The 133,781-nt window shown below is 42.7% G+C and overlaps 3 protein-coding genes across 4 annotated transcripts; 2 read left to right on the top strand and 1 right to left on the bottom strand.

Moving 5' to 3' along the window:
• Window positions 1–12,553: 12,553 nt before the first annotated feature.
• On the top strand, window positions 12,554–46,251 carry OSBP (oxysterol binding protein; the record flags this gene model as incomplete). Of its 2 annotated transcripts, XM_082659486.1 has the most annotated exons (14): window positions 12,554–12,918; window positions 19,177–19,385; window positions 21,967–22,217; window positions 26,619–26,817; window positions 27,072–27,174; window positions 27,499–27,553; window positions 27,750–27,881; window positions 32,570–32,815; window positions 33,095–33,215; window positions 40,302–40,405; window positions 41,784–41,879; window positions 42,626–42,807; window positions 43,592–43,812; window positions 43,915–46,251. In XM_082659486.1, the coding sequence occupies 14 exons, from the start codon at window positions 12,554–12,556 to the stop codon at window positions 44,055–44,057; spliced, it is 2,427 nt and encodes an 808-aa protein (XP_082515612.1). In that variant the 3' UTR covers window positions 44,058–46,251. The 2 variants fall into 2 exon arrangements, with proteins under 2 accessions (XP_082515612.1, XP_082515611.1); XM_082659485.1 differs by having other exon boundaries at window positions 43,592–46,251.
• Window positions 46,252–68,014: 21,763 nt separating this feature from the next.
• On the bottom strand, window positions 68,015–118,727 carry LOC309826149 (uncharacterized protein; the record flags this gene model as incomplete). The annotated part of the gene is given in 8 exon segments (XM_082660114.1): window positions 68,015–68,530; window positions 68,534–68,977; window positions 68,981–69,025; window positions 89,671–90,048; window positions 91,668–91,832; window positions 91,834–92,292; window positions 96,542–96,677; window positions 118,534–118,727. Coding segments are annotated over 8 exon segments (2,337 nt in total).
• A 55-nt stretch (window positions 118,728–118,782) lies between these two features.
• On the top strand, window positions 118,783–119,375 carry LOC309826148 (olfactory receptor 5AN6-like; the record flags this gene model as incomplete). The annotated part of the gene is given in 2 exon segments (XM_082660113.1): window positions 118,783–119,077; window positions 119,080–119,375. Coding segments are annotated over 2 exon segments (591 nt in total).
• Between the last annotated feature and the right edge of the window lie 14,406 nt (window positions 119,376–133,781).

The raw sequence follows: 133,781 nt of genomic DNA, 5'->3' as shown, positions 1-133,781 counted from the left end.
TTTTTTTATAGTGTAAAAAGAACACTAACATGCATTTACTAGTTCAGATCTTCTCTATAACTTTTTGAAATAGAATGGGCAACTGCAACTGTACAGTACCAAAACGAGATCAGCAAGACCATCCAGCTGGTAAGGGCTAACACTAGGATTTAACCCGTAAAGTTTCAAGGTCCACATCAAGCGTCCTGGCTACAAGAAGACTCCTGTTACTGGACTCAAGTTTCATGTAAGAGCCACCTGAGAAGCTACAAGCATTTAAGGACACATCTGCAAACCCTTTTGATTGGGTTTTAATGCCTTCATTTTCAGTAGACAGATTAAATAATTCCCTCTCAATAATGTCCAAAAAGGGTAATTCAGGTTTTAACTATTGGAGCCAATTGCAATATATAAGGACCTGAATTACAGAAAGGCAGCTGTCAGGCATCTGTATGATCCTTTTGGTTTAAGCATCTTGAACAGGAGATTTAAGAAGAGATTTCCTTCCACACCACTTCATCCCAATATTTTGAAATGCATTTTTTATATTAGATATATTCGGTCACAGGTGGTTGGCTCACTAATTAGTTCACTGCGTTAATATGTGAACTCCACAAATGCAGCAACTGTCTTGTTCACAGCTGTGCCCCAATTCCCAGCACAAGGGCAACACCTAGCAGGCATCCAACAAATGTTCATGAAATAGTTGGGCTGTGAAGAAACAGCTTAAAGGGGTTATTCAGAGGACAGACCTTAATGTAATAAGTTAATCTGTGTGTACAAGGCCCATTCCACGCTACACTGTCACTCATTTTATCACAACAACCCCTAGGTCAGGAACAATTCGATAAGGTAAATCAGACAAACGTTTGTGAATGTCCAGCGTTACTCCAGGTACAGTGGTGACAAAAACAAAGGCTCTGCCCTGGGAGGATAGTTGGTGATAAGTGCTAAGAAGAGAACAAACGAGGGTAAATGAATGAAGAGTGATGGGATTTGTACTTTAGACAGAGAGGCCAGGAAAGGCCTTGATGGGCATATGATATTTAAGCAGGTCCATGAATAATGAGAAGAGGACAGCCATGCGAAGGTCTCAGAAGAGCATCCCAAGTAAAATGCAGGAGATGGCCTCTCCCTGAGATGAGAATGGGTGAGGAGTTCATGGGACCACGGCGGGTTAATGTCGCTAGAGTGAAGGGAGCTGGTAGAGTGACCACGCTACCTTGAAGGGATTTATTCACATGGCAACGGGAAGCCTTTGCAGAGTTCTTAAGGAAAAAGTACAAAACATCTGATTTATGCTTTTAAAAGTCACTTTGCTAGCTGGGGGGTATAAATTAGGAATTTGGGATTAACAGATACACACTACTGTATAAAATAGATAAACAAGGACCTACAGTATAGCACAGGGAACTATATTCAGTATCTTGTAATTATAAGGGAAATAACCTGAGAACGATTAGATAGATAGATAGATAGATAGATAGACAGATAGATAGATAGATAGATAGATGTATAACTGAATCGCTTTGCTCTTCACCTGAAACTAACACAACATTGTAAATCAACTATACTTCAATTTTTTAAAAATCACTTTGCTGGAAATTCCCTGGCTGTCCAGTGATTAGGACTCGGGGTTCAATCCCTGGTCGAGGAACTAAGATCCCGCAAGTCGCGCTGCACTGCGAAAAATAAAATAAATTTACAATAAATAAAAAATAAACATCACTTTGTTGTATGGAAAAGGAAATCGGCAAAAGAAGGGGCCACTTATGAGAAGGCCTCGCAACACTGTTCCTGCTCTACAGAATGAGGAGAGCGAGCCTTTAAAAGGCAAAGTGACCGAGGGACTAATTTTTTTTAAGTAGATTTAGGACGGATGTTACCTTGGGGTGTGTGTGGGGCTGTCGTTAAGAGAATGGGAGTGGTATAAAGATGTGGGAAATAGGTCATTTATATTTCTTACGTGGAGTTGTGGGATGACAGGGATTCATTTTATTTTTGTGCTTTGTCACTTTTATATATCATGTGTTCTGTGAATGTTATGGGCTGAATTTTGTCCCTCATAACTCAAGTTGAAATGCCATTTGCAGCAACATGGATGGACCTAGAGATCATCATACTAAGTGAAGTAAGTCAGAGGAAGACAAATATCATATGATATCCCTTATACGTGGAATCTAAAAAAATGATACAGATGAACTGATTTATGAGACACAAATAGAGTCACAGATGTAGAAAACAAACTTATGGTTACCAGGGGGGAAGGGGGGAGGGATAAATTGGGAGATTGGGATAGACATAATCATACTACTATATATAAAATAGATAACTAATAAGGACCTACTGTATAGCACAGGGAACTCTACTCAATACTCTGTAATGGCCTATATGGGAAAAGAATCTAAAAAAGAGCAGATATAGGTATATGTAAAACTGATTCACTTTGCTGTACAGCAGAAACTAACACAATGTTGTAAATTGACTATACTCCAATAAAAATTTTTTAAAAAAACCTCAAGTTGAAGTCCTAACCCTCAGTACCTCAGCATATGACCATGTTTAGAGACAGCACATCTGAATATGTATTAAGTTAAAATGAGGTCATTAGGGGAATTCCCTGGCAGTCCAGTGGTTAGGACTCTGAGCTTTCACTGCCAAGGGTGCGGGTTCAATCCCTGGTCGGGGAAGTAAGATCCTGCATGGCATGGCCAAAAATCTGAAGTCATTAGGGTGAGTTCCAATCCAATATGACTGGTGTCCTTACAAGAAGTAGTGGTGAGGACACAGGCACAGACAGGAGACCATATGAAGATACAGGGAGAAGACAGCCATCTAAAAGTCAACACCTCAAGACTTCCCTGGTGGCCCAGTGGTTAAGACTCTGCACTTCCACTGCAAGGGGCACAGCTTTGACCCCCTGTAGGTGAACTAGGATTCTGAATGCCACACAGCCAAAAAAAAATTAAAAATAAATAAGTCAGCACCTCAGAAGAAACCAACCCTGCCAACACTTTGATCTCAGACTTCTAGCCTCCAGAATTGTGAGAAAATGAATTTCCATTGTTTAAGCTACCCCATCTTTGGTACTCTGTTATGACAGTCCTGGAAAACTAATAAGTTTAGGTGTCAAATATTTCAACATTATTTTTTTTTTTAATTTTTAAAAATCCATAGGATAGTATGTATCAAATATGTATCAAACTGTTAACAATGGTCATTTCTGGAAGTTGTGATTATGGGGAATTCTGATTTTCTATATTTATATTTCTGAACCCTTTATATCTTTTATAATGAGTATATTTTGGTTTGTATTTAAAGGAAGGAAGAAAAGGGAGAGAGAGCATGGACATGATTTGTCCAATATTGTAGTGAGTGAGTGGCAGAAAAAGAAAAACTGGATTACATTGACAATCATTTTCCAACATTTCTCCATCTAACAGAGAAGCAGACATGTTGTATGGGACTTCCAAAACTGTTCCTTAAAAGAAAGGAAATTCCCTTTTGTCCTCGTTCCTTCCCTCTTCTTCCTGCCTAGAATGGAGCTGTAATGACTGGAGCTCCAGCAGCCATCTTGGGGCAAAAGATAATCTCAACAATAGTAACAATGCACAGTGGAGGAGAAAGACGGAGGCTGTGTCTCTGAAGACTTCAGTGAGCTACCATACCAACCCTGAGCTGCCTACCTCTGCTTTCTTTTCGATGTGAGAATAAACGCTTACGTGTTTAAACCAACATAAATTGGACCTCTGTTACTTGCGAATAAACCTAATCCTAATTATTACAAAGGATTTTTTGTTTGTTTGTTTTTGTTTTTTTTGCGGTACGCGGGCCTCTCACTGTTGTGGCCTCTCCCGTTGCGGAGCACAGGCTCCGGACGCGCAGGCTCAGCGGCCATGGCTCACGGGCCCAGCCGCTCCGCGGCATGTGGGATCTTCCCGGACCGGGGCACGAACCCGTGTCCCCTGCATCGGCAGGCGGACTCTCAACCACTGCGCCACCAGGGAAACCCAAAGGATTTTTTTTTAGTCATTCGATATTAGAGCTCATTAAGTGCTATTGGGGAAAAGTTATTTGAATAATCTTTTAAAAAAAATATTACTAATTTGAGGGAATTCTCCACCCACAGCCTCCATTTTCTCTGAAGTGCATGATTATCTGATGTGAAACAGGAGGGTTTGTGTAGCCTGAAGAGGGTGGTTAAAATGTTGGCACAAGTTCCTGGGAGGAACAAGAACAGGGGCAGGGCTAGTGATAACTTTTTAAAAATAAAAGAAACTAATTCTATTTTCTGTTATCAATTTTAACTAAACATCAGTTCATTGTGTGGATGACACATGACTTAACTATTTGAATAGTTTCTGTTATTAAGAAAAAAAAAGATTCCAAGCCACCAGGAATATGAAGGCTGCCAAGGCTGAAGGCCTCTTCATATCTGTGTTTGAATGCTGGCTTTGCTTTTATAAATTATTTTACTTGTTTGAGTCTCAATTTCCCCATCTGTAAAAGGCATGGCAAAAACAACTGGGATTGTGACAAAGAATAGATGAAATTACATTTGTAAAAGTGCTTAACACTCAGTGAAAGCTATTCCCTCACTTTATTAATCCATTTGTACCTCATATAAAGTTCCAGTATTTCTAGGCTTGTCATACCCCCAAGGAAGACCTGTGGGTCCCACCTGGATGAGTTATGTTGTGCTGCAAATATAATCTTAAATAATTAATAATTTCAGTTAGCGTTTATTGATCATTTACTATAGACCAGGCACATCATGCATTTTTATTTAATCCTTCCCCAAAACCTTGAGAAATAGATGCTATTAATATGGTCATAAGGAAACTAGGAGAGGTCAAGTAAACAGTCCAAGATTTCTTTTTTTTTTTTTGGCCATATGGCACGACTTGTGGGATTTTAGTTCCCCAACCAGGGATCGAACCCAGGCCTTCGGCAGTGAGAGCTCGGAGCCCTAACCACTGGACAGCCAGGGAATTCCCAACAGTCCAAGATTGCATTCACTTAGGACAAGCAGAATTTGAACGATGGAGACAGTAAAAAGATAACTGGTCGCCAGGGGTTCAGGGAGAAGGAGGGAGAGATGCGTAGGAGGAGCACAGAGGATTTTTAGGGCAGGGAAACGATTCTGCATGATACTGTAATAGTGGATGCATGTCATTATACATTTGTAAAACTCACAGAATGTACAACACCAAGAGTGAACCCCAACGTAAACTATAGACTTTGGGTGATAATCAATTATAACAAATGTACTACTCTGGGTACTGATGGTAGGGGAGGCTGTGCGTGTGCGGGGATGGGGGATATTAGAATTCTCTGTACTTTTGGCTCAATTTTTCTGTGTACCTAAAACTGCTCTTTAAAAGCCTATGTTTAAAAAGCATGAAAATGTCCAAAGCATTGGTGATTGTCAGGTAAAACAGTCTGGACTAAACAGAGGAGTAAAACAATGGGATAGGAAAGGAAAGTTTGAACCCAGTAGTGAAGGGCCTTAGACAGTCAGGTGGGTAATTGGGACTTTAGCCTGTAAGTCAGCGGGGGTTGTTGAGGATTACTGAGCAGGGAACTCAGGTAAAGAACAGACTTGTAGGAATAAACGTCTGGCTGCTATTGTGTGAGGAGAATTCGGGAAGATAGAGAGGAGGCAAACAGAGTAGTGAAAAAGCAGGTAAAAAGCACAAGTGGGGGGATTTCCCTGGTGGTGCAGTGGATAAGACTCTGTCCTCCCAATGCAGGGGGCCCGGGTTTGATCCCTGGTCAGGGAACTGGATCCCACATGCATGCCGCAACTAAGAGTTTGCATGCCACAACTAAGGAGCCTGTGAGCCACAACTAAGGAGCCTGCGAGCTGCAACGAAGACCTTGCGCAACCAAGTAAATGAATAAATAAATATTAAAATAAATAAGTAAAATAAAATAAAACACCAGACCATAGGGTAGAATTCCAAATGATATTAAAAAAAAAAAAAGCACAAGTGGACCTGTAAAGAAAAGGGTGCATAGCTGTTGGTGGGAATGTAAATTGGTGCAGCCACTATAGAAAACAGTATAGAGGTTCCTAAAAAATTAAAAATTGAACTATCATGTGATCCAGCAATCCCACTTCTGGATATGTACCCCAAGGAAAGGAAATCAGTACATCGAAGGGATCTGCACCCCTCACTGCAACGTTATTCACAATGGCCAAGACATGGAAACAGCCTAATTGTGTGTCAATGGATGAATGGATGAAGAAAATGTTATATATACATATGAATATTATTCAGCCATGAGGAAGAAGGAAATCCTGCCATTTGTAACAACATGGATGGACTAAGTGAAATAAGTCAGATAGAGAAAGACAAATACTGTATGATCTTACTTATATGTAGAATCTTGTTTTGTTTTTTGGCTGCGTTGTGTCTTTGTTGCTGTGCGGGGGCTTCCTCTAGTTGCGGCAAGGTTGCGGTGCGCAGGCTTACTGCAGTGGCTTCTCTTGTTGCAGAGCACGGGCTCTAGGCACGTGGGCTTCAGTAGTTGTGGCACACAGCCTCAGTAGTTGTGGCGCACGGGGTTAGTTGCTCCACGGCATGTGGGATCTTCCCGGACCAGGGCTCAAACCCGTGCCCCCTGCATTGGCAGGCGGATTCTCAACCACTGCGCCACCAGGGAAGCCCCTTACTTATATGTAGAATCTTAAAAACCCAAATTCACGGACTTCCCTGGCTGTCCAGTGGTTAAGACTCCACGCTTCCACTGCAGGGGGTGCAGGTTGGATCCCTGGTCGGGGAACTAAGGTCTCACATGCCACGTGGTGGGTCCAAAAAAAAACGGGCTCACTCTCCTAATCCCTTCAGTTGCTTCCTGTTGTACCTGTAACAAAACCCACACTCCTCAGGAGGACTTGTAGGCCTTTCACACCTACACTCTCCACCTCTAATCCCTCTACCTCAGGTACTGCCTCTCTTTTCCCCGTCAGGTCTTCACACAAGAAAGACTATCTCCATCTTTTCCTTTCTTTTCTAACTCCTCCCTGGTTGCTTAAAGTGAGTTTAATCCCTGTTTGAAACAGGTTACACCGTCATTCTCTTTCATAGCACCTTGGTTGTTCTCCATGTTACCTCAGGTATATCATTACTGTACATATTTTCTCTATGCAAATACTGTATATATTCGTTTGTATGCTTCTAGTTTAATACCTGCCTGTCCCCAAGATCCTTTACGTTCCATGAGAAAATAGAGCCTATCAGTACGTTCACTACTCTGCCCCCAACACTTGGCAAAAGCCTGGAGATGCTCAATTCATATTTGTGAAATGAATGAATATGCTAGGCTGTGTGCTGTCATGCGGGAACCAAAGATGAAACACTGGAGGAACTCACCCTCGAGTAGGGGTGATACGGCAGGAACATAAATAACTGTAGAGCGAGACAATGAACATCACAGGAAATTCTATGAGTCCCGAGGAAGGGGCATTATTCTAGGCAGGGAATTCAGAGCAGACTCTGCGGAGGGAGAGTACTATGTTGGGCCTGAAAGGAGGGAAAGTGGAAGGCAAATGTGGATAAGACATAGGGATCAACTTAATTGGAGTGTGGAGTATATCAAGACAAAAGAGTCAGAGAAGCTGGGAGAGAAGTGACACCAGATTGTCAAAGGGCTCACTTGCCAGGCTAAGAAGTCTGGACTGTACTCTGGAGGCAGCAGTGGGGCAACAACATTAACTCAACTCACCCTTTGAAAGCCTTTTAAAAATGTTTTCAGGTATACAGTAAAAGTAGAGATACTAGTACAATAAATACCTGCATGCTTCTCACCAACATTCAACAACTAACATTTTGCCTGTTTGCTTTGTATATAGATATACAGTTACGCAGATGTAGATATATAGATATATGTGTGTGAGCATTTCAAAGTTTGTGTTACTTTTCTCTTTTTCTTCCCGTCTTTCCTCCTTCCTCCCTCCCTCCCTCCCTCCCTTCCTTCCTTCCTTCCTTCATTTTCTGAACATTTCAAAAGAAATCAACAGACTCCTAACATTTGTTCAAAATTTTTTTTGTCTTTATTTATTGATTTTCTTCCAGTTTTATTGAGATATAATTGACACACAGCACTGTGTAAGTTTGTGTACAGCATAATGATTCGACTTACATACATCATGAAATGATGACCACCGTAAGTTTAAAACCCATCTGTCATCTCATATAGATACAAAAGGAAAGAAATAGAACAAAAATGTTTTCTTTCCTGTGATGAGAACTCTTAGGAATTACTCTCTTAACTTTCATGTATAATACAGTATTAATTATATCGATTATGTTGTGCATTACAGTTTCTAGTACTTATCTATCTTATAGCTGAACGTTTGTAACTGTTGGCTGCCTTCTACCAAGTGCTCCTCCCCCACCCCTGCCTCTGGTGACCTCAAATCTGATCTCTTTTTCTACAAATTTGTTTATTCATTTGTTTTTCTGTGTGTTTTTTGTGGTACGCGGGCCTCTCACTGCCGCGGCCTCTCCCGTTGCGGAGCACAGGCTCCGGACGCGCAGGCTCAGCGGCCATGGCTCACGGGACCAGCCGCTCCGAGGCATGTGGGATCCTCCCGGACCGGGGCACGAACCAGTGTTCCCTGCATCAGCAGGCGGACTCTCAACCACTGCGCCACCAGGGAAGCCCCATTTGTTTTTGAAGTATAACTGACCGACAACACTATGTTAGTTCCTGTTACACAAGATAGTGATTCGATATTTCTATATATTTCAAAATGTTCACAGTAAGTCTAGTTACCATTTGTCACCATACAAAGATATTATATAATTATTTATTACCCACACTGTACATTTCATACCCATGACTAATTGATTTTGCAACTGGAAGCTTGTACCTCTTAACGTCCCTCATCTATTTCTCTCCTTCCCCCAGCCCCCTCCCCTCTGGCAACTGCCTGTTTGTTTTCTATATCTATGACTCTGCTTCTGTTTAGTTATGTTTGTTCTTTTTTGTTTTTTAGATTCCACGTATAAGTGATAACATACTTTCTTTCCTGCCTTTCTCTGTCTGACTTATTTCATTAAGCACAATACCCTGCAGGTCCATCCATTTTGTTGCAAATTCAAATTTTCATCCTCTTTTTTAAGGCTGAGTAGTATTCCATTGTGTGTGTATACCATATTTTCTTTAGCCATTCATCCATCAGTAGACAGGCTGTTTCCATGTCTTAGCTATTGTAAACAATGCTGCAGTGAACACGGGGGTGCAGACATCTTTTTGAATTAGTGTTTTCATTTTCTTCAGATAAATACCCAGAAGTGGGATTGCTGGATCATATGGCAGTTCTATTTTTAATTCTCTGAGAAACTTCCGTACTCTTTTCCATAGTGGCTACACCAATGTACATTCCCACTAACACTGCACAAAGGTTCCCTTTTCTCCACATCCTCGTCAACACTCGCTATTTGTTGTTTTTTTTTGATAACAGCCATTCTGACAGGTGTGAGGTGACATAACATTGTGGTTTTGATTTGCATTTCTCTGATGATTAGTGATTCTGAGCATCTTTCCACGTGGCTGTTAGCCATCTGTATGTCTTTTTTGGAAAACTGTCTATTCAGATCCTCTGCCCATTTTTTAATTGGGTTGTTTGGCTTTTTGATGTTGAGTTGTATGAGTTCTTTGTATGTTTTAGATATTAACCTCTTATCAAATATATTGTTTGCAAATACCTTCTCCCATTCAGTAGGCTGCCTTTTCATTTTGTTGATAATTTCCTTCGTTGTGCAAAAGCTTTTAAGTTTGATTAGGTCCCATTTGTTTATTTTTTCTTTGTTTCTCTTACCTGAGGAGACATATCCCAAAAAATATTTCTAAGACTTATGTCAAAGAGCATACTGCCGATGTTTCCTTCTAGAAGTTTTATGGCTTCGGGCCTTACATTTAAGTCTTTAATCCGTTTTGAATTTATTTTTCAATATGGTGTGAGAGGGTAGTCCAGTTTGATTGTTTTGCAGGTAGCTGTCCAGTTTCCCCAATACCACTTATTGAAGAGGCTATTTCTCCAGATTCTAAAGATGCTTTCACTCATATCCATCATACCTACATTGAACATACATACATTGAACAAATACATTGAACAAATGTAATAACTGCTTTTTACTGGTATTAGATCATCTAATACCAGTCCATTTTCAAATTTCCCCAGTTATCCCCCAAATGTCTGAAAAGCAGTTTTTGGGGTTTTTTTGTTTGTTTGTTTTTTCAGAACCAGAATCCAGTCAAGCATTTGATTGTGTGGGTTTCTTTTTTAAATTAAAAAAAAGTTACAACAATCACCACGTGACTCTTTGTTATGATATCACTTTTCCTTAATCTTTATATCTTATCTTCTGTAAAACCAGTTGTCTTATAGAATGTCTCACATTTTTTATTTACTTGATTGTCTCCTTGGGGGTGTTGTTTATCTGGTTCCTCCAGCCCCTGTAACACCTTACGTTTTTGTAGCTGTTTAGTTTATCAAACACGTTCGTATGCATTTAATCACAACAGAATCGCTATAAGGCTTTATCCCTATTTAACAGAAACGAATACTGAGGCTTGGAGTGCTTAAATGACTTTTCCAAAGCCAGAGAGCCAGTAAGTAGCAAAGGCAGGACTCAAGCATAAAGGGATTCACTTTAGTTGAGTTAAAACAACAACAATTAATCCCAAATAGCCTACATCTAACTGCAGATTTTCAAAGTGCATTCTCTCTCCAGAATTCAATAGATATTCCTTTTCTTTTAAAAACGTTTTCAGAAAAAGGACCTTTTGTTGTTGTTTGTTTTGTTTTGTTTTTGCGGTACGTGGTCTTCTCACTGTTGTGGCCTCTCCCGTTGCGGAGCACAGGCTCCGGACGCGCAGGCTCAGTGGCCATGGCTTACGGGCCCAGGCACTCCGCGGCATGTGGGATCTTCCCAGACCGGGGCACGAACCCGTGTCCCCTGCATCGGCAGGCGGACTCTCAACCACTGCACCACCAGGGAAGCCCAGAAAAAGGATCTTTTAAGAAATATTTTATTTTCCTGATACCGTGAAGCACATTGCCAAGAAAAAGCAATTTGTTTTACAACGCCTAACAGCTATTTCTCTTGTCCAGCAAAACTAGCAAAATGTAACAGATACCAGGTTCCCCCCAAAGCTCCGTTTGTAACAACAGTTCACAACGTCTAAACGTTAAATGAGTTACTGAATTTATGACTTTCATAAATGTGTAAACAAAGTCAATTTATCTAAAAATAACTATTCTCTGTGCAAAGTTAAGCATATACATGTGCGCTTATGATGCTAAAACCAACAAGGGCCTTTAGGACTGTTAGAGACGCCGTTCGGAAGTACGCGTAAAGTCAGGTCTTCAGTCTATTTTCTCCTCACAGCTGGGTCAGAAACTCGTGGAACAGAATTAGGAGAAGCTTATAACAGTCTACAATCAAGAGATAAGGGGTGTGGCGCGACGATGAGCAAACCAGGCAAAGGAATTAGGATGGTGGATTCAGGAGGAAACTGGGGAAGACATTTCTGGGCTCCCCAGGAATTCAGGCCTCCAGCTTGGAGCCAGCTGCTAGAAGGGGGCCCTAGAAGGGAGAGACTTAGGCAGGGGCTGAGTACTGAGAAACACTGTTCTCAACAAGAAACTATGGAAATCTTAACTCAGAGAGAGGGATTCCCAACACTGCCCATACATCAAAAAACGTTTTAAAGAAGCTGACTCGCTTTCGCCTCTCGCAAACTTCCACAAAGGTGGAAGCAGGCGAGCACGCCCCGCAAGTGCCCTTCCCTGGTTTTATTGGCTGCCCTGACCTGCCCCTTTCTCAATCTGTTTCTTTCATTGGTTAGCATTGATATGCTCCTGCTTTCACAGACAATTCCCGGAACCAATCATCTCCAATCACCGCTCCGTCTCTCCGCCGACTGTGAGTGGCATCCTTTCCAACCAATAAAAAATGAAAGTGAGGCTGTGGAGACTACACTCCTCCCCTTTCTCCTCAACTCTTTCTGCAAATGGTAGAAAAGGTTGAGCAGCTGATACGAACCACCAATCCGTAAGGGCGGAAGAGGGGCGAGGAGAAAAGTGATGGGAGGGGGTTACGTGGCGGTGACGGAGGCATAAACTAAAATGAGTGGCAGAAGTCCTAGCCAATCGACAATCACACTGGCTGGGTAGTCTGCATTCTCGAGTCCTCCCTGAGCGCTGGAGACTTCGGGAAAGCACCAATGAGCTTTTCATGAGTCTGATTGGCCTTCACCTGCACCAATCAACGGCGTGCCTGGCGGAAGCGTCCCACCACGGGCTCTCACTGGGCGCTGGTGGAATGACAGGCCCAAGAGAAATGCCAATGCCCGAGGGGTCTTCCGCAAGTGACACTCAGCGTCACCAATCGACTTCCTCCTTCCCGGCGGCAGAGCCCTCCTCCCCGCGGCCGGCCTGGCTGGGCGGGGACGCTGCGCGGCGGCGGCTGATGCGCTAGCCGAGTGGGGCCCTCCGGGCGGCGACGGCGGCTCTCGTAGGCGGTTCCGGTCCTGTATCTCCGGGCGGCGGCGGCTCATGGCGGCGACGGAGCTGAGAGGAGTAGTGGGCCCGGGCCCGGCAGCCATTGCGGCCCCGGGCGGCGGCGGCGGCGGCGCCGGTCCCCCCATAGTGGGAGGAGGCGGCGCCGGTGGCCGCGGAGACTCGGGGCCGAGCTCTGGGATCGCCCCGGGCACGGTGGCCGCGGTGGCTGCGGGCGGCCCGGGCCCCGGGGCCGGGGGAGTGGCGGCGGCGGGCTCGGCTCCTGCGCCGCCGGCGGGGGGCTCGGGCGCTGGGGGTTCGGGCTCCGCTCGCGAGGGCTGGCTCTTCAAATGGACCAATTATATCAAAGGCTACCAGCGGCGGTGGTTCGTGCTGAGCAACGGGCTCCTGAGCTACTACAGGTAACTGCTTCCGGGGCACCGTCCCCCACTGCAGCCCACAGCCCCTGTGCCGTTACCCTCTCCAGCCCGCGCAGCAGCCAAGGTCGCCCCAGGCCCCTTTTCCTCACTTGCGCTCTTTGACAGCCCGCGACACGAGTCCACCATCACGAAAGTGAACGCCCCAGGACTTACCGCTCCACCTGGGTGATCCACCCTTAGTGCCATACCTTCCCCTCGGTCCCTGGCCCTTCCAGTTGTTCGGAGAGCATCTACTCTTCCATTGGGTTTCCAACAGCGCATCGGTGCAGTGATTAATTCTGCAAGGAAGGCGCTGTTGTAGGTGTTTAAGGGACACGTATGGGAGGGCAAAGTCCAGGCACCGCTCGCAAGGAACTTACTGTAAAAAGTCCCAAGGCTTAGCTTTCTGTGCCTAGTCTCCAGAATTCAAGGTTATTAGCAGCCCTTTATGTACCCGCCTTTGCTGTCTCCACATTCAAGCACAAGGACACCACGCGTAGGGTGGCCTCGGTATCTGTCCCCTCTCTTTATCTCTTCAAGATTTGCCTAGGCTTTCGCCTTCTGGGCAGACCAGAATGGAGAAGTGCACTCCAGTGTTTCTTTTTGCCTGCCCCACGTCCTCCTGTGGGAATCATTAAGTGTTCCATCCAGTATTTCTGGGATCTCTCTGGTCAGTGAGGTTTAAGTTTCATTAAGAGAAGAGTCCGTGTCTTTTGTATGACTGCTTCTGTTCAAAAATGCTTGTTTTGGGATGTTCAATATATTTTTACGGTCACCCACAATCTTCTCACAACATAACATGCTTTTGGCTACTCATGTTACTATAGATAGAGAGGTTAGGGCACTGAATTTGGAGACAGGACATAAACATTTCCTGAGTGCTGGACAGTTTGGATGGGTGTTTAACATACGGTATTCTTTGACTCCCCAAAACAATCTGGAAGTTAGGAGATATTCCCATCTTACCAATGAGGAAACGGAGACTTAGCTTGGGCAACTTTCCCAAGGTCTTGAGTCAGGATTTGAAACTAATTCTTTTCACACCAACACAACCTAAAACCCAGGTTAGTGTTACATGGATCAGTCAGATATAGAGATAACTACTTATCCATAGCTAGTACATTTATAGATCATGATACTATGTATATTTCATACAAAATGTATAGAAGTTCCCTGTAAGGGAGATTTTGCTTAATATAATGGCATTTCTAAGTGAAATCTTTTTATAAAGACCATTCTATTTGGGCCCCAAAACAGTGTTGTTAAGAACGGCTCACTCTATATTTCTTTTCCTCTGCCAGTAGTCACTTTGCCACCAGGAGGGTTTGGGTGAACGAATCTCTTTTCCACCAACTCCATTGTATTGGCTCTTAAAGAATTTTGAGAGGAAATTGAAGATGGGAGTTGGATTGATGGAGAATGAACAGTTTCTAAAAAAAAAAAAAAATGATGGGGGTTGGAGGTTGTTAAAGTAGGAACACAGGCTTATCTGGTCTCTAACAGTGGAAAATACCTTAGCACATCCTCACTGCTTAAGCCACATTAATTGTGAACACTTGTGTATTACGTTTCTTTTTTTTTTTTTACCATCTTTATTGGAGTATAATTGCTTTACAATGTTGTGTTAGTTTCTGCTGTATAACAAAGTGAATCAGCTATACGTATACATATATCCCCATATCCCCTCCCTCTTGCATCTCCCTCCCACCCCTCTAGGTGGTCACAAAGCACCGAGCTGATCTTCCTGTGCTATGCGGCTGCTTCCCACTAGCTATCTGTTTTACATTTGGTGGTCTATATATGTCAGTGCTACTTTCTCACTTCGTCCCAGCTTACCCTTCCCCCTCCCTGTGTCAAGTCCATTCTCTATGTCTGCGTCTTTATTCCTGTCCTCCCCTTAAGTTCATCAGAACAATTTTTTTTAGATTCCATATATATGTGTTGGCACAGGGTATTTGTTTTTCTCTTTCTTACTTCACTCTGTATGACAGTCTCTAGGTCCAGTCACCTCACTACAAATAACTCAATTTCGTTTATTTTTATAGCTAATGATTCCACTGTATATATGTGCCACATCTTCTTTATCCATTTATCTGTCGATGGACACTTAGGTTGCTTCCACGTCCTGGCTGTTGTAAATAGTGCTGCAGTGAACATTGTGGTACATGACGCTTTTTGAGTTATGGTTTTCTCAGGGTATATGCCCAGTAGTGGGATTGCTGGGTCGTATGGTAGTTATATTTTTAGTTTTTTAAGGAACCTCCATACTGTTCTCCATGGTGGCTATATCAATTTACATTCCCACCAACAGTGCAAGAGGGTTCCCTTTTCTCCACACCCTCTCCAGCATTTATTGTTTGTAGATTTTTTGACGATGGCCATTCTGACTGCTCTGAGGTGATACCTCATTGTGGTGTTTTTAGTTTTGTTTTTGTTTTTGCGGTACGCGGGCTTCTCACTGTTGTCGCCTCTCCTGTTGCGGAGCACAGGCTCCGGACGCGCAGGCTCAGCGGCCATGGCTCAAGGGCCCAGCCGCTCCGCGGCACGTGGGATCTTCCTGGAACAGGGCAGGAACCCGTGTCCCCTGCATCGGCAGGCGGACTCTCAACCACTGCGCCACCAGGGAAGCCCCCTCATTGTGGTTTTGATATGCATTTCTCTAATGATTAGTGGTGTTGAGCATCCTTTCATGTGTTTGTTGGCCATCTGTATGTCTTCTTTGGAGAAATGTCTGTTTAGGTCTTCCGCCCATTTTTGGATTGCATTGTTTGTTCTTTTGATATTGAGCTACATGAGCTGCTTGTATATTTTGGAGATTAATCCTTTGTCAGTTGCTTCGTTTGCAAATATTTTCTCCCATTCTGAGGGTTGTTTTTTCGCCTTGTTTATGGTTTCCTTTGCTGTGCAAAAGCTTTTAAGTTGCATTAGGTCCCATTTGTTTATTTTTGTTTTTATTTCCATTTCTCTAGGAGGTGGGTCAAAAAGGATCTTGTTGTGATGTATGTCGTACAGTGTTCTGCCAATGTTTTCCTGTAAGAGTTTTATAATGTCTGGCCTTACATTTAGGTCTTTAATCCATTTTGAGTTTATTTTTGTGTATGGTGTTAGGGAGTGTTCTAATTTCATTCTTTTACATATAGCTGTCCAGTTTTCCCAGCACCACTTATTGAAGAGGCTGTCCTTTCTCCATTGTATATTCTTGCCTCCTTTATCAAAGATAAGGTGACCATATGTGTGTGGGTTTACCTCTGGGCTTTCTATCCTGTTCCATTGATCTGTATTTCTGTTTTTGTGCCAGTACCATACTGTCTTTATCACTGTAGCTCCATAGTATAGTCTGAAGTCAAGGAGCCTGATTCCTCCAGCTCTGTTTTTCTTTCTCAGGATTGCTTTGGCTTATGTATATCATTTGCATTATTATATTCAGAGTTGATTTCCATTTTAACCCTTTCTAATTACTGATCCAGGACTATCAGTTTAAGGTTAAATCACAAATCTAAAATTTTAGTCTGCTCCAGAGTTTTTCCCCTACTCAGGTTCATGTTTTCCTGTTACACTGGCCATCATTCTAATGTTCAATTGATTCATGTCCTAACTTGGCTTGTAAGTCACTGTTAACACTGATTCCCCATTTTCAAAAGTTGTGTATCAGCTGAGGGCCTTAATGTGTGGTCATTTTTCCTCATCCAAGTTCCTAATCAAATCTGCTTTCTAGCCCAGTTGAGCCTTTGATCAGTACCAGTCTTGATCAGTATTGATCTTGGTTGGACAGTAATAACCTGTATGTTGCTATCTTTTAAGTACTTGTAACCCCTTTTCACTTCTCTCTTACAGTAGCTAGTGGTACGTGTCTGACTACAGCTAAAACTACTTCCAAAACATATCAAACCACATATTGGGAAATATACCACGGGCCTGTCCTTGCCAGCTAAGATGGTTCCACCCACACACCAACCAAGCAACAGGATCCAAAGTTATCAAATCTACACACTACCCTCAGAATCACATTGAAGTACTTCCTATCAACAAATTGGTAGTTTATTCTTTCGAACAGGTTCTTTGGGACCCCATCTCCTTATTTAGCCAACTCGTCTTTCCTCCTGCTTTTCTTGCCTCCAAAACCAATCGTATCTTGTATATGCCTTTTACAAAATACTGTTTTCTTTTTAGCTGAGTACTTCCTAGACGCATGCTCTGATGAACTGTCCTAATAGGCTTTGGCAAGCCTTCTTTTTACCTATCCTGTTCTTCCTCACAAAGTTACACAGATCTCCGGTTACTTAAAACCATATGTAGAACCCCAGCTCTCCTAGACACATCATGACAAGCTCATAGTATTAGTTTTCCTGGCTAGCCTCTAGAGACTGAGTTACTATTTCGGCTGGCCTTTTCAGGGAAGACCTTACTAACCAGAAAATACCACCTAATACTGAGGTGCCTAAAGAACTTATCTTGCACTCTGAAAAGCATGTCTTTCTCGCCTCTGCACTCACCATTTATAAGCATAGGTGTACCTGCTTGAACCCAAGAGCTCCGAAGTTAAGCCCGCCCTACTTCCAGAGTTCTTTGGTATTTTAAAAACTGCTACAGACATTATGTGATTTGAGAAACTTCTTTAGTTCATGAAGATGACCCAAGCAGAAGAGATTCCTAGGAAGTGGCTTGTGGAATATACCAACACGTTGTGAGGAGTGTGGTAGACGGTCCAAGCAACACCTTTGGAGTAGAAAGCAAGGGTGAGCTGGCCTGTCAGCTGCGGGTCTGTAATTCAGCCTGCATTATTCATAATGTAACTGAAGCTTGGGGGCAGGGGAGGGGAGGTAAGAATAGAAAAACCAGGGATTCACGTTACAGTGTGGCAGGTGCGGGCGCGATGGAAGATGGCCTGGTTTGTTGAGGACCCGTACCCCCCTCCCCCCGCCCCGGCCATCCCCTACTGCTCATTTGTGCATCTGAGGAAGAAAAACCAGTTTCATGGGACAAACCGAACGATAGCAAATCTGTCTTCCTAAACACAGCACACAGACTTTCTCAAAGCCACCAAATCTTAGTTTCCAGAGATGGAGTGTGTGTCGTCTCTGGCATGCAGGAATTCTGGACGTGCCAGGTATGTTTGGCCGCTTGGCACTCGTGAAAGAGAAACGGCTCTGCTTTGCACTGTGGCAGTTGGCAAAGGACTTTGACCTCTTTATGTTCCAAGTTGGTCAGGGAAAAACTGCAGTCTCAACATGCAGGTCCCTGGGCATAATCAGCGGGTGGGGGAAATGAGCACAGTTTGCCCTGTACTCTCAGTTGTGCTAGCAGCTTGATCTTTTATGCCAGGTCTCTTGTAGCTTGTTGTCACCAACCAGTGCTGTAAAGTTCAAAAGTTAGTCTATTAATAGAACTGTCAGTCAGTAGAAATGGGGAAAATTTTTATACCCAGTCCTCTGAGAACAGATTTGCTGAATCTCTCCTAGCTATTAATAGGATGGCTTAGGAGTTCCCACCAATAGAGGTCAGTGGACCTTAGGAAAGAATATATTCCAGAAAGATTATTCCACCTGGTGATTCTTTAATGATTATTCTTTCTTTACTCCCACAGAAAGCTAGTTATTCCTATTTCATATCATTTGAGCTGTAGTCAGTATTTAATACTCTAAACGTCTAAGGGTGCCTTACACTTCTGCAAGATAGTTGTTAAGAGTAGTACGAGAATTTCATTTGGGCTGAGTTATAGTTGGGGGAGTGGGTTGTTCAATACATGTAAAATGGAGCTATTCTTTCTCTTAGAGAATAAGATTATTTTACAGAATTTTGTTGCATGAGTTTATAAAGCACTATTTCATAATTATATCTTGCTAAGTAAAAGGTAATTCCTGACTGCAAAAGGGCATGAGGGAACTTTCTGGGGTGATGGAAATGTTCTACATCTTGATTGTGGAGGTGGTAGCACAATTGTATATATTTGTCAAAACTCACTAAATTGTACTCTTAAAATCGTTGGGTTAATACCGTATGTAGTTATCCGTCAGTGAAGCCTATTCTTTAAAAGCTAAGGGTGAGAGGGACAGCAGAGCAATAAAATCTTATAGGCTCTGAAAGGAAATCCCTACTGATTGTTTTTTGAATTTTAGGGAGCCATTTGAGGGAAATATTAGAACTTGCTAGTTCCTAAGACTGCTGTATTTTCGAAAGGCTTAGAGTTATGAAATGGAATGTCATGAAGGATAAAGCACGCATCGACTTCCTACTTAGCTTGTCTTCGGCTCGTTATTGCAGGTCAAAGGCAGAAATGAGACATACCTGCCGGGGTACCATCAACCTCGCCACAGCCAACATCACAGTGGAGGACTCCTGCAACTTCATCATTTCCAATGGGGGTGCTCAGACCTACCATCTGAAGGCGAGCTCAGAAGTAGAGCGGCAGCGCTGGGTCACAGCCCTAGAACTGGCCAAGGCCAAGGCTGTGAAGATGCTGGCAGAATCAGGTAGGGAGCAAAGAATATTGTGTCTGGGGAACATTCTGTTTGCCCCTCTTATGCACGAATCTTATTTTGTCCCTCATTGTCATTGTCATTTAATTAGCAGCTATCTCCTGGATGTCTCAGCCTTCTGCTCACCAGGCAGAATTTCTCCTGGAGTGCTGCTTTTCAGCTGGGGGCAATTCTGCCCCAAAGGGGACATTTGGCGAAGGCTGAGCATTGGTGGTGCTAATGGCCTTTAGGGAGTAGAGGCCAGAGGTGCTGCTGAACCTCCTGCCGATGCACAGGGCAGCCCCACAGCAGAGAGGTAGCTGGCCCCAAATGCCAGAGTTGTTCAGATTGGGAAGCTGTCTTAGGAGCATATGTTATCCTTTTGGCTCTTAATGCCAACTGACTACCTTAAAATTTTGAGAAATAATTATTTTATTGATAGATCAGTCAGGATTATTACAACTCACACTTTGGATCTGTCCTTACTTTTTTCTTTTCTCCTGACATCTTCTTACTTAACTCTTTTCTGGTTGAATTGAAACCAACAGTCTTCGTAGATGGCCAGAAACATTGTATGTGAAACCCCCTGGCAGTAGGCAAAGAGACACCTGATGGGTGGTGCTGCTCTTATATCAGTCTGGGCAGAGGAGTGCCCAGCCCTTTGTTCAGCCCAGCTTGGTGCCTGGGCTGGTGGCCAGAGCTGTTTCATGCTTGAGGCACATTAAAAAAATAATAATTATATGTGACATTTTCTGTGAAAAATCTTTATTTTGCTACCATAGTCTCACTAAAAAGAACAATCTAATTATGTTTTGATTTTTCTTAAAGGAAAATGGTAGGATTTCCCTGCAGATGTTGATAGTTTAGTCGTTCTGAGCTTGTTCACTTAGAGCTGACCAAGATGCTCACCTGCTAACTTCTGTTCATCTCTTGTGTTTCTTATCCCTTGTTCTTTCCCATGCTGTGTTTAATATCTCTTAAGCAATGAAAGGAGAGTTTGCTGCTTTGTAAATCTCCGGGTAACAGGTTATATTTTGACTCTGGCCCTGCCTGTTTGCCTAACAGATAGGGCAGGTCCTTCCTTGTTTCTTTTGTTTTGATTTTAGTGCTGATTTTAGCTCCCCCAAAGGAAGTGACATTGCTGGAAAAGAACTTTGCAGTGACAAAGTGTTAAGGACAAAACTGATAGCAAGAGGCACAACACAGCTCTCTGCTTGACTTATTATTTGAAAGTCATTTAACAGAAGACCTTGCACAGCTTTCAGTGCAGGGGTGGCTTTAGTGGCAGATGAGCTCATCCTGAAGTTCCTGAGCTCTCCTTTAGAAAAGATACGTTAATGAGTCTTTTGATGATGTGGACATGGTTTACAGAGAGCATCTAGACTGCAGTTCTCAACCCATGTCATACAGGCCCACTGATCACCCAACAGATGATAGTGGATTTGCACTAATAATCAGTGTGACTGGATTGGGACCCTCAAGCTAGGGTTAAAAGGCTCAATAATTCATTCCCAGCCCCAAGAGCCATATAGCTTCTCCATCCTGTCCTCTGGATCACTGGTTCGCAAACCTCAATGTGCATCAGAGTTACCCAGACAGCTTATTCGAAGTACAGATTTCTGGACCTTGCCTCACACCAGCCAAATCAAGGTTTTTCTGGGGGTGGGGCCAGAGACTGCACCTTTAAGAAGAACCCCAGGGTTGGGACATGAGGGGATGGAGGAGGGTGGTCAAAAAGTACAGGCTTCCAGGGACTTCTCTGGTGGCGCAGTGGTTAAGAATCCGCCTGCCAATGAAGGGGACACGGGTTCAATCCCTGTTCCGGGAAGATCCCACGTGCCGCAGAGCAACTAAGCCTGTGCTCCACAACTACCGAGCCCACGTGCTGCAACTACTGAAGCCCGCACGCCTGGAGCCTGTGCTCTGCAACAAGGGAAGCCACCGCAACGAGAAGCCCACGCACCGCAACGAAGAGTAGCCCCCACTCGCCGCAACTAGAGAAAGCCCACTCACAGCAACGAAGACCCAACACCGCCAAAAAAAAAAAAAAACAGATTAAAAAAGAAAGGTACAAGCTTCCAGTTATAAGATAAGTAAGTCCTGGGGATGAAAATGCAACATGATGACTGTAGCTAACACTGCCGTTCGGTGTATTTGGAAGTTGTTAAGAGAGTAGATCCTAAAAGTCTCATCACAAGGGGAAAAAAACCTTCTTTTTGTATCTATATGAGATGATGGAGGTTAACTTATTTTAACCATTTCACAATATATGTAAGGTGTATATGCTGTACACCTTAAACTTGTAGCAGTGCTATATGTCAATTATATGTCAGTAAAACTAGAAGGAAAAAGGCGTGAGCAGAAAAATTGCTTATTGTTGTCTGTCCCAGGAAAAAAAAAGTAGTAGTACCCCAGCTGTTTGTGACACAGGTGGGCTGTGGACCACCTGTAGGCGAATCGCCTGGCAATGGTGAGCTCTCAGTCGGTCAGAACGCACAACCTGAAGAGTGTCAGTTTGGTTGTGGGCAGAGTGGGTAGGGTTCCGACTCTCAGCCCTGGGCTTGGAGTCCTATCACTCACCTTTCCGCCCATACAGATGAGTCAGGAGATGAAGAGTCCGTCTCACAAACCGACAAGACCGAGCTGCAGAACACCCTGCGGACCCTGTCCAGCAAAGTGGAGGACCTGAGCACATGCAACGACCTGATCGCCAAGCACGGCACGGCACTGCAGCGCTCGCTCAGCGAGCTGGAGTCCCTGCGGCTGCCGGCCGAGAGCAACGAGAAGATCAAACAGGTCAACGAGCGGGCCACGCTCTTCAGGATAACGTCCAACGCCATGATCAACGTAAGCGCGCACATGTCTGCCTTGCTTTTTGCTTCTTTCCCTCTTTGAAATGTAATTCTTCCCAAATGCTGGAAAATTGTAGTTGGTAAAGCATAGGACGTTAGGTCCTGCTTAATCGTTCAAGGGATTTGAGTTACATTTTTTTTGTTGCATGAAATGGAACAGGGTGCACAGATGGAATGACATTCCCGCTCTGCTTGAATGGTCAGGAGGACTCTGCTCCAGCCCTGCGTCTGCCACCAGCAGGGCATCTGATGGTGATGTTAGTTGAGTCCCTTCACCTCTCTGGGTTGTGGTTCTATCTATCTACCTATCTATCTATCTATCTATTTTTCTCTAAATCTGTTGGAACTGAAAGGTCTTCATGGGCCCTTTCCACTTCCATGTTCTTTGAGATTTTGGTTGGAGTCTGACCCCTACTTTGCTAACGCACCCTGGCCTACAGTGTGGTAAGTGGGGGCTGGATTAAGTACTAGTGAGAACCTTGTAATCCTGGTTAGTCCCATCTTGAGTCTTGGATTTGAGGGGTAATTCTGGGTGATAAGACAAAATATTCAACCTTGGGTACTTTTCTTTTCAAAAGAAGGGGCCAGTGCTTCTGCCTCCTTTTGACTAGCTCGGGTGCTGTCGTTGCTTTAGGGAATACTTTGGCTGCTTGGGTGCAGGGCTCCAGGTAAACCCAACGTGCCACTGACGTTGGTGACGTGTGTCCGATACTGGGTGATAGGTATGGAATGAGTGCACAGTTTAAACAGCGCCCTTTTTCCTCTGCTGGCGACTGATCCTCACCCGGCAGGTTCGTCAGCTTCCGCATAGGAACACGAGAGGATGCTTCATACGGCACGTGAGAACACTGCTCTTTGAGAAGGGGCTTGTGCAGGTGGTGGTTTTGTTTTTGTTGTTTTCCTATCTAATTAAATGGGATGAACTTACTTCACTAGGGTCAGATTTTTCCTTGTTTGAGGAGTGATAATAAGGCATCTGCTTAGAATTAGTTGCGTTCACGTGGCTCTTAGAGATCGAAGGTCTTTTCCTATGACCAAGGGAAAATTTGTTTTTTTTGCACTTAAAACCCCTTTGTTTCTTAATAGAAAGTTGTAGTAACTTTTACTTTCGTGTCATTTTCTGAAGCGTTGAACACTCTCTTCAGTGCTCCGACTCCCACGAAGTAGAGGAGAGAAATTATTTTGTCCCCTTAAGAACTGCAGGCAGATCAGTGTCTCCCAGCACCATTCTGCAGACCAGCACTGGTGCTTGTGTTTCTGATGTTGGGTCGTGTGCTCTCTTTCCAAACTCTCGTACTTCTTGGTGCCTGTGTGCCTGTTTTTCTGGTCCTCCTGTGATCAGGGAAACCTCATAAATCATACAGGTCATTTAATCAGTAGTAAATAAATATACTTTTGAAATAGAACAGCTCAGGACACAACCATCTGTTAACCTTTTATCCGTGTCAGGTGAACACCCTCCTCCATGACAATTTTTTTCCTACTCTGATAGGAAAAATTTGCTAAATAAAACACCTCTTGATTTAAAAATGTCTCATAAAACTAGAACTTTATTTTGGACTTTTCTCTTGAAAATATGCTTATCTTCGTTCCTGGTGACAGTTCTTTTTCCCTGAGTTCTAGGTATCCAGAGTTTGTGTCAGTTCTCATTCTGTTCTCTCTGGGTGCACTGTCTCTGCCCCTTTTATAGCCAGTTACTGCAGGAAATGCATTTTTTAGCCCTGTGTTATTTCCTTTATACCTTTTAGGGGATGATGGCAAGGCCTTAAAACTGACATGCTAGCACATCACATCTCTAAACAGGCAGTGTTATAGCAAAGGAAGAATGCACTCATTTCACGCAGTTGCTTGCTTGCTTAGGATATAGCTTTTCTTATTATCAGAGTGAGGCTAAGCAGGGGAGCGCATTTGACACTGTTAGCGTATGCATTTGCTAATGCAGTGAACACCTGTTGAGCACCTTCTGTGTTCTAGGCACTGTGCTGGGGATATAAAACTAATGTGGCTGTGGTCCCTGCCCGCAGGGAGATTACCGTCCAGTGAGGGGCCAGAGAAGTGAACAGATCATTATGGAGTGTGCTGCATGCCAGGAGAGATGTGAGCACAGGCTGCTGTGCTCTAGTACCATGGGATTGTCTAGCTCAGACCAGGAGGATCTGAGAAGGTAGCCCCCCAGATAAATTCTGAAAGACCCGAGAGAGTCTTCTTATGAAAAAAAGGCAACAAAGAGTTTGGGGTCCTGAAGTCCAACTGCCCCAGTTCCCCTCTCTGTGACCTGGGGCACCCTAGTCCCTCGGTGCCCCCAGTTCCTTTTCTGTAAATGGTGATGATCCTAGTAGCTGCTCTCAGGGTGTGGAGAGGCTCTTATTAGATAGTGGATGTCGAGTGTTCAGTAAAGTGCCTGGCATATAATCTTCTCTCGCTAACTTTGAGTTGTGACCCCTGTTCTTCAAAGGAAGTGAGGGAAGAGAGTTGATCCAGGTGAGGTGTGTGTGGATCCCTCCCTCTCTCCCAGAGTCTGGGAACCACTTGCAGTTGACTGTTACCCAAGCAAGGAAGTAGCTAGAGATAAGGCTGAAGAGGAGTTAAGTATGGGGGGTGGGGGGCTGTGTGCAGATCCTACCAATGGGCTTGGTAGTAGTGGATTAGAAGAGGATAAGACCGATTTTGATGCAGGCTTAACTCTTAATAGATAACACCTTATTGAATGATTACTGTGAGCCTGGTCTAAGTGCTTACATGTTAAGCAACAACTTTTGAGATGGCTACTGTTGTCATTCTTTGTTTACAGATGAGGAAGATGAGTAACTTGCTAAAAATTCCGTAGTTAGATAGTAGGATGGAGCTGTGACAATTCCAGAGTATGTCCTCTATACTGCTTCTGAGTGTGGAGGAACAAAAGAAATGTACAGAGTCCAGAAGTATGGAAGAAAAATCAGTAGGATTTGATCATTGGATGTGGGGAGGGAAGAAAACTAAGAATCAAGGATCCCTCTTAGTTTTCTGGCTTGGGCAGGTGGAAGGGCCCTGGAACTGTTCTTGGGATGGAGATGCAGAGTCAGAAAGGGAACATGGTGAGTTCATATGGGACCCACTGATTCTGAGATTACTCTGAGCCATTGAGTAGGCAATTGGATAGTCTGGTCTGCAGCTCCCTGAGCGCAGAGCTGGAATTACTGATTTAGTAGGCATCAGCCCATAGGCAAAGGTTGAAACCATGGGAGTAGATGTTCTATTTACCTATTAGTTTCTCTTTAACAGGGTATAGACTTTTAAGCTTACATTGCTCCCTTCCTTTATTTATTAAGCAAACTGCATCAGGCTCTCGCTATGTACAGAGCAGCTCAGTTAGGAGCTGGAGATAAGTATGTGAATAAGCTGTAAACGGTGTCTTCAGGTGGCTCACAAGTCCATCTGGAGAGAAAGTCACGATCCTGCTGTGGATGGTGTGAAATAGAAATATGTGCAAAGTGCTGTGGAAAGTGGAGGAGAGACGGGGGTTGGGGGGGGTCACAGAAGAGGTAACATTTGCCATAGATCTTAAAGAATGGAGAGGACTTGGCCAAGCAGAGAAAGGGGATAGGAGAGCATTCTAGGCCAAGCAAATAGCACGTGCTCCGATGGGCAGGCCTGAAAGAAATCTGCATGTCTGAGAAAGGGTGAGCAGTTCAGGGTGGCTCCATGGCAGGGTGCAGGGGTGCGTCCAGCTGCCTGGACAGGAGGATACAAGGGCCATTTATGTCCATGACCAGTAGTTAGGATTTGGTCCTAATGTCGATGGGGAGCCAGTGAAGGGACTAATATGGTCAGGTTTGTGTTTTGTCTCTAGATCTCTTCTTCGATTCATCAGGTAGGCTTCTAATTTTTAAGATCAGTTGTTATCTTAGTGACCAAAATAAAAACCAATTAAATTTCCCCATATTTGGTTTAATTCACTGCAGACTCCCTGTTCTCAGTGTCTGAATTCCTCAGTTTTAGGTGACTTGAGTTTAGTTGAGAATGTATTGAAAGCAATACATGCTTATCCCATGCTTTTCCTCACCTTTTAGTCAATAGGTTTCTTCTTTGGAGCAGTTCACATAGCTGCCCTTTGTGATGTTGCACAAATACTTTGTCTAGGTTTGTTGCTCACTTGGTATTTGTTGTTTGGTCCTCATGACCAGGAAAATATGAAAGAACTATGACAACCACTTTCAATATTTTTTTCTGGAGTTGACCTTGATTGTGTCATGGAGCTGGCTGTCCCTGATACCGTGAAATAACAGGGAAGGCCTTTCATTTTAATTTGCTAGTTCAGGTTCCCAGAATAAAGTTACTTACTGGGCTTACAGAGGCCTGAGGGGAATCTCTGACTAGCTGAGTTGAGGTGACCTATATCGACTCTTTCTCCATACAGGCCTGCAGAGATTTCCTTGTGTTAGCCCAGACCCACAGTAAAAAGTGGCAGAAGTCCCTGCAGTACGAAAGGGACCAGCGTATCCGCCTGGAAGAGACCCTGGAGCAGCTGGCAAAGCAGCACAATCACCTGGAGAGAGCCTTCCGAGGAGCCACGGTGCTGCCGGCAAACGCTCCTGGCGGCGCTGCTTCTGGCAAAGGTGAGCTGCTGGCTTGGCTCTTGGACGGCCTGTCTGATCCTAGCCACATGCTTTTCTGCAGCTGATAGAGAGAGCTCCAGATTCTCCAGAATCAGCGACTCATGTGAGATGGAATTCGAGCCCTTTATTCTTCTGACTTCCCCATTGCTTTCTACCATTTGTTACTAGGTTTGTGGTTAATATTTGAAAGCTCCAGCTGTGCCAGGTTTTGATAAATGCAGCCCAAGGAAACAAATGCGGCTTCCTCCTTGCAGGTCAGTGCTGCTCCGGCAAAGGAGACGTGAGTGATGAGGATGACGAGAATGAGTTCTTTGATGCTCCTGAGATCATCACCATGCCTGAAAATTTGGGCCACAAGTAAGTCATTCTTGATTCCCACCCCCCGCAAAATGAGCATATCTGGCCATGGAAAAGTTAGAAATGTTTCAGTGGAAGTGTCATAGTTGTTTACTAAGATATGGACTCTTTTCCTTACGTAAGTGGAAGACTGTCAGCTTTTTTACATGAACAAGTTCTCCAGAGATGTCTATTCATACGTACTGCTTTCTAAGTGTCGTCGTTTGATCACTCATCAATAAATTTGTGCCGTGTCCTTAGCATTCTGCTTTGTAAAGACATGGTGAGGACCAAACTCTAGTTCTGATCTTTATGCTAATTCTCATACGCTTCCCATCTGTGTAGACGTACTGGCAGCAACATCAGTGGAGCCAGCAGTGACATCAGCCTTGATGAACAGGTAACTCTTATTTGGGAATTACCAAGACTGGGGGACTTAGGTGTCATTCCCAAGGATTTGCTTATAAAGTACTAAGAGAAACAGAAAGTACTGGGGGTTTTTTTGTTTTTTTTTTAAGCATGGGGGAAGGGAAGCTTATAAATACTGGGTTTTCTGTTCTTTGTGAGTGATTGAATGGCTTTGTTTTTGCGCTTAGTACAAGCATCAGCTGGAAGAGACCAAGAAGGAAAAGAGAACGAGGATACCATACAAGCCAAACTATAGCCTCAATTTGTGGAGCATCATGAAGAACTGCATCGGAAAAGAACTCTCCAAGATCCCCATGCCGGTGAGGGTCTTGCACAACCAGGCTCTGCCCGGAAGGCCTCTCAGGCCCCGGCCAGAGGAGTGCGGCCGGGACAGCCTCCACCCACTCCTGTGGCAGTTTTCAGGCCCCGGCCAGAGGAGTGCTGCCGGGACAGCCTCCACCCACTCCTGTGGCAGTTTGTGGCACGGTCCTTGTTACCTTACAGTCATAAACGATCCCTTAAAACTAGCTGCTTTAATTTTCGCTAGGGATCTGGTATGTTTCCAGATCACCTAGAGTCGGATGCATTTGTTCAGTAACAGTTATTTATGAGCAAATTCCTATGCCAGATGTGCTGAGGACCTGCAAAGATAAAATTCAGCATCGTTTCTGTTTTCAAGAAGCATGTAGTTCGAGAGACAGACATGAAAACATGTAGAAAACATTCATTTCTATGATGGGAAGTACTGTGCATACAAAGGTTTGGGGAGACCAAAGCAAAACCAATTCATTCCAACCAGGAAGCTGTGGACCATCTCCCTGGTGAAGGAGGTGTTTGGACTGACCTCCCTGCCTCCTGTCATGCCCTCCTCCAATCTGTCCACACTGTTTTCAAAAGGAATCTTTTCAATATTGCAAATGTAGTCATGTCATTCCTTAGCTTAAAGTCCTTTACTAGCTCCTACTGCTTTGAGAGTAGTCCCGGTCCCTTAGTGGGCTTGATACTTCCTCCCCAAGGACAAGGCTCCGCCCATACACGTGCCCAGTGTTCTGGTCTTTGGGAGTTACCTTCAGGGACTCACCGGCATCTTTTTTCTTTTCCCCTCAGGGCATTTGCACACACTGCTCTTTCTGCCCGAACTTTCATCAGCTTCCCACCCACCTATGCCACTTTTCTTTTGTCCTGGCTGATACCCTTTTTTTCAGGATTCGACTGTGGTGTCGTCTCTTTCAGCAGACCTTCACCCGTGCATCTGGTCAGGGTGAGCTGTCTCTTCCCTGTGTTCCAACAAGTGCCACTGTTTATTTCTGGACAGTGGGTTTAACTTGCTGGTTCACTCCCCAAGAGTTTAATGACTGCCTAGCTGCCTGGGGTTGTATCAGTGTATCAGGTATAGGTTCAGTTTAAAGAATCCAAAATATGTTGGTTTAGACCAGGGGGCAGCAAACTGTGGTCCTGGGGCCACATCTGGCTGCCATCTGTACAGCCTACAAGCTAAGCATAGTTTTTATGTTTTTAAATGGTTGAAAAATATCAAAAGGAGGATAATATTTTGTGATGTGAAAATTACATACTATTTACATGTCAGTGTCCGTGAAGTTTATTGGAACACAGTAAATGCTCCTTCATTCACAGATTGCCTGTGGCTGCTTTCATCCTAGAACAGCAGTGCTGAGTAGGTGTGACAGAGGCGGTATGGCCCTTGAAGCCTAAATATTTACTATGTAACCTTTCACAGAAAAAGCTGGCCAACAAATATTAGCTTAACTCATTATCACGTTAAAGTCCAGAAGTAGGTGGTCCAGGGCTGGTACGATACTCCACACTGTCGTGACCAGGCTCCTTTCTGTCCCGTTGTTCTGCTGCCTGTGGCCTCAATTCCCAGGTGTTAAGTGGCTGCTCCAACTCGGGCCGTCAGGATCGCATTCCAGTCAGCGGGAAGAGGGAAAGAGGAGAAGGGCATGTCCTGCCTTTGAAGGGTGCTTCTTGGAAATATCATGAACCATTTTGCCTTCAATCTCTTTGGCCAGAACTTAGTTATATGGCCTCAGCTAGCTGGAGAGGAGACTAGAAATGAAGACTTCTGTTCTTGGTGGCATGACCTAGTTAAAAATTGGGGATTCAACTACTTGCAGAAGAAGGGAAGAAAGGAGAGTGGGGGATGGCTGCAGGCTCTGCCCATAGCCAGTTGCACGGCATACATTCTCCTAGCCTCCTAGCATTCTCCTAGCCTCTTGGGGCTGATGGACCAGTGAGTGGTTTCTTTCTCTCCATAGACTGTTCTTCACGGGCAGAGACTGGTCTTTATATCCTTGATGCTTAGCCAGTGCCTGGCACATATGTATCATTCAGCAAATGTTAAAGTAATTAGTTAACTGAGTCTTGGGAAAAAAATAGATTTGTATGTAAGTGCATAGGATTTCTGTTAGAAAAATATTGACCTCCAGACAGGAAATGGCCATGAGTAAGCACACTGGAGAAGCATAAAATAAGTGGTTGACTAGGGGCCTGAAAAGAAGCCCCGCTTCTTTGCCTAGTGCCTTGAAGGAAGTGGTGGAGAGGTAGGCTGGAAATTGCAGCCTCAGAAATGCAGTTCCTGCTTAGAGATAGGTTCTGAGTCCAGGTGACCTCTCTGTCCTACTTTACCATTATTTCCTTGTTGACATCGTTACAAGGAATGTGCAGTCCGGCACCTGTTGGCCTGTGGATCTGGTCCTCACCCTTGCCCTGCTCTGTGCTGTGTCACAGGAAAACTGATCCCTCTGGGCTGTGTTTCTCAGGCTTCCATGCCTGCTGACTCTGGCTGGGCTCCACCAGTGCAAGGTACCAGAAGGAGTTTGGAGCGGGAGGATGGGAGAAGTCCCGGGGCACTCCCTGCCCCGGCTACATTCTCTTGGGCAATGCTCTGGCAGCAGCTGTGTGGCTCTAGTTTCCACTGCAGGCCCCCCTGAGGCTTTAGCTTCTGTGCACGCCTCTGGCCTCTGCGCTGCGGTAATAACCACCACTGCTCTTTGTTCCTCCTGCCTGTCAGCAGTTACGGCTTCCTGCCGCTGCTAATCTCCAGGCTGTCATGTTATGCTGCCCAGCTCTCCATCAGCCATATAACTAACGCCCTGCTTCTTTCCACTGTAAATTCTCAGATTTGTTTGTTTCCCTGTTAGCCCTCTGAGGGATAAAATGACCAGTATAAAAAGCTTGGCCCTTTCAGAGAAACTGTAGTTCCTGGAACAGCTGTTGGGGGGCAGGGCTGTGTGTGTGTGATAAGCGGTGATGGGCTAAGTAAGGATATACTGATTCTAGGCCCAGGTGGTTCTCATCTGTCCTGTAGCCACCAGCGGAGCACATCGCCTGTCTCATTTTCCTCGAAATGTATGGAAATGTTACTGCATGTTGCCTGCAGTTCTGCCACGGAGAGATTTTGTTGGCATAGTTAATAAGTACCGTCTTTTAAAAAGACACTTGAGGATTTGAGTTCTGTCCAGCCGTTTACCCTCGGTGTGCATTTTTCTTATCATAGTGCTTTTCTCTGTGCGGACAGCATGGCTTTGGAGTGTGGTACAGTGTTTTTAGCTGAGGGTAGATCCTACTTCCCTCTTGGGAAATTTTCACAGAGAAATGCTTAGAATATTTCTCAGAAAAAGCAGGCTCTAGTATTTTTTTATGTATAAATGCATAGAAACAAATATGAAACTATTAATAGTGGTTATCTTTGGGTGATGGTATTTCAAGTAGATGTTTTCCTTTATACTTTGTTTCCAAAGTTTGTTGTAGTGGAAATTACAAGATGTTTCATAATTGGGAGGGCAGTAAGCATTAAGGTAGTATGTGACTCCGAGATTGGGGGGTAGAAGGTTGGATTAAAATGCAGAAAAATAAAAAGAGGTAGGACTGTAGGAAAGAAAAGTGTTGTTTTTGTTTGTTTTATTAACTGAAATTTTGCTTTAGGTCAGCTCCATTCAATACAAAGGACATTTTTTTCTTCCTTCCTCTCTTCTTTGGACTCAACTCAGGCTAGTGATATTCAGGCTTATTTAGCTGTATTGCTGGTTAAATAAGCTTTATGGACTGGCCTGGGAACCTAACCTCTTTTTAGAGTAAGTTTTTAAAGTAGTAAAGTCATCATAAATTCCAGACAGTCAACTTAGAAGCTCATTCTTTGGGGGATGAGGGGACAATGTCTCTTTTGTTCACTTCTCTATACGCTGAGTTGTATAGGGTCTGGCACACGTGAGGGCTCAATAAATATCTGTGGCACGAATGGACATCTTCTGCCCGACAGAGGTGCGCAGACACACACTTGCTTCATCCTGTGGCTGAGTGCCCTAAGTTGGCTCTAAAACTTGGAAGGTAGAAGCACTCAGAGCCCTCTCTTCGCCCCCATCATGAATACTCCAGCTGCAGAAACACAACTGTCCAGCCTCAGAGAAGAAAGCAGAATCCTTGCCTGATGTAGAACTGAACTGAGACTCAGCAATGGTCTAGTCTGGGAGTGGAAGCTAACTACTGTAATGTTTTTTCCACTAGTCAGGACACGACTGCACTTAGAATTTACTACCCTTTCTTTCCTCCCTCAAAAATGTTAAATACCTAACTTCTTCTCTGCGTGTACTTGTGCTGAAGTCCATTTCTCCTTTTATTCATTCATTCAGTACCTATTTGATGACAGTTTCTCATGGGCCAGGCATCAGTGGCTCTTGGATATGCAGTGGTAAGCAGAAGAGGCATGGTTCCCATCTCAGAGTGCTTCCAGTTAGTGAAATAAATGAAAATGGAATTTCCACCACTCATTGACATGAACAGTTGGCCGAGGAGAATGGGCTGCTTTCAGGCTAGATCTTGGAGTTGCTCTACTGAGCAAAGGCCTCTTCTTTTCCCAGTGGTTTGTTTTATCATCTTGACATCTTGATATGTGTCTCCCTCCGACTGCAAAAAGGAAAAAAAAGAAAGGAAGAAATTGTCTCATTTGGATGTGCGGACAGAGTTTTTATATCTGCTCTTTTCCTGACAGGTGAACTTTAATGAGCCCTTATCCATGCTTCAGCGCCTTACTGAAGATCTGGAATACCACGAGCTGTTAGACCGAGCTGCAAAGTGTGAGAACTCTCTAGAACAGCTCTGTTATGTTGCAGCTTTCACCGTGTCCTCCTACTCCACTACTGTCTTCCGTACCAGCAAGCCGTTCAACCCACTCCTTGGGGAGACCTTTGAGCTAGACCGATTAGAGGAGAATGGGTACCGATCCCTCTGTGAGCAGGTAAAGGAGCCTCAGGACTGTGACACGTCTCCTTTTTGAAGAAAGGGATGATTTCCTTGGTTGATACCCCTGGGTGTTAACGTTTGCAGAAGTTCCAGACCCCGTCATCCCAAACTGCCTTCTTTTCCTTCAGGACTTCAGCACTGGAGGCCTGGTATTCATCTATGCTGTGGGTGTAAAAATGCCAAGTGTGAATTTGGGGTGTTTATCGCCAGTTAATAGGCAGTATCTTTTTCTTCCCCTTTCTTCCTTTTAATTTGAACCACTGATTTCTTCAAGGTGAGTCATCATCCCCCTGCGGCTGCACACCACGCTGAGTCCAAAAATGGCTGGACGTTGCGTCAGGAAATCAAAATCACCAGCAAGTTCCGAGGCAAATACCTCTCCATTATGCCGCTTGGTAAGGCCACCATCTTTGTAAGCATTTGTGCTCCAGGAAGGAAAGCTTTTCTGGCAGGATGGAGGCGGTTACTGGTTCAGTAGTCAGGAACCTGGAGGTCTGATTCAGGCACTGAACCTTACGAGCTAGCTTTGTGCAGGTCATTTAACTTCTCAGCTCTGGGTGGGCGGGGGTGTGTGTGAGACTCTTTAAGGACCCATCCGGTCATAAGTTCTTTGTCTTCTTAGCTATATTTAACGCATCTTTAAGTACTATTTTAGAATACACATTTTAGCATGCATTTAAAAAATTCTTTTAGTTGGTGTTGTTTACCCCATTACCCTAGCAATCAGCTTCTCTCTATAGATCAGAACTCCTGTGACTGCAAAAGGTTAGGGTTCCTGGGTAGCCCATCCTCCTCCTCTCCTTTCTCCCCTCACTCTTCCTCCACTGGAGGGGTTAGGTGTCATTTATGTGACAGCTGAACTCCAGGTAAAATGAAACTTTATTTTAAAAGATCTTATTGGATTACAAGTTAATTTTGCACCAAGATCAGAAGGGTCAGGCCTGGGAATAGGAATCCTAGTATGCAGTGTTTGTGTGTCTGTACTTTAGGGGAAATGAGATTATTCAGAAAGGGTAGTAGATTCTTGATGCTCTTTTGAACTAGAGCCAGCCACATTTGGCCACGTGTGTACTGAAGAGTGAACGTTGGTCTGCAGAAAAAGAAACACAAAGCAGGTAGAGAGAAAGCAAGTGGATCCCTAGAGACAGCGCTGGTAGCAACTGCCTGAGCTCTCGATGGCTTTCCATTTCCTGGTTCTAGTCTTTCATGTGGCAGAGCTGCAGTGCTGGGTTATTGCAGTACAGTCTTCTGCTTTAATAAATCCCCCTTTCTCTCAGAAACAATGTAGCAGGTACAGTGCAAACTAGAAATTAGCCAGAAAAAAATCCAGGGATGTTCGTAACATATTAAAAGACAAGAAACTGAAATGTTAGCTCTATTGCCTCATGGTTAATATGCAAGAGGCCCTTAGATGAAAAGGAGACTAAGTGATTTTGGTCTTGATCTTTACTGAGAACCTTTGAAAAGGTTCTAATTGCTTAACTGTCTTTGAAGCTGATAGCTTCCGAAGTGTGTTAGGTTAAGAGTAGTAAACACCTGAGATGTTCACACCTAATCTGCAGAAGCAGGGTGTCAGTGGTCATATTGCAGTATAACTTTCATCCATGCAGAAGGGTTTCAGAGGCCCCCTGAGGATTGCTAAAGGGATGGGTTATATGTATTTAATTCTAAGGAAGTTTATATACATTTTAAAAACGGCAGTAAACCTAAATTACCAGCCATGTGCTGTGCATTTTCTCTGTAATTTGACTAATCTAGAATTCTTTGAGGGGTAAATAACTATAGGAACATGATATAAGTGGTAGATCTAATTTTTTAGAGTTAAAAAAACCTTTGATAGGATTTCATTCTTTGGTTGTTTAAGGATTCATCAGGATATATTATCTTAAGTCACCCCATCTATTAGATACTGAGTATACCTACCATGTACTAGGTATGGTTCTAAGGTGCTCGGGAAATGCAAGTGAACAAAACAAAGATCCCAGCCTTTGTAGGGAGATTGAACAAGAATTGACATCGTGGGACTTCCCAGGTGGTGCAGTGGTTAAGAAATCCACCTGCGAATGCAGGGGACATGGGTTCGATCCATTTTCAGTGGTGTTCAGCTCTCAGAGGGTAAATTATTAAGCCAAGAGATGCCATTGAAGAAAGACAGATGGACGGGGTGTGAGTGAGTAGGCAGGTGGATGGGTTTTTGAGGTGGTGGAAGGTAGTCTGAGTCTTCCAGTAAAATTGACTGAAAAGGTTAGAATTCTTGCAGTCTGGAAAAAAGAATGCTTCTAGGAAATATGATTGAAGTTTGCAAAATTATGAAGACTGCGGTAGAGGGTAAATATGAGTTTGCTCATCCACTCATTTTGGAATTGGGTGGTAGCTTCAAGTTTAAAGAGATACATTTACATAGAGGATTATTTTATAGTTTGGAGTTCTCTAACCCAAGAAGAATCACAATTTGACATTATGAATGAAACAACCACTCAGCCTGTTGATCTCTGTGTCAGTGACACTGCTGGGCTCCATGCACCTTGAATCTGCCCCAGCAGCACTCTAGTCAGAAAGTCCTCCTTATATATTTTATCCATTTTTCCAATTTCTACTTTTTGATTAGAGTGATTAATCCATTTATATTTATTATACTTACTGATTAGTTAGGATTTACATCTGCCATTTTGGTATTTTGTTTCTGTACATCTTATGTCCTTTTTGTTCCTCCTCTACTCTGCCGTTCGTTCCTTCTTTTGTGTTAAATAGATATTTTTCTAGTTTACCATTTTAATTCCCTTGTTATTTCTTTTACTATATTTTTTAAAGGTATTTTTATGGTTATCCTGGGTATTAAAATTAACACCTTCTAATAATCTAGTTCAGATTAATACCAGCTGAATTTCAACAGGATATAAAGACTTTGCACTTACATGGATCTATTACCTTTTCCCTCCTTTGTGCTTTTATTTTCATGCAAACTATTTTTCTGCATTATAATTCCATCAACATTGTTTTATAACTGTTGCTTTATGTAGTTGTCTTTTACATCATATAGGAGAAAAAAGTTATACGCAAAAAAAACAGATGTATGCTGGTGTCTTTTATGTAGTTTAATTGCTGTTACCTTTACTGGTCTCTTAATTTCTTAAGGTAGATTTAAGTTACTGCCTAGTATCCTTTCATTTCAGCCTGAAGGACTTCCTTTAGCATTTCTTGAAGAGCAGATCTGCTAGCCAGGAATTCTTTCAGTTTTTGTTTTTCTGGGAATGTCTTAGTTCTCCTTGTTTATGAAGGATAATTTTGCTGGACATAGAACTCTGGGTTTGATGGTCTTTTTCTTTCGGCATTTTGAACGCGTCATCCGACTGCCTTCTGGCCTTCGTGGTTTCTGAGGATCACTTGTGTGTGACGCATCACTTCTCTCTTCCTGCTTTCTGGATCCTCTGTTTGTCTGTGTCTTTCTAGTCTGATTACGGTCGGTTTCAGTGTGGTGCTCTTTGAGTTGATCCACTTGGCATTCACTGGACTTCTCGGAAGTGGAGATTAGTGCTTTTCGTCAAATCTGGGGAATTTGAGGCCATTATTTCTTCAAGTGCTCCAACTGTTATCACCACCTGTGGCAGCTGTTGTGTTAAATAATTGCCACTGATTGTTTTGATAATTGCCCCAGGAAGAAGGCTGAGGTGAGCGGCGCCGAATCAGATCAAATAAAGATAAGCCCAGTGAGTGGGAGTTTACTGGGAGCCACCAGATAGGTCAGAGAATGACAGTACTTTGGAGCTGGGCTTTGGGAGCTTCATGTTCTGCTCCCTCCAGTGTTTGCTAGACTGCTTGCTGGTTTTCACAGCTACCATGACTGTGAGGCTACCAGTTTTCAAGGCTACTGCTGAGCTGGGGAGAGAAGGATAGGAATGGGGCAAGTTAGAATGCCACAAAGCTCATTTTGCTTACTGAGAGCCAGCCATTTTTCTTGAGTAAATGTTTCTTGGAGTATTGTAAGCCTTTGGTTAATTTCCAGAGTTATGGAAAAGTTGATTCTGATCACTTTTGTTAGTGTGTTCTTGTTGATTTTACTGGGGAGCTGATACATGGAAGTTCTTACTCTACCATTCTGCAAGTGGCTGTCTTCCCCTTTATACATTTTAAATGGCTCAGTTTTGGGATTTTTAACTTATTGTCAAGTTTTCAACACACAAATAATATATGAACGAAGGTAGTCACAGGGTGTTCTTTATTTTTCCACCATCCCAGTGAACTGGAAGGGACACTGCAGAACAACAGGTACATCGTCAGGGTGGGATATAGGGTTATGGTATTGGACTGTACACATGTTCTGTTCTTATTTTGAACTTCAGCTCTAGCTGTCTCTAGCTCTGTGACCTTGGGAAAATTATTTGACCTCTCTAAGCTCAGAGTCTTCATTTGGTAAAATGAGGATGTTGTAGGTTGAATAATGCCCCCCTGCCCCCAAATATATCCACATCCTAAGCTCTGGAACCTATGAATTTATCACTTTACACAGTGAAAGGAACTTTGGACATGTGGTTAAGGATCTGGAGATGGGGAGATAATCCTGGATTATTCTGTGGGCCTAATGTAATCAACAAGGGTATTTATAAGAGGGAGACCGGAGGTTCAGAGTCAGTGACAACAGAAGCAAGAGGTTTGAGTGATGCTAGGAAGGGTCCACAAACCAAAGAATGCAGGTGGCTTGTAGTAACTGGAAAAAGCAAGAAAATGGATTTTCCCCTTGAGCCTTCAGAAGGAACACACACCTGCTGACACCTTGATTTTAGACTTCTGACTTCTAGAACTGTAAGAGAATAAGTTGTGTTATTTTTAAAAATTTATTTATTATTTGTTTGTTTTGGGCTGCATTGGGACCACATTGCTGCGTGCAGGCTTTCTGTAGTTGCGGCGAGCGGGGGCTACTCGTCATTGCAGTGCGAGGGCTTCTCATTGCGGTGGCTTCTCTTGCTGGGGAGCACGGGCTCTAGGCACACAGGGTTCAGTACTTGTGGCATGCGGGCTCAGTAGTTGTGGCTCGCGGGCTCTAGAGCGCAGGCTCAGTAGTTGTGGCGCACGGCCTTAGTTGCGCCACGGCGTGTGGGATCTTCCTGGACCAGGGCTCGAACCTGTGTCCCCTGCATTGGCAGGCGGATTCTTAACCACTGCGCCACCAGGGAAGTCCCAAGTTGTGTTATTTTAAGCCACAAAGTTTGTCATAGCTGGTTTCAGCAGCAGTAGGATACAAATGTAGCCTGCAGCTAAGGTATCAACAAATACTTGAGTGCCCACTATATGCTGGTAACTATTTCTAGTTGGGTACATAATGGTGAACAAAAGCTCCTTTGCCCTCATTTAGCTTGCATTCTTAAGTAGACACAAAAGTAAATAAAACAAGTACTTTGATTTTATATAGTGGTGGTTCAGTGAAGAAAATAGAGTAAGCAGAGATGGGGTGAATGATGGAGGAAGGAGAGTGTTGTGTGTTCCCTTGTAGCAGAGTCAGGAACTTCTCTGAAAAGGTTACATTTGAGCAGAGACCTGAGAACAAAAAGAAACAAAACCAAAAGATGACTGGCAGAGAGAACCCCAAAGATAAGGGCCCTGGGGATGGAGCAAGCATAGCACGCATGAGAAACAGCAAGGCCACAGCAGCTGGTTCAGAGTGAGGAGGGGGACGCGGTGGATGAGACCAGAGGGTAGGCGGGAGCCTGCTCTTGTAGCGTCTTGTACACCGTGAAAGGAGTTGAGTTTTATTCTAACTACAGTGGGGAGTAATGGGGAGATTTTATGGTGTGGAAAGTTGATATGACATGTTTTAAACAGATCATTTTGACTAGAGACTTGAAGGGGGGCCAGAGTGGAAGCCGGGAGGCCAAAAAGAGGTTCGGGCAAGAGCTGCTGGTGGCTTAGACCGTAGTGGTGAAGAACAAGCGATTTAGGCCATAGTTAGGCAGAGCAAATGTTTTTGAAGATGGCTGTGAAGAGTAAATGAGTGAGGAGAGCCTAGCACAGTGTCTGGTACACAGCAGGTGTTCTCAGCAGAGTTGCCATTGCTACTGTCAGTGTCGTTGTCACCAGTGTTATCCGCATCAGCATGACTGCTGCTGCAGCCACCAGGGCTACTTTAACCTTTTTGTACAAGAAGGACACGCCTCAGCCACGTTTAGTGTTCGTTTCATTAGTGGTTACAGAGGGAGCTTAGAGTTATACCGTTACTGGAATTAACTGTATTATTTAATGTGTATATCTTCTGAAAATTTTGGATTATTTTGAATCTCCACTCACCTCTGTTGAAGCCACTGATTTTGGCTTGGTATCCATTTGAGATTATAGGAACAGGAGAAGACCTTACGTACTGAGTGCTATAAAGGGTACAAATCAGGACCAGCCCCATGGAGAGACACATAGCAGAGGGTGTGGGAGGATCCTGGACATGAGTTTCCATGCCCTCTCCCCATGAAATCAGGGCCCAGCACCTTCCTGGCACATTGATGTGTTTAACATCCTAGAAGCTCCACCAGGCTTCCTTGTCCAGAGATTTTATTGGGGTTTCATCGTGTGGGCACAGTTGATCAAATCCTTGGCCACGTGACTGAACTCAATATCCCGGCCTCCTTCCCTCCCTGGAAGGAAGGAAATATCATTCCCAGGAGGTCAGGAGGCCAGATCTAGCCCGTATCAGGTGACCCTCAGCCGCTGCTCTCTAATGACATGGTTGGTCTTTCTGGCCCACCCTCGTCCTAAGTCATCTCGTTGGCATAAGCTATCTAGGGGCCCACCTGAGGCACCTCATTGGTATATATCACCAGGGCCTTCATGAGTAACAAAGACACTACTGTCACTTGGGAAATTGCAAGGGTTTAGAGGTTGGACAAAGACCAGACAAATTCTTTATTATGCAACACGTGCTCACACATCGAATGAGTGTTGGAGCTGGTGCCCCTGCTCTATCCACTACTCCCCTGCTTTTTTTTTTTTTTTTTTTTTTCACTATTAAGGCCCATAGGTAGACAAGTGGTTTGCTTAAAGTCACACAGCTAGTTACTCACAACAGGGCTTGTCCCCAGTACTGACCACCAGTGTGTGCTCTTTTCCATATGCTGCTTTATTTTTTCATGTTGGGGCAGATGTGACCTGTTCCTGTAAATTTTGCAGCTAGTATGGCAGGTACAGTTAGTGAAAAGATTGGGGTTTTTGCTTTCATTTTTATTTCTACATTTGCAGAATATTACTTCCCAGCTAAGCTGTATCAGCTGTCAATGTTTGTCCTCATTAGTTACATTTTATTCATAAATTTTAAAATCACGTGAAAAATTCAGTCAGTGCTTCCAACATTTATAAAGGTTATAAGTCCTTTTTGACTTATTGTTTTCTTTTTAAAAGTAAGAAATATTGATAAAATCAAATCAATCCATCATTATTTCTAGCCAGCATGGTGCTGTTTTTCTAATATTTGGCTTAATTTGTGTGCCACTCTCTGCTTCTAGGTAGCATCCACTGTATCTTCCACGCAACTGGGCACCACTACACTTGGAAGAAAGTTACCACGACAGTGCACAACATTATCGTGGGCAAACTGTGGATCGATCAGGTGAGTAAAGGGACTCAGCCTGCTTCTGAAGTTCAGAAGAATACGTCCATCTTTGTAGTATTTAGGACGTGTGAACTGGCCCCAGACTGCTGTTACTGGTTTATCAGTTTTGCCTAAGGAATTTCTCTCAGGCAGTAATCCCACCCCCAAACTCCCCGAGTTTCTATACCACAAACTATTACCTATAAATGACCAAGTTACAACATTGATTCAGTGACTACTCTACTAGGGCTGTGTTAGGTACTATGAAGAATACAAGAAAACAATAAACATGGCTCCCATCCTTCATCCTTTCATTATTCATCAAACATTTGTTGCCAAGCTGAGTGCTAGGTCTTGGGAATACAAAGTCATATGAGGCATTGTCCTGCCAAGAGTTACTTTATCATTGGAGATATATGACAGATATGTGTAGGATGAAAAGTATTTGCCAAAATAGACTAGTGTAAGAGCTGTACTAAAATACTATCTAGGGGCTTCCCTGGTGGCACAGTGCTTAAGAATCCACCTGCTGATGCAGGGGACACGGGTTCGAGCCCTGGTCCAGGAAGATCCCACATGCCGTGGATTAGCTAAGCCCGTGCGCCATAACTACTGAGCCTAGAGCCCTCGAGCCACAACTACTGAGCCTGTGTGCCACAATTACCGAAGCCCGCGTGCCTAGAGCCCGTGCTCTGCAGCAAGAGATGCCACTGCAATGAGAAGCCCACTCACCACAACGAAGAGTAGCCCCCACTCGCCAGAACTTGAGAAAGCCCACACTTAGCAATGAAGACCCAACGTAGCCATAAATAAACAAACAAACAAACTGTCAAACTATCTAATTCATTGTCAATTTGCTCTTAAGACAGTGGTTGCAGTAAATTCAGAAAAGAGAGGGAATTCTGTCTGAGCAGTCAGGAAAGGCTTCACGGTAGATGTGGGAATGAAGCTGAGTCTTAAAGAGCTTTTTGGGATTTGCAAGATAGAAAGGAGGAGAAAATGCAATGAATGAAGTGTAGAAAGGCCCACCATATGTAGGGTTGAAACCGTGAGTAGACTACTTTAAGCACAGAGTTCATGAAGCGTACGAGTGGAGGATTGGTTTGGGAAGGTAAATTAATATGTGAATATCATCAATGTGTGTGCTGAAGTTCGAATTATGCCACTGAACGTGTGACACAGTTTTTTAAAAAAAGGTCATTTGGCCTTGATTCCAGCCTGGCATACCAAGATTACAGAGGGATTCCACAGCATCTCAAGGTTGGCTGAGACCTGAATCTTAAGTACAGGAAAGCTAGAATGTAAGATTGAAAAGAATTATGATGAATGCGGCTTAGCATATATTCAAGTCATCCATTCTTAATAAAACCAATCCATGATTCTTTTCTTTTTATAGTCTGGTGAAATTGATATTGTGAATCACAAGACAGGAGACAAGTGCAATCTTAAATTTGTTCCTTATAGCTACTTCTCTCGGGATGTAGCAAGAAAGGTAAGAGAAGTTGAAATTAAAATGTTTTTCACTTAGCGTGTATCCCATAGAAAGTCTGTTCCTTTGGAGCTGGTGTAGGTGGATGGCTTGTGTGTGTTCAAAAAAAAGGAGAGATAAAGGAGAAAGTCAGCAAAAGACAACAAGTTAGAGAATAAAAGTCAAGAGCAATGAGGGATTGGCATTTCCTGGCGGTCCAGTGGTTAGGGTGCTTTCACTGCCGTGGGCCCCGGTTTGATCCCTGGTCGGGGAACTAAGATTCCAAGCTGTGCAGGCGTGGCCAGAAAACAAAAGAGCAATGAGATTTGAAAATGGGCAACACCGAGGAAGGACGAAGGAAAGGGTTACCGGAAGAAGGCATGGGTACCTTGAAGTCTGAGTGAGAGTTCTGGCACCACCGCAGCGGAACTGTGCCGGGAGTTTTGATGGGAGAGTGAAGAAATCTGTTTGTGGCTCTCTCTGCTTTCTGGAGAGAAGAATGTAACATAATTCTGAGTACAGTCAGATCCTTCTCCTACATATATCATTACAACAAAAATCTGTACAACAAAATGGTAATGAATCCTCCAACTCATGACTCAGTTATTTTAAGCAGCTCAAGAAAACATAACAAAATAATTTGAATGATTCCACGGAGTTTGTCATAACAGGATTTAACCAGTATTTACCCTAGGACTTCGGTGTCCAGCGTAGTCAGGGAAGCTGACACAGCGAATGCCGTACTCCAGAGCCCTGCTCTCCCTCTGTAGGTGACAGGGGAAGTGACAGACCCATCAGGAAAAGTTCACTTTGCCCTTCTGGGGACGTGGGATGAGAAAATGGAGTGTTTCAAAGTACAGCCAGTCATCGGGGAAAACGGGGGTGACGCTCGGCAGCGAGGCCACGAAGCAGAGGAAAGCAGGGTCATGCTGTGGAAGCGGAATCCTTTACCGTGAGTATCAGTGTGGGTCCCGCCCGGGTCCTGCTGTGACCTCAGCCTTGGAGCGGTGTTGCGGCATTTCTGCCTTCCTTCCCACTTAATTCTGTGAGGGACTGAGCGCGGGACATTGGAACCTGGAGATATGACCAGAAGGTGGTCCCCGTGTGGTTGGGTTGTAGCGTGCCTTGTCCCAGGAAAGTTCAAACTACTCAAACCACGTCTGCCAGAAACATTTGGTGTTTCCTAAAGGTCCTTTGGATTGTGATTCCGAAGGATGTTTTTCTATAATTTAGAGTAGAACTATTCAGAAGTGGCTAGAGGAGAAAGATGCCCACCACCTGTGGCCCAAAGGCCTAGCAGCAGTATAAAGGTCCCTGAGATAATGTGCAGGACTTTGGAAAGAAATTAAGGTGGAGGCCATTTGTCTCCTGTCACTATTTAATATGTTCAGTCCTCAGTAATAGCCAAGGTTATCCCAGAAAGAGGTTAAAAAGAAAGCGAAGGAAACAGGAAGAAAGAAGTTTTATTTAGTAGAATGTTTCATCCTTCCTAATTTCACCTGAGCATAGCGCAGGCCCAGAAAACTATCCAGTTGAGTGATCCTGGGGAGGGGATGGGGAATGGTCCAGTCGGGTCTCTTAATTAGGTGAACCTGATGTGGTTGGTCCTGGAGTCTTTCCATCTGTAGCACAGCCAGGGTGATGTAGCCCTTGTAGTGAACTTAGTTGGTGCTCTTTAACTAACAAGGGTCTCAGCTCTGGCATTACCCTTCCTCTTTCTCACCCTTTACTTTTAGGAAGAATGCAGAAAACATGTACTACTTCTCAGAGCTGGCTCTAACGCTCAATGCCTGGGAAGCTGGCACTGCCCCCACAGACAGCCGATTACGGCCCGACCAGAGACTGATGGAGAATGGGCGCTGGGATGAAGCAAATGCAGAGAAGCAGCGCCTGGAGGAAAAACAGAGACTTTCCAGAAAGAAGAGAGAAGCCGAAGCTATGAAAGCCACGGAGGATGGTAGTGGACGCCTTCTACTCTGTTTCCCGGTCCCGACGCGTGGCAAATGCCCATGTGTTTTCGGCTCTGATTCTGTTTTTCTTCACCCTCTTTCCCTTTTAGGCACGCCCTACGATCCCTACAAGGCACTGTGGTTCGAGCGGAAGAAGGACCCTGTTACCAAGGAGTTAACCCATATTTATAGGGGAGGATACTGGGAGTGTAAAGAGAAACAGGACTGGAGCTCGTGCCCGGACATTTTCTGAACCGGCCGTGACAAAAGGAGGAGGATCCAAAGGAGAAGAGGACAGAGGATGCGCGGGAAAGCTGGCAGTTGTGACTCCCTTACGGAGAGCTTTCCTCAAGTTTGTCTGTCTTAACCAATCATTTTTTCCAAATCAATCACCAGAAGCAGACACCGTTGGCGGTGATTGGCTGGTTGCCTTAGCTGATTGAAACTGCAGTCGACATTCTGGATGCTGTATGTGTGAGGGAGGCGTCCTGGCGGAGTGTTAGGTGTCGTCCCGCTTCTGCAGAGTCACGTGCTCTTGACCCTTGCCTCTCCCTCTGCCCCGGTTTGAGATGCTGTCCCTCACCCTCCCCTTACAGAGCCTGCCCAGCCAGGACCTGCGGAAGAGGATGACGCGGGCGGCGTCCGGTGCAGTTCAGAGCGAGAGCTGATTTTAGAGGTTCCCTTTAAAAAGAAACACCACGTAAGACTTTCCAACAGAGGCATCGTGAATGCTCGTGGTGGAGCTTGGGCGTGACATTATGAAGTATTCACAGATGGGGTCAATTGAATGGGGTGTCGGTGCGGAGAAAACCGTGGCACTGGAACACTTGCGAGAGGGACTGTTCTGCGAGGCCGGGACGTTCAGAGTTAAATTCTTGGAAGTTTCGATCTTCACTCGCGTAAAACACCCTGCTGCTGTTCTCCATCTTCTTTGACAGCACCCGGGGCCACCTGGGTGGTCGGTAGGAGGCTTGCGTTATCCTCACAAAGGGGTTTTACGGACTTGCTCAGGCGGAGAACTTCTGAGAACACGAGGCAGGATGGAAGAACACTGCTGGCCACTCTTGCTTTCCCCGCTCCTCCTCTCCCCCATCCTTCATTGCCTTTCCTCTCTTCTCCCTCCGCGCAGTACTGCTTCGGGTTTGTGCCCTGTGGAGCAAGGCGTTACCTGTCCCATTCTGATACACTTCAGAATCTGAGAGAAGGAGTTTATCTGGAATAAGTTTTCACCATCTCTCAAGCCCCATGGACTGGAGCCACCTCTGGAATAATGCGTTAAGTATCTGTATAGTATATATATATGTAGAGAAAAATCTAATTCTTTTTTGGTTTGATTTTCCTTCTTCCCATTAAGAATCTTGATTTTTGATATCACTTGTCTCCCTGGGACTCTCTCTTGGACACACTGATGTGGATTGGAGCCCCCTCTGCTTTCCCTCTTTCAGGGGCAGACGGATTCCAAACCTGATCAGGATCCCGCCCAGCGGTTCCTGAGCAGGGACCTTGTCCATGGTTTGTATCATGAGGTGCCCACTGCTGTCTAAACTCTGCTCTTCTAATTACCTGACTCTTGAAAATGAAATCCTAACCTCTTTCCTACCTTTTTTCCTTCTCTTACTAGGAAGAGTATGGGTAGAAAGTCAGGAGGGTAATTTCCGGTTTGAGCCTGCCTCTGTCAGATCTCAGCACACAGAGCTGATCCCCAAAAGAGCCTTCTTCCTAGGAATCGGGGCACCGTCGCGTGGGGTGGGGAAGAGAACTGCTCCTGCTGGGCCCTGGTTTCTTTCATTTTTTTGTTCCGTATTTGTTTAAGTTGTCTTGTTCAGAAATCTGACCCCGCCGTGCCACCCGCCCCTGGCTGAGGATCACAAATGAGGTGCCTTCCGTGTACGCTTCTCGTTAGTGCTTTTCGTTTCTGTTCCTTAACTGCCGAGCCTCAGCCAGCGTGGGTCCTGGGGGGAGAATCATTCCAGAGGAAGCCGTCCCAGCAGGGAAATTGGATCTGTACTGGGTAAATAGCATCTTACTCCTTCCCCGCCATCCCTTCCTTCCTAGCTGTGATGAACTTGAGACAGGGACACCTCCTGGGGAAGTTCCTCCTGCGAACTCAGCTCGATCCCAGCATAAGCAAGGGATTATTCCAGGGCTGCTGCTTTCAAGGAGGCCCATAAAAGCGTTGATGTAACTGGGGTGGGGGGCGGAGCTATAGACAGCGGGAACTCCCCAAACAGACGGCACTTCCCTGCTCTCTCTCCCGCTCCCCGTTGTCTGCACTACGTTTCCAGCCTGATCCCCAGTGAGGTTCCTGCTAATGGAAGAGGCTTCGAGTCCTTCAGGTGAAATAAAGTCACATGAAAACAAAACAAAACTATATATATTTTCGGTTTTTTTGCCTTATTGTTTTTTTTCCAAGAAAACTACTAAATTAAATAATTTTTAAAAAGTCATATTGTTTGTCTGATTCACTTCTACTTAAGGAGGAGGCAGTGGGAAGAGGTGGAGAAGTGGCCCCTGGGTGATTTGTTCTTGGCAGTCTGGGAACTTGATCTTCATGGGAGATGGAAAGAAAAACTGGGCGCGGATTTCCAGATGCTTCGACTATTCAACAACATTCCAGAGGTCCTAATGACCACATGAGTAGTTTTAAGAGCCCCCGATGCTTTAGTGCCATGTCACTGTCAGGGTCCCACCTTGCCATAGGGGAATGGTTTCTAGTGTTTTGTGATACTGGGCCTGTTTCGCCTCAAAAAATAAAAGTTCTTGAATTTCATCTCTCTTGCCCATTTAGATTTTCAGGATCTTAGTTAGCTGTTCCGTGTAAGAATTCAAATTCTGTATTTTGAAACATAAGCAATTGAGTATTGATTTGAAGACCTTGGAGAGAAGTAAAGGACAGTTTTTCTCTGCACAGTTTAGGGAGGGGAGAAGGTGGCCAAAGTGATCGAAGGGGCGTGGAGAGGCCTCCGATGAGGGTGAGCGCCAATTCCTGCCCGGAGGGGGGGCCCGCACATCACTGAGCATCTGCTTCTGCGTCCAGAGTGCTGAGACTGGAGCTCTCAGCATTGCCAGGCTTCCGCTTAAACAATTTCAAGAAGTATATTTTACAATTGTCACGTTGAATATGAGGAAAGGCGCTCAGAAAACAAACTAAATAAATTTCCTCAAGGTCACATAGCTGATTGGTTAGTCACAGTACTGGAATTCAGAGCTGGGTTGGTTTAACCCCCGAGTTTGTGACCTTTACAAACTTGTGCTCTGTGAGAAACTGGGTTGGAAGGCGGCTGGTCGTTAAGTCATTTCCTCCTGGATTATACATCGTGCAGAAATGCGTTTCTCTGTTTCCAGAAGCTTCTTAATGTCCATAATATTATTTTGGGAGTCCCACGTGAAGGAAGGCGCATTGGAGCATTTTTTTTTTTGGCCATGCCATGTGGCATGCGGGATCTTAGTTCCCCGACAAGGCGTTGAACCCACGCCCCCTGCGTTGGAAGTATGAAGTCTTAACCACTGGACCGCCAGGGATGTCCTGGAAGGAGCATTCTTGAAGTTCAGCCTCCTGGCTCCTTGGTTTCTCAAGGCTCTCATGCCCACAAAATCAGCTATGTTGTCAGGAGTCATCTTTTCTAGCCTGGTTCCTGGGAAGGCCACTTAGCCTTGATGTTAAGTATCGGCAACGTTTTTTTTTTTTTCTGGCAAGCTAAAAACCACGGTAGTCGACCCTTGACGCTTGTGAGAGCTGCATCCTGCAATTTTGAATACCGTATGGTATGTGATTTCCTCCAATAGGGTCAGTCCAATGTACCTGAAACTTTTGAATAATCCCTCCTTTAGTCCTTAATGGGCTCCTGTGACATGATGGGATGTGGATCGCGAGGAGTGTAGCTTACTCATGATTCAAAATTACACCCGTCAGGGACCTCTGAAGTCCAACAAAAATGTTAAACCTATACATTTCAAAGGTCTGCTCTACTTTCTGCAAGATAAGTGAAAATCAACCTATAGTATAGTCCTAAAAAGAAGTGTAGAAAAGTCTAGAATTTATTCACTATAAGGTATATACCTTGTGAAACCCTAAGACTATCAAAATTTAGAGCTTCTAAAAGCTTATAAAGCTTTTGCCCAGTACTGTGCCCTGCCCTGTGGGAGGCATCCCTCAAGCCTTCCCTGGCTTTCCCTTCTGAAGCTCATAAAATAATCTGTGGTTATGTTCTCCTCAGTCTTTCCTCCCTACTGTCTTTTCAAGTAGAGCGCTCCTTTTGGGGTTCACAGTGATCCCCCAGGGGAAGGAAGCAAGCTGGTCAGATGAGGCATCTTTAAAGGCAAGAACTAAGGAGCTCAGAATCTTCTGTAAGTAGCCTTGCAGAGGTCACACTTGAGTTTGACCAGGTGATTTAAGAAGTTAGTAAAGAACCAGTTGGCCCTGAGAGAGGTATGGCTAGGATTGTCTCCATTCGTTCATTCATTAAACATTGACTTCCAGCTTGTTACATAACATAACATTAGAGATACAAATGGCAAGAAAGAGCTCAGGTAAACGGGCAATTACAATCTAGTTTGATAAATGGCATGAAAGCACTGTAGAGGGGCAACCATCCTATAGAGAGTGGGGAAGGAGGGGATAAAGACATGTCAGGGACGCCTTCTATTCAATACAACTAGGAGAAAGTATCTGAGTTGAGAGTTGCAGGTTTGATAGGGGTTAGGGAAAGGGCACCCTGTAAGATGCTGCATGGATAAAGATGGAGAGCAAAGTCGAGGAAAGCATCCTGCTTTTGGATGGCTGTATGAATGGCTGGAGTTTAAGGTCAAGGAGAGGGCACTGATACAGTGATGGAGAGAGGTAAGGCCCAAGTCATGGAAGTCTTCATATACCACATAAAGAAACCTTGGTTTTCGTTTTCAGCAAGGGAGCCAGTGAAAGATTTGTAAGCAGGGTGATAGGTTCCGGTGTGGAAAATGATTGACAGGTAGTCAGATCAATTAAGAGATTGGAGAAGTTGTGAGAATGAAGAGAAGTGCAGGGATTCCAGTATTGACTGGAATGAACAGCACTTGAGTATGATTATTGGTGGAGAGCAGAGGGAGGGAGGCAGGGAGAAACTTGTATTTTTCTTGCTCAGGAAACTTAGAAGGAAGGTGGTAGCAAGCTAAACAAGTCTAGAGGGAAAGATGGGTTCATTTTGGGGCATTCTGAGTTGGAGGAGCCTGTGGAGAGGTTGAGTGAGCGACTTAAAACATGGGTCCAAATGTAATGGCTACATTTTTGTGAGAACTGAGGAATGAGATGCTGAGAGAGGCTGCACATTAAAATCACCTGGAAGTTAAAAGATATATAATCCTGAGCCGCATCTGCAGAGATTCTGATTCAATTAGGGTTAGGGCTAGTGCAATTTTATATATATATATATATAAACGCAAGGGTCACAAAATTATGAAAAGAGAGGAGGAGGTGGGATAAATCAGCATATTAGGGGATATTATTAAACCACAGCTCGCTTCTCAGAGTTTGAGAGGTCTGAGCCAATTCCACATTTTGACAATGTCTATATGTTTCAATTTTTTTTTTTTTTTTTTTGCGGTACGCGGGCCTCTCACCGCTGTGGCCTCTCCCACTGCAGAGCGCAGGCTCCGGACACGCAGGCTCAGCGGCTATGGCTCACGGGCCCAGCCGCTCCGCGGCATGTGGGATCCTCCTGGACCGGGGCACGAACTCGTGTCCCCTGCATCGGCAAGCGGACTCTCAATCACTGCGCCACTAGGGAAGCCCCTGTTTCAAATTTTTTAAACGTCAAGATGAGATTACAAAAATTGAGGTATACTTTAAATAGGTTTAGCAAATCAATGCTTTTAACATACAGATACAATGACTCTATGTATACTTCATCAGGAGGTAACATTGAAAATTGACATTTGAAATCTTCACAAATGGCCTTCCTGTCTGTCCTCTTGCATACACTTCTTGAGACCACTTTGACAATATCTGAAAAATTCAAAATGTTCGTGTATTTGGGCCTTGCGAAATCTGCCTTCTCACAAGAAAAACAAATACAAAAGGATAGTCATTGCAGTATTGTTTTTAATAATGAAACCTAGGGGAAAAAAGTCAAAATGTCCATCATTAGGTATTTGATTACATGGATTGTGTTATATCCATACAATCCGATATTGTGCATGGGTTAAAAAGAATGAAATAGGTCTACATACATAGCTGACATAAAAAAAAAAAAGTCCACGTTTTATTTTTAACTTTTTTTCTTTTGTGCGGTACGTGGGTCTCTCACTGCTGTGGTTTCTCCCGTTGCAGAGCACAGGCTCCGCAGCTATGGCTCACGGGCCCAGCCGCTCCACGGCATGTGGGATCTTCCCGGGCCACGGCACGAACTCATGTCCGCTGCATCGACAAGCGGACCCTCAACCACTGCGCCACCAGGGAAGCCCTCCACAATTTAGTTTTAAATGAGAAAAGCAAATTGCAGGGTAGTTAAAACAGAGAAAAGTAAAATTATTTATCACATCTAGCTTATAAACAGAGGCCTTGCCTCATCACCTCTAATATTTAAGTGCCTACCTCCAGCTGAACCTATATCCGAATCCTTTTTTGCTGCAATGGAACAGATACTATTTCATTATAGATATGAGGAAAACCTGTTCCAAGGAAAGCCGAAATAGCTCAGTTGGGAGACCATTAGACTGAAGATTTAAAGGTCCCTGGTTCGATCCCGGGTTTCTGTGACTATCCTCTTCTCAATAACGTGTGTACTCGTCTACCCCTCTGTGAGGGGGGTGGATCTCAGGCTGCTGCTCAGGTCTCACTTGAGCATGGATGATAATGTGCTTGGGTGGATGCGGAAAAACAGGCCAGTTTTCTTTCTTTTCTCTGGGAAGGAGGAAACCGTAAAGGGATTTATGTCTTTGCTTTTAAGCTGCTCTGTGTGGCTGCTCCGTGTGGCCGGCGGGCTCTCCCCACACACGGTGCGCCGTTCGCTTTCTAACTCATCCCAGCCCGCCGGCTTCTTTCCCACCACTTTCCAGGAGCTGCCGGTGTTGGACTCTCTCTCCGCTGGGACGGGCGCGCCGACGCTCCGCAGGGGCAATTGGCGGTCATGGAGCCACCACGTGCGGGGCGCGGGGCTGCACCGAAAGAAATCGTCGATTTCAGCTTGGGGTTTAACAATAACAAGGACAGCTTTTGCTGATTGATGGTGGCGGCGGCGGGGTGGGGTAGGGTTGGAATTCCTTTCTGGTTTATGTCTACACTAGCGTTGTCAAATCAAATACAGGACGCCCAATTAAATTTGAATTTCGGAGAAACAATGACTATTTCTAGTATAAGCCTCCCAAAGATTGGCATGGGACATAATACACATTCGTTATTTTTCTGAAATTCAAATTTAACTGTATTTTTATTCGCTAAATCGCAAACCACTATTGTACATCATATCCCCACACATCTCTGGATGCGCCCCTCCACCCCACACCGCGTCCCCGGAAAGATACTCAGAAACTATAGTCAGGACGACGTGGATTTCAGAAGAGACGGGTAATTTCTTATTCTCATCTCTCACGTTTCAAAATGCCTTTGTGTCCATCAGCTAATTTATTCTCACCACCACCGGACAAGACCTTGGTGGGGATCACCAGGAAACACCCCAGGAATCAGCCATCTCACCTGGTCCCAGGCTTCCAGAGCTGTCCGCTCTGGCCTGGGATGGGGGTGGAGGAAAGGGAGATTTGGAAGCTGGAATGAATCTTAAAAAAAAAAAAAAAAAAAAAAAAATCGGGCTTCCCTCCCTGGTGGCGCAGTGGTTGAGAGTGCGCTTGCCGATGCAGGGGACACGAGTTCGTGCCCCGGTCCAGGAGGATCCCACATGCCGCGGAACAGCTGGGCCCGTGAGCCATGGTCACTGAGCCTGCGCGTCCGAAGCCTGTGCTCTGCAACGGGAGAGGCCACAACAGTGAGAGCCCCCCCACCCTCCCCAAAAAAAAATCGTGTTAAGACGATGAGCCACTCCATTCAAGGCAGTGCAATGGAACACACGCTCAGGGAATGCTTTCTTTTCTGCCAGCTCCCAGGCTGGGACATGGGGAGAGGAATGAGACCTAGTTCTCACATAAAAGGCAACATGGAGAACTATTGCTTTTGGACCTATTATTTGTCCTCCCCTTTCTGTTAATCTGTGCCAAGATGCCTGCTGATGAGGGGTTTCAGCCCCCAAAACTTTGCGCTCTTGGGTGGAAGGATGCATTTTGCTTAAGGGACTCTGAAAAATTCAATGATCATCAAAAGGAAGGAAAACAAAATGGTGGATGAATAGATCGGGCAGTTCAAACTTTGCATGATGTATGTCGGCACGTGTGATGGTGAATTTTATGTGTCAATTTGGCTAGCTATGGTGCCCAAATGCCAGTCTAGGTGGTGCTGTGAAGGTATTCTTTAGATGTGATTAACATTTAAATCAGTAGACTCTGAGTAAAGCACATTACCCTCTATAATGTGGGTGTGCCTCGTCCAATCAGGTGAAGGTTTAAGAACAAAGACGGGGGGTTCCTGATGAAGAAGGAATTCTCCTCAAGACTGTAACACAGAAAGCCTGCCTGAGCCTCCAGCTGGCTGCCCTGCTGAAGCTGGACTCAAGATGCAACATCAACTCTTACCTGAATTTCCAGCTTGTTGGCCAACCCAACAGATTCTAGACTTGACGGCCCCCACAATGCCCTGAGCCAATAAAAATAAATAAATAAATCTCTATCCACCCAGACAGCATGCTTTAAAGTGTTACACACAGGTAAGAGGGAAGGGTGAGAATTTTATTATTGCTCCCGAGGAAAAAGTGCTCTGAACGAAGGTCAACCACCTCGGGACCATGAAGGTGGGCACCATACTCCTAGGAAATGTTGGGCCTTTGCCCTGAAAGGGCAAACCCTTCCCAGTTTCCAGCCTGAGGAATCCCTTTGGGAAGTATTTGGATACATGCAGGAAGCTCCGAGAATACAGGTGTGTCTGCCTGCATCACCAAGCTCGCAAGCCTGGCACACCCCTACTCACCTTTCAAGGCACGGTTCTAATGTCTTTTTTTCCTGCCAGGTTCGGCTCTACCCACCTTCTAGTCATTCCTCGGTGTTACCAAAGTATATATTCCTCTATTAAAGCATTGATTACACGGTCCCAAAGGTCTGCTACCAGCTCTATAGTAGCTCCACAGTGCAGGGGAGGAGACCAGGGATGGTGCGGGTCACCAAGAGCTTCCCCGGTGGGATGGAGGTTAAGCTGAGTCCTCAAAAGTGCTTTGGGCGGACGAGGGGGAAGAAGTGAAAGGGAGGTTGCATTCCAGTTAGAGGGAACACCGTGAGCCAAGGCCCAGAGGATTGAAAAGGTATAGCGGGATCTGTAGTACGAAAATAGTGGCGTGTACGCTTGAGAAGTGGAGGGAGGTGGCTTCAGCCTACCCAGAGTGGGGTGAGCGCGCGTGCGCAAAGGCCAGGCCCGTCGGGGCGGGGCTGGCGAGGGTGGCGAGCGGGGCGCGGGCGCGCTCCTAGAGCCCAGGGCGGTGGTGGCTGCCACCACTTCTGGCTGGATCCCAGATCGTCTCTTTCAGCTCATCCGTTTCGTGGGCGCCTAGGATGGGAACAAGGAGCTGCGAAGTGGCGCTTCTCGGGAGAAGTAGCAGCTTGGTACCTTTAACACTGAACTGTGGTCTCCGACCCTGTGCGCTTTGGGTTTAGGGCAAGGAATCGCGGAGGGGCGGGGACAGTGAGTAAGCGGCTTCTCCTCCCTCCGCAGGGTTTTGCAGAAATCAGGATTCACGTTTGCCAAGCGGTCTCTATATAAAAGAGGACGTGTTCTGTTTTATTTGAGAAATCTGTATTCATCTGCCAGAGAACGACTTAATTACCTTTCCACACTCCCCACTTCGCCTGCCCGGCGCCGTGGGATCTCTGGACTGGAATTGGATTGAATCACACACAAAGGAAGAGTCCGGAAACTCATTCGGTATCCCGCCCATTAGCTGCAGCGCAAACGGTTACATGGCTTTCACTCACCGGAGTGAATGACTTTGGTGTGAGCCCGGATAGCTCAGTCGGTAGAGCATCAGACTTTTAATCTGAGGGTCCAGGGTTCAAGTCCCTGTTCGGGCGGAGTTTCTTTTTCTTAACAGGTATTTTAAAAGTGAGAACTAGCTTTAGGGGCCTCTGATTTTTAGCCGGTTGCCTTTGGAAAAGGGAGTAAAATGTGGAGCGTGTACCCTGCGTTTCCAACCACTTCCCGGGGGTAAAAGGCAGGCAGACACCACGGGCCTTTGTGCAAAGACCTCCAGGAGATTCGCAGTGCATCGCTGTAGGGTCTAAATAAGCTGGCTTACTCGGCAGCCGCCGACTGGGCTGCTTGGTCTCAACTACTGCTGCAATTAAAGAAAGGGGGACGAAGCCTTCAGGAAGTCGCTGGGGCTCCCGCAGTCGCCGCCTCCCTTCGCTCTCCGTGAGCGAGCCCTGCAGACCCTCTCTCTCGGGTTCCCTCCCTCAGGGTGCCTGAGGATTGTGGGACGGATCCCGCACCCTTCCACTCCACCTTGCTACCCTTCTAGAGAATATTTTTTGCGCTCTGAAAAGGAAGAGATGCCATCTAGAAACTGAAGCACCAGACAGGGCAGCTCCCCCTCCCTACCGAGGTCCAGTCTCTCCGCTAACCCCCAAAGTGTGACCCTGAATCCAGGGAGAAGTTGAGGTTGAGATGGTAGCTTCTGCTGGTGGGAGAAGGAGGGTGCCTGCTGGGAAAGAGTGCGTTTGAGGGGCTGGAATGCGAAGTGTCCTGGAGTTCGAAAAACAAAAATGTTAGCTCCCACTGACTGCAAATTAATAAGGACAGCATTTGGCTCCTGAGAAGTTTTGAGGAAGTCGGGTTGTGGACACAAGAGCTCAGGCATGGATTCACCAAGACTAAACTAATCTTCCCTGTGAGGTGAAGGGACCAGGTACATCCTTGCCTACCTGGAGACTGAGCCTTCCTTGCTTCTGCCAGGCAACAGAAGAAAGTCGATCTTGAACTCATTAACAGGATGGGCATGTGGGCTGATTGAGTCAGCTGCCCTCTTAGGTGATGGACTATGGTACCTAATGTACCCAAAGGACGCTGATCGGTGGGGCAGGGCGAAGGTGGACATAGAACTCAAGTGGGAGGCAGGGCCTTCACCCCTTCACCCTCCAAGCTGAATGCCTTACCCTGTGCCTACACAGACCCACAATTTTCTTCTCTCCAAAGCACAGCTTCCTCATCAGGAGCAAGGGAATGATAGTAACAGCACCCCTCTCATAAACCTGTGCTGATTAAATGAGGTAACAATGCATGCAGCAGTGCTTAGTAGAGTCTTTGCCCCAAAGCGAGCATGCAGTACGTTGCAGCTATTATTATTAAAGAGCTTTCAGTCTAGGGAGGGAACAAAAGACACACTGAAAACAGGTAAGAAACCATTTCAAAGAAATGTGTTCCCAATATGTGAAAATCATGAACCCGTATTCACGTGACTTGTGTTGGTTGGTATGTGCTGAGGAGACAGCAATGGTCACCGACCCAAGGAAGAGTGGGATTCTTTCTAGAAGGAAGTGAATCATGGCACTCAGGTGGCGTTCCAGGGGAACAAAGTAAGGGAGCTGAGGCAAACACTCGGGTTTTGCCTCTTCTTCCTCAGGAAGTCCCCTGGAAAGTGAGCAAGTCCATTTCTGGCAACCTTGAAAAGTGGAGTCTCTTTGCTCCGATCATTTCCTGACTGAACAAGAACACACCAGGTGGGGGAAAGGAGAGGACAAGGGGAGGAGAGCACTGCGACCTCCTGGCTCTTTTCTCCTTCCTGTCCTCAAGTTCACTCCCTCTCCCTTTCACCAAGGGGTGAAAAGTGAGAAAAAAGCAAAAAAAACAAAACGCCAAAAATTAAAAGGAAAAGACAAATCAAAGTCTCTCTCTACCAAGACCTTTCAAGCTTTGGAGCTGAATAGCTCTGCTTCGGTTCTGGATGATTTGAGGGCAAATTAGTTATTTCATTTAAAAATTATCGTATTATATCAACCTTAAGGCAGGGGTGGGGGGGGTGGGGACTGAACTGACACCACGTAGAGGACGTGCTGGGCACACAGTAGGCACACAGTAGGCACTTAGTAGGCGGCTGTCTTTCCTCTTATTAGGGTCCTGGGGAGACGTAAAAAAAGCCTTAGGAAGACAAGAATATGTAGCCTGGGACAATTTCCCCACATTGACAGAAATTCTTTTTCTCACTCACTGCCCTCGGAATCTCAGAGCTAAAATAAGATGCAATTTGGAAGGTGAAATTGGGAATTGGAAAGGTAGAGATGAAAGAAAGTCTTAGTTTTTAAAATTTTTTTCTTAAGTTTCCTTAACAGGGTCGAGAGACCCATCGTCCTCGCCGAAATAGCTCAGTTGGGAGAGCGTTAGACTGAAGATCTAAAGGTCCCTGGTTCAATCCCGGGTTTCGGCAGAGTTTTTGCTGACTCATCATCGGACGGGACTGGAGTCTGGAGTACCTTCCTTTTCTTACAGTGTCTCCCATGAAGGCTCACCTCCCTCCCCGATCCCACACACTGCGAGGATCCTAAGAGCTTAAACCTCGTAAAGATATCACAAATAATGGAATGACCTGGACCCAGTCCACTTAGACTATGTGTCGGGTGTTTCATAGTGTGATGACCACCACTTCCGGTCTGCACGTAGAAGGTCTTGAGTTTGATGCCAAGTAGAGTTACGCTGGGCTTGCAAGCGTTTCTCATTGACGACAGACATGAAGACTTCAAAAACGTTTGTCTATACACGCAAGTCAGGGTCCTATCAGCGTGTTAGAAATTTGGTGAAGAATGGTTCTCGGCGGAAGATGTGATTTATAAGCACGTGTGTTGACCTGAAATATTTCTTGGAACCCCAGTCTTCTCACCGTGCTTTTAATAAACAGTGTGTGAACTATTATCACTTAGTGCCAAAATTTGCACATTTACTGCCAGGAGCATTACCATCCGTGACTCTGACGATGTTTATTGATGTTTCTATATAAAATAATACATGTTAGTTTTAAGGAAAAAATATCTGAAGACAAAGTATCTATCATACAAGGTTGGAAGAGAAAAGACGGAGGTTGGAAGAGAAAGTTACCAGTTGCTTTCCTCACCTTTCACTTTTTCTGCAAAATCCACCTTTGGTCTGGCCTGGGTTGTAAACTCCAGGAGGGCTGAATCAAGTGTGTTCTGCATAATCTCACAGCTGCTCAGCGAGAGTGGTGTGGACACACGCTCAAATTTGTTTTAGGAGTTTAAAATAACCGCCCGCACAGGGACTTGAACCCTGGACCCTCAGATTAAAAGTCTGATGCTCTACCGACTGAGCTACCCGGGCTCGGAAAAGCAGCGTGGATTCTAGTCTATCCACAGAAAATAGACCACGTGGCCCTATTCTTTTCCTATTCGATTAAAATCCTGAGTCTTTTTGTTGATTACGTGAGCGGTGAAACTGCAAAATCAAGGTCGGGAAGGCGTTTGGCGAAGGAATCTTTTCTGATCCCATTACAGAAAGACTATCAAGAAAATAGACCGTGCTTCCACGCCAGCAGCGCCCCCGCCCCTCGCATCCTAAAGGGAACATCCCAGGAGGAATTCTCCAGATTTAGAACGTCTGGATTTCTAAATCCAATCTTGGTCTGTGAAGAGTCCCGGAGGGTCTTGCGGGTGGAATCTTATGAGTAATTGATTAGGTCTCCAATCTTTATTAGTCAGAACACATCCAGGACCAAGACCCGGTCCTGGTCCTCAGTGGGGCGGGAAGGCACGCAAAACAGAAGTCAAGCGCTTTGATGGTGGGAAGCAGGTCAACGCCAGAAGTAAGCGTCCTGCCAAGTATTCAAGCGGGAGGTGATGCCCGGATGAGCTACCAATGGTGACTGGGGCCCTGAAGGCTTGGGAAGAGAATTTTGAGCAGAGGGAACAACAAAAGGAAAAGGACCTTCGCCAGGGAATCTGAACATTTTCCTTGAAGCTCCCATTGAAGGGTTTGGATCCGGCTGGAGTTTATATTTTTAGGAAGTCCCATTACCCTGGCAGCTGTGTCCTGAATATAACTAATGTGGACACACAAAAAACAAAAAGTTTCCTGCCATTTCAGTAAACAACCCATGTTGCCTACCATTCCACTAAACAACGAATGTTGCAGCCATCCAGCCACCAGCCCCTGCACCTTCCCTGTTGGTGCGCCCAGAGGGGAATTCAGGATGGAGAAAAACAGGATACTGGCCCTAGAGAGTTAAGATGCATGTCAAAGGAATATTTTCAATGAACCCAGACCCTTGCGTCTTCCCAAACTTAGAAAAGCACTAAAATAATTAACTTGAGATGTCTGTTTTGTGTGTGTGTGTGTGTTTGGCAGTAATCATTTGATGTTCAACTACATGGTTTTTTTTTTCCCAGCAAAAAATCCTATATATCCTGGCCCCTCCCTTACCTTCCTGGAACAGTTCCTCAGAGCTGAGAGGCCGATTCCCTGGCTATAGTCTTCAGTAAGGTCCCTGAATAAAACGGAACTCTCAAGTTTTAGGTTGTGTGTTTTTTCAGTTGTCACTAATAGGCGCATTTTTTCATTACTCCTGTTTCTTCATTGCCATGTTATTCATTGAGGCACTGGATAAGATCCCTTGAAAGGGAAGGGAAAGGAATCCTATGGGGTAGAGCCTCATAACCATTTTAGCTGCCTTCGGATTTCAGAGACACTCTGAACTCTGTTGGGGAAGGACGACGTCTGCAGTCTTTTTTTTTTTTTTTTTTTGCAGTCTTTTATGGAGAAATATATCCGTGTAACCGAGCAGGACCCTAGGCGGCCTTCCTGAGACAGAGACCCCGAACTCCACCTAGTGTGCTCCACCTGCCTCTTGTTTGTAGAAAAGCTTTAGTCTCCCAGGCCTCCCCAGAGTCAGAAAAAGCTAGCTCAAGAGGTAAGGATTGGAAGAATGTGAACATATAGTAACAAAAGCTAGCAGTTGGGCGAGGAGAACTGGTAACAATGTAAACAGATCAGCCATATACGAGTCACAGAATCTTTAGTTCTTCCCTGAAGGACATAGACAACAGTGTCTGATGCACATTCCTGAGTTGTTTTGCAGATACTAAAACCACCACCAGAGGGAAAAAGCTAACTGCATGATGACCAGACTGTAGCCTCGACACAAACTGCTCCATCTTGGGCAGTACTGAATCTATGACTTGCATACGTCCAGAAATTCGCCTCAAGGAAGTGGAACCAAACTGACCCTGGAGTTGAAGATTAATTGTGCTTAAAACGGGGTGATTCCGACCAGACCACCGCATGAATCATTTTGAGATGATTATCGGAGCTGTCTGTGCTGTGCTGCACATAGCCCGCACACCCCTGAAACTTCCTGGTTTTTCCCTATAAAACCCTTTTCCCTCTAACTGGCAACTTGGAGATGGTTTGGGGGACACTAGTTTGCTATCTTCCCAGGTTGCGGGCTTCCTGAATGAAGCACCAACCCTTGTGTCTCTCGAACACTGACTTTTGAGTGAGATCAGCTGAAACTGAGCTCGGTTCCGGCTCCGGTTGGTAACCTCAGGAACTATGAACAAAGTTTAAAAAGTAATCCACTAGGGAAAGATAGTCACGTTATGTTAAACAAAAATGACAGAAGGTGCTAAACCATACGTATGATATAATATTTGTGGAAAAGTCAAACGATGTGTATATGAATATATATCCTGTAATTGTAGATATAATTAATTATATATATTTGTATATTTGTTGCTTGCATATACATAAGAGATGTTTAAGGGTAGAAAACAATCTGATAAAAATGACCACCTTTTGAGGAACGGCAATGAAGCGTGTGAGAAGAGTCTCTCACTGTTTCCTTTACGTACATCTGTATTATTGCATTAAAAAAGCATGTATTGTTTTCAATAATAAAATAAATGAAGAAGAAAAAAATTGTCAGTTAGATTATTCCATCCTTCTGAGATCACGTAGGCAGCCCTTTAGATCAAAGCATCCCTGATCCTGTGTTTTCTACAGATCCCAGCAAAGGAAGGTGAAAAGCAAATTTCCTTCCCAGTAGAGGCATCCTCCATGCTTCAGGGTTTTGGAGGGGAGTATCTGGTGTTGGGGAGGAAGGACTTTTTTCCTCTATCCTTCTTAGTTCTGGCTGGTCTAAGAATTAAATTGAGAAGACAGATTAACAGAAGAAAACTAAACAAAAGTTTAATAATATGTGTACATGGAAGGGACCCAGGAAAATTAAGTAACTTGCCGAAATGTCTGAAAACCTCACCTTAAATATTATCTTCAGCTGAAGCGAAAAGAGGATGTTGGGGATAGTGATTTGGAACCTCAAAGGGGAAGAAGGAATTGGCAAGAATATGGAAAAGCAAATGTTTGGTAAACACGGTTTGCTGGGCCGTGCAGAGACCATGGGACACAGAGAGGAATGTTAACACTTTTAGACTTTGCTAGGTTTCTCCCTGTCTACCCACCTGGTTCGTACTATAGTAATCTATGGTGATAACTCCTTTCCTGGAACAGATCCTTCATCTATATTCTTTAGGCCGTTAGGGAGAAGGTCCAGAGTCAAACTTTCTTCCTGAGTCTTTTGGGCCTTGATTGTTTTCAGCTCTAAACAGTCCGCATGCCAGAGAGACATTTTGGGGTGGTAAACTTTGCTCCCCTACACTGGTATTGAAAAATCACCAGTGAATTAGGTGCGCTTTTCACAAATGAAGATGTAGATCCCTAAGAATCATATGACATGGCTGGATTTAGCCAAGAAAAATAAAAAGATTCTCCACCCCGGAAAAAAAAAAATTGCCTGTAAGATGAAGCCAATCCTCTGGGGGAGTTAGTGAGCCTTTGGTCGAACCTCAGCTTCCTACAACAGTTCTGTACTCAGCTTTGAATGTAACGCAGGAGAGCGTGAAGATATGTTTCCTGTTCCCCTAAGGCAGACTAGATTGACAGGCATTGAACCCTGAGAACAAAAGTCTCAAACTGTGTATAATCAAGTGTTAATGGTGTGGAACTGGGCTGCTTAGCGTAGAGACAGTTAACTGGAGCTGTGTGTAATTTCATTTAACAAACTATCCTGTTTTTTTTCCTACGCACCACCCCTCCATCCCTCCGTCCGCCATCTTGAAATGCCCCCTCTTCCCACTTTCTAAGTTCTTTGGTTTGGGAAGTTCCCTCTGATCCTTAAAGACAGGGATCAGAACTTGCTGCAGAGATCTCTGCTTGATCCTCTCCAGAGGGGGTTGGGTCCCGAGGACTCTGAGACTGTCCGTATTGCTGCTCCCACCACAACCTCCCTTCAACACCTGTTTAATGGTCTGTCTTTCCTCCTAGAATGTTTCTGCTGTGAGGACGGGACTTCTCTGTGCATCTCCACTGTTATCCAAGCAAGCTCTCAAAAACTGCTGAATGAATGAATGGACAGTTGACTGAGGGCCAGGGGTCAGGGAAGGCTTTTCGTGGAGGAGGAGGGGGCAGAACTGGTCCTTGGAAGTTTTTGTTTGGTAGAGAGAGGGGAGAACATTACTGTCAAGGTGAATGATTTGCATAATCAAATGGAATAAGTTTGTCCTGAAAAAGTTCTATGCCACTCTATCGTGCCACCGCACTTAATTCTTTGTAAGAGCTTATCGCCATCTGAAATCCTGTTTATGAACCACCTCTTCCCTCTGTCCCTCTGTCCTGTAAGTGCTTCTGGACAAAAACCTTGTCGGTTAAGGACCTTCTATTTTTTTTTTCTTTTCTTAATGTTATTTTCTGTTTGGTTTACTTTCTTTTCTTTCAAATCTTTGCATTCCCACAACCTCAGCGTTTAGAACGGTATTTGGCACATAGCATGATCTTAGATAATCTCTATTTCAAAAAGGGAACGTTTTTACTGCGCAATGTACCCCTCGCCCCCTCCCCTACAAAGCAGTATAGTTTCACGCAGACGTTTACTTTTCACCTTCCAAACCGTCGGTTCTGAAGCTATTGCTACACTTTCTACGTCTGCTACAATCTTTCAGATTAAGTCCTCAGGAATTCGGAAAAAATGACGCATGTCATGTTCGGAAAACCAAATTGACTTGTACCAGAAGTGGGGTTCGAACCCACGAGGATATAAATCCATTGGATCTTAAGTCCAACGCCTTAACCACTCGGCCATTCTGGTATCCGCCAAACTCGTCTTTATTTTTACATAACCTGACTAATACTGAGCTGCGAAAAGTTGCACAACAATTTAAAAATTTTATACCTTATGTAAAAGAACAATACGGGGATGGGGGGGAATGGGAAACTCGGTAACTTTCATCACATCCTGTGATTTCCTCATGTCCAGTCACCAGAAACTGGAGCCACACGAAAGCGATGAAGACTCTAGTAGCAGGATCCCTAACACATTCACGTCTGAGGACACCACAGGGTACTGGAATGGGCTCCTTTTCAAAGTGGGCGAGTCTCCTCGGAAATCGTAGGTAATGTGTCTTCCTCCTAGCGCTTTCCTTATTAAAACAAAAGCGACTCTGGTGGGACTCGAACCCACAACCTTTGAATGCCTCCATCTAATCTAGAAGTCCAATGCGCTATCCATTGCGCCACAGAGCCCGACGAGTCAAAATCCTCCGCGTTGCTTACATCAAGGCAGGAGCGGCGTCTGTCTGGGGGACGGTCGCCGGCACGTCGGGTCACGCTTTCTTTCTCGGACAAACTGGGAAGCCCGCGTCGCCAAGAAGCGTGGATGGGCATTGCGCTGGAAAGTCTGAAATCTGTTTGAAAGTTTCTTCTCGCGAGCGATCGCCAGGCATCAACTCTCAACTTCATTATACATCGGGAGGAAAGTCTTTGTGTGAATAAAATGTCTTTATTGTAGCCTGGCGCAAAAGTGCAGCGAGAGGTTCCATAGTGTAGCGGTTATCACGTCTGCTTTACACGCAGAAGGTCCTGGGTTCGAGCCCCAGTGGAACCACAGCACGGATTTAACCTTTTTCAGGGATATTTTAACGTTTCTTTTTGCCAGCCGGAACTTGAGTTTTACTCCAGGAAGTGGGAGACGCTGCCGTTTCCAACCGGGCTCCGCGCTGCGCCCCGAAGCGCAAGCTAGGCTCCAGAGGTGCCCGCGCACATCGGCCACCAAGGCTGCCCCCTCGTGGCGCCACTAGGGAGGTGCAAGCGGCCCCGCCCTGCTCAGGTCATCGCGCGTCTCTGCGCCTGCGCGCTCCCGACTACCCCCCCCCCCCCCCGCAGTTCCGCCTCCAGGTGCCTGGGTAGGAGTCCGGATCCCGCTCCTTCTAAACCCTGCTTTGCCACCTTTCAGTGTTGCTGCCACCACTCAGTTAGGGGTTATCCCGAAGGTCACCTCTCTCCTTTGTTGATTACTTCCAAGTCCACTGACCTCGTACTTCTATTTAAATTAAAAAAACTTTTTGAAAAATTATATGCTCATGGTGGAGAATTCAAACAGCCCCACGTGTTTTACGGTGCTGTTTCCCTCTGGCAAAGAATTTTCCTTTGACTAAACTCTAGCTGGGCTCCTCTGAGCCCTCCTCTCAACTAGGCGGGCTATAAGACTTGAAAAAACAGTTAGCACTAATAATAGTTTTTAGCAGCTCAAGGCTGCATCCCTAAAGTGACTCTAGTTTCAGTGAAAGTGTCAGCCTGAGAAAACTGAATGCTGCCGCCGCCCCAGCCCCATTTACTGTTTGTTCCAGCCAACAGCTGAATCTGGGGGCCCGGATCAGCAGTATAACTGTACTTTTTCTTTATAAATCACTTATGATTAGTGTACAAAGGTAGCGTTGCCAGAGGTACTGCTCCACCCCAAAAATATTCTAGAAATCCTTCTATTTCCTTCTTAAGCCTTCACACATCTTTTCACTTTCGGTGTTTGGATATATCCTAATTCTTTAGTCTGTGCTTTTTGATGAGCGATTAAATTGTATTCAGTCTTACAGACGATACCGTAGTGGAATTCCTTGGTCATTGGTTTTGGGGTGGATCACTATGTAGAACAATAATAGCGGAAATCTTGAATAGTCATTATTATCTAACCCATTTTACAAAGGACTAAGAGGAAGCACAGAGAAGTTACGTAATGGCCCAAGGTCACACACTGGCCCTAGACAATTAAGGTGCAGATCAAAGGAATGATTTCAGTAAGCCCAGACTCTTGCATTTTCTCATACATAGAAAGGTGCTAAATTCATTAATTGAGATGTCTATTTCTTTAATCACCAGTACTCTTTTGATGTTTGACTATGTTTTTTTGTTTTTGTTTTGTTTTTTTTGCAAAAACTCCAATATATCATGGCTCTCTCTTACCTCTTCAGAACAGTCCCTCAGAGCTATCTGAGCGGCTGTATCTCAGGCTTAAGTCCTCGGTAAGTCCGCTGAATAAAACATAATTCTCCACTTTTAGGTTGTGTTTTTTTCTTTTCTTTTTTTTCATTCAACATAGGTTTTGAGGCTTCGTCTTTGGAAATAAAAATCTCAGTTAAATTCTTAAACGTCCGCCAAAGGGAGAATCATGGAAAAGGAATAGGTCCCTCTAGTGGTGAGAAGACATTATGAAACATTTTGCTCTGTAGACACTGCTCCTAGATTTAAGAGGTTCTTTGAAATACAGCTTCCCAACATCTCCCAAGGTGGGAGATGTTGAACATTTAGCCAAAACGCAAATACCCTGTGTTAGAATCCATATGTTAAAAGATTGTTGTCAAGCAACACGTTCTCATTACATGGAAGGAGAAGGAACACATTTTCATGGGAAATAGATTTTAATGTATACTGCTTCTCTCCAAAGTACTGTGGTCTTTTAGGAACCCAGTAATCAATTGTCTCTTAAAAGTAAGTGTGTGTGTGTTTGTGCGTGTGTTTGTGTGTGTATGTGTGTGTATCCTGGGATAGTCTCAAAGTAAAAAGTGTGTATACATGTGTGTGTGTATTTTTTTTTTCCTGGAACTAGTCTCTTGTGAATCCTCAATTCACTATTTGCCTCTAGAAAGTAAAGATTAAGTGCTAAAAGAGGTATGTGAGGGCTTACCTGGTGGCGCAGTGGTTGAGAGTCCGCCTGCCGCTAGAAGAGACACGGGTTCGTGCCCTGGTCAGGGAAGAATCCACATGCCATGGAACAGCTGGGCAGCGGAGCCTGTGCTCCGCAACGGGAGAGGCCATAACAGTGAGATACCCGCGTACCGCTAAAAAAAAAAAAAGAAGAAGAAAAACCGTATGTGGAAGGGAAGGTTTTTGGTTTTGTTTTTTTGTTTTTTGGTAATAAAAAATGATTCGCAAGGAAGAAAGTAGCTGCTACTGTTGATAAAGGAACATACTAGTTATGGCAGAATATGATTCTGTATTCTTTGGTTCCAAGGGAACCTTGAATTGTTTTTGACGTTTTTGTTACATGGGTAATTAGGTACAAAATTCAAGGCTGAAGTCAAAAGTGTGGTGAATGATTTTAATTCTAGGTAGGAAGTAACAACCACCCCAAAGAAGCAAATGTAGATTTTTAAAAGATCTTCCAACTTTAGTAAAGCATCCATGAGTCCAGGATCAGACGAGAAAATGTGAATTTCGTCAATAGCGTCTGCCTTGTGTTGCCCCTGCCACCTTGCTGAAGCGTTCCACCCTTCTGTACCTGGGTCTCTGGGCTACCTTTACACCCCGGACTTGGACTTACCTCCCTCCCATGCACCCGCTGCAGCTTTCCTGTCCTACATCTCTTCCACTCTGGGATGACACCTGGTGCCTTTGGCTGCGCCAGTAGACCACCTGAAATTAATCCCTAGTGAGGTAATACTGAGAATGGATTTAGAGATTTGACTTCCAGTGGACCTTGAGCCCCATTATATGCTCATTGTAATATATTAGCATCTAAATGACATGCCCACAGGCACCGTGACAGTTCTGAGGCCAACCAGGAAAGGCCAAAAAGTGGGCGGTGGCCCAATTCCTGGAAGTCCCCACCCCTTCCCCAAAACAGTTAGAAAACCCCTCCCACTCATTAGCCTTTGAAATTACCCAGCCAAGGAACTGCCTGGTGGTCCAGTGATTAGGATTCCATGCTTCCACTGCAGGGGGCATGGGTTTGATCCCTGGTCAGGGAACTAAGACCCTGCATGCCAAGGCCAAAAAAAAAAAAACGTTACCCAGCCCATAAAAACTAGCGACCCCATATTTGGGTCCTCTCGCCTTCTGAGATGGCCCACACTCTGTCTATGGAGTGTATATTTCTCGAAGTAAATCCACTTCTTACCTATCACTTTGCCTCTCACTGAATTCTTTCTGCGCTGAGATATAAAGAACCTGAACTTCAGCAGGTCCTGAAGCCAGGTGTGTGATCTCAATTACAAGATAGTGGGTTCGCGTCTGGAGCCTGTGCTCCGCAACGGGAGAGGCCACAGCAGTGGGAAGCCCGCGTACCGCCAAAAAAAAAAAAAAAAAAAGATAGTGGGTTCAAGACCCAATCTGAGTTTTGGCAGGGTTCAAGTGCTGGCGGGAGTTGTGTGCTTTCAGTGGCGTTGTATCTAGCTTGAACCCCATGAACTGTGTCTAATTTATGAAATATCCCGCGAACAGGAATTTCAGGACAACACCAAGGGAGCAGCAGTAGGCAGTGATAGAGCTGGTTGGGAGGGGCTGGATTTTGGAGCAAGTTTCCCTTGTTTGTGTTTCCCTCCTGAATCCCTCTGTGCAAATGGCTCTTTACTTCCCTTACATCTGTCCATCAGACATGGCTGGGAGATTAGACTGGGATATAACAGGCCAATCAGTACTTCCAGTCCAAATTTTAGTTGACTACAGTTTTCATCTATTTACTCGACAAAAATAATAGGTTGCCAGGAGACCCGCTGGAATTTATTTATTTATCGTTTCTATTCTCTTAATGCGGAGGCTTTAAAGAAAATGCTAGAAAGAGGAACGAGGAAGAATTTAGAATGGGCTGATTTGTAATCTTCTAGACATTCAGTCCCTGAATAATGGAAAGTCAGTTTATTCTTAAGCCTTTGCTTCTTGTGAACCTGGGACTCAGGCACATTCTAGCGAAGCAGACAGGGTAGGGTTCCTTTCTCCCTTGAGGGCTGGGCCAGAATAAATGGCAGGAAAATGATGCTGAAATTCTTAGAGGTACAGAAGCCTTATCATATGTACTCCTCGGTCAGATAATGACAACAAAGTGTCTTTCATGACATTACAATAGAGGATAAATTTTTATAGATGAGCTTGATGCCCTCAAATCCTGCCTGAGGCAACAGGAGTAGTCAGACATGCATTTAGCTGATGGTCAGAGATCTCAGATCTAGCCTTGCCCGAGCCATTTATTAGCTATGAAAACTTTGAAAAAATATGAACGTTATCTCATCTTCTGTAAGGGAAACCCAAAGGCTTCCTTAGAAAAACAGAACTCATATCTTCCACGGTGGGCAATGGAAAATTTCCACAAAGGGAGGGGTGGCTGGATTTTATAGCCTGGACTCCTGGTCCCTGGAGATCGTTTTACTAATTATTGCTTGGGCTGCACACATGGTACAGCCACAACTCAAGAACTGAGAGGTAATCTTCTCTCAGACTTCATTTCCTCACCTGTAAAGTGAGGTGTTCGAGTGATATAAGCTTTAGAGTCCCTTTCAGAGCTGACAAGTTACAGACCTGAGACTCTAAGTTGCTGACAACCACGCCACGAGACGGTTATTTCAGACCATCCTTATTAGAGGGTTCTGCTGTAGGGCAAAGGGAAGACTCTGGCCTCACGATGGGCTGTTGATTGGGGTTTTCTATTGTGTTGTGAGAAAATACTTTTCAATTCTGACTCTTCCAATCTGGACTTCACGGCATCTATTTCTTTTTTAAAAAATAAATTTATTTATTGTTGGCTGCATTGGGCCCTCGTTGCTGTGCACGGGCTTTCTCTAGTTATGGAGAGTGGGGTCTCCTCTTCGTTGTGGTGCGTGGGCTTCTCATTGCGGTGGCTTCTCTTGTTGCGGAGCACGGGCTCTAGGCATACGGGCTTCAGTAGTTGTGGCCCGTGGTGGGCTTAGTTGCTCTGGGGCATGTGGGATCTTCCCAGATCAGGGCTTGAACCCGTGTCCTCTGCATTAGCAGGCAGATTCTCAACCACTGCGCCACCAGGGAAGCCCGGCAGGTGGATTCTTAACCACTAGGGAAGTCCCCTATGGCATCTATTTCTTTTTGTAAGGCCCAAATCTCCTCTTCAGTCTTTTCATGGCTGACTTCATCTCCTGGTTCCTCAGGGTGTAGATCATGGGGTTCAGGACAGGAATGATGACAGTGACGGTAATGGAGACAGCTCTGTCCATGGGGAGGGCAATGAAGGGCCGGGCGTAGACGTAGACGCAGGGCACAAAGTGCAAGGTCACCACCATGATGTGGGCTGTGCAAGTGGAGATGGCTTCTCTCCTGCCCTCCCCAGTGTGAGACCTCAGCATTGTCAAGATGACTGTGTAGGACACAAGCAAGAAGATGAACCACAGTGTAAAGATCAAGCCATTATTGGAAATCATTAAGACCTCAAGGGCAAAGGTGTCGGTGCAGGTGAGTTTGAGGACCTGGGGAACATCGCAGTAGAAACCATCCACAACATTAGATCCACAGAAGGGGAGTGGGAGTAAGAGGGAAATCTGCACGATGGAGTGGACGGAGCCCCCCACCCAGGAGGCCACAATGAGGGCAGCGCATCACCCCCTACTCATGATAGTCACATAGCGCAGGGGCTTGGAGATGGCCACGTAGCAGTCAAAGGCCATCACAGAGAGAGAGAAAACATCTGCCCCACCGAGGAGGTGGAAGAAAAACATCTGTATGGTGCGACCATTGAAGGAGATGGTCTTTCTCGTTGTAAGAAGGTTTACTAGGACCTTCGGAACAGTGATGGAGGAGAAGCAGATGTCCAAGACAGAGAGATTGCAGAGCAGGAAGTACATGGAGGTGTGAAGGCAAGATTCACAGGTCACGGTGACAATGGCGAGGAGGCTTCCCATCACGGTAGCTGTGTACACCAAGGATAACAGAAGAAATAAGACCAGGCTCAGCTCTTGGGGCTGGGTCAGTCCTTGAAAAATGAATTCTTTCACCCTGGTGTAATTTCCCTGCTCCATCGGGTCATGTATCTTCTTCTTCTTCAATTACCTGGAGAGAAAACAGAAAATAGAATATAGAAAAGGTATCATTAGAAACAAAAGGAGTGGGAGTTATATGACCAGGCTGCCTTGGGGGTTATTTTTATGATTATTTTTCTTTGGGGCAGGGATGCCTACAATTCTATCTCTAGTAGATGGCATTTTCTGAGTTCTCTCAGAGCAAACCAGAGAGTGGGTTTCCAACGGGTGTAATTAACTGAAGCTCCTAAATCAGTACGTTATTAAATTCTTATTAAAAATTTTACAGGCTTATCATTTTGTAGATTCTATATGCCTCTTAAAAAGTCACTGAATGCTCTGAGAAGTGAAGAGACTAGTTTTGCTTTTGTTTTCATGCACACTCATGTATCTCATTGTTAGGAAGTGGGAAACACATGCAGGGGAAAAATATAAAACACGGTCTGTGGCTCTAATGGAGGCTTATAGTTTCTTCTCTCATCTTCTTCCACAGGAGACCATCTGCTTGGCATAGTCCGAGCAGATTTTCATGATACCGGTGACCAGCTCTAAATTAAGGCCAAAAAACCAGTTTACGGTTTACTGTCTCCCTAGGATAAATAGCTTTGCAGCAGCTAAGACAATTTAATTGAGTAAATCACTGTTTCTTTCTTCTTCTTTCTTTTTTTTTTTCCAGTCTCCCTTCTTTTGGTGTCTTGTTTTCCTCTGATTTCCCTGGCCCAAGATTGGGACTTGGTAACTGATAGCTATAGTCCCTGCTCTCCATAATGCTCTTGGCAAGAACTTCACCCTCCAGGACACTGGACAAATCGTTTTCCTTTCTCAGGCTCCCTTCCTTTCATCACTTACATTTGTACGTCCCTCCTTGCCGCCTCAGTATTTGTAAAGGTTTTAGTTTTGCACAAAGAGCAAAGATGTTAGTATCAGCAGAACTGAATTTGTGTGTGTGTGTGTTTTAAAAGTTTATTGAAGTATAGTTGATTTACAATGTTGTGTTAATTTCTGCTGTACAGTAGAAATTATTTTATAATTTTATTATAAAATATTTTATAGAAATTAAATTATATATTAAATTATAAATTAAATTATAATTCTATAAATTATATTTATAGAAATATAATTTTATTATAAAATATTTATAGAAATTATTTTATAATTTTATATTTTATCAGTTAAACATGTATATATATGTATATGTATATACATATATATATATATATATATATACGCTTTTTCATATTCTTATCCTTTATGGTTTATCACAGGATATTGAATATAGTTCCCTGTGGTATACAGTGGGACCTTGTTGTTTACATTCTATATATAATAGTCTGCATCTGCTAATCCCACACTCCCACTCCATACCCCCTCCCCAAAGCCCTGGCAGCCACAAATCTCTTCTCTATGCAGCAGATCCGAATTTGATAGACTCTGTCACTTAATTGGTAGGTAGCTCTGAGCCTCAGTTTATCATCAGTAAAAATGCGTATAAGCATGTTTGCTTTACAGGATTGTGAAGCTTAAAGAAACTTGTTTAATTCACTTAAACTGAGGTCGGCACAGACCACATTTCCGCTGCGTATAGCACAGTTAACATTTTGCAGAGCCAATCTTTTATACACATTATTTCAGAAATGCTGACGAAAATACACTTTTTTATTCTTTTCTTATAGAATATGATTCTTTGAAATAATTGCAACTATTATCAAATCTAGCATTTCAAAAGCAGGTATGTTTCACACAATGGGATATTATTCAGTGATAAAAGGAAATGAGCTCTCAAGCCAAGAAAAGACATAGAGGAAACTTTAGTTACATTACTAAGTGAGAGAAGTTGATCTGAAAATGCCCATACTGTACGATCCCAACTATATGACGTTCTGGGAAAGATAAAATTATAATGAAAACATTAACGGTTGCCGGGGGCTGGGTGTGGAGGTGGGGAGGGATGAATAGGTGAGACACAGGGGATTTTAGGGCATTGAAACTATTCTATATGATACTCTGACTGTGGATACATAACATTATGTATTTACTAAAACCCATAGAATGTACAACGCTAAGAGTGAGACCTCATGCAAACTATGGACTGCAGTTAATAATAATGTATCAATATTGGTTCCTCAGTTGTTACCTAATGTAGCACACTAATGCAAGATGAATTAATAATAAATGCATTCCTAATAAGGGAAACTGGGGTGGCAGTGGGGAGAGGGGGCACTCTGTACGTTCTAATTTTTATGTAAACCTAAAACTGCTCTAAGTAGTAAAATCTGTTACTCTAAAAACAAACAAACAAAAGTATGCCAAAGGATAAAACAATTTAGAACATTTCTAGTTTGCAAAGGAGCACAATTTTTTTGTTTTGTTATTTTGCGGTACGTGGGCCTCTCACTGTTGTGGCCTCTCCCGATGCGGAGCACAGGCTCCGGACGCGCAGGCTCAGTGGCCATGGCTCACGGGCCCAGCCGCTCCGCGGCAGGTGGGATCTTCCCAGACCGGAGCACGAACCCGTGTCTCTTGCATCGGCAGGCGGACTCTCAACCACTGAGCCACCAGGGAAGCCCAGGAGCACAATTTTTTAAAAACTTTTATTACCAAGATTCATTTCCTATAAATCCTACTTGATGCTTTTCTCCTGTTTCCCACCCTGTTTTAAAGAAAACATTTAGAATAAATTCCAGTTCGGGTGTTGACAGGCATCAGGCTATTGTGATTTTGCCAACTGCTTAAAACAAAACTGTCTTTTGTGGCTTTTTTTTTTTTTAAATCGGCTTTGTTGCGGTGTAGCTTCCATACAATGAACTGCACACATTTAGAGGTAAATTTGATGAGATTTGACATACGTGTACACCCATGAAGCCATCGCCACAATTAGGATAAGGAACATCTCCATCACCCCAAAGTTTCCTTGCGCCCCTGAGAGCTGCAGAATCTCGGCACCTAATGACTCTGTCCAGACCTGCACCAAGAGGTGACCAGACTGTAGCATGGCCTCTGGCAGCGCAAGGCTGTGTCCTTAGGATGACCCCAAACCCCCATTAAAACGCCTTCCTGGGAAGGCACAAAGCCGCCAGGTGAATTTACTGTTTGTTCCAGCCAACATCTGAGATAGGCCGCTGACCTCCTTTACTTAGAGCACGTATGGGAAAGGCCTTGTAATTGTGAATATGTACATCTTGTGACTAACAAGTGTCTCTCTCAAGGACTGAGAGCCTTTCCTCTAACTATGATCAACAGGAAGGAAGGGGCCTCTGTCTCCCAGTCTCCGTGGGGGGATTACTTCCAGCTCCCAGACACAACCAGCCTAATCGCACTGACACTGACTAACTCTTTGCAATTTTTCACTTTTCTGGCTCTACTGAGCCCCAGCTTGTCCCCCTCACTCTCCCTTTAAAGCACCCAATCGCTTTGGGCAAATAGGCTTGGAGCTTAGCCTTTTCACTATTGTTTTCACTAACACTGGGCTGTGTTCACCTTTGACATTTCTTTGTACCACTTCCCTCTGTATTCTGTCTGTACTGAAGCCAACCTCTCATCCTGCTGTTCATGACTCAGCTCTCCGGATCCCACTGTACTTTATTTTTCATTTTCTCATCAGAACAGAACTTCTATATTACTAACTTTCCTCCTATTCCCTTTCCTTTGAAGCCCAAGCAACACAAAGCTAATTTTCTTAGCTCACTCCCAGTGATCTATGAATCCATCAATAACTGCCAGAAGATTTCATCCTTTTCAAATATTTTTAGTTTTTAAAAGGACCAGTTAGGGACTTCCCTGGTGGCACGGTGGTTAAGAATCCGCCTGCCAATGTAGGGGACACGGGTTTGAGCCCTAGTCCGGGAAGATCCCACATGCCACGGAGCAACTAAGCCCGTGCACCACAACTATTGAGCCTGAGCTCTAGAGCCCTTGAGTCACAACTACCGAAGCCCGTGCGCCTAGAGCCCGTGCTCCACAACAAGAGAAGCCACCGCAATGAGAAGCCCATGCACCACAAGAAGAGTAGCCCCTGCTCGCCACAACCAGAGAAAGCCCGCGTGCAGCAACGAAGACCCAAAGCAGCCACAAATATATAAGTACATTTATTTTTTTAAAAAAAGGGCCAGTTATTTTCTTCAGAGTAAATGGTTTTTACAGATTCTTAAAAGAAAATGATCAGAACACATGAAGTTTTTTAGATAATGCACAGAGGATTTTTCTTTTTCTTTCTTTCTTTTTTTTTTTTTAATGTTGGACTATGGTGGGAAGTATTGTGGCACAGAGAAAAGATACCAGCTTGGGAGATCTGAGCTCTGAGGCCTTCATGGAACAATAGTGGAATCTTTAAAGGCGTGTAAACTCCAGGATGTTCAGTCTTTTCATGAGTGAAATGGGAGCCTTCACTGCCTTGAGTCCCTTTGCAAGTAGGCAAGTTCTGCACAATATTAAACAATATTAAATGGATCCATTGATCTAGGTGATTTCTAGACCTTTGGAGCTTTTTTTTTAATTTTTAAATTAAAAAATTGTTTCCTGTTGGAGTATAGTTGCTTTACAGTGTTGTGTTAGTTTATACTGTACAACAAAGTGAATCAGCTACACGTATATACACATCCCCTCCTTTTCAGATTTCCTTCTCATTTAGGTCACCACAGAGCTTTTTAAAAAATATATACATTTTGGAGGACTTTCCTGGAGGCCCAGTGGTTAGGACTCCACACTTCTACTGACGGGGGCCCCGGGTTCAATCCCTGGTTGGGGAATTAAGATCCCACGTGCTGCGTGGTGTGGCCAAAAAAAAAAAAAAAAAAATATATATATATATATATGTATATATATATATAAATTTTTTTATTGGAATATAGTTGATTTACAATATTGTGTTAGTTTCAGGTATATAGCAAAGTGATTTGGAGATATGTATGTATGTATATATCTATATTCATTTTTTCTATTCTTTTCCATTATAGGTTATTACAAGATATTAAATATAGTTCCCTGTGCTATACAGTTCATCCTTGTTTTTTATTTTTTATTTTTTTATTTTATTTTATTTTATTTTATTTTTTTTTGCGGCACACGGGCCTCTCCCTGTTGTGGCCTCTCCTGTTGCGGAGCACAGGCTCCGGACGCGCAGGCTCAGTGGCCATGGCTCACGGGCCCAGCCTCTCCGCGGCATGTGGGATCTTCCCGGTCCTGGACACGAACCCGTGTCCCCTGCATCGGCAGGCGGACTCTCAACCACTGTGCCACCAGGGAAGCCCCCTTGTTTTTTAAATCTATTTTATGTATGGTAGTGTGCATCTGTTAATTCCACATTCGCAGTTTATGACCCCCCAACCTTTGGAGTTGTAATACTCAATTGTTTTAAATAACGTTGCCCTCAATTACCTCGTGACGAGTCTAAGACTGTGTTCCGTCCATTGCTTTTACCAACATTTGAACCTCAATTAACTGTAAACCTCAACTGTTTCTTGACAGTTAACTGATGGCTTATTAGTGGTGGCAAGAAAAACGGCTGTGATCAAGAATTTCCAGGGGCAGTCTACCGTAGTGGTTAGGAGAATGGGCTTTGTAACCCAAATGCACGAGGTTCTGTGCAGAAATTAGTCGTGAAAGTAATCAAGTCACCAATGCAACTGAAAAATGGGTACACTTCCCTGCACAAAATACATGCACAACTAAGAAAGTAAAGATGGAGGATGGGAGGACAAATGAGAATCCCTCTGTATGTGTGTCTGTAACAGGAAGGAAGAAGAGAAAACAGAGAACTATTGTTTATAAGTTTGCTGTTGTCCTTGCTTTTGGCAAGAACGAGTTCACGATCTCAAGAACTGCTTTAGAAATAGGCCGAGGTAAACCCATTCTAATAAAACAGGCTTGGGAATTTCCTGGCGGTCCAGTGGTTAGGACTCGGGGCTCTCACTGCCGGGCCAGGTTTGATCCCTGGTCAGGGAAATAAGATCCTGCAAACTGCACAACTGGCCAAACAAACAAACAAAAAACCAGAAAAAACCCCCCCCAAACCCCCCAAAACAGGCTTATTGAATTTCATAGAGTCCCCAACTTGAGGGAATCCCCACCCCAATTGTCCACCAAGCATATGTTCCTCTATCCCTCTTGACAAGCTGACCTTCTCTCTATGCTCCTCAAGTCCCCTTCCTAATACTGAAGCACTAATTATCTGCTGTGCATCACTAAAGTTTTTAGCTTTAATATACAGTATCCTCTACCTTTCAGGAGCATTATTAACATTCAAAATATTTCTGAAATCCACAATAATATTTCAAAACTGGTAGTGCATGGGCACACATGCACAGACGTATAGTCAGACACACAAGCACATAGTCAAAAGCCCCCAATGTCACAAAGTATCCTCCCTTAAAGCTCCCGACCTCTAATCCCTACCCAAGAGGCAGTGCTAGCCATTCGGTTGCATACACTGACCTTAGGAATGATTGATTATCAAGGAATACTCCTCTTTAAGGTAGACATGCCTCTGGGGGTTGGTTGGTACAGTACCTTCTCTCCTGATACAGGAGGCAAAGGGTAGGCTCCCAGAATTGCCTCTGAGTGGTCCTAACACACTGCCCCACGGTGCTGCTGCCGTGAGCACCAGTCTCTCAGCCCCAGTGGAAGGATCCCCAGAGGGAACACTTTTGGAAGTGATTGTTGAACCTGAGTAGCCAGACTTTCCTATTGGGATGCAGCTCCCTAGAGTGTTATTAAGAAATTGAACACACACTGGAAGGGGTATGCGAACAGGCACATCTTGGTTTTGAAATTCTCCTAATGCAGGGGAGGAGATGTATCCTCATAGACCTTGGGATTAGAGCCCAAATATCTTTGCCTGAAGGGCTCATAGGGGACAAACAGAGGAGTCTGTCTCCTTAAGACGCGGGAATGTAGGGAAAATAAATAGAACTCCCAGGAGGGTGTGTCTCAGTCCATTTCATTTCTTTCTTTCTTACCTTTTTTTTTTTTTTAGGCAGGTGGTTTTCTTGTTGTCCTAATAATATACATAATCAGATGCATCATAAAGACTGGGAAATGCATTTTCTCCTTGTTTTCCACCAAACTTCTCACACAAAGAGGGAATATAGCAGACAAAGGATGGGTTGGTACCATTCATCCATTAAATATTTAATTATAAAGGATTTACTGAGTACATTTCATGTTCCAGGCCCTATAATCCCAAAGATTTCCATTTTCTCTCTCCTCTCATTTCTTGTTTTCTTTTTTTCTTTTTTCTTTTTGCCATACCGTGCAGCACGTGGGATCTTAGTTCCCCTACCAGGGATTGAACCTGTGCCCTCTGCAGTGGGAGCTCAGAGTCTTAACCACTGGACTGCCAGGGAAGTCCATCTACCTCCCCTCTCCACCCCCTCATTTCCAATATCTTTTTTTTTTTTTTTCGGTACGGGCCTCTCACTGTTGTGGCCTCTCCCGTTGCGGAGCACAAGCTCCGGACGCGCAGGCTCAGCGGCCATGGCTCACGGGTCCAGCCGCTCCGCGGCATGTGGGATCCTCCCAGACCGGGGCACGAACCCGTGTCCCCTGCATCGGCAGGCGGACTCTCAACCACTGCGCCACCAGGGAAGCCCCCAAATTCTTGTCTTATGCAGTTGCCCTGCTGTAGTTCTTTCTCTGATTCTGGTTTTAATTCTTCTATTTCTTTTTTCCCCCATTTTGCTCTTTGAACCTTAGAAAAAAATCCTTTAAAGACGACAGTTCCCCAGGCAGCACTTTCCTTTTTATTCATACAGAAGAATAAGAGCCCCTTTTTCATTTCATTGTCATTAATTTTTGGTGTCTATGTCAACAACACGGAGTGATAAGAATACACGTTCAGAATAATGATCACAGAAGATTTCAGCTCTCCGGAATCCTAAAATTCCCCACACTAACTACTTACCATAACTAGAAAGTGGAGAAATCATTCCCAAAAGAGTCTTTGGTTAAAGCTGGAACATAGAAATATTTTAATTGATTACAGCATCTTATTCTAGAATCTTTCTTTTGTATATTGGAATGATAAGTGAATGGTTTTCAAATCTTCTGCTCAGGAAACCACATGACAAGATTAAGAGCTTCTGTGTCACCTGTTCTCTTTCTCCCTCCCTTCTTTCTTTCTCCTGTTTTTCTTTACTATTTCTATTTTTTTTCCTTCCTCTATATACCATTTCCAGGACAGTATTAGGGTTCTCCAGAAACAGAACTAATAGGATCTATGTCTATATCTACATCAGCTATATCCATCATATTTATGTATATATACACATTTAGAGAGAGAGAGAAAGAATTATCATGCAGAATTGGCTCACGTTATTATGGAGGCCGAGAAGTCCCGCAATCTGCCTTCTGCAAGCTGGAGACCCAGGAAACCTGAGGGTGTAATTCAGTCCTAATTCAATGACCTGAGAACCAGGGGAGCCACTGGTGTAAATGATGAGACGGGATGTCCCAACTCAAGCTGTGAGACAAGAATAAGGGGGTACATTTCTCCTTCCTCCACCTCTTTTGTTCTATTCAGGTTTTTTTTTTTTTTTTTTTTTTTTTTCCGGTACGCGGGCCTCTCACTGTTGTGGCCTCTCCGGTTGCGGAGCACAGGCTCCGGATGCGCAGGCTCAGCGGCCATGGCTCACGGGCCCAGCCGCTCCACGGCATGTGGGATCTTCCCGGACCGGGGCACGAACCCACGTCTCCTGCATCAGCAGGCGGACTCTCAACCACTGCGCCACCAGGGAAGCCCACCTCTGCCCTTTTTAAAATTGGATTTTTTTCCTTCTGTTGAGTTGTATGAGTTCTTTATACATTTTGGATATTAACCCCTTATCTGATATATGATTTACAAATATCTTCTCTCATTGTGTAGGTTGTCCTTTCATTTGTTGATTATGTCTTTTGATGTGCAGAATCTTTTCAGTTTGAGATAGTTCCATTTATTAATTTTTGCTTTGTTGCTTGTGTTTTTGGTGTCAGATCCAAAAAATCATTGCCAAGACCAATGCCAAGGAGGTTTCCCCCAGTTTTTCTTCTAGCAGTTTATGGTTTCATGTCTTATGTTTAAATATTTAATCCATTCAAGTTAATTTTTGTGAGTGGTCTAAGATAGGGGTCCAATTTCATTATTATGCATGTGGTTATCCAGTTTTCCCAAAAATATTTATTGAAGAGACTATCCTTTCTCCACTGTATATTCTTGGCTTTTCTCCAATTCATAAATTAATTGATTGTAGTTGTATGGAGTTATTTCTGGGCTCTCCGTTCTGTTCCGTTGGTCTATATGTCTGTTTTCATGCTACTGCTATGTAGTTTTGATTATTACAGGTTTGTAGCATAGTTTCAAATGATAAGTGTGATGCCTCTAGCTTTGTTCTTTCTCAAGTTCACTTTGGCTGTGGAGGGTCTTTTGTGGTATCACACAATTTTAAGGATTGCTTGTCTATTTCTGTGAAAATTGCCTTTGGAATTTTGATGGGGGTTGCATAGAATCTGTAGCTATCTTTGGATAGAATGGAAATTTTGTAATAAGAATTCTTCCAAACCATGAGCATGGAATATCTTCCCATTTATTTGTATTTTCTTGAATTTCTTTCATCAGTCTTGTATGGTTTTCAGTGAACAGATCCTTCACCTCCTTGGTTAAATTTATTCCTAGGTATTTTATTCTCTTGATGCAATTGTAGATGGGATTGTTTTCTTAATTTATCTTTCTGACAGTTTGTTGTTAGTGTATAGAAATGATGTACTTTTTGACTTTGGTGATTTACAGTTTTGCCACAATGTGACTATATGTGGACTACTTCTTATGTATTCTAGGATGATATGTTATGAATATGGGAATTTGTATTTCTCATCAATTATAGAAATTTCCCAGTTATATCCCATAAAATAGTGACCCTTCCTCATTCATATTATTTTTTCATTCTGGAACTCATGCAGATATATTACTTATTAGATTTGTTCATTTTCTTTTCCAAGTCTCCTAACCATCCTTCTGTGTATATATGTGACCAATTTCAGGGAGTTATTCAGTTGGTTATAGCTTTCATTTCTAGAAGTTCTATTTCATTCTTTTTACAAATCTACTTTTTTTCTTTTATTATCTTTTTTTCTTGCTCATTTAAAACACTCTTTTAAGGGACTTCCCTGGTGGTCCAGTGGAGAAGAATCCACCTTCCAACGCAGAGGACGTGGGTTCGATCTCTGGTCGGGGAACTAAGATCCCACATGCCGCGGGGCAACTAAGCAACTGCTGAGCTTGTGCGCCTCAACAGGAGAGCCCGCGTGCCACAACTAGAGAGAAGCCCACATGTAGCAACTAGAGAGAAGCCCACTCACTGCAACAAAGATCCGACACAGCCGAAAAACAAACAAACAAACAAAAACTCCTTTAATTTTTTTAGCTTCTTATTCACATTACATTCTGTATATGATTACTCCAATGTTCAGGTCCTTGAGAGTCTGTTATGCTTTGGTTGTTTCTTTTGATTCTTGCTAATAATGGCTAGTTTCTTCATGAATTTTTAATTATGAATTTATGTTCAGCTACTTATGTGGAAGTCTTGGAAGGCTCAGGTTCACTGTGCATTCCTTCAGAGAAGGCAAATATTTGCTTCTTCCAGGCATCATAAGTCATTATTAACCCTGAATTAATCTTAGTTAATTTTTCCCTTTGGAGTTTCCCATTTCATGTAGGCAATGCAAACTTGAACCCAAGACTCCTGTCAGGGTTTTGAATTCTCAGAAGAGATGATTTTTTTTCCACTCAAAGCTCAGGTTGAGGCAAACCATTTCATTGTGATCTTTGCTGTGGGATGATTTCTATCCAGTTTACCCTTCTACTGATGGAGGAGTATTCAATTCTCTGGTTTTCTGCTTTATGTTTATTTTTGGTCCTGAGGCTTTCCCTTCCCTTCTTGTGAGTTCTGATATGCACTGAAGTGTATATTTGCAAGAAGCAATGCATGTGCATGTTTAAATCAGGACTTTACTTCATGATATGTGGTCTTTCATTTTGCCCAAAATAGCACTTATTATATTTTCTCCATGAATATTGGTGGTGTATAGAAAAAAATGATGTATGTAATTTGATTTTATATGTTACCACCAAGTTGAATTCTTTTACTATTTTCAATAATGTTTCAGTGAATTCCTTATAGCATTTTGGGTATATCTTCTCAATATCTGAGAATAATGACTTTTTTTCCTCCAGTTTTCCCACCTTTATATACTTTCTCATTTTTGTAGTGTTTTTGAATTGTAAGTGAATTCAAGTTTAATAATTAATATTAGTGGTGACAGTGGGCATTATTGTCTATTTATGAACAATATTAAAATTGTTTTAATGTTTAATCATTAAGTATAATGTTTGCTATATCGTTCTTGTTGATATTATTTATTGAGGTGGTACACTTTTTTCCTCAGTTCCTGGCTTCTTAGGTGTTTTGTTTCCTAGGGATGTAGGTTGAATTATAGTGAATATTTTCTGCATCACTGAGATAATTGCCTTGTTTCTTCTTTTAATCTGTAATTGCAGTGAATTATATAAATATTTCTCTCTGAATTTCTGGAATAAATTCTATTTGGTCTTGTTGCTGTGTAATACATTGCTATGTAACTTCCTAATGTTTTATAAGAATTTTACATCCGTCTCTAAAGATGTGATTGGTATGTACACCTATATTAGATATGTGATATTATTAGATCTATTAGGTGCTATTATCTAGTTTTTTAATAGGGTTATGCTAATTCTTATAGAATGAGTTAAGGAGCATTCTAAAGTGTATAAGATTTGTAAATTACTGGCTCTTGAATATTTATTGGAAATCGTCTGCAAAGTTATTTAGGCCTAGCATTTTTTTTTTTTTGAGGTTTTTAAATAACATAGAGTTTGTTTTTTTTTTTAGGCCTAGCATTTTTTTAAAACAAACTTATTGGAGTATAATTACTTTACAACGGTGTGTTAGTTTCTGCTTTATAACAAAGTGAATCAGCTATACATATATCCCAATATCTCCTCCCTCTTGTGTCTCCCTCCTACCCTCCCTATCCCACCCCTCTAGGTGGTTGCAAAGCACCAAGCTGATCTCCCTGTGCTATGTGGCTGCTTCCCACTAGCTATCTACCTTACGTTTGGTAGTGTATATACGTATATGCCACTCTCTCACTTCGTCCCAACTTACACTTCCCACTCCCCGTGTCCTCAAGTCCCTTCTCTACATCTGCGTATTTATTCCTGTCCTGCCCCTAGGTTCGTTAGAACCTTTTTTTTTTTCAGATTCCATATATATGTGTTAGCATACGGTATTTATTTTTCTCTTTCTGACTTACTTCACTCTGTATGACAGACTCTAGGTCCATCCACCTCACTACAAATAACTCAATTTTGTTTCTTTTTATGGCTGAGTAATATTCCATTGTATATATGTGCCACATCTTCTTTATCCATTCATCTGCTGATGGGCACTTAGGTTGCTTCCATGTCCTGGCTATTGTAAATAGAGCTGCAATGAACATTGTGGTACATGACTCTTTTTGAATTATGGTTTTCTCATATACTGGTATATGCCCAGTAGTGGGACTGTTGGGTCATACGGTAGTTCTATTTTTAGTTTTTTAAGGAACCTCCATACTGTTCTCCATAGTGGCTGTATCAATTCACATTCCCACGAACAGTGCAAGAGGGTTCCCTTTGCTCCACACCCTCTCCAGCATTTATTATTTGTAGATTTTTTGGTTATGGCCATTCTGACTGGTGTGAGGTGATACCTCATTGTAGTTTTGATTTGCATTTCTCTAATGATTAGTGATGTTGAACATCCTTTCATGTTATTGTTGGCAGTCTGTATGTCTTCTTTGGAGAAATGTCTGCTTAGATCTTCCACCGATTTTTGGATTGCATTGTTTGTTTTTTTGATATTGAGCTGCATGTGTTGCTTGTATGTTTTGGAGATTAATCCTTTGTCAGTTGCTTTGTTTGCAAATATTATCTCCCATTCTGAGGGTTGTCTTTTTGTCTTGTTTATGGTTTCCTTTGCTGTGCAAAAGCTTTTAAGTTTCATTAGGTTCGATTTTTTTACTTTTGTTTTTATTTCCTTTTCTCTAGGAGGTGGGTCAAAAAGGATCTTGCTGTGATTTATGTCATAAAGTGTTCTGCCTATGTTTTCCTCTAAGAGTTTTATGCTGTCTGGCCTTACATTTAGGTCTTTAATCCATTTTGAGTATTTTTTTGTGTATGGTGTTAGGGAGTGTTCTAATTTCATTCTTTTACATGTAGCTGTCCAGTTTTCCCAGCACCACTTATTGAAGAGGTTGTCTTTTCTCCATTGTATATTCTTGCCTCCTTTATCAAAAATAAGGTGACCATATGTGTGTGGGTTTATCTCTGGGCTTTCTATGCTGTTCCATTGATCTATATTTCTGTTTTTGTGCCAGTACCATACTGTCTTGATTACTGTAGCTTTGTAGTATAGCCTGGGGTCAGGGTGCCTGATTCCTCCAGCTCTGTTTTTCTTTCTCGAGATTGCTTTGGCTATTCGGGGTCTTTTGTGTTTCCATACAAATTGTGAAGTTTTTTGTTCTAGTTCTGTGAAAAGGAAGGACACTACATAATGACCAAGGGATCAATCCAAGAAGAAGATATAACAATTATAAATATTTAGGCACCCAACATAGGAGCACCTCAATACATAAGGCAAATACTAACAGCCATAAAAAGGGGAAATTGACAGTAACACATTCATAGTAGGGGACTTTAACACCCCACTTTCACCAATGGACAGATCATCCAAAATGAAAATAAATAAGGAAACACAAGCTTTAAAGGATACATTAAACAAGATTGACTTAATTGATGTTTATAGGACATTCCATCCAAAAACAACAGAATACACATTCTTCTCAAGTGCTCATGGAACATTCTCCAGGATAGATCATATCTTGGGTCACAAATCAAGCCTTGGTAAATTTAAGAAAATTGAAATCATATCAAGTATCTTTTCTGACCACAATGCTATGAGACTAGATATCAATTACAGGAAAAGATCTGTAAAAAATACAAACACATGGAGGATAAACAATACACTACTTAATAACCAAGAGATCACTGAAGAAATCAAAGAGGAAATCAAAAAATACCAGAAAACAAATGACAATGAAAACACGATGACCCCAAACCTAAGGAATGCAGCAATAGCAGTTCTAAGAGGGAAGTTCATAGAAATACAATCCTACCTTAAGAAACAAGAAGCAACTCAAATAAACAACCTAAACTTACATCTAAAGCAATTAGAGAAAGAAGAACAAAAAACCCCCAAAGTTAGCAGAAGGAAAGAAATCATAAAGATCAGATCAGAAATAAATGAAAAAGAAATGAAGGAAACGATAGCAAAGATCAATAAAATTAAAAGCTGGTTCTTTGAGAAGATAAACAAAATTGATAAACCATTAGCCAGACTCATCAAGAAAAAAAGGGAGAAGACTCAAGACAACAGAATTAGAAATGAAAAAGGAGAAGTAACAACTGACACTGCAGAAATACAAACGATCATGAGAGATTACTACAAGCAACTCTATGCCAATAAAATGGACAACCTGGAAGAAATGGACAATTATTAGAAATGCACAACGTTCCGAGACTGAATCAGGAAGAAATAGAAAATGAACAGACCAATCACAAGCACTGAAATTGAAACTGTGGTTAAAAATCTTCCAACAGGGGGCTTCCCTGGTGGTGCAGTGGTTGAGAGTCTGCCTGCCAATGCAGAGGACACGGGTTCATGCCCTGGTCTGGGAAGATTCCCATATGCTGCGGAGTGGCCAGGCCCGTGAGCCATGGCCGTTGAGCCTGTGCGTCCAGAGCCTGTGCTCCACAACAGTGAGAGGCCCACGTACCACAAAAAAAAAAAAAAAAAAAAAAAAATCTTCCAACAAACAAAAGCCCAGGACCAGACGGCTTCACAGGCGAATTCTATCAAACATTTAGAGAAAAGCTAACACCCATCCTTCTCAAATTATTCCAAAATATAGCAGAGGGAGGAACACTCCCAAACTCATTCTACGAGGCCACCATCACCCTGATACCAAAACCAGACAAGGATATCACAAAGAAAGAAAACTATAGGCCAATATCAGTGATGAACACAGATGCAAAAATCCTCAACAAAATACTAGCAAACAGAATCCAACAGCACATTAAAAGGATCATACACCATGATCAAGTGGGGTTTATTCCAGGAATGCAAGGATTCTTCAATATACGCAAATCAATCAATGTGATACACCATATTAACCAAATGAAGGAGAAAAACCATATGGTCATCTCAACAGATGCAGAGAAAGCTTTTGACAAAAATTCAACACCTATTTATGATAAAGACCGTCTAGAAAGTAGGCATAGAGTGAACTTTCCTCAACATAATAAAGGCCATATATGACAAACCCACAGCCAACATCGTCCTCGATGGTGAAAAACTGAAACCATTTCCACTAAGATCAGGAACAAGACAAGGTTGCTCACTCTCACCACTATTATTCAACATAGTTTTGGAAGTTTTAGCCACAGCAATCAGAGAAGAAAAAGAAATAAAAGGAATCCAAATCGGAAAAGAAGAAGTAAAGCTGTCACTGTTTGCAGATGACATGATAGTATACATAGAGAATCCTAAAGATGCTACCAGAAAACTACTAGAGCTAATCAATGAATTTGGTAAAGTAGCAGGATACAAAATTAATGCACAGAAATCTCTTATATTCCTATACACTAATGATGAAAAATCTGAAAGAGAAATTAAGGAAACACTCCCGTTTACCATTGCAACAAAAAGAATAAAATACCTAGAATAAACCTACCTAAGGAGATAAAAGACCTGTATGCAGAAAACTGGAAGATACTGGTGAAAGAAATTAAAGATGATACAAACAGATATAGAGATATACCATGTTCTTGGATTGGAAGAATCAACGTTGTGAAAATGAATATACTATCCAAAGTAATCTACAGATTCAATGCAATCCCTATCAAACTACCACTGGCATATATTACAGAACTAGAACAAAAAATTTCACAATTTGTATGGAAACACAAAAGACCCCAAATAGCCAAAGCAATCTTGAGAACGAAAAATGGAGCTGGAGGAATCAGGCTCCCTGACTTCAGACTATACTACAAAGTTACAGTAATCAAGACAGTATGGTACTGGCACAAAAACAGAAATATAGATCAATGCAACAGTATAGAAAGGCCAGAGTTAAACCAATGCACCTATGGTCACCTTATCTTTGATAAAGGAGGCAAGAATATACAGTGCAGAAAAGACAGTCTCCTCAAAAAGTGGTGCTGGGAAAACTGGACAGCTACACGAAGAGAATGAAATCCCTAACACCATACACAAAAACAAACTCAAAATGGATTAAAGACCTAAATGTAAGGCCAGACAGTATAAAACTCTTATAGGAAGACACAGGCAGAACACTCTATGACATACATCACAGCAAGATCCTTTTTGACCCACCTCCTAGAGAATTGGAAATAAAAAAAAAAATAAACAAATGGGACCTAATAAAAAGTAAAAGCTTTTTCACAGGAAAGGAAATCATAAACAAGATGACAAGACCACCCTCAGAATGTGAGAAAATATTTGCAAATGAAGCAACTGACAAAGGATTAATCTCCAAAATTTACAAGCAGCTCAATATCAAAAAATCAAACAGCCCAATCCAAAAATGGACAGAAGACTTAAAAAGACATTTCTCCAAAGAAAATATACAGATTGCCAACAAACACATGAAAGAATGCTCAACATCACTAATCATTAGAGAAATGCAAATCAAAACTATAATGAGGTATCATCTCACACCATTCAGAATGGACATCATCAAAAAATCTACAAACAATAAATGCTGGAGAGGGTGTGGAGCAAAGGGAACCCTCTTGCACTGTTGGTGGGAATGTAAATTGATAGAGTCACTATGGAGAACAATATGGAGTTTCCGTAAAAACTAAAAATAGAACTACCATACGACCCAGCAATCCCACTACTGGGCATATACTCTGAGAAATCCATAATTCAAAAAGAGTCATGTACCACAGTGTACACTGCAGCTCTATTTACAATAGCCAGGACATGGAAGCAACCTGAGTGTCCATCAACAGATGAATGGATAAAGAAGTTGTGGCATATATATACAATGGAATATTACTCAGCCATAAAAAAACCGAAATTGAGTTATTTGTAGTGAGGTGGATGGACCTAGAGTCTGTCATACAGAGTGAAGTAAGTCAGAAAGAGAAAAACAAATACCATATGCTAACACATATATATGGAATCTAAGGGGAAAAAAATGTCATGAAGAACCTAGAGGTAAGACAGGAATAAAGACACAGACCTACTAGAGAATGGACTTGAGGATATGGGGAGGGGGAAGGGTAAGCTGGGACAAAGTGAAAGAGTGGCATGGACATATATACACTAACAAATGTAAAATAGCTAGTGAGAAGCAGCCACGTAGCACAGGGAGATCATGTAGGTGGTTTGTGACCACCTAGAGGGGTGGGATAGGGAGGGTGGGAGGAAGGGAGATGCAAGAGGGAAGAGATATGGGAACATATGTATATGTATAACTGATTCACTTTGTTATGAAGCAGAAACTAACACACCATTGTAAAGCAATTATACTCCAATAAAAATGTTAAAAAAAAAAGTCATGGGATAGCATGCTGCCCAGATCCCATGGTACTGGGGGAGATGTAGTGAGGAGCGAAGGATGGAGAGGTATAGCAAAAAGTAAAATGGACTTTGCAGTGGCTGGTGAGGACATTTTAACTTGGCCGCAAAGGGGAGCTCATGAATGTTCTTGAGAGCTGGCCTCAGAAACTCAAATTAATAAAGTGACAAGTGTTAAAAGAACTAAGAATGCAAGATAGTCACTGCCCCACCCCGCTCCACCACCCCCCGCACACCGCCCCCTCCCCACCCCCCAAGATGCCTAGGTCCTAATTCCAGGAAATCGCAAATAGATTACCTCTCAGGGAAAAGGGACTTTTCAAATGTGATTGTCAGTCTTTTTTTTTTCTAAGTATTTTAGTTTTATTGGAGTATAGTTGATGTACAAGAGTTATCAACCTTGAAATGCGGGACATTGTTCTGGATTATCTGGGTGGGCTCAGTCTAATCACAAGAGTCTTTAAAAGCAGAGAATGTTTCAGATGAGAGTAGGTGTGACATTGCTGGCTTTGAAGAGGGAGGAAGGGGACCATAAACCAAGGAATGTGGGTGGCCTCTACAGAAGCTGGAAAAACCAAGGAAATGGATTCTATCCCAGAGCCTCCAGGAAGGAAGGCAGCCCTGCTGGTACCTTGATCTCAGCCCAGTGGGACCCCTGTCAAACTTCTAACCTACAGAACTACGAGATAATAAATGTATGTTGTTTTAAGCCACTAAGGTTGTGGTAATTAGTTACAGCAGTGATAGCAAATTCACACGCTCAGCTTCTTCAGATAGAACTTTGTAGAGGCCACAGTTTATTCTGCTTCCACGTAAGGCTCTCTCATGAGATCAGATGGAGAGTCTAGGGTACGTGAACTGAGACGGCAAGTAAGGCAGATGAGGAAGAACAAAGGTGTGTGTGTGTGAGTGTGTGTGTGTGTGTGTGTGTGTGTGTGTGTGTGTTTTAACTTAAAGGAGGAGAAGAAGGTAAAATGAATTGATAGTGAAAAATTTGTAGATTTCCTTTAAGGTAAACTCATTCCAAAATTTTCATAAATTGAATCACTTTCTTTAGGGAGAAAAACTAATTATACTTAATCAAAAGTATTCATTTGGATTGAAATATAACAGAATTCTAGCAGGTCAATTCAAAACTTCAAAGGACTGATCTATCCCTATGTCTCTAACTCTGCTCCGCTTGGTCAGTCTGGTCCCTCCATTCCGTATTACATTTGGTTTTTTTTGTTTTTTTTTTTAACGGCGTGCGGGCCTCTCACTGTTGTGGCCTCTCCCGTTGTGGAGCACAGGCTCCGGACGCGCAGGCTCAGCGGCCATGGCTCACGGGCCCAGCCGCTCCGCGGCATGTGGGATCTTCCCGGACCGGGGCACGAATCCACGTCCCCTGCATCGGCAGGCAGACTCTCAACCACTGCCCCACGAGGGAAGCCTCCATATTACATTTGAACTAATCCCAAAGACTTCCTCACATCACACTCAGCCAGCTGAGGAAACAGAAGACTAGAAGGGTCCCGGGCATAGCATCCATCAATCGAGATGATTCCCAGAATTCCCAATACTGTGCCGTATAGGTCCTTCCTAACGTTCAAAAGGGTAACTGATAAAGGAATTTCAGGAGAAATTACCTACTGGGTAATACCTTTGGGTATTATCCGTATGAGTCATTTTAAATTTGCTTGACCTTGAATGGGAATGGACTTAGGAGATTGAAAAACCCAGGAGACCTGAACAGAGGTCTTTCCTCTGCCATGCGTCATTTATGCTCCTCCAGATACGAAGGAAATAGTTAATCCACTTATATGAACAGTGACGTAAAGTCAAATCCATATCCAACATACCACAGAGGGGAGAGGACAGAGCCACAAAGCAGTGAGAGAGGGGTTTGTCCGCAGAAATATTTGTCCCTGACAACTCCACTGTAAGTGTCTTCTATGAAGGAGTAATGATAGCCTGGGATATACCTCCCAGAGATAAAGGCAAATAATACTGAATGTGGGGATTCAAGGGATAATCCATTTGGGGACAGAAACAATTTATAGGAGCAATAGGCTCAAATAGAAAAGAGGAACTCAGAGCGTGGTGATCAAAAAGGGGATGGAGCTGTGAAAAGGGGGATGGAGCTGTGAAATGAAGGTGGTAAAGGAATGATAGGGTTGAAATCAAGGAGATAGAAAAGTAGGCAGTTCAGGTGATTGAGACTGGGAAGAGAAGAGCATTGATGTGATACCACTGGACTCAAATTTTCCAGGTCCCTCTGTAGGTGACATAGAAATGGCAGCAATGGGTAATGTCCTTCAGTATTTGCTTAAATAATTTTCCAGTAGCCACAATGGGAATCCAAGAGGGATAGCTCAGAGAGAGTGTTTAATGGAGTAGGCATCTTGTTTTGCAGTTTATCTCAACTACACATAGTGTATCTTTTTGGATTCTTCCATATTCTAATGATAAGAGCTATACTCTTGTAAAAATTCAGGGCTGTTTGTTGCTGAACGTGGAAGGCAACATTTGGGTAGAGCATGGGCTCTGGAGTCAGGAAGACCTGGGTCCGAATGGGAGTTCTGCACCTTACTTCCTGTATGACCCTGGGCATGTCGGTTTTTTGTTTTTTGTTTGCTGGGACTTCGCTTCCTCATTTGTAACCTAGGGATAGTGCCATGTGCATCGTAGCACCTCAATGTGTATTTAATTAAATAACTTTTATGCCCGGTACATAGTAAGTACCCAATAAAAGGCGCTTGTAATACCAATTGTGAGAATAGGTTATCTTGGGGAATTTGTTTGTTTGTTTGTTTTACTGAAGTAATCTCTTTCTCCTTTTGACTATCCATGTTGGGGTCAGGAGACAGATGACCACGAGGAACGGTGAGAGAGTCTGGCAGGAGTCTCCATTTGCAAAATGCACACAAAACATCATTTACCTAAAGCCAGAGGTGGAGGTAGGTGTCATGGACCATTTAAGTCTCTAGCAGTTTGGAGAAATATGTTTTCAATCATGAACTAGGAAAACACTTTCTTCTTCTCCAACACCTTCCACAGGGCATCTTTGATCTCTTTGCTCCTCAAACCGTAAATGAGAAGCTTTAGCATGGTGATCACCAGCAAACAGAACACAGATACCACCTCGTCTCTGCCGAGTAAGCAGCTGGAGCTGGGTCGCAGGTACGTGAAGAGGGCCATCCCAAACAACAGAGTCACGGCCGTCAGGTGCGAGGCGCATGTGTTGAAGGCTTTCCTTCGACCTTCCGCGGAGCAGATCTTCAAGAAAGCAGCCACTACGTAACTGAAGGAGCTGACGAGGATGAGGAATGGTGTGTCCCCAGCAGTGACCACCGCGAGGAACTTGCCCGCTTGACGGAAGAAAGTGTTAGAGCGAGAAAGTGCCAGGACTCAAAACCAGAAAATACAGATCAATGGAATAGGATCGAAAGCCCAGAGGTAAACCCACGCACATATGGCCGCCTTACCTTTGATAAAGGAGGCAAGAATATACAGAGGAAAAAAAAAAGAATATACAGTGGAGAAAAGACAGTCTCTTCAATAAGTGGTGCTGGGAAAACTGGACAACTACATGTAAAAGAATGAAATTACAACACTCCCTACCATCATACACAAAAATAAACTCAAAATGGATTAGAGACCTAAATGTAAGGCCAGACACTATAAAACTCTTAGGGGAAAACATAGACAGAACACTCTATGACATACATCACAGCAAGATCCTTTTTGACCCACCTTCTAGAGAAATGGAAATAAAACCAAAAAAAACAAATAGGACCTAATGAAACTTAAAAGCTTTTGCACAGAAAGGAAACCATAAAGAAGACGAAAAGACAACCATCAGAATGGGAGAAAATATTTACAAATGAAGCAACTGACAAAGGATTAATCTCCAAAACATACAAGCAACTCATGCAGCTCAATATCAAAAACAAAAAAAATAACCCAATCCAAAAATGGGCAGAAAACTTAAATAGACATTTCTCCAAAGAAGATATACAGACTGCCAACAAACACATGAAAGGATGCTCAACATCACTAATCATTAGAGAAATGCACATCAAAACTACAATGAGATATCATCTCATACCAGTCAGAATGGTCATTATCAAAAAATCTACAAACAATAAATGCTGGAGAGGGTGTGGAGCAAAGGGAACCCTCTTGCACTGTTGGTGGGAATGTAAATTGATACAGCCACTATGGAGAACAGTATGGAGTTCCTTAAAAAACTAAAAATAGAACTACCATATGACCCAGCAATCCCACTACTGGGCATATACCCTGAGAAAATCATAATTCAAAAAGAGTCATGTCCCAAAATGTTCATTGCAGCACTATTTACAATAGCCAGGACATGGAAGCAACCTAAGTGCCCATCAGCAGATGAATGGATAAAGAAGATGTGGCACATATATACAATGGAATATTACTCAGCCATAAAAAGGAATGAAACTGAGTTATTTGTAGTGAGGTGGATGTACCTAGAGTCTGTCATACAGAGTGAAGTAAGTCAGAAAGAGAAAAACAAATACCTTATGCTAACACATATATATAGAATCTAAAAAACAAAAAGAAAGAAAAAAAATGGTCAGAAGAACCTAGGGGCAAGACAGGAATAAAGATGCAGACTTACTAGAGAATGGACTTGAGGATACGGGGAGGGGGAAGGGTAAGCTGGGACGAAGTGAGAGAGAGGCATGGACGTATATACACTACCAAATGTAAGGTAGATGGCTAGTGGGAAGCAGCCGCATAGCACAGGGAGATCAGCTCGGTGCTTTGTGACCGCCTGGAGGGGTGGGATAGGGAGGGTGGGAGGGAGGGAGACACAAGAGGGAAGAGATATGGGGACATATGTATATGTATAACTGATTCACTTTGTTATAAAGCAGAAACTAACACACCATTGTAAAGCAACTGTACTCCAATAAAGATGTTAGAAAAAAAATAAATAAAGATGGCTTCACTCACATGAGGAAAAAAAAAAAAAAAAAAAGTGCCAGGACTGGTGGGAGGTCACAGAAGAAATGCTTGACGATGTTGGGTCCGCAGAAGTGGAGCTGAAACATGAAGCTGGCTTGGACCAGGGAGCTCAGGAAGCCACTGACATAGGCCCCAACCACCATGCGTGTACAGAGGCCCTGGGACATGACAGCAGTGTACAGCAGGGGGGCTGGAAATGGTGGCGTATCGGTTGTACGCCATAGAAATCAGGAGGAAGCACTCAGTTAGACATATGCTGACAAAGAAAAAGAACTGAGCAGCACAGCCCAAGAATGATGTGGTCTTCTGCTCCTGGAAGACGTCAGTGAGCATTTTGGGAGCCAATGCGGAAGAGTAGCAAATGTCAACGAAGGACAGGTTGCTGAGGAAGAAGTACATTGGTGAGTGTAGGTGGGTGTCACCTCTGATCAGAAAGATGAGGGCCAGTTTCCAGGCGAGGGTCACAAGATAGATGCCCAGGAAGGTCACAAAGAGGGGGGCCTGGAGTTCTGGATGGTCTGCAAATCCCAGGAGGATGAACATGGTCACTGACGAGCCGTTCCAGGCCTTGTGGACATGTTTCCCACGGACCACAAGGACGAGACGCAGACCTGGGATAATAATGATACTCCACAGGGCAGGCGATGTCTGCAAATCATTAAATGCACGAGAGGAAGGGCAGAGTATTACAGGAGGTTACAACCTATGCAAAGATTCTCTCTCTCTCTTTCTCTCAGAAGGCAAATATCCTAAATATTTGCTTTTTAACATAATATAATATGGTTTATATGAACTTAAACTTTGGATTCAGACTCCTGTGATTAACTCCTGCCTCTACATTTTAGTAGCTGTGTCACTTTGGATGAGAAGTTAACATCTCTAGGCTTCAATATCCTTATCTTTAAAAAGGGTGACTTTATCTACTTCACATATTTGTTTTAAGAATAAAATAAAGCAAAGTGTATAAAGTGACAGACAATAGTAAGTCCACAGTGAAAACAGTTTTGTGTTTCCCAGGGGAATCACGCCATGCCCTGAAGTAACTATTTATCTGACATTATTCCAGTTTCAGTATTGGAATGGAGAAACCAACAGATGGACAGTATTCAGCTCTTCACTTGTGAAACAGTCAATCAGACATTTTGAATGTTTTTAATCCAAAGGATTAGGCCAGATGTGCATAGAAATGCTCTTAATTGTCAAATATTAGATCTGAATATACTAACGTGGTTCCAGTCTCAAATTTGTGTTCACTCTGAGCTCTCTAAGCTGTTCGTTAAGAATGAGGACTCTAGGGCTTCCCTGGTGGCACAGTGGTTAAGAGTCCGCCTGCCAATGCAGGGGACATTGGCTCGAGCCCTGGTCTGGGAAGATCCCACATGCCGTGGAGCAACTGGGCCCATGCACCACAGCTACTGAGCCTGCGCTCTAGACCCCACGAGCCACAACTGCTGAGGCCCGTGCACCTGGAGCCCGCGCTCTGTAATGGGAGAGGCCATTGCAATGAGAGGCCTGCGCAGCGTAGCAATGAGTGGTCCCTGCTCGCCGCAACTAGAGAAAGCCTGCGCACAGCAACGAAGACCCAATGCGGCCAAAAAAAAAAAAAAAAAAAAAAAATGTGGGCTCTGGATTTGGACTGCCTGGATTCAGTTTCCAGCTTTACTACTTAATAGATGTGTGATCTTGGACAGGTCACTTGAACTATCTATGACACTCTGTAAAATTAGAGATCATAATAGCACTTACCTTGTTATTAGAAACTATCATATCTATCTATCTATCATCTATCTGTCATCTTTCTACTCTCCTTTAGGACATTCCTGGCCCATAGTAAGCATTCTACAAGTGTTTGTTGTTGCTATTGTTTAAAACCTAAATTGCAAACTATCCTCGACCAAATTCTTAGAATTTTCAATGTATGAAGCATCTTTCGAGATCGGGGACTTGATTCCATTCAATCCACATCTGTAAGAATTCCCATCACCACCTCACACATCCACACTACATCTCAGTCCACATCAATCAGAAGAGAACTCTGCCATTGGTCTCTGAAGCTGAGGTCCTGTCCCTGCAGGAGACTCTAGGAAAAGTGTGGTCAGAGGACTTGGCGGCTCATGGTGAATGACCCTTAAACGTTTGGTATATATCTTGATCCTTCTTCACGTCTTCACCTAAACAATTTGGAAATCAACCAAATTACCTTAACTGTCTTTTAAGCCATATTTTCAGCCTATTCTACCTAACTCTTAAAAATATAGTAAATCCCACAAATTTCATTTACTTTTCAAAAACAAAATATTATTTTATGAATTTTAAAGCAATATGTGAGAACTGTAAAATAATTTGATCAGCAAACAACCGTGAAATACTAAACCTAAAAATCATGTGCAATTCCTCATCGACACACAAAAACCCTCCAAACTGGAAATTATGGCCTTCTAGCCCCTGAAATAAAAGCTTTTAATATTTTGGCCTGTTCTTCTCATGTGCAAGGATATGTATATATGTGTGGGTGTTTGTATCATAGTACACAGACCCTCTATAACTTACATATATTATAGAAAACATTCTAAGTTAGTAACTTCACAATTTGGGAAGTAACACTTTCTCTATTTGCTCTGAATTTTTCTGGCTCTCTTTAGGAGTGTGACCTCATTTTAATATCCCCAGTTTTTCATAAATCATTCCATATCTACCCATTGCCAGTCAAGGTCTCATTGACCTTCTTCACTTTCTTCTTGGTACTTGCACAGAGAGATGCCCTTAGAATTGGGGTCCACCTTCTTCCCTCTCAATAGTTCCTACTACAGATTTTTCAGTGCTAAAATGCTCAAATTTGGATAGTGAGACAGTGTGAACCTCATTTTAGCCATCACCATGCCATCATTTGTGCAGTTTAGGAGATCTCTCACAATGCTAATCTTACCAATGTGGTTTTAAGATTTATCCTATGTTCAGAGGTTATGCATCTGTTTGTGAGAGGTATGTAGAGTTCTGAGAATCAAGAGAGGATTCTTTCCTCTTGAAGAAAAGCAAGGGACCCACAGCAAAGTTTAGCATGGTCTGCCACAGGTGGAGAGTCACACGGAGAAACTGAGAGCTAAACAGAAACAGCTGTGCTGGAGCCCTCACCCAATTCTGAGTAGGGGCCACCATTTAGCAAGTTAGGGACCTGAGGTTCGTGGTGTGGTTCAGGTTGTTTGGGGCAGCTATTCAGGTTAGCAGAAAAGGGATAAGGTAGTGGTTATGATTCTGGGTAGGCTTCAGGACAAGCCGGGTTCTAATCCTGACTCTGCCACTTGCCAGTGGTGGGATATTGAAAAACTCATTTCTCTGTTCTGAGTCTCACTTTCTCTATTAGCAAAACAGGGATAACAGTGACTACGGAGTTGTTTGAGGATCAGTTAACAGAGTTGTTTGAGGATCGCATGAGACAATGTGTGAAAGGTTCATGGGTCCTGAGATAGAATGTTTGCTTAATAAATTGGTACTGTGATTGCTATCAGCACTGAATTCTTTTTCTTTTTTTTTTTTCAGTACGCGGGCCTCTCACCATTGTGGCCTCTCCCGTTGTGGAGCACAGGCTCCGGACGCACAGGCTCAGTGGCCATGGCTCACGGGCCCAGCCGCTCCGTGGCACGCGGGATCTTCCCGGACCGGGGCACGAACCCGTGTCCCCTGCATCGGCAGGCGGACTCTCAACCACTGCGCCACCAGGGAAGCCCAGCACTGAATATTTTAATAACCTCAAATAATTATTTATGAAACTGAGCCTTTATTGGAAACAATTCCTCCTCATGTGATAGGTTAAAGTATGCTTTTCTTACAGAAAAAAGGAGTTCACTGATGGACCATATAGGATTGTAAGAGGTATACAGGGGTGAGGTTGCAGAATTTGACGATCTGGAACTTGATGTGTCAACTGAAAGTCTGTTTTGAATGTTACCATTAGGAGGGAAAACTTTCATATTTAAGAATGAAATTTTCCATCCCCAGAAACAGAAAGTGAAGCTGGGCATATTGAAACAAGAGGAGAAGCTTATCCAGGGTTTTATTCTCACATATGGATGCCCTGAATGTTATTCTAGACCATTAAATGGAAGTTATCTTAAGCGTTTATGAAGCACTTTACATCGCTGAACTCTGCTCACAAACAGGTGCTTCTTCCCTTGAGAAAGGAAATCTCCTTCATTCTTGCAGCAAACTCTGGGAGGTTCAGTTTGGTCTGAATCTGGACTCCCTATGATCCTGTGGTGTAGATATAATCAACACCAAGCCTATTTTACAGAGCTGAAGAGAGCTTGAGAGGCTCAGTGACTCTGTTGGATTTATACCTGCTGGGGCTGCATCTCTGTGAATAACACTAGCCTTCAAAGCCATGGTGAAGAGATAACAGTGCAGTAAAATGAACAATCTAGCACGTGGAAGACAGGCAGAGACTGATGGGATCTGGTAGCACTGATTTATAACTCAACTCATCTTTTATGAAAGATCTTCAAGAAAGTGTTAAATTTTATCACTAACTATGCCTAATCTGAGTTTAACAGATGCAGTTGGGAATGCAAGAAAAAAAATGCAATAATGACAAGGAAAACCTCAGCCAAACTAGTTTTCTGTGATCTTGCCATCCTTCCTGAGTTCATGAGGCCTCCTCCCCTCACTGGGCAAGAGCCCAGTGCCCTCAAGGCTTGCCCTTCTAGGTCTGTCTATCATCTGGATGTACAAATGATTGACGGGACTGAATGAGTCCCTCTCCATGTAAGGTGAGAACTCAAAAGTGCCAAGACATTAAGATTCAGATGGCAAAATTCAAGTCGTCAGTCAGAAGAGAGAAGAAAGTTTTCAGAGGTCTCTGCATTGTTTGGAAAATCTGCTATGCAAAGTCTGCCCCAATTACAGCCCTTTCAGACAACTTGTTAATAATTGGGGCCGTGTTCAAGGGCATAGAAGTTCCTTCAGAAATTTTATGTCTGCTTAATTCTATTCCTAGTTGCAAGGACTTAATATGGTTCCAGATGCCCATCAAAGGAGCACTAAGGAGAATCAAGATTGGGGCTGAATTTGGGCAAAACAGGTAGAATTGAGAGGTACAAGGGGAAAAAATTGAAAGCCAAATAACTCTTTCGTCATCTACATAGGCTCGTAGATCTAGGGTGCTCTCTAAGGTAAGATTAATATGGACATGAATATGAAAAGTAAAAGATGAATGACTGCACTTACCCCTCCCTCTTGTTGTGTCTGTCATTTAGCTTATACTTGTCTTGCGTTCTGCTTTGGAAGGAGCTAATCATGCTTCAGTACCTGCTTCCAGTACCCAAAGTGCTAACAAGTTTGAAGAGCAAGTTTGAGGTTGGTTTGTTCACCAAAGATAAAAATATCCACTTGTTGCCTAGAATGTGTGTTTGTGGGGAGAAAAGTAGAGGGAAAAGATGTATCGGGAGAAGAAGGAGAGGATGTAATCTTTAAGAATCTCTTCTGGTATCAACTAGTGTCTGCATTTGAGGTCATTTTGGAAGTTTTAAAACCTGGGGTTGGGGGTGAATTTGAGAAAAAGGGCTTTTTCTCTCTCCTTGGAGATGTTTTATTACATTTGCCCTGGAGGGTCTTTTTTTTTTTAAAGAGAAAGGAATGTATCACCCAAACTTCACAGATTTGTAGTTAAGTGGTCTCTGGGGTGGAATGGAGAACACATATTCACATAAATGCTCTGAAGACAATGCTTATTAAGCTCTATCCCAGTGGCCAGGTCCTCCGATCCCCCAAGGCTAATCAAGATCTCTTCTGGTACTTGGTGATCAAACTCAGGATAGCAGCAGAACACAAAGGATAAGATAAACACTTACTCTGTAGAAGAAAACACGATTGTATATCTATATTTATATCTATATCTATATCTATATCTATCTATCTATATATCTTTTTAGAAAGTTACTTCTTGTTTATATCTATATAATATATACCCCCAGAAATAATTGTATTGTGTATACACGTTGCATATAAGTATGCAATGTGTATATACACATGTATTCACATTTACTTTCTTCCACTCCTTCACAGAACCTCTTTGGCCTGAAATATGTTAGATGAATGGGAACTCAATCTTATCAAGCTCCTACCATGTGCTAAGCTATGCGCTAACTGTGCTGGGTGCTTTATGTGTGTTAACTTACTAAATACTCCAAAATCCCCCTTGAAGAGGAGGAAACCGAAATTTGGAGAAGCTAAATAAGTTGCTCAAAATCTTATAGTTAGTTAGGGATTGGTTCAATATTTGAACCCATGACTATGTGACACCAAATCCTGCATATGAATATATGGTACATGTTGTTGTTTTCTTTATTATATTTGTTGTGATGATTGTGATCAGTGGTCTTTTTTTTAAATAAATTTATTTATTTATTATTTATTTTTGGCTGCATTGGGTCTTCGTTGCTGCGCATGGGCTTTCTCTAGTTGCGGTGAGCGGGGGCTACTCTTTGTTGCAGAGCATGGGCTCCAAGCACGTGGGTTTCAGTAGTTGTGGCACAGGGGTTCAGTAGTTGTGGCTCGAGGGCCCTAGAGCACAGGCTCAGTAGTTGTGGCGCATGGGCTTAGTTGCTCTGTGGCATGTGGGATCTTCCCAGGCCAGGGCTCAAACCCATGTCCCTTGCATTGGCAGGCAGATTCTTAACCACTGCGCAAACCAGGGAAGTCCCGTGATCAGTGGTCTTTGATGTTACTACCATGACTCACTGAAGACCCAGATGATGGTTGTCATTTTTTAGTAATAAAATATTTTTATTTTTTAAAATTAATTAATTAAAAATTTTTTTTTGTATCTTTTAAAATATTTTTAATTTTTATTTAAAAAAATTTTTAACATCTTTATTCTAGTATAATTGCTTTACAGTGTTGTTAGTTTCTGCTGTATAACAGAGTGAATCAGCTATATGTATACATATATCTCCATATCTCCTCCCTGTTGTGTCTCCCTCCTATTGTCCCTATCCCACACCTCTAGGTGGTCACAAAGTACAGAGCTGATCTCCCTGTGCTATGCAGCTGCTTCCTACTAGCTGTCTATTTAATATTTGGTAGTGTATATATGTCAATGCTACTCTCTCACTTCGTCCTAGTTTACACTTCCCCCCTCCCCCGCCACCACGTCCTCAAGTCCATTCTCTACGTCTGTGTCTTCATTCATGTTCTGCCCCTAGGTTCCTCAGAACCATTTCTTTTTAGATTCCATATATATGTGTTAGCATACAGTATTTGTTTTTCTCTTTCTGACTTACTTTATATGACAGACTCTAGGTCCATCCACCTCACTACAAATAAATCAATTAAAAAAATTGTTAATTTAATTAAAATTTTAATTAAAATTTTAATTAAATTAACTTAAATTTAAATAAAAAAATAATTTTAATACATTTTTTAATTTTTAAAATTAAAAATATTTTTATATCTTTTAAAATATTTTTAAATTAAGGCATGTACATAGCTTTTTTAGACATAATGCTATTGAACACTTATACACTACAGAATAGTGTAAACATAAATTTTATGTACACTGGGAAACCAAAAAATTCTTGAGACTCCCTTTACTGTGATTTCCACTTTATTGCAGTGGTCTGGAATCAAACCCACAATATCTCCGAGGTATTCCTGTATTCCCCCAGGATTTTCCCCAAATAAATCGACAATATCTCTCAAGCTTGGGAGGAATAACGTCTCTTCTAAAAGGTTAGAGTTTGCACTTGTTCTCCTGGAGCATGCTGATTTTGAATCTAATAACAGGCTGGTAGCAATAAAGCCTGGTTTGGTGGGTCTTGACATAAATAGGCATCCTCTTGCAAGGCAATTGCTTCACATGAGGTTAAGAAATGCCACTGAGCAAGGAATGGCTAGTCTCTTCAGAGAGGTTAAGAGGGATTGCCTCATGGCTAGAGAAGCTCAGGGTAATTCGGGAGTTCAAGATTACCAGCTTCATTTGAGCCTACTAATAAGTCCCTGGTCTGAATCTCAGGGTCTTGTTCTTTTTCAAACATGTCATTACATTAACTTAAGAGGCTCTGCAACCCGCACAGTTAAACTGGGTCCTGATTTTAAGTCTTATCGACCCTGAATCTAAAATAAATAAAATATTTATTTTAGTTAGAGAGGGTGTGGGGAAAATGGAACCCACCTACACCGTTGGTGGGAATGTAAATTGGTGCAGCCACTATGGGAAACAGTATGGAGGTTCCTTAAAAAATTAAAAATAGAGTTACCATATGATCCAGCAATCCCACTCTTGGGCACATATCTGGAAAAGACAAGAACTCTAACTTGAAAAGATACACGCACCCCAATGTTCATAGCGGCATTAGTTATAATAACCAAGACATGGAAGCAACCTAAGAGCCCACTGACAGATGATTGCTTTAAGAAGATGTCACACACACACACACACACACACACACACATGCTGGAATATTAATCAACCATAAAAAAGAATGAAATATTGCCATTTGCAGCAACATGGATGGACCTAGAGAATATCATACTAAGTGAAGTCAGTCAGACAGAGAAAGGCAAGTATATGATATCACTTATATGTGGAATCTAAAAAATAATACATGTGAGTAATACAAATGAATCTATATACAAAGCAGAAACAGACTCACAGATATAGAAAACAAACTTATGTTTACCAAAGGGGAAAGGGAGGAGGGAGGGGCAAATTAGGAGTATGTGATAAACAGATACAAACTACTGTACATAAAATAGTTAAGCAACAAGGATTTACTGTATAGTACAGGAAACTATATTCAATATCTTGTAATAATCTATAATGGGAAAGAATATGAATATATATATATATATATATATATATATATATATATATATATATATAACTGAAAAAAAGAATTAAAATAGCCTGTATTGGGCTTCCCTGGTGGCGCAGTGGTTGGGAGTCCGCCTGCCGATGCAGGGGACGCGGGTTCGTGCCCAGGCCCGGGAGGATCCCGCATGCCGCGGAGCCGCTGGGCCCGTGGGCCATGGCCGCTGAGCCTGCGCATCCGGAGCCTGTGCTCCGCAATGGGAGAGGCCGCGGCGGTGAGAGGCCCGAGTATCGTAAAAAAAAAAAAAAAAAAAAAGCCTGTATTGCTAGCTTTATACATATAGCTGGCTATATACGTGTATATATATGCATAAAATAGAGGCACTCCAGTTGTCTGGGAAGTGAGCTGAGGGTTTAAAACCTCAAGCGTATCGACTTTTTGCTGTAAGCTCTCTAGTGGAGTCAAAAACAAACAGGCCATCTAGTCGTCATAGTAGTCGTCATTACTAACATAATGATCAAGTGCAGCAGTTGCTTGGTTTTCCAAAGTTTGCCTTCAGTGAAAACTTCATCCGAAGCAATTATTATATAAGCAACATATGAGCAAAGTCCTTATCTTGTCTTCTAGATATGTGTGTTTCTAGCTTCATCAACTGGAATACTAAAGAATGCACTGCATAGATCAATTACAGTAAAGAATTTACTTCCGGTGGGAATGGATGTTAGTAAGTATGAAGGTAGGAAAAACAGGGTGTTGAGAGATAACAACTTTGTTTGTCGCTTGAAGGTTGTTTATTGCTTGAAGGTCCTGGACAAACCTCCACCCTTGGCCTTTAGGTTTTCTCACTGGTAAAATGAGGTTGTTACAGGGGCTAGAGCAAGAGATAATGAGGCCTTGAACCTTGTAATCTTCTATTATGGGCTTTATGCCTTGAAGGACTTCTTGACTTACAGGGTATTGATTAATTCTGAGAAGACGTTTTGAAGGATCTATTTGAATCTTGATTGGGAGATGCACTGTGAATTTTGCCAACATCAGTTGGAGATTTTGCCCATAAGGAGAATGGTAGTTAATTCGATAAGGACAAATGATCAGTGTTTCCAGAATCAGCTCTAGTACTGTCACAGATGGAACAAATAAAAGATGTCAAAGTGTCATTTAATTTACCTGGTTGGTTAGTTTGATGACTACTGTCAAATTTTAGGATTATTTCCCCCTTTTGGGAGAAAGAAATTCAAGCATGATACTTCTCTAAGAACTCTCAACCTAATAAATGGGTGGGGTGCAGGAACTAAAGAAAAGAGGGTGTGTATCTCTCAAAGGGCTTAAACAATAGGGGATAGGTTCAGAGACAGGAACCTCCTGAGGTTCATTAGAGATCCCCACTATTTGAACTGTTTTAGGACTCCAAGGCAGGGGCTGTTTTATAATAGCAGGGCTGAGCACCCAGAGTGTGGCTCTGGTGTCATCTAGGACTGGAAGAGGTTCATCTCCAATCTGGAGAAATGTTTCTCCAAGCCAATTAAGAGGGAGGGTTGGGAAGAGCCCCTGTAGTTGCTGGAAAGATCTGTTAGAGAGCTGCAAGTACTTAGATTTATAACAATATTTTTTCCAACGTCATGGCTCTTTGCAATAACAGAAACTAGAAGTGTTTGGCTTCATTTACTAGAGATGAAGGTTAAAAATTATGGTGGTCTTTCTCTTAGGTGACTCATCTAGTGTATGAGAGAGCTGGTTTGCCAGATTAACTAAATCTGGGGTGGACATAGTTTCTCATTCTATCCTGGTCCTTTTTACTGGAAGAGAAAGGTCCCAGTTCAGTCCATAAATAAACATAGAGTTAAAGCTACCCAAGTGGAATTAACATCTGAAGGAAGACCAGAATTTTCTTTAAAAATAATCTGAAGTTGATTGCAATAGTTTTGAACAGGCTCATCAGATTTTTGTGTGTAAACCTGAATTTCATTCCAATCAACAGGTTGTTATTTAAAATTTTTGCTGCAATTTTCATTATATCAATGGTTAAGGAATTTTCATTTTATGTGTTAATCAACACATAATTTCCTAATGGCTCATTTTGAGTTTAAGTCTTATCTAGTAACTCCAAAGAGTCTAATATACTCTAATGTTTTCCAGAAGTATAATGTTCACATTATTCATAAGTAATTAGTGTTCCTAATAATATTAATCTCATAATAATAAAAAATTGACAGTGACAGCAAAGGTAATTGTTTATCAAAAATCACTATGCCAAGATTTTCTGAAAATGAAAGTCTTTTTAAAACTATGTCCAAATTAGTTGGCATTTTAATTAAAACATATAGTTAGCTTGTATTTAATGAAAACATATAGTCAGCTGGGAACAATAATAATATACATTACCATGCATTTCTAATAAACTGGTATCAGAATATTACAGTTGGAGGTATTTCTTCAGAGACAAATGGGAATTTAAAAATCAAAACGGTAATCTGTCCTATTTGAATAGTGCTTACATAATGGTTTTCATATGGGTTGTATATCATATGATCCTCCCACAAATATACAATGTTGACATGTTTAGGTGCATCTCACAGATGAATGAAGGGCTTATGTGAGATCAGTTGAGGGTCACAAGACCACACAGATGAAAATAGGCAGGATTCAATCCTATGCCATGTGATAACATTATCACTTTTTTTTTTGAAACTATGATGCCCACTCTTTGAGACTGTTCTTTCATTATGTCTTGATGCCTCTTTTTAAGAATTAAACAGTATGATTTTTTTTAAAATGGTACTGTGAATGTGTAACTTACCTGTTCTCAATTACATTAGCCTTCTGAGAATGTATTTGTTCATTAATGTTATTCAATGCTTACAATATACTCAGTAAATTCCCCATCTCCCTGGTCTGGTTTTTTTCCCAGAATTAAACTGCATGAAAGTATCAAGCTCAGGTACTTGAGGAGCTCATGGTAGAGTGATTAGAGCACGATGAGCATACAATGTTTTTGAGGAAGGTCAATTACTACTGCAATGCTGGGTTCTCATGTGGATTTTGGTCCCCCAGTCACCTCTTAAAACTCACCCTACGGGCTTCCCTGGTGGTGCAGTGGTTGAGAGTCTGCCTGCCGATGCAGGGGACACGGGTTCGTGTCCCGGTCCGGGAGGATTCCACGTGCCGCGGAGCGGCTGGGCCCGTGAGCCATGGCCGCTGAGCCTGCGCGTCCGGAGCCTGTGCTCCGCAACGGGAGAGGCCGCAACAGTGAGAGGCCCGCGTACCGCAAAAAACAAAACAAAACAAAACAAAACAGACAACTCACCCTACAAATTAGGCATACTTCTACCAGGTGGTAGCAACATTCCATAGTGGGGCTAAACTAGTAGGCATCTCTGAACATAATGGTTTGTTAATAGTTATCTCAGTTGTAACCATGCTGTTTGGGTTCTTATTTTTTTTTTTTTTTTTTTCTCGGTACGCGGGTCTCTCACTGCTGTGGCCTCTCCCGTTGCGGAGCACAGGCTCCAGACGCGCAGGCTCAGCGGCCATGGCTCACGGGCCCAGCCGCTCCGCGGCATGTGGGATCCTCCCAGACCGGGGCACGAACCCGCGTCCCCTGCATCGGCAGGCAGACTTTCAACCACTGCGCCACCAGGGAAGCCCGAGAAGATAGGCTTTTTTGCAGTTTACCCAACTACCCAGGAGAAAGTAATGCTCATTCATTAATAATAACTAAATCTAGTGCTTAAGATGGGGATTGGCACAAGACGAATAAAGCAAAAATGATCTGGGGTTTACAGTAAGCCAAGTGTTAAATAAAACTTTGCAAAGAAGTTTATTCATCATGGAGCATATACACAGATCAGATATACATCAAACAGAATATTTTTGTCACTAAAAGAATCAGATATTTTATAGTTATTTGAAACAGGACGAGGTACATCTGTCTCCAGGGGGCGGCTAGCTAGCTGGAGATAAATTCACTTTAGTAACATTACCACAACTCAGGGTGTGGTGCTCATTTTGCAACGTCTGAAAACCTTTTCCAGATGGCCTGAAGTTAACCACGCTCAGAATAGCTGGCTGCATACGCCAGTGTGCCATTTTTAGTTTTCAGTGAAGAACAAAGCCCCCAAGTTTGTACTTGTGCCAGTGGTACCATTTTTCCTCTAGCTGAAGAAACCACGTGGAAAGGCAAATTACAATTGAAAGTCTGTGTGTAGAGACAGGAATCAAAGCAAAGTGGATAACGTATATCAACGTCTGATGTGCCCGGCTACCGCATCCAGATAGGCTGAGGCCCTGGGCCAGGGAGCTACCAATTTTTCTCCCCAAGCATTCATTTTTCTGTCTTCTAAGTGACCATCTTCCCTTTTAATCAATATATTATTTACAGATTGACTAATTGACAGCTTTTCCTTCTTTTGATCTAAGAAATATTTTGCCTCTAAAATGCCTGATTTACACATTTTAATTATCTATTGTGATCTTGTTTTGTGGCTTGTTTTTTAACATTTCCAGAAACCTGAGTAGTGTCCATATCTACCTTCTACATTTCCCTAATTCTTTGGTAGGTATATATGATTACCCCCACTCCCCCATACACACACTCATTCACAGATTAGTAACTGATGCATTAAATGAGCTCTGATGAGATTTTCAACTTTTTTCTAAAGATTACTAGTCTCATGTTTCTGACCTTAAACCTCGGCAAACCTAGAGTTTGCTTGTTTTGCGCTGATCCACACGAATAAGGAAACATTTGCATTTCACTTCCCTGTGTCCAGAAAACGGATCTGGATTTCCCTGACCTACAACGGAGCAGGGAGAGTCTGAGGTCTTGCCTTCAAGGAGATAAAACATGTATCCCAGAATTCTCCCATCATCTTGATCTACCACTATTATCAACCAGGGTTCTTGGCCTCCTTAATTAATAGAAATTGGTCAGAGGCCAGACAAGAAATTCAGGAAAGGCTTTGTTGGGGCCCCTGCTGCAGCACAGGGGAGTGAGAACAAGCAAGAGATTCCCTTGCTTGCCAGCTCCCTGAGGGGGGGGCATGGGGGCGGGGCGAGCTTGTTCCTTATATGGGTGAAGGTAGGGGTGTGTCCAGGGGTTGGGCTGGAGCGGGGTCGCTTAGGTGGTTTGCCCACCCCTTAGGTGGAGTGTTGTGTGCAGGGGGCATGCACAGTACCCTACTTTTGCTCTGGGCTCTTCAAAAGTGGCAGTTGGGTTTTTTGTCTCTTTGTATGTTTTGTCCAGAATTTGCCCTAACTGTGCATGCATGCAGTTACTTTTAGTCCCATACAGTTTCTTTGTATTTTGTGGCCCAAGGAAAGGTGTGTCCCCATGCGAGCGTTGCAGCACTGCCGCAAAGGGTCCCAGGTCCCAGCCTGTCTCAAGACTACTTTCTCTGAATTTTTGGTGCATCTCCTTGTCTGTAACATCTCCTAAATAACTGGGGAAGAAAAACCAACTGTTTAGTTTTGTTTTTTTGGTTTTGTTTTTGTGGTACGCGGGCCTCTCACCGCTGTGGTCTCTCCCGTTGCGGAGCACAGGCTCCGGACGCGCAGGCTCAGCAGCCATGGCTCACGGACTCAGCCGCTCCACGGCATGCGGTATCCTCCCAGACCGGGGCACGAACCCATGCCCCCCGCATCGGTAGGCGGACTCTCAACCACTGCGCCACCAGGGAAGCCCCCAACTGTTTATTTTTGACTTTTGCTGGTTTTATTCCATCCTCATTCTTCATGCTTCCCTATCCCTTTCTAATGATGGCCCGAATCTCCTATGTGCAATACCACATATGGATCTGGCCAGGGACGAGATTCCCTTCATTCCTACAAGTAAAGAAATAGCCATGGCGGGCTCTTGCAGTCATGGCTTGGAGCTGTTATAAACTGGGTGTGGCAGCATCTCCCATCAGTGTTGCCAGACTGGATGGCTGGCACCATCTGGTTGGAAGACAGAAAAACCACACACTTTGGTGGGACCACACTCTAGAAATAAACAGGCATCTGGGATCCAGGGAGACCTCACGGAAGAACAGAGGTTTCATCTCTCTCCAAGTTCTTCTGAAATAGAATCACGATGTCTGACTGGACTTATATATCAACATAAGTAGAAAAACTGGCATGTGTAAAGTATCACGTTGATATTGTATGGTATATTCTTTATTCTAATAAAACCTCTTTTTTATGCAAAGGAAGGCTGGGTTGTTTTCATCTTACGGAATCCTTAAGGAGCAAAATTGATCCACATGGACCAGAGGGAGGAGATCCTTATATCAGATACACAGTAAAACTCATAGTCCATTTTCTAACAACTATAAGCTAAGGAAGCAGCATAGCAGGGATCGTTTCACCCTTCAACTTGATCCCCAGTCTAGAAAACAACCTCTCTGGGGTTGAGAAGTAGCTGGGAGGTGTCCTTGAGCCTAATCAAGAAGAGGTGGGTTCTGGGAAGTCCTGCATCTCAGCACTCCTACCAGTCCAATCTTTCCTTTACTTATTTCATGTATCCTGTGACATACACTATTTATAATTTGCTGTTATCATCTGTGCTATCTGTCTGGATGACACTTTTTTTTTTTTTTCTTGCAGTTCCTCTTTTTACCCAAAGGCAAAGCAAGTATTCCTTCTCTGTTTCACACTTTTGGTGTCTGTGGCTTCCAGATCTCTGAAGTTTCTGGAATTGTTTTTCATCATATGTGCTATTCCTGGTAGTTTTTCAACAGAAGGTCATATGTGAGATTTTCCTGCTTTGGCCAGTTAAACACCTTTGAGGAAAACTCTAGCCTTCTTTATTCATTTGATTTAATTTTGTTTAACAATTACAATTAGGTGTAACTCACTGTGAAGGGGAAAATATTTGTTAGTTTGAAGTTAGTTTCTGTCCTCAGCCATCATTGCTTGAGTGGGATTGGTTCCAACTCTGGGTTTCAGGGTTGAACCCCGACGGGCTTAGGACAATTAGAAAATATCTGAAATGCAAATCAAAACCACAATGAGGTATCATCTCACACCTGTCAGAATGGGTATCATCAAAATTCTACAAATAATAAATGCTGGAGAGGATGTAGAGAAAAAGGAACCCTCCTACACTGCTGGTGGGAATGTAAATTGGCGTAGCCACTAAGGAGAACAGTATGGAGGTTCCTTAAAAAACTAAAAATAGAGCTACCATATGATCCAGCAATCCCACTACTGGGCATATATCTGGAAAACACACAGAAACTCTAATTCAAAAATATACATGAGGGCTTCCCTGGTGGCGCAGTGGTTGAGGGTCTGCCTGCCGATGCAGGGGACGCGGGTTCATGCCCCGGTCCGGGAAGATCCCACATGCCGCGGAGCAGCTGATCCCGTGAGCCATGGCCGCTGAGCCTGTGCGTCCGGAGCCTGTGCTCCACAACGGGAGAGGCCACAACAGTGAGAGGCCTGCATACAGCAAAAAAAAAGATACATGAACCCTAATGTTCATAGCAGCACAATTTACAATAGCCAAGACATGGAAGCAACCCAAGTGCCCATCGACAGAAGATTGGTTTAAGAAGATGGGTTATTACTCAGTCATAAAAAAACAATGAAATATTGCCATTTGCAGCAACACCCGTGGACCTAGAGAATATACTAAGTGAAGTAAGTCAGACAGAGAAAGACAAATATTATATGATATCACTTATATGTGGAATCTAAAAATAATGCAAATGAATGTATATACAAAACAAAAATAGACTCACAGATGCAGAAAACAAACTTATAGTTACCAAAGGGGGAAAGGGAAGAGGGATAAATTAAGAGTATGGGATTAACAGATACAAACTACTGTACATAAAATACATAAGCTTCAAGGGTTTACTGTATAACACAGGGAACTATATTCAATATCTGTAATAACCGATAATGGAAAATGATCTGAAAAAATATATAACTGAATCACTTTGCTGTACACCTAAAACTAACACAATATTGTAAATCAACTATACTTCATCTAAAAAAAAGAAAATATCTGATAGCCATTGCAGCTAGCTTAGTGTCGAAGTGAGGGGTATAGCCCAGTCAAAACCAGGAAGATGCAAGGAGATGTTTGCTGGGCCTTTTGGGAGAGAAATGTTTTTCTCTTCTGTGGAAGCTACAAGAAGACATGCTCTCTTCTTTTGGATGATGTGAAGTGACCCTGTGAGATCTAGAACTTGTACAATTTTGTTACCACGGGATGGAATATTTCTGCATAAGGCAAATGAAACAGAAACGAAGAGACTGGAGGTTTATGATACTGTTTGAGCCACTGGATCACAATTTCTCTCACTACTTGTTTTTTTTTAAGCTTTCAAATTGCACATCTTTTATGGAATAGATCAATTATAAAGGTTATTTTTTAATTGCCAAAAGGTACATGAATGAAGTTAAAATGAAGAGAGAAACGCACTGGTAATTCCTGTTAAAGAGTAAAACCTACACGGAAATTATATAAAACAGATTGATACTGATCTACTAACTGACACATTAAATTGGATGTAGAGTATTTAAACTAAGCAAACAGGTGGCAGAAAGCTCAAAGAAACTAAGAGGCTAGCAGAATGGTACATAAATAACCAGCAAGCCAAATATACAGGAGACAGAGAAAAGAAAACAATACAGTATATATCTGTGACTCTAATATCAATGAAATGAACTGCATTTTAAAAATGAAGCTTTAGTCATTTCAAGAGTCCAAAATATGTACCCAGTACTATCCCTCAAAGAAAGATCTGCATTTAATTACTTGTTAAATTCTTCACCAACTTCCACTTCTACAGTCCAACATATTATGACTACTTCAGTTTTATGAGCTAGATTCACTTGATTGTTTTGATCAGTTTTTTTCCTGTCATTAAAAATGAAAGATTCCTGATCCTGGAAATAATTTTGTAATATAGACCAAGAATCAAAAAAATATGATTCTTTTTGCAAAAGTCAACCCTATTCTTAATATATTAATTACTTACTGCTGTGCAAGAAATTGTTACAAAACTTTGTGCCTTGAAACAAAAAGAGATATTTATTATCTCATCCAGTTTCTGTGGATCAGGAATCCGGGGCAACTTGGCTGTGTGGTTCCGGCTCGGGGTCTCTCATGAGGCTGCATTCAGTAGTTGGTCAAGGAGTAGGCTTCTGAAGCTAGATCGAGGCTGGAGGATCCACTTCCAAATAGATCTCTCACATAGCTCGCAAGCTGGTGCCGACTGATGGCAGAGAACAATATTCTCGGTTGCATGGGTTAGCCCTGTTATATATAGGAAGGGTCTACGTAAGTTCAAGGATCATTGGGGACCATTTTGAAGGCTGCCTGTCCCCCTCATTAGAAATGTTTCAGAGTAACTATATTCGAAACATTCATTGGAAATTTGGAAACAATTTATATGCTACGTGAAGAAAATGGTTAAATACGTTAAGGTAAAGTCAGGGGTCTATTACAATGCACATGGAGGAAAATAATATTTGTAATGCACTCATGAGGTTTTGATAATCAATCCACAAATTTAGGGACTCAAGAAATAATTTTTATTATTTTTCCATAACATTATTTTTCCTTTGCCCTCCCCTTACTTCTCTACTGGGAAAAAAATTGGTTAATTCAAGGGGCCTTCGCTCTTCTCCCTACATTTGTGTCTAAGTTCTAGAGGGCTTGAATGATGCCAGGACAACGGGGGCTCAGGTCCTTGACCTCTCTCCATAGCAGCATCTCCTGAAATATCTATTGCCTCATCAGATTCCTGGCTGTCAAATCACAAATGGAATTCTGCTGCTGAATGCCATTTATCCCCATCATCAAGACATGTTAGATCTGATGACTATTCGTAGCTACTCTTGGTTCAATGGGAACTGTTGAGGAGACTCTGTAGAACCCAAGCCGTCACTTCCCAGTGGACCTGAAGCACTATGATTACATTCTCTTAAGTTTCTGCCTGCCGACCCAGCCTCTATCTGTCTTTTGGTTAGGGTCTCTCTGTTCTTGGTGTCTCTAAACTTATTTGATAGCTGTGCTATTGCCCTTGGGCTGTGTCTATAAGCCATCCTGAAGACTCACTCATGTTTTTGACCTCATCACGTCTGCTTCAAGCTCCTTTTGCTGTCACATCTCTTCTCTGAGGCTCAAAAACCTAACAACGTATCTGCTTGAAATAAGGGAATGGTTAGATATGTGGGGAAGAATATATTAGGTAAAACTTTGAAAATATTTCAAAAATATTTCCTTTAAGCTGTCACATACAGCTAAGTGCAAAATTTAAAAAGAGGGTTGGATGGGAATAAACCAAGAGGTTAAAGACATGTTAGAAGCATGAGCAGACCTTATTTCTAATACATCACAACTAATATATTAGAAATAGGCTGGCCTCTTCTATCCCCTCTAAGACGTCCTTCCCATGTAGTGTCTGGGGAGAGAAAAGCCAGACCTTGAGGATCAAAGGACAATGGCTTAGTCTACCTTAGTGTCTTGGCTACAAAACAAAAATTACTTCTCTTCTTGTACATTTTGAGAGAGAAGACAGCAAAGTGGGGTGAAGGGAGGTGGAAGGACTCCTCGGTGTGTGTTTTGGGGAGATCAGTTTATTAACTTTTCAAAGTTTCCTACACACTTCGCCCAGTTCTCCCTGTTTTTTCCTCCTTGTCTCTCTACCCTTGTCTCTACCCTTGCCTCTACCCTCTCATTCTCCCTTTCCTTCTCTTTCACGCCTTTAAACCAAACAGTTGAAGCCATGGGAGAGAAGAGAACTATTTATGTTTCTTATTCCCGATTCCAAATCTCTGTAAGGTCCTTCTGAATATGATCCGTCGATGCAGTGCCATCCTAAAGTAAAAAACAGAAACCAAAAACGCATTCAAGATAGGATGGTAGAGAGTTGAGACTCACTCTGCTGTAAAGAATCAGACACAGGGAGTCGGGAAAAAGTCTGGACCTGCCGAAGAAGCAAGAGACTTTTTCTTCCCTATTTGTTTCCTGGTGCGCGAGGAGAGGGGATTAAGAGCGCTGCTTAAAGGAGCTCCAGAGACGGGTGCGAGCCGCGGCTAAAAGCGCGGACCCCAGAGACGGGCATGAGACACTAAGGCTGCTGCTGCCGCCACCAAGAAGCCTATGTGCGAGCACAGGTCACTCTCCACACCCCCCTTCCGGGGAGCCTGTGCAGCCCGCCACTGCCAGGGTCCTGGGATCCAGGGACAACTTCCCCGGGAGAACGCACGGCGCACCTCAGGCTGGTGCAACGTCACGCCGGCGAGTGAGCCAGAGCCCCCGAATCAGCGGCTCCTTTAACCCCATCCTGTCTGAGCGAAGAACAGACGCCCTCCCGCGACCTACACGCAGAGGCGGGTCCAAATCCAAAGCTGAGCCCTGGGAGCTGTGCGAACAAAGAAGAGAAAGGGAAATCTCTCCCAGCAGCCTCGGGAGCAGCGGATTAAATCTCCACAATCAACCTGATGTACCTGCATCTGTGGAATACACGAATAGACAACGAATCCTCCCAAATTGAGGAGGTGGACTTTGGGAGCAAGATTTATGATTTTTTCCCCTTTTCCTCTTTTTGTGAGTGTGTATGTGTATGCTTCTGCGTGAGATTTTGTCTGTATAGCTTTGCTTTCACCATTTGTCCTAGGGTACTATCCGTCCGTTTTTTTGTTCTTTTTACTTAAAAAAAATTTTTTTTCTTAATAATTATTTTTCTATTTTAGTAATTTTATTTTACCTTACTTTATTTTATTTTCTTTTATCTTCTTTCTTTCTTTCTTTCTCTTTCTTTCTTTCTTTCTTTCTTTCTTTCTTTCTTTCTTTCTTTCTTTCTTTCTTTCTTCCTTTCTTTCTTTCTTTCTTTCTTTCTTTCTTTCTTTCTTTCTTTCTTCTTTTTCTCCCTTTTATTCTGAGCCGTGTGGATGAAAGGCTCTTGGTGCTGCAGCCAGGAGTCAGTGCTGTGCCTCTGAGGTGGGAGAGCCAACTTCAGGACACTGGTCACCAAGAGACCTCCCAGCTCCACGTAATATCAAACGGCGAAAATCTCCTGGAGATCTCCATCTCAACACCAACACCCAGCTTCACTCAACGACCAGCAAGCTACAGTGCTAGACACCCTATGCCAAACAACTAGCAAGACAGGAACACAACCCCACCCATTAGCAGAGAGGCTGCCTAAAATCATAATAAGGCCACAGACACCCCAAAACATACCACCAGAAGTGGACCTGCCCACCAGAAAGACAAGATCCAGCCTCATCCACCAGAACACAGGCACTAGTCCCCTCTACCAGGAAGCCTACACAACCCACTGAACCAACTTTAGCCACTGGGGACAGACACCAAAAACAACGGGAACTACGAACCTGCAGCCTGCAAAAAGGAGACCCCAAACACAGTAAGATAAGCGAAATGAGAAGACAGAAAAACACAGAGCAGATGAAGGAGCAAGATAAAAACCCACCAGACCTAACAAATGAAGAGGAAATAGGCAGTCTACCTGAAAAAGAATTCAGAGTAATGATAGTAAAGATGATCCACAATCTTGGAAACAGAATAGAGAAAATACAAGAAACATTTAACAAGGAACTAGAATAACTAAAGATGAAACAAGCAATGATGAACAACACAATAAATGAAATTAAAAATACTCTAGATGGGATCAATAGCAGAATAACTGAGGCAGAAGAACAGATAAGTAACTTGGAAGATAAAATAGTGGAAATAACTACTGCAGAGCAGAATAAAGAAAAAAGAATGAAAAGAACTGAGGACAGTCTCAGAGACCTCTGGGACAACATTAAACACATCAACATTCGAATTATAGGGGTTCCAGAAGAAGAAGAGGAAAAGAAAGGGACTGAGAAAATATTTGAAGAGATTATAGTTGAAAACTTCCCTAATATGGGAAAGGAAATAGTTAATCAAGTCCAGGAAGCACAGAGAGTCCCATACAGGATAAATCCAAGAAGAAACATGCCAAGACACATATTAATCAAACTGTCAAAAATTAAATACAAAGAAAACATATTAAAAGCAGCAAGGGAAAAACAACAAGTAACAAACAAAGGAATCCCCATAAGGTTAACATCTGATCTTTCAGCAGAAACTCTGCAAGCCAGAAGGGACTGGCAGGACATATTTAAAGTGATGAAGGAGAAAAACCTACAACTAAGATTACTCTACCCAGCAAGGATCTCATTCAGATTAGATGGAGAAATTAAAACCTTTACAGACAAGCAAAAGCTGAGAGAGTTCAGCACCACCAAACCAGCTTTACAACAAATGCTAAAGGATCTTCTCTAAGCAAGAAACACAAGAGAAGGAAAAGACCTATAATAACAAACCCAAAACAATTAAGAAAATGGGAATAGGAACACACATGTCAATAATTACCTTAAAAGTAAATAGATTAAATGCTCCCACCAAAAGACACAGACTGGCTGAATGGATACAAAAACAAGACCCATATATATACTGTCTACAAGAGACCCACTTCAGACCTAGAGACACATACAGACTGAAAGTGAGGGGATGGAAAAAGATATTCCATGCAAATGGAAACCAAAAGAAAGCTGGAGTAGCAATTCTCATATCAGACAAAATAGACTTTAAAATAAAGATTATTAGAAGAGACAAAGAAGGACACTATATAATGGTCAAGGGATTGATCCAAGAAGATATAACAATTGTAAATATTTATGCACCCAACATAGGAGCACCTCAATACATAAGGCAAATACTAACAGCCATAAAAGGGGAAATCGACAGTAACACATTCATAGTAGGGGACTTTAACACCCCACTTTCACCAATGGACAGATCATCCAAAATGAAAATAAATAAGGAAACACAAGCTTTAAATGATACATTAAACAAGATGGACTTAATTGATATTTATAAGATATTCCATCCAAACACAACAGAATATACATTTTTCTCAAGTGCTCATGGAACATTCTCCAGGATAGATCATATCTTGGGTCACAAATCAAGCCTTGAAGAAATTGAAATTGTATCAAGTATCTTTTGTGACCACAACGCTATGAGACTAGATATCAATTACAGGAAAAGATCTGTAAAAAATACAAACACATGGAGGCTAAACAATACATTACTTAATAACGAAGTGATCACTGAAGAAATCAAAGAGGAAATCAAAAAATATCTAGAAACAAATGACAATGGAGACACAATGACCCAAAACCTATGGAATGCAGCAAAAGCAGTTCTAAGAGGGAAGTTCATAGAAATACAATCCTACCTTAAGAAACAGGAAACATCTCGAATAAATAACCTAAACTTGCACCTAAAGCAATTAGAGAGAGAAGAACAAAAAACCCCCAAAATTAGCAGAAGGAAAGAAATCATAAAGATCAGATCAGAAATAAGTGAAAAAGAAATGAAGGAAATGATAGCAAAGATCAATAAAACTAAAAGCTGGTTCTTTGAGAAGATCAACAAAATTGATAAACCACTAGCCAGACTCATCAAGAAAAAAAGGGAGAAGATCCAAATCAATAGAATTAGAAATGAAAAAGGAGAAGTAACAACTGACACTGCAGAAATACAAAAGATCATGAGAGATGACTACAAGCAACTATATGCCAATAAAATGGACAACCTGGAAGAAATGGACAAATTCTTAGAAATGCACAAATTGCCAAGACTGAATCAGGAAGAAATGGAAAATATGGACAGACCAATCACAAGCACTGAAATTGAAACTGTGATTAAAAATCTTCCAACAAACAAAAGCCCAGGACCAGATGGCTTCACAGGCAAATTCTATCAAACGTTAAGAGAAGAGCTAACACCTATCCTTCTCAAACTCTTCCAAAATATAGCAGAAGGAGGAACACTCCCAAACTCATTCTACGAGGCCACCATCACCCTGATACCAAAACCAGACAAGGATATCACAAAGAAAGAATACTACAGGCCAATATCACTGGTGAACATAGATGCAAAAATCCTCAACAAAATACTAGCAAACAGAAGCCAACAGCACATTAAAAGGATCATACACGATGATCAAGTGGGGTTTATTCCAGGAATGCAAGGATTCTTCAATATATGCAAATCAATCAATGTGATACACCATATTAACCAAATGAAGGAGAAAAACCATATGGTCATCTCAATAGATGCAGAGAAAGCTTTTGACAAAATTCAACACCTATTTATGAAAAAAACCCTCCAGAAAGTAGGCATAGAGTGAACTTTCCTCAACATAATAAAGGCCATATATGACAAACCCACAGCCAACATCGTCCTCAATCTTGAAAAACTGAAAGCACTTCCACTAAGATTAGGAAGAAGACAAGGTTGCCCACTCTCACCATTTTTATTCAACATAGTTTTGGAAGTTTTAGCCACAGCAATCAGAGAAGAAAAGGAAATAAAAGGAATCCAAATCGGAAAAGAATAAGTAAAGCTGTCACTGTTTGCAGATGACATGATAGTATACATAGAGAATCCTAAAGATGCTACCAGAAAACTACTAGAGCTAATCAATGAATTTGGTAAAGTAGCAGGATACAAAATTAATGCACAGAAATCTCTTACATTCCTATACACTAATGATGAAAAATCTGAAAGTGAAATCAAGAAAACACTTCCATTTACCACTGCAACAAAAAGAATAAAATACCTAGCAATAAACCTACCTAAGGAGACAAAAGACCTGTATGCAGAAAACTATAAGACACTGATGAAAGAAATTAAAGATGATACAAATAGATGGAGAGATATACCATGTTCTTGGATTGGAAGAATCAACATTGTGAAAATGACTCTACTACCCAAAGCAATCTACAGATTCAATGCAATCCCTATCAAACTACCATTGGCATTTTTCACAGAACTAGAACAAAAAATTTCACAATTTGTATGGAAACACAAGAGACCCCGAATAGCCAAAGCAATCTTGAGAACAAAAAACGGAGCTGGAAGAATCAGGCTCCCTGACTTCAGACTATACTACAAAGCTACAGTAATCAAGACAGTATGGTACTGGCACAAAAACAGAAAGATAGATCAGTGGAACAGGATAGAAAGCCCAGAGACAAACCCACGCACATATGGTCACCTTATCTTTGATAAAGAAGCCAGAAATGTACAGTGGAGAAAGGACAGCCTCTTCAATAAGTGGTGCTGGGAAAACTGGACAGGTACATGTAAAAGTTTGAGATTAGATCACTCCCTAACACCATACATAAAAATAAGCTCAAAATGGATTAAAGACCTAAATGTAAGGCCAGACACTATAAAACTCTTAGAGGAAAATATAGGCAGAACACTCTATGACATAAATCACAGCAAGATCCTTTTTGACCCACCTCCTAGAGAAATGGAAATAAAAACAAAACAAAAAAAAAACAAATGGGACCTAATGAAAATTAAAAGCTTTTGCACAGCAAAGGAAACCATAAACAAGACCAAAAAACAACCCTCAGAATGGGAGAAAATATTTGCAAATGAAGCAACTGACAAAGGATTAATCTCCAAAATTTATAAGCAGCTCATGCAGCTCAATAACAACAACAACAAAAAACAACCCAATCCAAAAATGGGCAGAAGACCTAAATAGACATTTCTCCAAAGAAGATATACAGACTGCCAACAAACACATGAAAGAATGCTCAACATCATTAATCATTAGAGAAATGCAAATCAAAACTACAATGAGATATCATCTCACACCGGTCAGATTGGCCATCATCAAAAAACCTAGAAACAATAAAGGCTGGAGAGGGTGTGGAGAAAAGAGAACACTCTTGCACTGCTGGTGGGAATGTGGATTGGTACAGCCACTATGGAGAACAGTATGGAGGTTCCTTAAAAAAACTACAAATAGAACTACCATATGACCCCCAAATCCCGCTACTGGGCATATACCCTGAGAAAACCATAATTCAAAAAGAGTCATGTACCAAAATGTTCATTGCAGCTCTATTTATAATAGCCCGGAGATGGAAACAACCTAAGTGTCCATCATCGGATGAATGGATAAAGAAGATGTGGCACATATATACAATGGAATATTACTCAGCCATAAAAAGAAATGAAATTGAGCTATTTGTAGTGAGGTGGATAGACCTAGAGTCTGTCATACAGAGTGAAGTAAGTCAGAAAGAGAAAGACAAATACCGTATGCTAACACATATATATGGAATTTAAGGGGAAAAAAATGTGATGAAGAACGTAGGGGTAAGACAGGAATAAAGACACAGATCTACTAGAGAATGGACTTGAGGATATGGGGAGGGGGAAGGGTAAGCTGTGACAAAGCGAGAGAGAGGCATGGACATATATACACTACTAAATGTAAAATAGATAGCTAGTGGGAAACAGCTGCATAGCACAGGGAGATCAGGTAGGTTGTTTGTGAGCACCTAGAGGGGTGGTATAGGGAGGGTGGGAGGGAGGGAGTTGCAAGAGGGAAGAGATATGGGAACATATGTATCTGTGTAATTGATTCACTTTGTTATAAAGCAGAAACTAACACACCATTGTAAAGCAATTATACTCCAATAAAGATGTTTTATATATATATATATATAAGTAAATCAATAAAGTAAGTACAAATAAAAAATAATGAAAAAGTATTTTTTTTAATGTGTAAGATTGTCAAAGAGTAAAGCTGAATAATTATGGGCAGTGTTGAATGGGATGGTAAGGTATATTGTCATAAAATCTTGAACTTGTGTAAACTAGTACCAATTTTTAGACAGCAGTTTGGCAACATCTGTGTGTTTATGTGTGCGCACATGTGTGTGTGCAGAAAAATTTGCCACAAACTATCACGTATAACTGAGAAACGGGATTCCCAATGTTTTTTTAAATAATTTTTATAATTTCTTACATTGTTTAAAAAAGTTATCTTGACTATGGATAATTTTTGTCCAAAAACATGAGACTATATTCAAAACAAGTATGCTTCATAATATTAAAAATAGACAATCATTAACCCAAACTTCTTCTGCAGTTTGAAGAGACTTCAAGACAAGGGCTGGAGGAAGGAACAATACAACAGGCACCAAATTTATCCTCTTGGGATTCTCAGATTCTCCCAAGCTCAAGATTGGTCTCTTTTCAGTGTTCTTGGGCACTTACCTCTTGACAGTGGCCTGGAACCTGGGTTTCGTTATCCTGATTAGGATGGACTCCTCCATACATACACCCATGTACTTCTTCCTCAGCAGCTTATCTTTATCCTTAGATTTCTGCTGTGTTACTTCTACAACACCCAAAATGCTCTCGGACTTCTTCCGGAAGCCTGGATTCATCTCCTTTATGGGATGCACCATGCAATACTTCTTTTTCGCTAGCCTGGGTCTGACGGAATGCTGTCTCCTGGCAGCGATGGCTTATGATGGCTATGTTGCTGTTTGTAATCCTCTGCTCTACACAGGTATCATGTCCCCCATCCTCTGTGTGCAGGTGGTGGTTGGAGCGTATATAGTTGGATTCTCTGGCTCATTGATCCAACTGTGTGCTTTACTTCAGCTCCATTTCTGTGGACCAAATGGTATCAATCACTTCTGTGACCTGCCTCAATTATTAGTCCTCTCCTGCTCTGAAACCTTTCTCCTGCAAGTGATAAAGTTTCTGATAGGAGTGATTTTTGGTGTGGCATCCGTCTTAATCATCGTGATATCTCTGGTTATATCCCTGCCACCATCCTGAAGATCAGCTCAGTTGAAGGCAGGGCCAAGGACTTCAACACCTGTGCTTCTCACCTGGCAGCAGTGACGTTTTTCTTTGGATCAGGACTCTTTGTCCGTATGCATCCCAGCACTGATCATTCTCTGGGCTATGACAAGATGGCATCAGTCTTCTATACAGTGGTGATCCCCATGTTGAATCCTTTGACTTACAGTCTAAGGAACAAGGAAATCAAAGATACCCTTAAGTGGTGTAAGAAGAAGAGAATGTTTTCCCATTGTCACAGTTAATTAAAGGTCTGGTAGATTAGTGACCCTGTTGACTGGAAGTTTCTAGACTATGTAAGAGAAATGCATTTAACGTTATTCCTGGTGCTCTGGCAGGATTTCAAGTGAGTCAACACATCTAAATCCAGCACTGGCTCAGTGCCAGGCAAATCCTGTGGCTTCTTTGAGTCTTGACAGTTGACTCTCCTCTCTTACGCCAGCAATGACTTCACAAATTAATATATTAATTTTTATGTCAATATAACCTTCAGTTTCTCAGTGTTTTTTTTTAATTTTTTTTTAATTTATTTATTTATTTTATATTTATTTTTGGCTGTGTTGGGTCTTCGTTTCTGTGCGAGGGCTTTCTCCATTTGCGGCGAGCGGGGGCCACTCTTCATCGCGGTGCGCGGGCCTCTCTCTCACTATCGTGGCCTCTCTTGTTGCGGAGCACAGGCTCCAGATGCGCAGGCTCAGTAGTTGTGGCGCACGGGCTTAGTTGCTCCGTGGCATATGGGATCTTCCCGGACCAGGGCTCGAACCCGTGTCCCCTGCATTAGCAGGCGGATTCTCAACCACTGCGCCACCAGGGAAGCCCCAGTTTCTCAGTGTTTGACCCTTACATACCCTTTCAGAATTTCAGACTGCAGGCAGGAGAGAATGGGACTAAACACAGGTCAGTAAATGATCTTTCTCATACACAACATCACAAGTAGAACAACCACCACTTTGCTATAGACTTCAAACTCTCTGGGTGCCTAGGTAAATTCCAGTTGATGAAAATGGGGATGTGGAGAGAACCATAACTTTAGACTTTGACATAACTTCCTCACCATGGAAAATAATACCACACGGAGTTTCGTCTAGAGTTTGTTTTCTGAGTTTCTATTTTTAGAACCTAACACCAATAGGAGAATGAACAAGGGATTTCTATGATACTATCCTGACCCGGGAGAGCTAAAGCACAAAGAAAAGAAGTGATCATTTGAATTCTGAAATATATTGAAAAGATTACATTTCTGTTATTATGGCAGATTGAATAGCATAGATGCACCCACCACTGCAAAACTACTAAAGATGCTGGACAAAATATTTTTTAGAAAATATTTAAAAATACACTTCTGAGCAAACAAGAAAAGAAAAGGAGATCTCCAACCTCCAAATGTAAAGAAAAATCAGGAATCCTGAGAGTAAAGGCAGCTCTGAAGATGACTTTCACATTGGGGAGATCTGCTGAACTCTGGTAATATTTGACCTGTATTGGGACAAGCACGTGAGGCTCGGGGAGAGGAGACCAAACCCAAACTCTCGGGGAGAGTTTGATAGGAGACCCAGACATACGTATGAGAGTCCAGTGGACTAGACCTTGATATGAAAGGAAATTAAGGAAAAAAAAGTCCTATCTCGGGCTTCCCTGGTGGCGCAGTGGTTGAGAGTCCGCCTGCCGATGCAGGGGACACGGGTTCGTGCCCTGGTCCGGGAAGATCCCACATGCCGCGGAGCGGCTGGGCCCGTGAGCCATGGCCGCTGAGCCTGCGCTTCCGGAGCCTGTGCTCCGCGACGGGAGAGGCCACAACGGTGAGAGGCCCGCGTACAGCAAAAAAAAAAAAAAAGTCCTATCTCACAAAAAAGAAATCTCAACTCTCTCAGGCTTACTGCTGGGTATGGGGAAAAGTAAACTGAAAATTTGTAACCATGCACCCTCATGGAGGTTCGTGGTCTGAATTCACACAACCTCTGCAGATAAAGGAATCTTAGGTGAGAGTTAATTTTAAAACAGCCCCAGGTTGGTAGTACCCTCAAGTACCAATCAAAAGCAAATGCAAATCCTTAAGAGAAAATCTTAAACCCAAGCTGAAATAATTCCCCCATATAACTTTCTGAAGAAAATCGAGTTGTACAAATCTTAAAGTACACAAGGAAACAAGACCTGATGGATGAAAGCTAGAAAGACCTGTCATGTCAAACCTATAAAGACATCAGGAATGGCAATTGTCTTAATACAAATAAACATTAGATATGACTGATATGGTCAAAGTTAAGAAGGGGAATTGAAACTATCTTTAAAGACCAGGACAATGGAGGATTTCTGCATCTGGAGGTGTGGTGAATTATATGCTATACCTGAATGACTCTCGTAACTGAAACACCTGAAATGTTAAATCGGAAATAAAATCATCTTTTAAATGAACTTCCAGTTAACTTAACGAAAAGGAGTAATAAGCTAAACCCTCAAAAGTAGTGAAACCAGGAACGCAGGAGAGTAAACAAGTGCTGGAGAGTTGGAGAGTCTTGCTAAAGGCTAGAGGCCCTGACTTCTACTATGCGGACTGCATGGGTGGTGGAGGCTCAGAAGACAAGACTTAGGACATGCCCCAGGGGAACTGGAAGGCTATAACCTCAGTATAAATTAGCAAGAATTCCCACAGATTATGTTCAAGAACGAAAAAGAACAGTTCATTGTAAAAAAATAAAATAAGCACAAACCTCTATCTAGAGTCAAATGCCCATAACTGAGAACTGGCAGGGGCAACATAGTCCCTAGAAACAGACCTGAAAACTCTTAAGATATTGGCATTATTGGTAAAGAGGATAAGGCAGTGAGGCCTAGCTATGGGGAAACACAGATGAAATCTCCCCTCAAAAGAGATACCCCCCTCCTCAAAGGGAGAAATACTAAAAATAGGTCAGAGACCTGGTGAGTCAGAGCGCTAAACACTGTAGAACCGAAAGGAAGAAGGTTGCCATTTGCCACAATGTGGATGGAACACAGGGGCATATGCTGAGCCAATAAGCTGGACAGAGAAAGACGAATACATATGATCTCACGTGTATGCGGAAGACAAACAGACAAACAATCTCACAGACACAGAGAACAGATGGGTGGTTGCCTGAGGCAGGGAGTAGGGAGAAGGCAAGTGGGTAAAGAGAATCAAAAAGTACAAACTTCCAGTTATAAAATAAATAAGTCATGGGGACATAATGTACAGCCTGGAGACTGTATATTGAAAGCATTGTTAAGAGGATAAATCTTAAAAGTTCTCATCACAAGAAAAATAATCTGTAGCTATGTGACGATGGATGTTAACTAGACGTTGTGGTGAGCACCTCACGATGCATACAAATATTGAATCATTATGTGGTACCGCTGAAACTAATATGATGTTATATGTCAATTATATCTCAAAAAAAAAAGCAAAAGGAAGAGCGTTGGTATATCTATGCAGTGGAATATTATTGGGCCATAAAAAGGAGTGAGGTGCTGACATCTGCTACAATATGGCTGAACCTTGAAAACGTCGTGCCAAGTGAAAGAACCAGTCACAAAGGACCACATGGTGTATGATTCCATTTTAATGAAATCTTCATAATAGGCAGATCTATACAGACAGAAAGATTAGTGATTGCATAGGGATAAGGGGGTGGGGAGGAAAGGGGAGTGGCTGCTGGTGAATATGGGTAAAAATATTTAATGAAAACATCCTAAAATTAGATTGCGGTAATCGTTGAAAAACTCTGTGAATAGACTGCAAGTCACTGAATTGCGCACTTTAAAAGGCTGAATTTTATAATATGTGAAGTATACCTCAGTAAAGCTGTATGTTTTGTTTTGTTTTGTTTTTTAAAGAAAGAGGCTGGAAAGTGCACAGGACAAAAGGCAAAGGTCTTGGGAAGGCACAATTTCTGTGGTGGGTATTCCTTAAATATTTGGTAATGAAAGAGAAAAAGGAAGTGAGCAGGGAAAATTAAAGGTCCTAAGAAAAATTTTGAAATCAAGCAAAACACTCACCCATCTCTGTTCCTGAGTAAAGTGACTATACAAAAGAAATTGCTCTTCTCTGTACCAACAGAAGAGGACACCCTTAAGCTAAGAAACCCAGTTTAACGTTCAAGCCCCATTCCCTGTTTGATCCTCATAGAACCCTGCACAGTCTCAGACCTCAGGCCCTGGTAGAAACATGATTGAGCAATACTTCCAGGATCTAGCAATTCCCCCACCTGTTGTGCTGTGGCATGGTCCAGATATATCGTTCACCAACAAGACATATACCGAACAACTCAATGTTCTTGGGACAGTGTTACCTAACTCAGGTCCGGCTGCTCGCTGCTCAAAAATCCATATGTGAGAGAGAGACAAATGTTGGTAGAAGGGAAAGTTGCTTTTAATCAGAATACCTGCAATCTGGGGAGATGGTGGACTCCGTGTCCCCCAAAAACCATCTCCAAAGATTCTGCTTGGCCATGAAAGTTTTTAAAGGGAAAAAGGGAAGCAATGTCAGTTAATCATTGAGATATGGGGTCAAAGTCATCCGCATACCCCGCTGTGTGTAGGCTTGTGTGCAGGCTTACTGACTTTTTGTGATTTTTCTTTAGATGCTATCTTTTTCACGCAGCCTGTGAAAGGGGAAGTTAGGGAAGAGATCTGGTCATCTGTTAATTACTTATTCTTCATTTCAACTTCTTTGATCTACAGAAAGAACCAACAGATTAGGCATGGTATTGTGTGGCCAAAATATGTGAAATATGTGTGAGGGCCGGAGATGAGTAGAGCGTGGGGGTGCCTGCTTTAAGGTTAGTGACAAGACAACAGGGTCTCCCGCTGAGAGCTCTTTCCTGCGAAAAACCGCTTACAACAGAACTGAGACAAATGAAAGAGAAGGAGGGTGCAGGGAGCCTTTCTGGTCAGAAGTAGAAATGAAGAGATTCACCATAGGTTTCCTTGAAATAGCCATTTCTCTTTATGCATTTAAAATATGGCTTGACTTGTTTAGTTACATATAGATTGTCAAGAATGTATTACATAGCCATAAAGATGACCAAATTAACCAATGAATTTGAAGAGGCAAGTAAAATGGAACAAAGTCTTATATACATAGGATATATCGGTTATGAGACACCAACATGTGATATCCTGTTAGACTTTCATTAACCAGTAGAGGGAGCTCCATCAGAAGACTCTACTGTAACTGAGGACTTAACACAAGACTAGGAGAGCAGCGGACAGATTTGACTAGTGACAGCGATGACACTGACTTTAGTGTAACTGTTTACAGTTTGTATCCACAAACTTTTGGTCTTCATGACAGCTTGGCTTTGAGACCCTCATCTTATAGATGAGGAAGCAGAACCTCAGCTCACATTTGGAAAGGTGGCCTAGCACACGATCAGCAGACGAGGGACAAGGCATGCACGTGCAACTACGTCATCCAAGGGGACAGAATATTAACACGTCTCCCACAGTGGTCCAGATAGGATACTCTTTTCTCCCAGGAGTTGCCACTTTAGCTGGAATTATCCCTTCAAACTTGGTATGGCTGTCTGAGGAAGGCCAAATGCATTCACCACTGCTATGTGCCTAGGACACATGAATACTTACCTTCAGTACTTCTCTTCACCCCAAGGGTTCACAGCCTTTTAGTCCCTTATAACTGTGGATTAAGATAAGAAAATTCTCACTGTAAGAAAACTCCTCCTTGAACTAAACAACAAGCTCTTTCCAAGTAACTTCAACCTGGTTTCATCTGCAAAAGGGACGTGAAAATATCCTACCTCCCAACTTCATAAGATGCAAGATGTGACACTCTCCTTGAAGAGGTGAGTAAAGCTAAAAAACCCCATTATCTTCTCTTACCCTGTTCAGGAGGAAGACAGTAAGCAGAGAACCCAGCCACACTGTGCTCAGAATTCTGACCTACAGAATTGTGAAATAATAATATGCCTATTGTTTTTTGGGTTTTTTTGCAGTACTCGGGCCTCTCACTGTTGTGGCCTCTCCTGTTGTGTCTGTTTGTTTTTAAGGTTGGCATTCTTTTTTTTTTTTTTTAATTTTTATTTATTTATTTATTTTTGGCTGCGTTGTGTCGTTGTTGCTGTGCGCGGGCTTTCTCTAGTTGCACGGAGCGGGGCCTACTCTTCATTGCGGTGCGCGGGCCTCTCATTGTGGTGGCTTCTCTTGTTGCGAAGCATGGACTCTAGGCGCGCTGGCTTCAGTAGCTGTGGCTCGTGGGCTCTAGAGCGCGGGCTCAGTAGTTGTGGTGCACAGGGGCTTAGTTGCTCTGCGGCATGTGGGATCTTCCCGGACCGGGGCTCGAACCCGTGTCCCCTGCTTTGGCAGGCGGATTCTTAACCACTGCGCCACCAGGGAAGCCCATGCCTATTGTTTTAAGCTGCTAGATTTGTGTTAATTCATTATGCAACAATGGGAAATTAATATCTTCGTTTACATTTTAGTTTGCTTCTCTGTAAATCTACCCTCCTCTGAACTTTGCAGTTGATACCCTGATGAAGTTTTAAAAGTTCCTGTATAGAAAAATTGTCCTGTTCAATTCAGGAAACAGTCACCAAGCTTCTGCTTGATGCCGAGCACTGCAATACAAAGATGAATAAGAAGTTGAAGCCCTAAAAGACCTCAAAGAGAAATAATACAAGTAGACGCATAACTGTTGTCTGAGTCAGAAAGTGATAGATGCCATGAGAGCGTAACAAGTACAAGCTATGAGAGTTTAGAACAGGGAGAATTCATATCCAGTTGAGGGTGTCAAGAAAGGTTATCTTGGGCTGGCTGTGGGGAATATGATAGGGAGACAACAGAAGGCTCAGGAAGGATTTTACGCAGCAGTGAATTTCTTTGTGGGGTTGTAGACCTCATTTAAATAGCTGATCTCACCAGCAACCTAAGTCTGGGAATAGTACAGGGAAAAAGAAGAAAATCATGAGGGGTGGTAGTAGGAATAGCTTAGAGCCAGTAGACTCATGAACCTGGGAGGGTTTGAGGAACAAAAAGTCACCAAGAATAGGTTCACTGACAGTTGCATAGTAGAAAAAGAAGAAGTTTCAATAAAGGGAAATTTTAGGGTTTGAGATTTTTAAATTTAGCAGTCTCCCATTATGGTGAGGTCTGGGATGGGGCTACCACATTGTGTTACTGGGGTAGCATAGAGGTTGAAGTTGGTGGAGGCATAGAGGTCAAGACAGTGTACAGCTAGGGAATTTCAAGGCGTCAACCTTGAAACCATCTGATTTCTCTTTCCGGTTTCCCTTAATCGTAGAGAGCTAAATAAATGTTGACTTGAGGAGCAAACAGAAGAATGAAAGAATCAGAGTGAGGTGAAGTCAATCCAGAAATATTTCCAGCATTGCTGAGTTCAAAATTTGGTCTTGAGGAGAGGCAACAAATGGGTGAGTAATAGGTTCTTTCTTGCCATTCCTAGCATGTGTGGTTGCTCTTAAGCTGACTGCCCAAACACATTGGGTTAGAGTGACGTGTTGAGACCTCAATCAGAGATATAATAGAGGCAGTGCACAGAGGGAATCTGTTGGGTTTTCCCTCTATCTTTCTATCTGCCACATCTGATAGAGAGAATTTCAAGACCATTTTCAGATTTTCAGCTCATTAATGATTCAGTAAAATAAACAGACACTTGATACCCGACAGCTGCTCTCTCCTCTCTTCCTCTCTTGCCTCTCCAAGACAGCAACATCCATGTAGACTAAAATGTTCCTTATTCATCTGGCTTTTTACGGCCTCATAGACAAGGCCTTTCCCACCATCTGGGATCCAACTGGATAGCGCTCTTCAGTGAACGTTAATCAACCTGACTGCATGTATCCAATCACAGCTGCCTTTTCTCCATGAAATTCAGCCCACTGAAATGTGCTACTTTTAAGATAAAGCAAATTCAGAGTGGTTGTACATTTCCCAAGCAACATCAGCTCTGGGTCATTTTAAGGTCTGTTTTAAGGGACAACTCAGCGTTGCAATACACAGTTAATTGGATGCACGATTCCTACTGGCTCCATGCTTGTCCATGTTCTGTGTCCCAGAAAGGCTTCTTCAGGAACGTCTGGGGTGGGCTCTCTCAGCAGGGGATATCACAGCAATGCGGCTTCCCAGAAGAGCCTCAACCCTTCCCATCACTCCAAACAGCACTGAAGGCTCAGAGTCTCTTGAAGAATAGACAACAGACAGTGTGTGTGAAGGGCGACATCTGCCTGACACGTGTGGTTGAGCAACTATTTTCTAGGTTTTACGGTGCTGGTTTATAGATCTATTCTAAGACTGAGAATGGATTTCAGAGACTACCTTCTCCATTTACCCTGGACCCAGAAAAGTAAATAAACTTCTATGTAATTTTCAGTGAGCTAAAACAATGACTGGCAAAGGCAGACGAGACCAGCTTTAAGCAAAAGCATAGCGTCCTATAATTTTGCCCTCTGTGCCGCCTCCTTCCTTTTTAAGCCCCTCCCTTCCTGATTCTGTGTTCCCTGATTCACTGATTACCATTTGCCTCCATTGTTCTCATCCAACCTTCCTTCACCTCTCATGATTGGAGGCACAGGCTTAAATTCTGGCTTCTGCCAATGACTGGCTGTGATCTGTGAGTAGCCATGACTGAGAACTACTGCAGCAGAGTATCCATCTCCAAGGCCTTTCCTTCAGTCTCCAGATCTGTTCCAATGTCCCTAATCTTGAGAATTCTTTCCCCTGACCTTGCCAGCCATGACACCAGCTTTCCCATTTCCTTCTCTTCTTTTACTGCTAAGCTGGGATCTCATTTTTTTTCTGCACCTGGCTTTACTCAAACCCTCTCTGATCCCCACTCCAGATATCCCATCTGAGATTGATGGGCTCCTACTGAAACTGTGCTGGGCAGATCACCATTTCCTTCTTGCCACATCCAATGGCTTTTTATTCATATTTTTCTATCTTTGATTTCCATGCCAGGTTCACCAGGCATCACTGGGTGGTAAGGGCTTTGAGGATCAGGGTAAGAAACTTGGGTGTCGTCAGGCTATTAATGAACAATACGAATGAGTATTCTTGAGCAAGGAGAGACACGTTTGGACCTGTGTTTAGGGAGGTCTTCCTGCAGGTCAAGGAGGAAGGATGGAATTGGAAAGAGTCTGAAGGCGAAAAGAAAGCAGCTGGAAGACTTTGGCAGATTATGACCAATCAGGTGAAAACTGCCCGACAAAAAGGGACTGGGGTGGAGATGCCACGGAAGGCGGACTTTACTCTATTGAAGATATTCTTATTCTGCCAATGTCAAAGAAAGAGAGCCTTTTCTGAAATTTTGCCTTGGGAAGAAGGGAAGGAGATAGGCAGGGGTTTTAAAAACACCACAGTCTTCCAGTAATTCCATCCTTACACCCTTGACTCTGCAACGAGGAGTAAGAAACTAGAGGGTTTTTTGGGTTTTATTCACATATTTTTTTAATCTAGAAAAGATTAATTACATACAAACGACTGCACTGACCATGGTGACCCTTTCCCCAATGTCAAGCCTTAGAGAGATCCCAAGAATGTAGGCCTAAGGCCAAGAGCTGGGAATTTGGGGAAGGGGTATAATTATTTTAGCTTCACAGTAAGAGATTATGACCCTGATAGGAGAGAAGTGGATGGGGTCTGGGAGTGGAGAAGGGAAGAGGCAGAAGATTTTTCTCATCTGGCTGCAGCTTGAAGAACTGCCAACATAAACAGGGTGTGGCTGCCATCTTTCACAAATCCTCGAAAGGAGCCGCAGAGTCCTGTGGGTTTGCACAATACCCACTTCCTTCTGTTCCTTCCATGTCCTTTCACCAGATACACAAATAGATTTCAAGTCTTTTCAAGTTGGGTATTTGATAAATCATAAACAAAACATGGACATGAAGGAAATCTGGCCTTAGTCAAACACCAAAAGTTATTTTTCTTTTAAACTCCCGACACATAGTTTTTTTTTTTTTTTTTTTGAAAAATGAGGCCTACCGAGTGATTTTTTTCCCCCATTGCCATCCGTTTTTCACGTCCTTGTGGGGGTGGGCGACGTGGGGTATAGAGGACTGAACATGGACTTTGGATTCTGGAAGACCTTAGTACAAATGCCAGCTTTATCACAAGCTCTCTGCATGACCTTTGGTAAGCACTTCCCCAAAATTCCTTTTTCTCTCCTGAAAATGCATTTAAGAATGCTTTCCATTGGGAGCTACTGTGAGGCTATTATGAAACAGAGGATACAAAAGGCCCAATCTATACAGCCAAAAATAGTAGTACCTGTCAGTCTTCTTTCCTCTTTTTCCTCATTGTACAAAATCATAGAATCTTAGAATTTTGAAGAACCCATTAGGTCAACTAATTCAGTCTCTCTGTCTCTCTCTCAGATAGCCTATTTATTTTACTTTCTTCCAGTTTTATTGAGGTACAAATGACATAACATTGTATCAGTTTAAGGTGTACAACATAACAATTTGGTACACGTATATACTGTGAAATGATTACCACATAGGTTTATGTAGTTATGATACATCACCTCACGTAGTTACAACGTTCTTCCTTGTGAGGAGAACTTTTAAGATCAACTCTCTTAACAACTTTTAAATAAATGATGCACTATTGTTAACTATAGTCACCACGCTGTACATTACATCTCCAGAACTTATTTCTCTTATAACTGGAAATTTGTTTTGGTCACCTTCACCCATTGCCTCTGGCAACCACCAATCTGTTCTCTGTTTCTATGACTTTCTTTGTTTGGTTGTTTTTAGATTCCACGTATAAGTGAGATCATCACTGTCAACTGTACTATCTTCTCCTCACGTACTTCCAGTGATGGAGAATGTACTCCTTTCCAGAACACCCATTCTACCTTTGGACTGTCCTATTGTTTCCTTATAATTTCTCTGTCTCTGTCTCTTTCTTTCTCTCAATTTTATCCATTCAGTCCTAGCTCCAACCCTTGGAGTCATTCAGAAGATATTTTTACATTGAAGAAGTTCTGCAAAATAACTGGTGCTTTACAAAGGTAACTGCCGTTGATGATATAGTTACTTATTTCGAAGCCGAAAGCCACTCTTGGCTTTCACTGCCTCTAGGGATACATTACTGGAACCAGACCAGGGACTAGAAATATAATGGAAGCAGGGCCAATGGAAATCAACTCCACCCAACCAAAGCTGGCATCCTTTTTCCCTCCGAGCCCAGATGGGCAGCCAAGCTGCCAGTAGGTTCTCTCTGGGATATGTCATACCCCACAACTAGAGAGATCCAATGGTACGTCAGAGAGAATGGGCCTTGCTTTAAAACCCCATCAAGTCCTTCCCTTGGTGGCCAATTTAAAGTAGCTACGTATAAATTTTGTTTATCTTTTTGGCCAACACCAGTGTTCCAGGTGCAAGCAGAGATGGGTTTCATTTTTGTCACAAGCTTCTGGTCTTAGCCATCTGAACGAAACCCAGAGTTTAGGGAGTTGTGGGTGAGTTTGCCTTTTACCCTTCTTTAGATATGGTTCATGGTGAATTCTAGAATCACAGAATGAGAGAGTTAGAAAGACCCTTGAAAATGAAGAAGGTGGAGCAGGCAATATGCTGGAGTCCTCTTCCCTACTGCTCTGACTTTGACCAGAGGAGCTGAACTTGACCTATTTTATATTCTGGAATTCTGCAGAAGCTCTCATTTTTAAAAAGTTTCTGCTATTTACAAATGGAAATAAGGAAGGAAAGAAAGAAGGAAGGGAAGTGGACTAGAAAACAATGATCGAAGCTGATTTTTTTCTAGTATAGACAGGAGATAAGAAGATTAAAATTCAGAAAGGCAAATATTTTTTCCCAGGGTAACACAGCAGAAAGGTAGGAGAAACAGGACTTGAAGCACTTTTCTTTTTCTTTTTTTTTTTTTTAAGGTTTCAGTCCAGGGCTTTTTACACTATTCTAGACTCATGAATACGTGCATGTGTGTGTCTGCAATTAAAAGAAAAATCATACAATTTCCTTGGATTCTCTCTAGTGACCATTGAAACTCCAGGTTTTAGAATAAGGTAAAGCAGAAAGAGCTAACCTTGGAGAATGAGATTTAGGTCCTAATTTCACCTCTGGTACCAACCAGCGGTACAGACAATAGCTCTCTCTCTTTGGCTTCAGTTTTATTTTTTATAATGGACAAAGGCTAGGCTAACTGGTTTCTATCTCTGATATTTTATTATTTTAGGTGTATCACCAGAATTTTCTGGACATTCAGGGAGTATTTAAAATAGGGCAGATCCAATAGTCTTGGAATTAGGGAAAGTTTATAATGTCTATATAGTAACTATCTTATAGCCCTTTATTCAACCAGATGACATATATTCATTGGACACCTATAATCTGCTATGCACTGTCACAGAGAAGGAGAAAGAATTGATGAAAGCAGAAAACACATTTCTTTCCTGCATGTTATTCTCTCTAAGTTTTCTTCATCATACCCTACAAAGTCATCTGAAGTGCAAATAGGCTCTATACCTCAATTATATCATTTATTTGGGAATCACCACATTAGAACCTCATTGCTTTTTATTTTGGTAGTGGCTTAATTTTGTTAAAATATGAATGGACTTGCTCAGGTTGAGGAGAAGAAAACTCTTGACAATGATTTTCAGAGTTCAAGTTCCACATAACCAGTCTTGTCCAGTCAGTTGGGATGGGGAAAGTATAATATCTATTGCTGCTCCATCTATACGATTGTCCTATGGATTGCCCAGACCCATGGCCAGGTTCCTTCAAAGCACTCAGGAGAAACAGGCTCTAGAGTCAAAGAATCAGGCGTTAAAATCTTGGTTTAGTCATTTAATATGTCCTTGAGCTGTCATAACTTCAATGAGATTCTTGTCTGTAATACATGTCTTTTGGAATTGTAAATTGAACTCATTCAGCAAATACTATTTAATGTCCACTATGTTCCAGGCACAGTGCAAGGAATTAAGGTTATAATGCCCTCCCAGACTTCACAGTTAAGATTACAGACAGAACAAGTCAGCAAGCAAAGAGTAAATACAGAGTGCGGTAAGTGTTATCAAATAAGCCAACACGTTGCTATAAATATTGGCAATAACAAAGTTTTTATTACTTCCTACATCATAAAGGGCATATGGTTGATGTAGCAATTATTATGTACAAGCACATGCACCTGGGGTTAGTCAGCCGGTGCAGTGGAGAGCAGACCCTGGATTAGGGATGAAGTACATCTGGGTTCAAACCCTGATAGTGTGGATCCTTTGTTAAATAATAAAAATATTTATTTTCCCCTCCAAAACATGATATGATTTATTTCATTTAATATTCACAACCTAGGAGGTAGTCCTAGTATTGCCTCCCCTTTACAGTAGAGGGAACTCAAAAGAGATTTGAGAATCCTGTGTCAGTATGAGCAAGGCCACATAGCTAGTGAGTAGTGACGCAAGGATTGGAGACTAGCTATGTCTGACATCAAGGCCATGCTTTGGAGGACCACCAATACCATGAGCGATGTGAAAATTTTGTAGAAACTTAAAAACACTAAAAATAAGTGATGGTGGTTCTCAGACCATGCAAACTAATTTATATATAGTTATTATCATAAGGAAATTTAATGTATGTCTCATACTCTATTTCTGTATCTTTACCTTCAGATAATTCAGGTCAAAGTGACCAGGTTATCGATGTAGTAATCACATAAAAGAATTGGCAATTAGCTTTTATCACACTCTAAAAATGTAATAGACTAGGTATCACAGAACCTTGAGGCTGAAGTAGCAAGAATCAGGATGAATCTTACTAAAATATACCTTTGAAAACAACTGTAAATGTGAAAAATGAGGGGGGAGGGACGAGTTGTCTGGCCATATATGGTTTATCTCCTCGACTGCACTGCAGAATGAATGGTGCTGTTACATCTCAGGGAAGAATTTGTTTCTAAATCTACCTATTTTAATTCAAATCATCATCAGCTTTCTTCCTGGCCTTTGAAGCAACTTTCTATTCTTGCAACTTTCCAATCTTCCTTCTCAGCCTTCTTTCACTCTCATCCATCTTTTACACTGCTTCTGCACTGCTCTCAGTTATATTGTTAAACATGTACTTGAGAGCTTCCCTGGTGGCGCAGTGGTTGAGAGTCTGCCTCCCGACGCAGGGGACACGGGTTCGTGCCCCGGTCCGGGAAGATCCCACATGCCGCGGAGCGGCTGGGCCCGTGAGCCATGGCCTCTGAGCCTGCGCGTCCGGAGCCTGTGCTCCTCAACGCGAGAGGCCACAACAGTGAGAGGCCCAAAAACCACGTACTTGACATCTAGTTCCTTGCTTACAAAAAAAAGTAAAATTTAAAAAGCAAACAAAAATAAAATGTTCATGTCTTCCCTTTGGCCATAGGGGAAAGGTCAAACTCCTTAGCATGATATTTATTCAACAAATAGGTATTGAGCATCTACTATGTGCTAAGCACTGGTCTAGGTGCTTGTGATACTTCAGTGAACGAAAGAGACAAAAATGCCTAAAAATCTTGGTCTCCATTGAGCTTACATTCCTGATGAAGGAGAGAGACAATAATCAACAAACCAATGAACTATATGCAATAGTAGGAGGTGATAAGTCCTATCAAAAGAAGAGGGCAGGGCAAACGGGACAGAAGCCCAGAAGCAGAGAGAAGGTTGAAATTAAACATGAATA

This window comes from Grampus griseus, assembly GCF_964374135.1.
Source record: "Grampus griseus genome assembly, chromosome: 8".
Classification (NCBI taxonomy): Eukaryota; Metazoa; Chordata; class Mammalia; order Artiodactyla; family Delphinidae; genus Grampus; species Grampus griseus.
Note: the sequence above shows the minus strand (reverse complement) of the source record. Positions and strands in the feature narration are given on the sequence as shown.